Source organism: Phasianus colchicus, chromosome 5 (assembly GCF_987193195.1).
Source record: "Phasianus colchicus chromosome 5, bPhaCol1.hap1.1, whole genome shotgun sequence".
Taxonomy (NCBI): domain Eukaryota; kingdom Metazoa; phylum Chordata; class Aves; order Galliformes; family Phasianidae; genus Phasianus; species Phasianus colchicus.
Genome location: NC_143440.1, coordinates 41,793,868 through 41,915,023, shown reverse-complemented (window position 1 = coordinate 41,915,023; position 121,156 = coordinate 41,793,868). Strand labels below are relative to the sequence as shown.

The 121,156-nt window shown below is 35.0% G+C and overlaps 1 protein-coding gene and 1 non-coding gene across 10 annotated transcripts; both read left to right on the top strand.

The window, feature by feature from the left end:
• The first annotated feature begins 6,068 nt into the window (after positions 1-6,068).
• CEP128 (centrosomal protein 128) lies at positions 6,069-105,198 on the top strand. Of its 9 annotated transcripts, none has more exons than XM_090141466.1 (24): positions 6,069-6,182; positions 10,707-10,870; positions 12,077-12,163; positions 14,221-14,347; positions 15,264-15,385; positions 16,144-16,235; positions 16,958-17,030; positions 21,005-21,121; positions 30,320-30,406; positions 31,922-31,996; positions 32,922-33,054; positions 34,610-34,767; positions 42,778-43,128; positions 43,754-44,404; positions 48,663-48,827; positions 52,126-52,302; positions 53,643-53,702; positions 55,767-55,959; positions 75,051-75,100; positions 80,361-80,384; positions 89,782-89,859; positions 91,304-91,417; positions 94,634-94,757; positions 99,567-105,198. In XM_090141466.1, the coding sequence occupies exons 2-24, from the start codon at positions 10,721-10,723 to the stop codon at positions 99,671-99,673; spliced, it is 3,315 nt and encodes a 1,104-aa protein (XP_089997592.1). In that variant the 5' UTR covers positions 6,069-6,182; positions 10,707-10,720; the 3' UTR covers positions 99,674-105,198. The 9 variants fall into 9 exon arrangements, with proteins under 9 accessions (XP_089997592.1, XP_089997589.1, XP_089997593.1 ...); XM_090141463.1 differs by having other exon boundaries at positions 34,607-34,767; XM_090141467.1 differs by lacking the exon at positions 99,567-105,198 and adding an exon at positions 95,527-99,549 and having other exon boundaries at positions 34,607-34,767.
• TRNAG-CCC (transfer RNA glycine (anticodon CCC)) lies at positions 39,608-39,678 on the top strand. Its single transcript has one exon. It is a non-coding gene; the product is annotated as a tRNA-Gly (tRNA).
• Positions 105,199-121,156: the final 15,958 nt, after the last annotated feature.

The following is a 121,156-nucleotide window of genomic DNA, read 5'->3' as shown; positions in this document are numbered from 1 at the left end:
AGCTGTAGCATTAAATTCTACTTCCAGCTTAATCTCTGTCCTCTCTTAACTTTCTTGATGATCCAATGCAACTAAGAGTACTATGGAAGAGTCTGTGTTTTTCACAGCAAACAAGAACCGATGAGATGAAGAGACTGGGGACCTGCACTCCCTCTTTAAAGGTAGCACTGATGGAGTGATATTTTGTAACCTATTGTGAGTGCTCTCTTGAAAACTCTCTCTCCCTCCTCTTATTCTGTGTCCAGTGTTACTTTTTATGTACTACTTTTTGTGGACTAAGCAAAAGAATATTAGTTTTTTTTGGTGGATAATAAGTAGTCCCATGATTTGAGTCATTTCAGTAGGTTTGCGTAAACCCAATCATACTTATTCATTTCGTGTACAAAAGATATCCTTATGTTACTTACCTTTACTAATAAGCTACCTCCTATTAGCTACCCATAGTAATTCGGCTGCAGGCTCTTAAACTAGAGGATGACTACATCACATCCTTTCATTTCTCAGTCACTGAGGCAAAGTTACATTTTATTTAGTGGGGAGAAAAGTAAGAGCACAAGAACTGGTAATAGAAGCCTTGGTATGTCAGCTGCTCCATGGCAACCACAGTAGTCTGGAAAGTGTTAATGGAAGGAATAAATATCTTCCCAGCTATTAATAATAGATAAAAAGTATCAACAATGAATGGCTGTAGGCCAAAGAAATGTCAAGGATGAGGTGGCAAGAAGCCAGCATGGATGGGCAAGGAACTCATGGATAAACTGAAAGGAAACAAAGTCCATGAAATGTGGAAAAGGGGATCTGTCCACGTGGGAAGAATAAAAGAGTGTTGTCAGGTTCTGTAGGGATACAACAAGGAAGGGTAAGGCCCTCTTAGAATTAAACCTTGTAAAGGAGGTAAAGGATAGCAAGAAAGGTTTTTTTAGGTATGTCAATAGTAAAAGGAAGACTAGGGAAAATGTGGGTCCCCTACTAAATGAAGTAGATGCCTTGGTAACAGGGGACACTGAGAAGCTGAAATTTTGAATGTCGTCTTTGCTTCAGTCTTTATTGCTCAGACTAGCCCTCAGGAATCCCAGACTGTATCTGGTCAGAGAGCATCTAGCCAAAATCAGTGCACATATATATCCATGGGCCCCAATGGGATGCACCAACATCTGCTGAGAGAACTGGCTGAATTGCTTTCTAACATCTTTGAAATATCCTGGCAAATGGGAGAGGTACCTGAAGACTGGAGGATAGCCAGTGTCACTCCAGTCTTCAAAATTGGCAAGGTGAATATGGGAAACTACAGGCCAATCAGCTTCACCTCCATCTCTAGAAATGTAATGGAACAATTTGTTCTGGATGCCATCTCCAAGCAATGGGAAGAGAAGAAAGTTATCAGGAGTAGTCAATATGGATTCACCAAGGGGAAATCATGCTTGACCAACCTGGTAGCCTTCTGTGATGTCGTCACCAGCTGGGTAGATATGGGGAGAACAGGGAATGCTGTGCACCTTGACTTCAACAAGGTGTTTATACTGTCTCCCAGAACATCCTTGTTATGAAACTTAAAATATGTGGGATAGATAAGAGGATGGTTGATTGAGAACTGGCTGACAGAGCTCAGAGGGTTGTCATCAGCTGTGCAGAGTCTGGTTGGAGGCCTGTAACTAGTGGTGCTTCCCAAGGGTTTGTTCTGGGTCCAATCTTTTTCAGTATCTTCATCAGTCGACCTGGATGAAGGGATAGAGTCCACGCTCAGTAAGTCTGCTAATGATACAAAGCTGGGAGGAGCAGCTGGCACAACTAAGGGCTGTGCTACCATGGACAGACTGGAGAGTTGTGCACAAAGGAACCTGATGAGGTTTAACAAGAGCAAGTGTAGAATCTTGCACATGAAGAGGAATAACCACATATACAGGTTAGGGGGTGGCCTGTTGGAGATGAGCTCTGAGGAGAAGAACTTGGGTGTCCTGGTGGAAAACAGGTTGGCCATTAGCCAGCAGTGCGCTCTTGTGGTCAAGAAGGCCAATGGTATCCTGGGGTGCATTAAAAAGAGTGTGGCCAATTGGCTGAGGGCGGTGATCTTCCTCCTCTATTTTGCCCTGGTGAGGCCAAATTTAGAATACTGTGTCCAGTTCTGGGCTCTCCAGTTCAAAAAAGATAGGGATCTCCTAGCAGGAGTGCAGTGGAAGGCCATAGAGATGATGAAGAGCCTGAAGCATCTCCAGCATGAGGAAAGGCTGAGTAACATGGGTCTGTTCAGCCTCAGGAAAAGAAGACTAGTAGGGGATCTGATCAATGTTTATGTATATCTAAAGGGAGGTGGGACACAAATGGATAAGGCCAGGCTCTTCTTGGTGGTGTGTAGTGATAGGACAAGGAGTATGGCCTAAAACTTGAATGTCTGTAATAACATGCAGAAGAACTCAACAGTAAGGGTGTCGGTGCACTGGAACAGGTTGTGGAGAGAAAGGCTGTGGAGTCTTTTTCTGTGGATATGTTCAAGACTCTTCTAGATGCCTACCTGTGCAAGCTATTGTAGGATACCTGCTTTAGCAGAGGGACTGGACTCAATGATTTCTTCAGGTCCCTTTCAATGCCTGCAATCCTGTGATTTTGTGATTCTGTGAAGGCTGGTAGCGAAGCTGTCGATGTTATGAGTAGATTTCAAAAGGAGTAAGAACTGTTTGATGCATGGTTCCTGGATTTGAACCCTCAATGTCAGAAGCATTTAATTCCTCTAATTCAAAGCCTGATAGCCTTGGAGAAAATAGGACAAAGGATGTGACTTCAGCCTCAGGAGAGCTCCAAGTCTGGGTGCATTTCTTCCAGGGCTCTGAGACTTGGGCTTGTGTGTTCAGAAGTCTAAGAGTTTTCAGAGAAAAAGGCTGTTGCTAACCACGGGGTGATTTCACAGGTACTAGCTTAGCCCTCAGAAAAGTTCTGCTCTAACTGAAATGACATTGTAGTCTCTCACATAAGTAGAAAAGTATAAGGAGTCTGTCAGCTAGAGGTCAGCAGTCAGTGTTTATTTGTTTCACACTGTCAGGGCTCTGTCCTGGCCAATTTCTCCACCCCATTACTGTGCACCCTCTGTATTGGCCCAACGCTCTATGTCAGCAGAGGCCTAGGCATCCAAATTTGGGTCTCAGACCAGCTATCCAGCTGATGTCCCAGCCTGGCCCAGCCATCCCCGTGCCCAGGCAGGTGCCCAATGTTAGGGCTTGCCCCCGTGCCCCCAGCTGCCCTTCTCCTGGCTGGGTGGTGAGATGGGCTCCTGTTATTGTCCTGCTCTGCTGCCTGGATACCCAGCCCAGAGGGATACATCCTGCTAGCCATGCTCTGTCTTCCCCTAGACACCTTCTGGTCTCTCTGGACAATGTTTTCCTTAGCAAGCTGGTTGATGGTGAAAACAAAAGTATGTTTGCTACATATGGCCCCAGGCTAGGGAGGTCTATAAGCTCTAGATCATATCATCATATTTTTAAAATGACTTTGATAGCTTAACAGGAAGAGGAAAATGCAAGTCACTACGTGCAAGAAGACACCTTCTGGATGTCAGAAAAAAAATAGAATATTATGCAGTTATTCCACTTTACTTTGCATTTATTGAGTTGTCTGCAGTACTGTATCTGATACCAAGCATTAAGTGCCAGGACAGAAGCAGAAAAACTGAGAATTATTATGTGGATAGTGAAGAAAATAGAAGATTTTAGAAACACGACCATTAAAGGAGTGGTGGAAAAGTACTGTTTAGCTTAGGGAAAACTGCAAATATTTTAGAATGTAGAAAGGAATCAGTAGTTCTGACCACACCAGTTCTGAAAAGTGATGGCATTTAGCACTTCAAATTCAGCGGCAACTTGTCATCCCATATAAATGTAAACAAATGTTCCTTTATTTTATATTAAAATAATGTATTATAACTATCACCCACATTTTACATATATATATGTTCCATGATATGTATATATTATATGCATACACATAGATATATATACAGTTATATATAGAACTCTAGAGACAAATATTCAAAATCCTGTACGCCCTCACTATAAAGAAATGCAGGGGTTTTCAACAATGAATATTGTTCCAAGAACAATAGAGTATTGTTCCAATCCTAATAAATCAACGAGACAGAAAAATCTCTTGAAAAACCACTGTATATTGCAATTTCTTTTTTTTTTTTCCTGGTGCTTTTTCAGCTCTCCCTTTCCCAGTTCCTATAATTTTAACCATGACAAGTGGTGACAAAGTACATTTTTCCACTGTTACAGATGCTCCCTCTAGTGACAGGAATGGTGGTTCATTCTGTGTGTATCTCAATACTTCAAGGCTCATAATTCCATTGTTTTGGCAGTGAGTTTATTTAGAAATAACATTACTCTTTGCTGCCAGATCTGATATGATATCTTGGGAATCTTTGCACTCCTTATATGGCTTATATGCAAATTAGACAAACCATAACAGGTGCTTCCAAAGAAGCAATTAGTTCTAATTGCTGCCCTTCATAAACTCCCAAAGGGATTACAAGATATCAACAATTCAATCTTGTAATATATGTATAAGGAAGTGCTCAAAATAGGGAGATTATTAAGTAAAGCAGTAGAACAAATACTTTTCTTCTTATTCATCCGTAACTATTTCTAATTTCAGTAACTAAAATAATTCTTATTCTGTCAGTAAAAAAGAAATTATATTGAAGATGCTGCTTTGGCACAGCGCCACTCACTAGACCAAGTGTCAAATAGCTACATGAAAGAGTGTGGTTCTATGCTCTTGAAGAGTCATGACTGTATAACCAATTTATCTCCAACTTCAAGAACAGGTAGTCATGGAACTTTATGGTTGTGGGATTTAAGAAAATCTTGTGCTTCTCCTGCCTGTTTCTTTATTTCATGGGAAAAAAAAAAATACGAAAAAAAATAAAGCTCTCAGTTGGCTGAAGACTAACTAGGAGGTTCTGCTGGGTAAAGCTTGAGGTCTGTCAGTTTTAAGTATACTCAGGTAGAATATTGATACTGAACTGTCTCTCACACCTGAGCAATTAGGAGGCAAGAACTATGAAAGCTGTGTCTTTGCATTCAGAAAGGATTTGAGAATCACAGAAAAATTGAGGTTTGAAGGGATGTCTGGATGTCACCTGGTCCTATTCACCTGCTCAAGCAGAGAACAAGAGCACTAAAAAAACCAGAACGAACCTTAAGGAGAAAAAGACCACGCTGGCTTCTCTAAAAGCAATCATTATAAGGTGACTCTTGCAACATAGTACTTTAGATAACCAAAATACTGAGATACATATGATTTTTTTCATATAACAACATAAAAATGTTTTGTGCTTGAGAAGTTAAACATCTTCTTAAGCTTTGTATGCACATTTAAATCATTGATTTCTTACATATCATCCTCCCAAGCTGAAAAGATCTTCTGTATCAATTCTCCGCAGTTGCATTTAACACCCATGTTATCTCATCTCTCTCTTTGAGGCTCTGCAGCACAGCAGTCTGTAATATTTTGCTCCTTTTTACTGCACACAGGTAGCAGACGCAGCATTTGTGAACAGGGAAGTGCCTGGCTCAAAAACACAAGTCTGAAAAAGTTGAGGGAGAAGGAAGGAGATGCCTTATCTGTCAGACACACAGCCTGCTGGTAGCTCACACACTCATTTTTTTCAGTGGATCAGCCAGGCTTCCAGCCTCCTCCTGTGTTTAAAGTATGGTACACGCATCTGTTTCAGCAGAGACACAGTTTCCGTTTGTTCTGTTTATTTACATGATGTTTAGAAAATGTAAATGTTTGTAAACATTCATGCGTATTTTGTAAAACTGTATCTTTTAAACACATTTATAAACACCGCTGTACATCACGGACTGCGCCCTAACGTAGCGGCTGCCGCGAGAAGCGAGCAGTGACCCCCACTGCTTCCCTGCAGCCGCGGCCTCAGAAGAGTCAACGGCTCCCGGAGGGGCGGGGCCTGGCCTCCTGTTATTCCTCCTGCGGGCGTCCGCCGCTCGCCTGGTCCGGCTGCCTCGCGAGGCTTCTTGGGAGTTGAAGTTCTCTGTTCTTCCTTCCCCAAGGCCGAACTGCAACTCGAGGACTACGTATCCCATAGCAGCCTCGCGGGCTGCTCAGGCTCCCGGAAGGCGGCTCTGCCCGCCGGTATCAAGGCGGCTAGTTCAAGTTGCCATAGCGGCGAGGTGAGAAGGGTGGGAAGCGCGTGTGGGGAGGGGGCCGGCAGCGCCCCGAGGAGGTGGGGCTCTAGGCGGCGGCGCGGTGAGGGCTGGGGCTGCGCCTCGCGCTGCCCTGCGCGGCGACGGCGGCGGGTTGCTCCTGCGGGGCCAATGCGGGGCCTCGGGAGCAGGCGGGCGGCCCGCAGGATTGCAGGGGCACGAGCGGCGGCGTGCCCGGCGCTGTCCTGCGGTGCGCGCACGGGGCGGAGAGCTAAGGCGGCCGGGACCGTCAGGGGTTGCGTCGGGTGTCGGTAAAGCCAGGTTACTTGAGTGTATTTGGTGCGAATGGTACGAAAGAATCGTTTGCTGTGCCGTGGTGTTGAAGAGCTCAGGGGTGCGGTGTCACGTGTCGGTGATAAATGTAGTTCTGGTGCCTGGGTGCACGGTGCTGGAGTGTCTCCTTGTGGCATCGGGTGCCTGAAATTTTAAGGCGCAAAAAGAAGCACTGCGGGTCTGGAACCGCTCTCAGTCCTTGTCTGGTTCACCCTTAACTGTAAGGCTTCAGGCACGGCTTTACACGCGGTTTCCTAGTGATAGATTAGTGTATGTGTGGATAAACAAATAGAAGCGCTTGGGAAGCCGTCGGGCTGCGTGTGCCCAGCTCATCTGCTCGCTTGAGGCTGCGCGTCGTGCTGCTGTGCCCTGCGGTCTCTGCAGGAACGTCCCCCGCGGCACGGGCGCGGTGTGTTAACAGGGACGGCAGCTGGGAGAGCTGGCGCGTTTCTTGCTGCAAGAAACGTTACGGCCTGTCCAGGTAAACTAACTGTACGCTGGAAGATCAAAGTAAAAAGCAAAACTGACCACAATGTTTCTTACTGTCACGTAGGTTATATGGTAGTGACCTGCAATCAGCGGAGGTTTTTGAAAGAAGTGATGATACTCTTTTCTGGTTTAAATTAATACGGCAAGTGTCTACACAGAATATTTGCACAAATCTCCACTCTGTATGATTTTGGTGTTGTTTTTTTTGTTTTAAATCTAAAATAAAACTTCTGTAATTCCTTTAAAAATGAGGATGTTGCTTTATATGAAACAATCCTCCAGCTTTAAAGTGCCTGCAGTTTCTCTATGTTGCTTATGATAATAAGGAGGAATGCTACATAACTATAAATGGGAACTCTTCTTCAAGTCTGTGTGGTGTTTCCTTTTAGGTTTCTGTCATTTACTGCCCTTTCTTCAGTACTTTAGCCACTTAGTATCCTAACGAGCTAATTTTGGTCAGCTGAAAACAGCACCATCAATTGTATTACTGTAAATCTTCATTTCCCTTTCGTTTCCTTCAGTGATGTAGCTGTTCTGATTTTGGCTCTTATGATTGAGGCACTTCTCAGAATTACAGTTTCAGCACATCAGTCAGTTATTACTTTTCGTTGTATTTTATCAACGCCTTTCTCTCTTCTGCCATGAGTTCCCATATTCATCTAACTAGAAGTGCACGTAGAACTGTGTGCAGGGACCCAGTTGCTTTGAATTTGGGAAAATTTAAAGAATTTGGTTCCTGTCAACTGAGATTCAATAACTAACCTTTCACTAATGTGAAACTGGTGATGTTGTAAAAGATATTATTTTGGGATTCTTTGGTGTAGAAAGAAATGTGAAGTAATGGAAGTCAGAATTAAGCCTAATCTTTCTCTTGAGCTGTTGAGCTCACAGACAAGCTGTATGATTTGTATAAAGTAAGGTTAGTTTTCTTGAACTCAGAATATACTTCTGTGCAATATTCTACATACAGAGTAAATGTAACATGCATTTATGCATATTTAGGGAGTAAAAGAATTTGTTTTCTGTGAACTGCACTTCTGAAGAATCTAATTTTGTCAAACAACATTTAGTATGACTTTGTAGTTGAGATAAAACATTGCAGGTACAGGTCATCAGCCATTTGCTATGATTATTAAAAATGAATATGCTTCAAATATAAGAATAAGTGAAAATATAGTGGTACAAAGGCCTATGGACAAATAAAGAGTAGATTCCCTTGGATTAATGACTCAGGGCTGGGTTTCTGGTCTCTCATAGGGCTGATCTTGTGCTTTATTTTTAGTATGGCCATTAATAGCATCTCTCTGTTGCTTGGGGTCTTAAAAATCTTTTCACAAAGTGCACTGAAGCTGAAAATGTTTGTTAATTTGAGGAAAGTGGTTGTTGAATCCATTGTTTACTGGGTTTTGAGTGATTGTTCTGCTTCTTGTGTGTAGTGGGTAAGAGCAAAAAAAAAAAAAAAAAAGCCCAGAGACTGACAGTGCAATTAGAGAGGAATTAAGAATTGCTCCCTAAGGTGATAAGATTTTTTTTTTTTTTTTGAGAAAGAAGTTTCTTTTTATGCTTATCAGTGATGCAGGTGGTTTGTGTGCTAGAATATAGATTGTGCTGATGTCTGTGTGAATTTCCAGTAAAAATTGATGGGGAAAACACAGCTTAATATAGTGATTAGCAGGACTTTATGGTAAAAATTAAAATTATTCTACACTGTTATTACTATCTATGCTCTATTTCTTTTCTTCTCTCTTTGAAAATATCCAATATTCCCTTTTTTTCCCAGTACTCAATGTTTATGCTTGCTTAGCCTCATTTAGACTTCATTTCATCTGACTACAGTGAGACATACTGGAATAGTGATTGCTGATACTGGCAGCCAGAGTGTGCTTTAGTGAGATAAGGGGAGCAAAGATGAGATAAATTCCTTACTTCAGAAAACAGCTGTGGGGAATATTGGTGTACTTAAGCAGAAACTGATTATATTGATTTACTCTCCTTTCATATTTGAAAAGTTTCTATCCAAGTGTGGCAGACACAAATTTATATCTTTTTAATAAGACTCTGGAAAAACATCAATTGGCATGCATATAAAATACAGTGTAAGAATTAAATCTCATCCATGGTTTCTTTGGGGAACTTCTGTATTCATGGCTTTACTTTTCTCGTATCTACTACGGGACCAAAAGAGATTCAAAAATTTGTCATTTTTTTCCTTTTTCCCCAAAATACTTAGATTCAGACTATGTCTCCACAAAGATATTGTTAGCATAAATCTCAATGATAGTAACTCCATAAACTCTAGGCAGGCTACTGCATTGTGTGATAATTTAAGAAAGTTCTGTCTTAACTTAGTTTTACAGGGTTGCTATTTTAATCTGTTACTAGTTGACTTTGCTTACAGCAGTCATTACTGATCCCAGCTTCTAACAACTTCTTCTAATTTACTCTCCATTACTCTGCCTTTCTTAATCCCCATTCTTTCTTCACAAGCCTTATCTTTTCTACCTCAAATTATTTTTGAGTTTGATTCAAGCAGATTTCTTTAACCTCAAAACAGCAATAGGGTTATCTTGAATGCAAGGTGGGTAAAAGTAGCACTATTTCATTGTTTATGAAAGTAGCCTTTTTTCCCCCCATCTTCTAAGGTATTACATTTTTTTTCTTTCTAGAACATTACATTGTCAGTGCATATTGAACTTTGATTAATGTCTGCCAAATACTTTTTATTTTCTTCTGCCAGCATCTATAAGCGTCTGTAAATGTAATAAACATATTCCATTCTATAATCAGGTCATTTAAAGAAAATATATAGTAGACTTACTGTAGGTTCTCACTTGATATTTCTATGTTTGACACAACTTCTCTGTGAGTTCTGATGTTCAACTTCCATTTTCTTAAAGCTTAATTTGGTTTATGTTTCTTTAGGTTAATTTTGGCTATGTCATGTTTAATGGTTTGTTTGTTCAAAAGTAACCTCTACTGCCTCTTTCTTGTTTAACAAACTCTAGTTAACCATTATTGGCTCAATTGATTTGATATCAACTCACATTGCTTTTCTTCTTTTGAGAAAAGCTATTTTACTAGAAACTTAAAATAGCCTATTTTATTTTTTTTCCACGTATTAAAATTAAGCGGATTAGTGTGTCATTTTGCTTTCTTTTTTTTTAAAGTCTCTGCATTTGCCTTCTATCATAATGTCTCAAATTTTTCTTGAGTCATTAAAGACACCGCTTCTTAATCTCACTTCACACAATCACTGGTATTAATTGAGCACAGTCAACCTAAATATAGCTTAGAAATGAGAGTGAGGCAAAAGGAGAATGATTCTGATAGGGTAGTTTGGTTGGATGGAAAAGATCGCAGTGCCCAACTGCCTGGTCACATGAGGGCTTCATCAATTGTTCTGCTCTCCTGATGTCTCTATTGTATATTTTACAGAAAGAATTTGTTTTCAGGTAGGATCTTTGCCTGTGTGCTGAACACCTAGTAGTGTTGAGAATACGTCTATTGGTTTAATTCTGTCCAAAAGAGGTCTCCTTGCATGTTGGCCTCTACTTCATGGTGTGAACAAGCATAATAACTGAGCAACAGTTGGTAAATGCTCCTCTGAGATACATCCTGTTAATGTAGTGGTCTGAATAGTCTATGAAGTTGCTTGGGGAATGTTGTATGGCTTGGATTTGTTCAGTTACAGTAAGGATTTAATGCTTATTTTCTGATCTTTCAACCTAGGTTTCAAGATACTGATGGCAGATTCATCCAGTGATTCAGACAACTTTTTTAGGGCTCAAATAGGAAGATGGCCACCTTTGAGGAGGGCATCCCAGAACAGAGCTTGGAACAATGGTGCTGAAGAAGTTACAGAAAAGATTCATACGTTAGCAAGCACTTTACAGGTTGCTTACAAAATACTGTTTTAAAGTATATAAACAGTTTTTAAAGAAAAGTCAAATTTTCACTTCTGAAGTTGTGCAATGTATTGTAGTGAGGGGAGGCATTGCTTTCTGTGTAAGCCAAAATATTTTATGTGACTGATTGTATTGCCTTAGGGGTGAAATTAGGTGGCTTGGTGCTATATGGAATAACAACTGTATGAAAGTTTAATAGAATATTGTTAGAAACAACGATGTGTTTAGCAAAACTATTAATAAAATTAACGAACTGAATAATGCCAAAAACCTTTTCACATCATTACAAGCGATGTTGAATTTTATAGTGGAAACTTCTAGCCTCATCTTTTATAGTACACCTGTACTGTACACCTTTTCAAGTTCTAAATAAAGAAAATAAGTAGGCATTCCAATCTATTTCTCACAATAGAAAGTTCCAATCTAGCCTCTTTCTGGCTGCTCTTTTGAGAATCTGATTTTAAGCTAATAGTTTCTCAGCAGACCTGCCACCCTATCCTTCCATTCTTCACCTGGTTACAGGCTTTGTTGTGTAGAAAAATTGTGCTGAAGAGAAGGGTTGGACTGCAGCAGTCTGGCTGAAGACATCTTAAGTTGCCATGAAGCTGTTATATAAACTAAATGATGGGATTTTGGCCAAGTTGCCCCATGGTAAAGAATGCAATGTGTATGTCTCGACACAGTCATCTTTAAGTTGGCATTCCTTCCCATTACTGTATAGTTTTATGTAAGCTGTGATAAATGCTGTCTATGCCATAGATAAATGTAGTCTTGAGGGCTGTGTAATCTTGCCATAAACTTTAAGAAAGTATATTTATGTTGACAGTTCTGCCTTTTAAATAGGGTGCTAGTTTCCTGCCTAAAGAGAATGTCACCTAAGAGCCTTAGTAACAGTTTATTTAATTTCTTCATGGAAGTTAAAACAACACCAAACAAACAAACAAAAAAAAAAACCAAGGGAATAAAAAACCCCACCACATCATTTTTTGTTCATTTAGCTCCTCTGTACTTCTTCAGATTCTGGCTTCTCAAATAGTGTTTGGAATTTTTAAATGCTTAGGCCCTTTAAAAACAACAATAACAACAAAACTTGTTTTATTAACTTATTCATAAATCAGGAATAGTAAAGACAACAGTGATGTTAGATTTTTGGAGATTTCTATTTGATTTTTCTTCCTCAAACATTTTTTTAAGGATACCAACAGAAACCTGAGACACGTTGATCACTTGCTGGGGCAATACAGAGAATACAACAAGGAACAAACAGAAGCAATAGCAACTGTGAGCAACTTTCAGTTTATCCTTCTTAAATTTTTTCTTTTCCTAGCAGCATTCACAGTTGAAAACTTGGCAGAAATGGGTAGAATATATCAAGAGTTAAGTAGATGTTGTTAACTTTTCATAGTTACTTGAGCAGCCTAAGCCAAACTTTAGTTTTCTGTTATATAATGAAACTAACAATTTTTGAAGCTTTATTACTTTTCTGGTTTATAGATTCCAAGTAGATTATGTTGTAGTATAATAGTCTGGAAAGTACAGTGTGCAAATAGGACACATACCTTTTGTTTCAGTAGTCTTTTTTATGATTCTGCAAAACTTACCAACAAGTTTTCTCTAAATTTCAGATGAAGGGAATAGGAGAAGAAATCCTAAATCTATAGGAAAGAAAGAAAGAAGGCCTCTCAAGCAATTTGTTTCTTAGTCAGCAGAGACAAGACTTTCATGGAATTTCTTATTTGAACTCTATATCTTTATGAGCTTTTCGTAGTTATTGAATTTGTAGAATTTCTGGTAGGGACTGAACCCATTTAACATTGCTTTTAATAAATGCTGATTCTAAATGTAGCTCATTATTCTGGAAGTGTTTTTTATTAGCAGACATCAAGGTGAAACATCACTCAAACATTTTTAGTTTTATAACTCATTCTTTTCTGTTATGTTAAGTGGCTTTTGATTATGACTTGAGTTGAAGAGAAATCTAGGGACTAACAATCTACCTGTGTTTTAAGTAGTAAAGAAAATGCCAGCTGATTAGTAAAAAAAAACAAACAAACAAACAAAAAAACCTGCTCTGATTTTCTGCTCCCTTTTTGAAACAGAGTTACAGAATTTTCTAATGTGGTACATATGTGGAAATGTAGGGATCAGAAAGTACTGCATCTCTTTTTCTACTATAGCTGTTTAAGAAAAAACCTTAATGAATTTCTCATTTAAGTGGTGATATGATAGATAAGGAAGTATCAAGGAATGGAGTTCTGATCGGTGATTATAAAGGCTATGTTGTTCGAACTCATCCCTTTTAATATCTCTTTTCTACTAGCCTCTCTTTATTCTGTTAATAACTTTTTTTAAAGTAACACAAGCACCTTGAATAGCAACAAACACCTAATTTTTTAACCAAAGAGTGTTAATTCTTGACACTGTCACTACTTTTTTATTTTTATTTTTTTGTATCCCATTTCATATTGGGGGAATAAAAATTAGTGCTGACAAAGTAAAGCATGCAAATTAAACACTTGTAGCTTGATTCAGAGTTTATGTTCACTTGTTAGAGATCTAAGATTGGTCAGTTTCAGGGTTAGGTTAGATTTGAACACTGAATTATTGATGTTCTTGTTTTGATCCTCTTGTGTCTTCATATGGTGTTTTGTTTTTTTTTTTAATTATTGAGTGCAGAGGTGATCTCTTTTTATGTACTTGCATTGTCTTAATTTTTTCCTAAAGTAGCGTGTCTTTTTAAGGAAGCTTTAGGAGATCCTATCTCTGGATTCAGCTTTTCTTAGTGATTATGGAGTTCTGATAAAATAATATAATGAAAACACTTCAGAAAGAACCTAAGCAAACTTGAAAAGATTCAGTGAAGATTTAAAATAGTGTTTTAAGCTTTAGAGAAAAAGCAGAGATCCAACTCTCTTGATTTCTGCAAGAATAAAGTAGTAATTTAAATATTCTTCATATATTTCTCTAAGGGGAGGAGAGATGATCCTCTAGAAATATAGGTTTTTTGGACTTTCAAATAAAGGTGTGATAAAAGTGAGAGGCTTAAAACCAGAGTTGGCTTAGAGTAGCCATACTTGTTTTTTTTTTTCTTTTCAGTATTCCTGATGCATTATATCTGTATTTTAATAAACTTAATATCTGAAACTGCCAGTGTTGAAAGCTTGTTTTACTACAGCTAGGAGAATATTATGTATATGAGAGATAACCAAGAAAAGATGCCAGTAGTTCATGATGAAACTTGGCTTAAAAAGAGCTCTTATTATCTTAATGACTTAAGATTACTTGCATGCTATTGTATATGCCTCTGTTTATATTTCAGTAAACTGATTTCTTTGCAGTTAAAAGAAACGTTGGAACAGTCTATAGGTCAGTTAAAGAGTCAACGACTAACCCGAAATTCTGGAATGAGAAGTGCTTCTCTCTCAAGTTTATACCCTAGTGATTTGGATGGAGAAACTGTGTCAGGTAAAATACTTAAGGTGCTTGAATGTACTTCAGTTATGTCATGTTATTATTGTATGAAATGAGGAAATTAGAAATAAAACTCTATAAAGATATTGACATGAAGAGTTATCATTGATTTCTTCAAAGAAATTACCGTAGAAATTTGGGTGACCTGTATTAAGTTTAGCAGTTGTTTATTTGGTAGATGTCTATTTTTTTCTGGTATCTCAAGAAATCTAAATCATAGTTTCCATGGAGAAAACTGCCTTATCTGCTGCATGAGTTGTAGGTACATGTAAGTTAAAGTTAGTCCAAAATGTTGTAGCTTTTGAAGCTTACTTCACAGCAAAAAGAAATTGTAAATTTTAAATACAGAAGACTATGGACATGTACATAAAGTTATACTCCGTGGAAAAGGGAAAGATAAAATGATGTACTTTTCCATAGGTTATATACTATTTTTCTTATACATCTCTTGGAAAAATTATTATTTTTAGGAAAATATGTATTTGGGAGGAATATTCATTTCATTAAATGCATTTTAGGAGAAAAATTTTCTTTTTTTCTAATGTAAGCTCTAAAGGTTCTAGTTCTAGTTTGAACCTTTATTATATCCAGACAGAAGAGAAGCCACAGCTCAGACAAATAAAATTTGATGAAATAATCTACCTACTTCCCTTACCCTTCCTGTGCATGTGTGTATATGTATAAATGAATATAAATATGTATAACAAAAATATTTCAACTGTAGAAGAATCCTGGGGAGAGCTAAACAAGTATGCCTGTGAATTTTATATAACTTCAGTAATCTACCTGTAGATGCAAGATGAAGCACGAGTTTTTCCCAAAGCAACTAAACAATTAAACATTTTCTGTTTAAAAAAAAATAAAAATAAAAATGTCTTTTCTTTTTTTCCTCATGTTTTATCACATAAAGGGATCAACCACTTTGTACCTACTTCTCCTCTCAGGGATTATGGAGACTCACAGGGCAATAGACATCGAAGGTCTAGATCTGCAAGCGTTCGATTTGTCAATGAGACTGATAATTTGAATCAGGTACTAATGAGAGTTCTTTCCCCAAGCAGACAGTATGCGGCTATCAAGGACTTCAATTTTTACATCAAATAAAGTTATTTTGATGGTGAAGCTAAGGAAGCTAAGTTTCAGCAATGAAATATTCTTTCAGCATTCTGTGCAATTTTTTATTAGACGGTAATCTTGTAACCGTCAGTGTAATAAGTTTCATAAAATTCTGAATTCATAGATTTTAAAGTGGATGGTGTGATATCAAAAGTGGTGAAAATGTCTGTACATTCTAGTTTCTGAAAACATCACAGTATTTTGTTTGGTCACTTGCAGTTTTATATGCTATCTTTCTTTAGCTTTTAGTAGTACATATAGCTGGGCAGAACTTTTTCTTGTTTGTACTAGCATTTATGAACAGGAAATGTTTGTCCTGACTTTAACTGTTCAGGTCTTTCAATTTGCCTTGCATTAAGTTAAAAAGATGATGCAATGTCAGATAATTAAAATGAAAACATAGAAAAAAACATGGTTGGGAACCTTTGTTTAGCAAATAATGAACTGAAAATCAAATGTGAATGAGCAAGTGTTGTGAAGGATTGATAGAAACAGAAGCACAGTAGCTACATCCAGGCTGATCTGCAGTTCATGTAAGCTTTTCAGACATTATTTTTATCTGCTGCTTTCTATTTAATATTTTCTTTTTAAAAGATTGTGTAGATGTACTTTTGAAATACTGTAGATAAAAGCATTCTTAAGCCTTGGCTTAATTTATGTACTTTAATTTACAGCTGCATTCTTTCCACCAGTCTCTTCGCGATATCAGTAGTGAACAAGTTCGTCTCGGAGATGACATCAGTCGGGAGCTTTCAAGAAGAGATAGGTATAGAGCATATAACTTGCATGTGAAGAACAGTGGTAAAAATAGTTTTTGCACTTCTAAATAATAAATTACTCATCTGTACATTGTACCAATACATCTGTACAACTAGTACTATGAATGGCTTGTTACATATCCTCTTGTGCAGTATTTCTAAGTGTAAATAGCAAGTACAAGTTCTGATTTGCATAAAATATGTGGATTCATTCCCTTTTTTATATGTAGAGAAAAAGAAAAGGGTTTGGGAATTTCTGTTAGTAAAACTTTCCTTTTATGTTCTTGATACTGGAGTTTCGTGAGGACAAGCGCTCATTCAGGCCATAATGTTTTGGCTATTTCAGTACATGCTGTATCAACGTATGATGCTTTTTCTAATAACAATAACAGGAATTAGTACTCTTCTTCTCAGTAAGAACTAGTCCTGTTCAAAAGGACTGTGTTGATGTGTTCATAATTTTATACTTGTTGACCTGATATCTAGCATTTCAAACTAGATGGAATCATTATTAGTTGCTTCACTAGAGAAATGGAAATTCTTTCTATTACAGATTTTCCATTGGAGACCATTGAGGCTGGTCCTCCATTTATGCTAGGAATTTAGAAGCTGTAGAACGAATTCAGGTAGCCTAAAAGTCCACAAGATTATTGCTGCTTAAAATTCACCCAGTTGATCCTTAGTTTTTGCACTGCAAAGTATTAAGGCATACCTGTATTTTTCTGTGAAGGGCTGATGCAGAAATGAGAGAGACTCTAGCGGCATTGTCTGAAAAGCTCTTGGAGTCCCAAAAACAAGAAACGGTGAGTGTGCCTAACGAGAAAAGATCATGTATATTTAATATTCTAAGTGAGATATGGGCTACTGTTTACTTTGGTACTCAGCAACGTGTATTAGTATGTATATCTGAACAGGATTCTTTCTGTTGTAATATTATCTTTAATAAAATCAGCAGAACAAGTGCTTTTATCTTGGCTACTTGTGTAAAGTAAAAGCGAATGTTTTACAGGTGGGTGTGCAGTGAATTTGTTTAAAAAATCAGTTTTGGCGAAAGCTGCTGTTTGATCATTGTTTTGAACATTTCTGTAAGTGTAATAGATACCTTTTGAGAGATAGAAATTAGATTTTTCCACGTTAAAGAAGCTCCTATTACAACCATGAAATCTGAGGTTTCTTTTTCCTCTTCCTTCCCCCCTCCCTATCCTTTTCAATCCTTATCGTCTGTGCAGTCTTCTGAAATGAATAAATCTCTTGGAAGCATGATCTTCTCTGAAGGCATTGTGGCAAATGTAGCAAAGGAGACAGTGCAGCTGTGATTGTGTCTTCTTTTTTTTACCTCTTCTATCTGCTGGAAGGAGACTAATTCTAATCTTTTGAGTTGGAAGTCAAAGCAGAGTATTGCTGCAGGCATGAGAGAAGATGAGAACTCCGCTAGTTAGGAAAAGGTAGTTCCAGACTCAGACTTGAGTCTATGCTTCTGATATCACATTAGCATGCACAAAAAAGCAATACTAACTTTTCGGACCAAGTGTTGTGTTGAGTGTACTTATTTTCTTCTAGATGGCTTATCTTGCTCTAAAATTGCATGAATTAGTACTAAATGATCTGGCAAGGTCTTTAGTTATGTATTTGTCATTGATATCAATACTGTAGGCAACAGCAACTTCTTGGCATCAACAGGCTTAATGATTGTACTTGTGCAGATGAAAAAGGGGAAAGATATTCAAGAGACTATAATCTATCAATACCACTTAATATGATGGAATTAATCAGCAGAGGAAGACTTGCCTCTTCAGCCTTCCGAGAAGAATTTAGCAGGGTGTCCTTGTTAGAATGTTAGCTCTTTTTATCTGGTAGAGAATTCTTAGATACTTGCAAGACTATTTTTGCTGTGGTCTGCTTCTCAGTATACTATTTTTCCCCTCTCTAATGTCACAGGAAATTAACAAGCTCTAAAGTTTTAAACAGGACAATTTGCAAGAAAATGGCTGCTGCAGCTGACCAGAGTACAGCTGTTCTTTGAATGAGAATAACTAACCTTCTTTTTCAATCTTCTGGAATTCTGGCAGCCACTGTCTTTTCATTTTTGAAAAGACCTACTATAGCAAGTTTTCAAGACTAGAAATCGGATGTCACAGATTTTATCTGAGTGAAGCAAAGAGTGAGAGATGTATAGTATAACAAGGGAGCTCTCTTTAGTTTTTTTTTAATTATAAGGAGAATAGAAAAAGAAGAGTAATTCTTTTTCAAGGATGATAGTTTCTCTCCCAGATAAAGCTATGAAAGCTGAAATGTTTAATGATGCACTTCTAATGAAAACAATAATGCCGCAGTTGACTGCGGAGACATCATTTTCTTGGACGGGCATTGCCACCCTGGTTTTAAATGGAATGTTCTTTACTTTGTGCTTGGTTGGCGATGGTAGGGGAGGCTTCTTAGTAGTTAAATCCATTTTTAGAGATATTTGCTCCCTAGCACAGAGGCGGAGCACTTAGCATCATGAGTATTGTTCAGTTAGTCTGTGGTGCTGAAAAGGCATCTTTAAATCATGTTATTATATATGGCGAATATAATAATTTAGTTTAGCATTTCATGTTATTATGTAGAAGCTCCATGTTCCTTGTACTGTTCTTCTGTGAATCACTTGTCTACGCTGAGGCTTTTGATCTAGAAGATACATACTGTTATGGTAGGAATGTTGTCTTGAATTAGGGTCATCTGGGATAAAAGAATATAATTGAATTTTAGTCTCTTCTTTGTGTGCTGCTTACTGCTTGCTTTCTTAATGGCTCTAATCTTTGTTCTGTCTTTAGTCCTATTATTGCATGTCATGCATTCTGTGATAAACTAAGGAAGATCAAAAAGGCTGCAAAACCAGGAAACACAATTCTTATGTGTACGCTAGTGTAGATTGGGTAACTGTCATTTTGGAGGAACTACATTTTTAGCTGGTGTAATACGTACTTTGTGTGGTGAATAAAAAACAGTACCAGAAGAGAGGACATTTGTTATAAATCAAGTCCCATGCATGGCTTTTAATATCTGAAATACTCAAATGGGCAATGAATAAAGTAAAAGACTTCCAGACAGCGTAAGTTGACGATTGGACTATAGTGAAAAATGGTGATTTGTAATTGAGAATTTTCTCTATCAAATAGCGTTATTGTGGTGTTTCTATCTATTGTCATTTCCATGGCAGTAAATAAGAGGCATTACTTTTAGAGCAACCTACCTACTTGGGATAGCTTGTGATATTGCAAATTTTATATATATGAAATAACATCATGCGCAGAAAAAGTTCCAGTATATGGAGGAAATGAGTTGGACAAATATCCGAAAGTAGTGCATGCAAATTATCTTAAAAAAAAAAAACAAAAAAACCCCAACAAAATATAGGAAGTGCAGGAGTACACTTATAATGAGAAGCTCTCAATTTACTTAAGGTGGAAAGTAAAAACTAAAATATTTTGAAACAACCTCATACAGATCAGCTGAGATACTTAACTGTCTGAAATGATGTTAAAGTTGCTGCTGAAGCTTCTTTGCTCTTACATATTTACCAATCAATTTCTGGAAAAATAATCAGTCTATTTTCTCAATTTTCAATATTTTCTCTTTTGAATATTCCTAGAACAGTTTTTTAAGCTCTCTCTTACAGTTGTGTATGAATACTCTCACAATTGCCATTAATTGTGAACTGATAGCTCATCTTGCTGTACAAACAAGGAACCATCTCTAACTGACACATTCCTTTTGTGAAGATATGAAGACTGTATTATTTTTTTATAATACTTGTGAAGATCAGGGCATAAGCATGTCATTAATTGTTACTTTTGCTATGTAACTGTGTTCTTAAAATTTTCTATCCATACACATGCATAATATTAGTAGAAGCATGCTTAGTGAGAATTTGTTCATTCCTTGTGTGTGTGTGTGTGTATGTATGTGTCTATGTGTCTATGTGTCTATATATCAGAAGTTGTAGTTGAATGGTGTTTTAAATCTTTTTTTATTTGAGTATCATTTGGTAATTGAACTGCTTTCTAGTGACTCTTAAAAATCATTAATTTTGAAGTAGGGAGGAAACATAATTATTTTCCTTACTAATCTTCAGCTTAAATGATATAAATTTAATTTGCTGCCCACAAGAGGGTGCTGTCTGCTAGCAGCTTGAAAAGCAAAAATAATGTGAGGTAAGGATTGTAGCTTAAGGTTGAATTACTGTGTTAGTACAGATTGCTTTTACAAAAGACAGACTTTATTTGTATGTGAATTGATAAAATATTGGGAAAAATTCTTAAAGTTATGTAAATATTTTGTGCTACTGCACAATTATTTTCCTGTACTTATATCTTTACTGCTTGTCACTCATGAGTTTCTGAAAATGAAGCAATTTTTTTGGTTTGTTTTACATACAGGAGATGTGAAGGCATTGACTCTCTAGAGATTAGGCCTGTGGCAGCAGAGAAACTAAAATTTATGTATTGTGGCCTCAGCTTAGGTGGTACCAAGCTTGATACTGACAGATTTAGTGCTTTATTAGAACTACCACTGTGCAGAAAAGTAATGTAAATAAACGAGGAGGGTATTTCTAGCAAGACAGCAATCTTGAGTACTCAGTGCTATAACTGATTATTCGCTATACCGTTCTAAATCTTGATTGATATTTCCCTTTCTTTCTGCCCCATACTTTCTTTACCATTTTCTCTATTGTTATCTCAGTATGTGGTTAAAATACACCCTAATTTCCTGCAGGTTTTTTTTCTTCCTTTTGAAGGTATCAGCACGTGTAGAGAGAAGACTTCAGGAGATAGAACAAGAAATGCGTGCTGAAAGACAGCTTGTAGAAAGGCGCCAGGACCAACTGGGACAGATGTCTGTTCAATTACAAGAGGTATACAAATGAAAACTTTCTCCATACTCAAGATCAAATGAAAACTCCTGATACTCAGGATCAAATTGAGATCTTGCTGTCTTTATGACCCTGTGTCTGTCAAACTGGCGGAAGTGCTCATATTTATGACGTATTCTCTTAACTGTATCGGGCCTGCTTCCTTTTGATTTGATGACCAGATGTTAATAAGTACAGTCTGTGATACTCATGGTACTGTTTTGCCTAGATTTAGACCTTTTTTGGTAGCTTGCACAAACATTCATTAAAAGAAAAGCAACCTTCTTCCCCACAATATTCCCCTCAAATCCCCCCCCCCCCCAAAAAGTAAGCCATCTGCTGACTGTTTTCAATTAGAATGTTTTGTGTTTTAAAAATGCAAATGTTGCTTGTACTGAGTGGCTTATTTTATTTCAACAAGCAATCAAATACACTGCACTGGCTTTTCAGTGCTTTTCAAACAGTTTAGGTCAAAGCAAATATCTGATGAAGTATAAAACATTGTTTAATAGACAAAAATGTTAATACATTTCCGTAATTTTAATTTGTAATATAATATCCTTTTGTGCTTACTTTAAGAAATGTAAGACAAGTATACCTCTGTTTCTGCTTATAGTGCTATTTGGAAAATGTGTGAATCTCAACATACTGTAATTATTTAATGTTCATAGAATCATTGACTGGCTTAGGTTGGAAGAGACCGTTAAGATCATCTTGTTCCAGCCCTTAAGATATTATTTACAATGTCATCTCTGACAATGAAATAGAAAGGTGTAGTTGAGAAGAAATCCATAATTCTGATGTTTTTATTTTTAACAATGGTATATGTGCTTTTTTGGAAGGCAGTTTTATGCTGTGCCGTGATATTGAGGAGCCTTAAGGTAGACCTGTGCTTTATATTTCATATGAGGCTAGAGACTCTTCAAAGAGGTCATATTTAAGAAGACAACATACTTTTTAAAATATGAATTAAAATACTAATAAAGATGTTTTTAGTATTTCTACTAATATTTCAGAATCAATGCATCGCTTTTTTCCCTATTGATATCTGAGTGGGTGAAATGAATTTCTATATGAATGAGTGTGCTTTATTACAGTTTTCAGAAGATGCAGTACTTCATAGGGATTTTAATCTTCAATATGCCTATGTCTATTACTTTTTTTTTTTGATTGGGCCTTCAATCTGGGTAGCAGCATGCGTTATGAGAGGAGTTGCTGTTACCTGATAGTGTTATCTGTTAATTGGAAAAATCTTCCTTTATGCTTTTAAAGGACTAATGACTTTTATCTATAAAGATATATTGATACTGTGATTATTTCCTTGCAAGGAAAATCTGTTTTCAAGTGAATGAATTCAAATGTATTTCAAAGAGTTTCACGTGATTGGCAGTGTGAATCATAAGCCTTCAAGCTAGATACATTTCTTTCAAATAGCTCATCTTTTGTGTTCTGTGCAAAATGAATATTAAATGCTAAGTGGTTGCCCTAACCTTCCATTCCCTTAAGCTTTCCAGCTGCATGTGAAAATGTTTTAATCTTTTCTGCAAATTCTATTTTGTTCTCTGCATATTTTTTTAATAAATTGTTTTTCCCAAGGAGCCCCTTCCTGTTTAAACAAGATTTTCTGATACAATTGCTCAAAAATTCAGTATTCAGACCCTAAGATTTGTGAAGCTAAAAGGGAAGTTCAGCACCTATTAGTTTGCTTGGTAAATTTTCACTATTAGAGGTTAGCCCAACCCAAGATTCAGAGCCAGTCCTGACTAGAACAGACTTATTCCCCACCCAGTATTTCATAATTGCAACTCTTCTGAGGTGAGTCTCATTCTTGGTGAATGTCTTCACTCTCTCAGGAAGGGGCTTGTATCTCTGGATCTTCCTTCTGGGTGGTTGTTTTTTTTTTTTTTTCCATCATGGCTTCTGGATTTCTTTGACTGGGCATACTGTTTGGGAATCCTAGTAAAAATCAGATTACTGATGTTGCAATGAATGGAGGATTTTATTTTTTTTTCAGGCTCTTCTAACCTTTAGTATGAGAAATAGGATCTGGTGGCAAGTACGAAAGGAAGACTCTTGAATCTTTGATGGATTGCAGAAGAAAATGGAGGCAGTTTAGACTTTGAAACAAAGACTACCATTATACTCCCAGTAGTAGTAGAACAGTATTTCTTCTTGCTACTTATATCAAGGCTGTTATGTTCAACCTCCAAGTAGAAAATTATCTCAATTCTGGATAGTGTTTATATTTCTTAGGAACAGTTAAATAGTTGGTTGAGCTCTTCAGCTCACACACTGGCAAATTGGACCAGGTTGGGCCTTAACTTTGGAACTGTTCTCTTATTAAGAACAAAATAGTATGAACTCTGTACGTGTTGTAATACTCTGTACAATACAATTCTCAGTGTAATACTAGCCTGAGAAGCTGTTGTATGAGAATATTTTTTGAGGAATAATATTTTCTATCTTATAGAATATACATTATACAGGAAATAGGAATATAGAAATGTCTAAGGAGGTAAAAATTCTAGAAATGATCTTGTCTTGAATTGAAAACAAGGAGAAGACCAGCACCAAAACAATCTAAGAATTTGAGTTCTTGAACTGGTATTTTTTCACTTTGTTTTTCTCTTGTATGGGGTGATAGAGAGAAATAGATTTTTATTGGGTAAATCAAATAAAATGAATAATGAAACCTTTGTGAAACATTTAAAATTTATGAACAGTCTTACATGATTGTCATTTCAACAATGTATCTGTGAGCTGAGTACTAGTTGTCTTTTTGTTCATTTGTTCATTATTTGCATTGATGTAATTGTATTTTGCTTAGATATTTATTTTTCTACAGTATAGAAAAATTGTTTGTCATTCATTTAAGTCTTTGAGTGAACGTCTTAGATAAATGTTTCAGTTTACACAGTTTGTCATGAATTCTTTTACATCCTATATTTGAAGTAGGCAGTCTTTGCAAAACTCTGGTCTTGTGGTGACCATTGCATGGATTTAATGCTCTGAAGTCTCTTTTTATCTTTTTTTCTTAATCCAACATGCTTTACAAGTAACACTACTGGAAGGGGATAAGGTTTGGACTGAGATCTAAAATGCGATCATTCAATATGGAATGGATAATTTACAAGTAAATACTATTTAAAGCAATTTGTGGCAATTTGGTGAGACAGTTTTTTTTCAATATTTTGCTTGCTGTGCATCTCAAACTAAACAATCAAATTTAACTTTTAGATTTGATCAGCAGTACTTTTTAATTAAAAATTCTGATGGGGTTTAAATGTTAGAAGTGATCTGTAAGGAAAAGTGCAATGCCCATAACTCACCACTGCTTGTCAGTATTTTACCATCTTAAGATGGGCATCTTCCTAAATCTAAATTATTTCATTACATATTTTCAAAGCTTAACTGAACGTGATGACACTTTGTTGTTTCTTTTTCTCCATTTGACTTCTCTTTGTCTGCATTTTTTATGATCATCATACTTTATTTGTATTTCATTGTTAGCACCATGAACTGATTATTAATGAAGAATATATCTGGTTATATGCTGGCTATAAAGAAAACTTCAAATATAAAATTTTACATCTTTAAGTTTGCATTTTTTTGACTCTGTGCTTGGTAATATTTCTTGAGTTGGTGTGTATTCGAGGTCTGCTTAAGCAGTGTTTATAAATAAAACCTGAAATTAGTGTGAGTCATCCATCTTCACTTTCTTCTATCTGTGATACAAACTTGTTTCAAATTAGAAACAATATCAAGTGTGTTCATTTTGTCAGTGCTGCTGGCATGTATATATAGGTTCCTTTACCAAAATGCATTTTTGTCTAAATTAAAATTATTTTGAGATTCTTTATTACTTTGTTTTGAATGTGAAAGCACCATCCACTTAATAACACTTGTTTGCATATATACCTCCATTTTTCTAAAGCAAGATCAAATGTTCTTCTTAAAAATAGTTTTAAAACAACTTTTATATGTAATGGCTATCCTGGATGACTTTGCTAGTTCTTCTGCCTGTCTTTATGAATTTTGATGAAATGAGAATCATTTTGATGAAATTCATAGAATCAAAGAATGGCTAAGGTTGGAAGAGACCTTAACGATCATCTGGTTCCACATCATCTGGTTGCTACCTACTAGATCAGGGTGACCATTCAACCTGGCCTTGACTGCTTTTAGGGATGGGGCAGCCACGTCTTCTCCACAACCTATTCCACCCTTTGAGGAGAGAATTTTCTTCTAACCTAAATCTCCCTACTTTTAGTTTAAAAACATTCCCCTTTGCCTGTGTAAAAAGTCAATCTCCCTCCTGCTTATAAGCTTTCATCAACTACTGCAAGTTAGCAATGAAGTCTCCCCAGGGCTTTCTCTTCTCCAAGCTGAACAAGCCCAGCTCCCACATCCTGTTTTGCAGGAGAGATTCTCCAGCCCTCTGATCATTTTCACAGACCTCCTTTTGACCTGCTCCAACAGCTCCACATCTTTCTTGTGCTGGTGGCCTCGTTGTAGTAGTACTCCAAATGTGGCTTCGTGAGGACATATAATCCCCTCCCTCTACCTGCTGGTCACCAACCTTTTGATACAGCCCAGCATGCAGTTGGCCTTCTGGGCTATGAGTGCATGCTGCTGTCTTGTTGTCCAGCTTTTTGTCCATCAGAGCCACCAAGTCTTTCTCTGTGAGGTCTGCTCTCAAAAAAGAAAAAAAAAAATAATCTGTGATTGTCTCCACCCAAGTGCAACTGCTTGCACTTGGCCTTGTAGAATCTCATTAGGTTCTCATGGGTTCACTTTTCAAGTCTCTCTAGATCCTTCTGGATGGCATCTCTTCCTCTATTGTATCTCCCTTTCTTAAGAATGAAAATGTTTCCCTTTTTCCACTTACCAGGCACTTTTCCTGATGAGCAAAACTTTTAAATGTGATGGAGGGTGGCTTGGCAACTGCATCAACCAATTCCTTCAGGACCCAAGGAGCGTGCATTGTTCACTTTAGGTGTACAGAATCATCTTAATAGAATGTTTTGAATGCACTGATTGTATTAAGGTAATGACTATGGGTACATCTTACTGCATGTACTGTGAAGTGCAGGAGGCTGGTGGACTTTAAATAGAGGATGGGTAGAGTGATGGTCAAAAATGTTGAATGTTCTGTTTTTATATGTCCTTCTTTATGATCCTTTTAGAAAAACATAATCTTTATCTGTACTCTGACGCATCTGGATGTTTTAATATGTCACTGATATTTGCCCCTTGGCTCTATGGTATGCCACTTGTGGCTAGTAATTTCTGCTTTGATTGCATTTTGAATCTGTCTCGCTTCTCTGCCTTGGAACATGAGCAGGTCTCATATGAATGTCACTGAAATAGCTAGGCAAGATGTTTAAAGAAATAGTAAAATACTTGGACCAGTGCTAGCTCCTAATGTGGCAGGTTTAAGAAAAAAATTCATTCAGATTAAGTACTTTTTAAATAAAGCATGAAGCTGGTCTGCTTGCATATTTAGTCTAATATGACTTTATTTCACTGTTCAGTTTCATTTTGGAAGAGCCAATTTCAATTTGTGGTCTGTGTGCTAGTTTCAAATCTATTTTTATTTGGAAGAAAAGTTAAAAAAAAAAAGAAAAAGAAAAAAGACTTTAAATAGAAATCATATCTCAAAGATTTTCTTCTAAGTTGGAAAAAATTGCTGAGACCTCTGTCACCACAGTTCTTGTACTTTTTCCCTATACTTTCTTATATACTATACTTATAGTAGCAAGTAAATGATTTTCTTATTAATATTGTGGATTTTAGTGCACTATGGATGAAGTACAGTGAGTGGAGTTATATGATGTATGTTGATATTCTAGTACTATCTCATGACAGTAAAGTCTATTTAAAAAGAAAACAAACCTATAAGAATTGCTCCCTTGAGTTAATTCAGAAGTTCATCTAGCCTATCAGAAATGATAGCCTGTTTCTGACTGAGCAGACTGCAGAACATCTAAATGGTCCATCCTGAAACCATCAAACACCAGTTACAAAGGTGTCTTTACACCTTTCTCTGCTTCCTTGTGGCTCCCTCCAGGGCCTAACAAATTTACACAACCTCCTTGCTAGCTATATACTGGCCAGCCTAGACATTGATCCCTTTAAAAAAAAGGATATTGTTGGGGGAATTCTAATGACTGCAGACTTATTTCCATTCCTTGGGACATCAGTGCTGCTTTGCTAAGTTCCCTGGACCACGCTTGCCTGCTTTTAGGAAACTGTCCGGAAAGAGTGTATTGGAATTGCTGTATTCAGCATCCACTTCCTACTTATTATTTTTGACCCTTTCGTTCCCCCATTTCCTTCTTTGGAGACAACAAAGAAGGAAAAAAGGAGGTTCAGAGGAGACTTTATTGCTCTCTAAAAGTACCTAAAAGTAAATAGTGGAGAGATGGGGGTAGGCCTTTTCTCTCGGGTAACTAGTGATAGGACAAGAAGTAAGTTGTGCCAGAGGAGATTCAGTTTGGGTGTTATAAATAATGTATTCTCTGAGAGAGTTGTCAAGTATTGGAACAGGCTGTCCTGGGAGGTGGTAGGGTCGCTGTCCCTGGTGATGTTCAAGAAATGTGTAGACACGGTACTGAGGCACATGGCATAGTGGGGATGGATTGGTGGTTGGAATAGATGGTCTTAGAGGTCTTTTCCAACCTTAATGACTCTGTGAAATGAAATTAAAAAAAAAAAAAGTTGTTGGCTCTTTATATGGTGTTTTTTACACTTTTATGTAAGCCTTCATTTCCCAAGCTAAACCTTTTGCAGAGAAATCTTCAATGGAGGAGAACAAGAGTGGCGTAAGCCAGTAAGAGATAATTAGGAAGGAGGGCAATAGATAGCATAGAGCTTTCTTTTACCTACATAGTTTCTGAGTCATTAGTAAGAGCTACTGGTTGTGGATGACCAAATATTTCTGTTTCTTAATGACATTCTAATTGCTTAAGTCATGGTCTGTCTGGTACCTACTGAAGAAACCCGTGTTTCACAGCTGAAGCAGTGCACGTGAGGTGTGTTTTATTTTATTGTACCATCACATTCTTTTTATAGTACTTTAACTTTGACATATTTGAAGTGTTTTTTCTTAATAATAAAATGATTATGGGTAATTTTTTTTTTAAAAAACAATATGCAGAAAATAAAAGCAAACATTGTATTTGTAATATCAGTGATATGAAAGACTGCCTTTTTGTTTGACATTATTGCTGTTTAATAGTCTAAATATCATACAATGATTCTGGTACATTGAAATGACATATTGATTTCTGTGGTTCTTCTGTGAATTTGGATGTACTAGTGATGCAGTAATCTACTTTTGCCTTTTACAGGGGCATCTTGAAAAGCTTTCCTAGGATTTCTAATTCCAGCTCAGCTTTTACTGAACTATAATTTAGTTTTCCTTAAACTGAATTTTATTATCTTTATATGCTGACTTTCCTAGCAAAATCAGCACATGAAGAAGTGTATATTTTTACAATTAATTACTGCAAAAAATAAGACTGGCAAACAGTTGGCTGTATATAGCAGTGCTTCTAATTTTGCTAGAAAAATGAAGCAGAATTGCAACTAGTATGTATCACTTAAAAATAAAACAACCACCACTTGACGTACAGTAATAACATTAGCTGAATCTTAGGCTTGTTTTTTTTCCCTATGCTATAGCTTTTAGGGAGTTCTTCCCAGAATCCTTTTGACCAAAGTGGGAAAGTGACAGATTTGAATGCAACTTAGAGTTACATTGGTAACTCATAAAGACTGATTTCAATACGTACTGAATAGTTAGAAAAATACCTTAGATACTGCAAGATTGTGATGTATCTGATTATGAATCAGTAAAATGAAACCCTAATTCTTAATGTAGCATAACATTTTCAGTGACATAATAAATATCTTCCACAATCTAATTTTTTAGTATAAACTGTTCAAGCAGGAGAGGAAGCCAAAATATACTGAAACCCATACATTTTATGAGATGAGGATATAAGGTTAAGAGAAATATAGACATCCATTTATTTCTCTACAAAACTACTTATAAAAATAAAGCTTCTACAGTTGAATTTTTAACAAAGTGCAAACTTTTCCCCAGCAAGCAGAAAATGTTCAAAATTGCATGCAATTGCACTAATGACAGGAATCAGTTTTAGGGATATTTGTTTAAGGAGATATTCCTTTATGATGTAAAATAAATATTTAGAAAGAACAGATTAGAAAAAAAGCTTTTTGTTCTGGGCAGGCTATAGATGTATTTACATTTTGTAATATTGGATCAAAATAAAAAGTGTGCTAAGATCTCCAATGAATTGATTTTGTAGCTAGCCTGGAAACTGCTTGGTCATGTTTTATAGCAAAGAAATGAGTTTTTGATGCGATTAGTCAAATTCACAGCAAATGAAGTGGATGAGTTTGTTATGGCTTGCAATACTCAAGTTTGGTTTTTTTTTGTGTTACAAATCTCTTGTGATGTCTGTTGCATTTATTTGCCAGTACTTAGCTACATTTTGTAAATAGTGTTGGTTTATAGAAGGACAATATTTGAAAATTAATAATCAAAGCAGTTTTATTTTCATAAGATGCTTTATGAAATGTACGTTGGCGGTTTTACACACTCAGTTTGGAGTGGGACAGGAAAAGTCTGTATGGTTTGTCTATTTATTTTTGAAGTAAAGCATAACGAGCTTTAGATCAGGAATGATTCAGTTAATCCTGCTTTAACACTACAATTCTAAACATCTGTTAGAATTCAAACTTTATAGAAGGGTCTTCCTCACTGCTATGCATCATATGTCATGTAATCGCATATTCTGTACTGGAGAATATATTCTCCTCATCTGATGTTTTTACAACTTACCTATAGGGGATCTCTTCAAATTCTTAGTCCTTCATTTCATAGTGTTTGGGGTGAGTCTTGTGCATCTGCAGATCTATAGATCAGACAGGATGTTAATGCTAGTTGTAACATTGTATGTGGCCCAGTATGTTTATGTATGCATGAGCTTTTTTTGGTTATTTTTCATGACAAATAGGCATTGACTTCACCTGGAAATTTTAGACACAGTCAGAAAGCACTCATTTAGCTATTTTCTTAAATGTAAGGCTGATTGCTTCATTTTAATATACTTGAAAGGAAGACTTCTAACTTTTTAAATGAAGTTCACAATACTTTTTTCAATTTTTAAGGCTTTAAAGAAGCAGAATGCAAAAGCAATGGAAACAGAAGAACTTGTGAAAAATAAAGTTGTGAAATATGAAAGTGAAAAGAAACAAGTAAGCCTTGCTTTTATTCTTCTTTGGTTTAAGTGACTGCATAATGTCATATGTTGTAGTATATTCTTCGTCCTTCAGAGAAACCAGCAGGATAAACCTTTCTTTACTCTTTAAGTGGGGTTTTTCTTGTTTGCTTTTTTATATCGGACATACAGAATGCAACTACACTAAACTTATGTCTTTCTTACTAAACTCTTTAGTTACAGTCTGTTTCTTTTACAAGTGCTCCATCTTGCCAGACAGACAAGCTTGTAGATTATCCTTGATTTCTTTTTTTGATTTGTCTCTGAATAGAGTGAAATAGATGTAGTTACCTCTCAAATATTTTCAGCAGCTCTACGATGTGACTTTTCTTCATCTCAGCAATTAATGCTTGTTTCATTATTTTGCAAACTAGTGATTATTAATATTTTTCTTTCTGAACAATTTTTTTGTTTCCTTTTTACTGTCTGTAGAAAACAAAATTGCTTATTTCCTTTTCTTGCAGGTTGCAAGGGTCCTATTATATTTTTGCTGGCTTTTTCTTCCTCTTATATAAACTTTAAACTTTCTGTCAATAATTTCCATGTCTATGCTAAACCTTTACACAAGACAATCAATGTAGTATTTTATATTCTCTGATTCTTTTAATTTCATTAATACTCGTCCTGTTTACTTTGCCCATTTGCCAGCCTCCTTAGCATTCACAAAAGGGATATTATGTCTACAAAAACAATTCCTGCTTTGAAAAACTATTTTTATTTCCACGTGCATCTTTTCAATCTTTGAGTTATTTTTGACAAGAGTTCACAAAATATTTCATAGTTTTTGTTTTCTGGCTTTGGAATGGTAATCAGTTTGCTGACTACCTCTGATTACACATTCTTACGTTTCCTTGACACAGTATTTTAGGGAAAATTCTAATTGTACGAAAGTCCAGGCTCTTCAGTTTTTCAGTCATCTTGTTTCCAGAAAAATGAAAACTGAAATATAACTTTGAACACAGTGCAGAGAAGCACAGAATTTATCAACTACCAGTTGTACAAATTGTCATCTTTAACATTTTTATGGATAAATTATGTGGCAAAGATTCAAATGTTGTCATCTTATTTTCTGAGTTTAAAAGTATGCCACAAATCCTGGCATGTTTTTAAAACTTCTTTTAATATTAGTTTTTTTCTTTTGTTTTAGTTATAGCCCTGTGAAAAGTTACTTTTATGCTTCTTTGTTTATTTTCTTCCTTTTTGTTTGTTTGTTTTGGAGTTTATATACCATCTTCATGTTATGTAGATAAGTATGCAAAAAAAAAACATAGACTATAAGTTAAAAATTCTTTTAATGATTTAAATATATCTGGGATTTAATACAAATGAAAATTTGTGTTAAAGATTTGGATGAATAAAAATGTGTTATATATTATACTTTATTTTAAATTATAATTTGTACCAATTAATTTGTGCCAGAATTAACTAGTTAAATAGAACTTCTGTACTGTGATGCACACATGCCTTTTCTTTCTTCATCATTTTCTGTAAGCTTGAGCAAGAATTGGAGAAGTCCCAGAAAAAGCTGAATCAATCAGAAAGCAATAGAGAAGCTCTTTTGCATCAGGTAACTGCTTTGGTGTGATGGAAATAATGAAGTTCATATTTGGCTATTTCAGTCTTTCTGATTAATCCTATCTCATATTCTGATAATGTTCTTTTGGAAAGGAAGGAAGGAGATTCAGAAAGAAAGATTTGAATACAGGTATACACCTTTTTGAATGTATGTTCACATATTAATAAGAACAGTAATAGCAGCCATGGTGCTTTTCAAGTACACAAACACATTTGTAACTGCCCTTCATTGTATGCTCTAGAACAACTTCTGTATTAGTGATTATTGTTATGCAAAGTGGATGACTTCATGTACATCAGTGGCATAGAAGTATTTGCTGTATAGTGTACTACCATATGGGGAAAAAAAAATAAAGAAGAAGGCAAACCATCTTGAAAATGATCCGAAGTTTGTTCTGTATAATGCCTACTGATGCAGATAAGATAGAATCTTAAGGATGCAGGAAGCTGGATGATTATAGCATTAGAAGAAAAGTTCTTTTACCTAAACATTTGTAACTGTATATAAGAGAGAGTAAAAAATGTAAAAGGCTAGTATGTTTCTTAAGAATTGGCATATTGCATATTTAATGAGTAGAATTTACATAAAACAAATAACCTTATATTTTCAGTGTAAGAAGACAATTAAAACATATAAAATGATATTATTTTGTTTAGTCTGGAGAAATTAATGCTCAGCCATGGTCACTATAACGGATTTAAATGATCCTTTTAATTTTGATTGAATAAACACTTTGTGGCTTGTAACTAGGAACTAAATTATCTTTTTTTGTTTACCAGCTGCAGAACTATTGAGATTTATTTATAAACATTGTGTACAGTTATTGTTTATGTTTGTTACAGTTTAATAAAAGTATATTATTTACACTTTTATTCTGTTTTCTGTCAAATGACTGATACTTCAATACGTGTTTTAGATTGAAGAACTTCGTTCCCAACTTTTGAGAGCAGAAGAAGATCGTGCAGATTTGCAGCGTCAGATTTCAAGTGTGGTTATGCACCATCAGAGCTCCCAGGATGTGCGAGAAGATGAAAGGAGAATTAGAACAGGTACAGCTCTCAAGATGCCTGCAAATTAGTTAGTCAGCCTGAATGTTAACTCTGTCTCTGAGGTTCCTCTGCTGTTTCAACTAAATCAACTGATAAAATCCTCACTTTCAAGTTAATATACTCTAATAAATAAATATCGATTTAGAATATAATACCTTGATTTCCGTGGTTAAAACAAATGAAGATTATTAGAAAGAATTAAATTGGATAGTGTTTTTATGTCATTCCTAAATACTGCTTTTTTTTTTCTTTTTTGAAATTTCACATTTCATTACATTTGCAGTTCAAAACCTGTCAACTTGAAAATCATAGCAGATGTCCATTTTGTAGCTGGCTAATAAGGCTTCTGAGTTTTTGGTAGAAGCTCTTAAGAAGTACCATCGTATTCCAGAGTATTTAGAAATATTATCCTTATAATCCAGTGTCATTCAGTCAAGGCTTCTACTTGCAGTTTTTTAGAATTTTATGGATGAAACCATGATATTTAGAACAAAAATATTTTAAACAATTTCAACATGGAAGAGTGTATTAAATTATATCTTTATTGAAACCTTCGCTGTTTTGTTAGATAACTGTCAGTATTTAAACTTTTCTAATGTAATCAAAATGCACTGGAGAATGTCTTTTATCTTTCTCCTCATTAACAAAGATATGTGGTACTTAGCATAGAAGAACAGCTACTCCAAGTCCAGTGTTTTGGAAATACTAATTTAATTTGGTTAATGACTTTTTATGTTTTTGTATCTCAGCTACTGAATTATCTTGATCATGGAAATGTAAATCAGGTAGTTAGATTCCTAACTCTCATACAGGGTACTACAAAATGATTAATTGTGTACATGTAACACAGGATTGTCATTTTAGTGGGTTTTATTCAGTTACATCAGTGTTAGTGTACGGGCTTAAAAGAGAACTTATATATGCTTTTCATGTTCAAGAAATCCCTTTTTTTTTTTCTTCACTTGTTTTATAATTATAACAAGTGCTTTGAAAATGTAGGGAAATGTAATGGATGTATAAGACAGAGGGAGAAGAAATGAAAAATTAAGCAATTATTTTTGTTTACTGAATTATTTCCTTTTCTTGGAATATATATGCAAACTGAAATTTTTCTTTGCCTCTAAAGACTTTTGAAATTTTGGCCTAGGATATCTACAGCTTATTTTTGTTGAGGACTTCTCCTGTAGTTGTAGCACTGAGACATATTTCACAGAAAGCAATACCGTCGTGGAACTCACACTCAGGTTGTTTAAAATCTTTGCCTTGAAACTTGTGGGAAATGTTTTTATTTTACTTGTTTTTTGTTTTATTTTCCCCTCCCCAAGGGTCAGGAGTGGGGGCACCCCCTAAAATGATTAGATAACAATAAGCCCTGAAATACTGGTCTTATTCAGTGGAAGGTTATCATATAATTATAGCCATTTTTCACAGATTCATCGATAGCCTTGTAATAGTCACATATAGAAAATTGCTGGAAGTAAAATGAGAAAAATAATTTTCTACGAGTCCATGTTTCTACTGGGCATTTTATTCTGTTCCCACTGTTTTATAGTAGCTGAAAGATATGAGAGAGAAAAGCAAGAACTGGAGAAACATATTTTGGAGCTTAAAGCAAAACTGACTCACAACACAGCAATGTCAGAGGTAGAAGAGCTAAAGAGATGCATAGAGCATAAGGACAAGGAGAAAGCACAGCTTGTATTGCACATAGAGGTGAGTTTTCTTTGTAAATCATTTCCCATATGCTTAAGGTATGCTATAAGCCAGATTAAAGTGTAATTGAGTGACTGTCATACTCTACAGAATTTATTCTATGAGTAAGTTTGAAAGGTGATCTGAGCTTGCAGAAGTCTTTCTCTCCTGTCTTTTTAATAAACCAAAGAATTTGCTGTTGCACATGAATTCATTATTTGTATCACTTGCTTTCTTCTCATGTTCAAATAAAAGATGATCTGATTTTTATCTGCTGTTAGCATGAATAGCAGTTCATGGAGTTACTTGTATAAGTTTAATTTCAATCAAACTGAAATAACTTGTTCTATGAGATAATGAAGTACATTAACAAAAATAAATTGTAACTTCTCCTTTCTTCAGCAGTAGATGCAGGGTAATAATGATGATAAATAAGCATGATACTAATAATAATACTGATAAACCCACGTGATCTATGAGGATGGAAAGATATTAGAACTGATTGCTCATAGATGATGTAGATGTCCCATCCCTAGAAGTACTTGAGGTCAGGTTGAATAGGAGCCTAACAACCTGATCTAGTGGAAGATGATCTTGCCTTTGACAGAAGGTTGGAACTAGGTGATCTTTAAAATTCTCTTTCAACTCAAACCATGCTGTGATCTGACAGTCCCATAAAACATCCTTTCATCTAAATTAGAGGAACATTGGTTTGAAGAATGGGCTACTTGGTGGATAAAGAATTGTCTGGTTGGCCACATCCAAAGAGTTGCGACCTTTGATTCGGTGTCTGAGTGGAGACCACTGATGAGCGGTGTCCCTCAAGCTATCTGTGTTAATGCTGAGACTGTTTAATATCTTCATTGATGACATGGATTAAATGCAGCCTTCCTTCAAAAGTGTGCAGAAGGCTTCAGGCTGAATAGTGCAGTTGACAGTCCAGAGGGTCCTTGACAGACATTTCAGAAAGGTCCTCCTCTTTGGCTGGGGCAGTGTCACACATGAATATAGTCTGAGTGATTTATAGATTGAGAGCAGCCTGCAAAAAGATACTGGAGGTATTCATGGATGGAAAAATGCAACATGAGCCAGCAACATGCACTTGCAGCCTGGAAATCCAATTGTATCCTGGGCTGCATCAAATGAAGTGTGGACAACAAGCTAAAGGAGGAAACTCTTTCCCTCTAGCTTGTTCTCATGAAACATCACTTGAAGTACTGCGTGTAGTTCTTGGGCTCCTAGCACAAAAGAGAGACAGACCTGTTGGACTGAGTCCAGAGAATGATCAGGGGGCTAGCACAACTCTTCTGTAAAGCCAGACTGAAGGAGTTGGAGTTGTTTATCCTGTAGAAAGCTTTGAGGAGCCTTTTTTTTGCAGCTTTCCAATACTTAAAGAACAATTACTCTTGTAAGGTGTGGAGACACTCTTTACATTTGCTGTATTCTTACCATTCTAATGTCAGCTTCTCTGTTGCTTTAAATTAAAAGTAATACCTGTAGTTGCATTGGGAAAAATTGAATTCTCAAAATAAATTCCAAGATGCTGTTTGAAAATTGCCTATTGAGCAGGTTTAAAAAAAAACCTAGGCTGCTCCTGTAAAGGAGAAGGCAAGCAGAATGTGTTTCCTACTGCCCGTAATATCATATAATTGCTCGGGTTGGAAAAGATCTTCAAGAGCATCAAGTACAACCACAATCTAACCAAACTATCCTAACTGTAACAACCCTCCACTAAATCATGTCCCTGGGCACCACATCCAAATAGATTTTAAACATAATCAGGGATGGTGACTCTACCACCTCCCTGGAGAGCCCATCAGCCTTAGTGTTCTGACTGGGCAATAGATTATTTGAAGCACACTGTTTTTTGTTTGTTTGTTTTGTAGTGCCTGAGGAATTCCAGTTACTTGGGTGGCAGGAGTTAATGGGATACAAACACACAGAAAAATCTCTCTTAAAATTTCTTCTCATAGAACATGCCATTTGAATGTCAGAATGATGTTCTAGTACTTATTTCCTGCTCTGTGAAAGTACAGATGGAAGAGGACTCAGATAGGGGTCACTGTCATTTCTGCAAGTTAGAAATCTGTTTTTTCTGATTAACTTAACAGAAAACACTTTGTACTTCTTATCTGCTTCCCAGTGCCATTCACCTACAGAAGCAGCAACAGGAAAATAGAGGGTTTTTTTTTTTTTGTATTATTTTAATGAGACATCAAGGAAACAAGGATGTGAATTTCTAAACTTATGTACTAACAAAGCATTTGTCAAGCCTGTTCCAACAGCTGCTCTTATCAGATAGTCTGATTCTCAGTTGGAAGTTAGCAGTCCTGTTTAAATTGAGTTAAACTTATCTTTGATTAGTGGAGAGGATGTAACTGTTTGCTTCTGGTGCACATGTGATATACGAAGTTTCTTGTCATTTATTTAAATGTCATTGTTTTCAAGAATTTGAGTTGTGCCGTACATTTAGTCCCTGTTACCATAAACACACAATGTGATGTAAAATGGGGAGGATGAGAAAGATTATATTCATGTTCTTAAACTCATGATTAGAAGTGAGTTCTATCTTTAATTTTTAAATTTTATAGAGAATTTTAATTTTAATTGCTCTGGTTTACCTGATCTTGAAAATATATGTAATTATTTTAAATACGTTTTTCTTTACGAAACTAAATAGAGATTGATTCAACCTTACTATTAGGTTTAAGAAGTAAACAAAGTATGCAAATTGTAAAAGTACAATAAGCTAGTTTCTCCATAAGCATATACAAACTCTTGAGCTTCTGAAATAATTTGATTTCCTCAAGATTTCTCTAATTCTAATTAGATTCTAATTAGGTCTGTGGAGTCTTATAATATTGTTTAGTAGAGTGTAACAGCAGACAGTTTGTTTAACATATTTCAAGTTTCCTGAGAAAGAGACATTGATTTGCTTATTTAAGATTAGAATTCTTTAGTAATCAAAATTTTCAGTCTTAGGAAGATTGAGTGATGTTTTTAGCCTTGTTAAAATCTATTTTATGGTTTTTCTTCCATTAGAGATGATGGTGTTAGCCATTATTTTAATGATGCAGGACAACTAAGATATCTGAAAATCAATCAATACAACTTCTATAAATTTATTCTTACAAAACATGAGAAATCCATGCCTTTACTGTAGTCCAGCCTGTATCTGCTTTATATCAGTGATTTGTAAACACTGAAGTTATGCTCCAGAAATTTTATGAAAGTGACTAACATATGCACATTTTAAAATGTATCTGAAATCACATATCTAACTTAAATTTTAAGGTGTTTCAGCTGTGTCTTTATAATTACATATGCTACTGCATATCAGTGCCACTAGCACTTCATACCTGGGGAAAATATGGAGAAGGCACCTATTTAATTGATTTCGTGCAATATACCTTTTAACAAATGAATATGTTTATTGACAGATTCAGTGTAGGTGTCTTTAGTTTTTCAATTAACAGAACTTGTGATTGTATGAAGGATTGAAACCTCCTGGATCAATGGTTAGAGTACGAGTCACAAGGGATTCAGTTGATTGTGATGAAATATTTGCAGCATGTATTCAGTAAAAATTACATAGGTCACTCTGAAAGCAATGCCTCCGATTTGTTTCCATGAAAACTACATCAGATACAAAGAGCACAGTCACACTATTTCATAGTGCAAATTCTCAGCTACAAAATACTTTTTTTCAACACTGTCAACACCGTTAGCTCTGCATTTTTACCAGCGATGAAAAGGAGCCTGTATGCTGCACTTGTAAAATTTTGCAGAAGTGGAGATGACATGCTGTCACCACTGCTGAAATGTACCACATCCACTGTTTGGTCTCCATAATTGTTCAGCAAGTGCTAATGAATGTCAGTGGGTGCAATTTTTTCTGCATGAAGGAATTCAAAGACACACTTTTGCTTCAAACCACTTTCATGTCAGATGCCATTCTATCAGACTGTCCTTCTGCTGCTGTCTGTGGCACGGAAATAAAATGTAATGGAATATTGGTGAGAAGGTTCAACCTCTACTGCCATACCACCAATTTCCACCTCTGATGTTGTGGACTAACACCATAAAATAGAAGGCATTAATTTCAAAGTAGCTCTCATACTTTAGGTGACTAACATATTAAGTGTGGCTGAAGTGAAATATGACTTATTCAGTTCTTATTATAGATTGTTTGCACATAACTGATTTAAAGCATGTCATTGTATGAAATGAGTTATCTTCACTTTCATTTTAAATGTTCATAAATGTTTTAAGGATTGTCGCACTGAATACACAATGTGGTTTATTTTCTGTTCCTAGAATGGAATTTGTTTTGCAGTTTGTGGTGATTAGTTTTAAATGAGGTTGAAAATGCAGGTCAAATATACAATGTGTAGTCAAGCTGAACTAATCACGTGTTTAAGGCCTATGATGATTAGTTTCTTTTTCAGATAAATAATGACTTCTAAGTAGAAAATGTTGATCTTTGCCTACAATTTCTTTTGAAAGTTGGAAGATAAGTCTTATATTAGGATGCTGGATATGTAGTGAACTAGAACTGTTAAATACACAACTGTTTTACATGGAGTTAATGGTGCACCAGTCTTTCAGCTTGTTAATCCCCTTTCCTTTGCATCATCTTTAGATGGAGTCTGTTCGCTGAAGTATTACTGGTGTTGCATTCTGAGGGCTGATAAAAACTTCAATCAGTTTTGAAAATAACACTTGTGTTCAAATCTCTTGAGCATTAAGTTGTTGCAGTCCAGGATCAACTAACTAAATGTAATGAATTTTTAAGAATTGCAAGAAAATTCTCTTTTGAAAAAATCCCTAGATATTAATGCCAGGAGCATTATTGTCAACTGCGCTGCTGGTGTAGTGGTATCATGCAAGATTCCCATTCTTGCGACCCGGGTTCGATTCCCGGGCGGCGCAGAAAGTTTTGATGATCAGAGAGCTGGAGCACCTCTCCAACAAAGAAAGACTGAAGCAGGTACTAAGACATTAATAGTAAGATTGTAACAAAGACATTAATGATATGTCGTTATGGCAAAGTACAGAAAGGCATCTCCTTTGAACCATTCAGGGCATTGATCCGGACCTGCTTCTTATACAAGCAAGTAGTTTCTGAGCATATAGCAGAACATATGGATAAGTGATTCAGTCAAACTCTATTTTAGAACTTCTAGCTTTTCTTTGTTGTAGACTAGTCAAACACAATGTTGAGGTGTACAGACGGATAATAGAAAGTGGCAAAGAGATTACTTAACTGTAACTGTTACCTTAGAAGTGTTAACTAAATGTATTTACCACAAATTCTCCTCCATTTTTCAATGAATGTCTAGAAATTGAGAATGTGTTAGAATTTTCCAAGGAACCAAAAGATAGGACCATAACCTGCACTTTTTATAGACACTTAAGTATGGACAGTGGTGTGTGAGGTGTACTACTATAGATACAGACATCTCTGCTTTATACTTGTATATGTCAATTCATGTAAAGTGAAGATATGTATCTGCCACATGAGGAAAGAGGTTTTGGACAATTATCAGTATCCAATCTCTCTCTATATAGAGATAATAAATATCTTTTCATACAAGAGTTTTTACTAAAAGAATTTTTACATATTTTACAGCAGTGCATATCTGAAAAGTTGCTTATTTAATGTTTTAAATACCAGTAGGGAAAACTTCTACAGATTGGGTAGAATTTTGACATCAGCATGAATGTTAACATACAGATAAGCATATTGGTCTTGTACATCACAATAGGAATTCAGAAGTACAGGTCAGTACATTTGGGAGTTCTGTTATAGAAATATGAAAATAAAGGCTGTGGAGAGCTAGTCTTTTTCTATTCACCTTATTTTACATGAAGAGCTACGTGAGAAGTTGAAATGCTGCAATTTTCCAGCTTATATCCTCTTTGAAAAGTTCTATCCTATTTCCTTAATAGTGAACTCACATTTATATTAGTATATCCTCATCAAAGTTTATTCCCCTCCCCCCTATGCAAATTAGCTAGTGTTGATAAGTAAGTTGTTACTTATTTTATAGAAAATAAATGTTTCTGATTTTTTTTCATTTTACTAGAAATCAATAATTTGGAGACTAAGACTTCTGTTAAATGAATGTTTACTATTAATTTAGCATTGCTTTCTGTGTTTAATCTTAGTCTCGTATTCCATTAAAGTGTTTGTGGGAATTGTAGTGTATTAATGAAATATGTTCTTTTGGGGAATTCTGATTAAATATATATGTTTATAATGATGCAGATAATTGAATAGTACATTGTTTTAGGCAGATGTCTTCTGTAGTGTCTCCAGAAAGACATGAAATGTGAAGTGATAATCTGGCTGTTTTTTTTCTTACGAGTCAGTAGTGAAACAAATTGTGTACGTCTTTTTCTGATGTATAGAATTGTAAGTGTAGGAGATTTTCCTGTTTTCTTTTTGCCGCCTGCATAATATTTACTTACTTTATTACATAGATAATGTGATGTTAACATATTTATTATTTATATATCAACTGTGTCTAGCATGATCATGTTCATCCTACAAGTGAAAAACTGATAGGCAAGTGGATCATCCTACTCCAGATTTACATCATGGATACAAACAGAAAGCTGAACTGACTGTTCTTGCTCGTAGTGGCAATACATTCCAGTCTGTGGTGTATTCTGGCAGTCCCACAGTCTGTCACCTGCTAGTCATCTTGTCAGGACAGTAAATGCTATCCTGGAAAGACTGATCCAATGCATGGTCTCTCTGGAGGCAATGGTCTGCTGGAGGTGGGGGGAAAAAAATAACAGAAAAATCTTGACCTTTGACTAAACAGTCATTCTATGTGCATCTGTAAAGACAGTTATCAATTCCTAGGCAAAAGAGTTTTTCTTTGTCCATTTTGAATTGCTCCTTTGTCCAGTTTGAATTGTTCAGTTCAGAGGACAGTTCCAATTTGTTTCAGTTGTTCTGAAATCTAATCCTCTTCTCTAAAGTTTTTCCATCCTTTAAAGCTTGATGATATCTTTGAAAGGAGTAGGCCTAATAAAACCATTTAAGTTATTATAAAAATACCGAATAGCATAAAAGTGGTCTAAATAGGTCTGAAATATGGAATACTAATCTTATTGACAACCTTAATAAAATTCCTTCTTAATAAAATTCTTACTTGACAATCTGAATTTTAATTCAGTTTGGGATAGTGAAGCTTCAGTAACTGATTTCTGAATGCAGAATGCTTATGAAAAATGTTTTTACTAACTTATGAGACTGTCTTGGGAAATATCACTAGATTCAAGATAAGCAGCAGTTATTATTTTTAAAATACATGTTTTTATTCTTTCCTACTTCATTCCATCTGTCAAATTTTATTCGGTATGGAAACTAATCGATGTCTCCAGAATGCTTGCTAATGTTATGCTGAAATGAAGTGCATACTAAGAATTGTTTTATTTATTCTAGAAACATCCAGCAAGCTGCTGTATTTTCTTTTTTTTCTGTCTTTTCTTTATTTTTCTCTTCCTTCCGTAAGACTATTCTGTCTGTTGCTCCAATAACATTGGGTAATATCTAGCTTGTATATAGATTACTTCTATTGTGATGACTGGTGTTGTTTCCTGGCTAGTTTTCTTTTTCCACTCAATATATTTATGTCTATTTCCTTATATCTGACTTTTTGATATATTTTGTTTGTTTAGTGCATATTATATTAGGAGATCTTGGTCACCAGTTCTGTCTCAGTTTTGAAATACAAATAACAATATGAACAACCAGAAGAAGAATAAATGCTAAAAGTAAAATATAGGATAAATTGGCCATGTATTTTATATCGAATGTTGAAATTCTTCACTATTTCAGAGGGAGATTCTGTGAGCTAATGGTATTTATTGCCTAATCAGAGAGATCTTTTAAACAATTCTTATTTTAGATAGAAATGTGTTTTGAGCATTGCTGTATGTTTGTTGTTTTTTATAAGGTTTCATACTGTATATCTTCAGTGTTGAAATTTTTGTATTTTACTGTGGCGATTTTAGGCGTTAACATCTGACCTGGAAAACAGGAAGAAGCAGCAGCAAAAAATGCTAGACCAGCTAAAAGAGATAGAGAGTTGCTACAAGGCTAGTGAGAATGGACGTAGGCAAACAGAACTCCAGTCTGCTGAATTAGCTCATCAAGTTGAAGAGAGTACCAAGGAAGCAGAACGGTACCTTACTGAATTCAAGCATTCAGAGGCACTCAGGCTGGAAACCGAGAAAAGAAGAGAAGATTTGAAGGTGAGAGCACAGGAAAGCATCCGACAATGGAAACTGAAGTGTAAGAAACTGGATCGTGAGATGGAAAAACAAAATGAAGCTATAAGTGAACTGATGGATAAAAATAATCAGGTAAGATAGTCTTTATTTGTAACCATCCCATTTACTTTCAGAAATGAATATAAGTTTATTTATGCAAGTTGTAACTTAAACCATCCACCTTCTTACATTCTGGACTAAATTTTCTAATGAACTACAAAATAGCAAAAAGAAGGCAATATTTTTTTAAGTATTACAGAGTTCCAAATTCTGTTCTTTAGCCAGTATTGCAGCTCCTTAATCAAAGCTTTTTTCTTGTAAAGAAGAAAGTTGTGCTATGAATGTTGTTTTTTTTTTTTTCTTTTCACTTTGCTGTAAATGTAGCTTATTTTTGTAAATGTTTAAATGGTAAAGTTATATATTGCTTAATGTAGTATACTCAGGTCACATCTTTGAATATAGCATTTGTTTTTACTGTGTATGTCAAATTGCTAGTATATCATAATTCTATATGGATTTTGACACTCTGGGCGTATTTTTAATTCCATTGTGTTTTTAGGCTTTTCTCAAACTCTAGGCTTATAGTGATACCTTTTATTGTCAAAGTCTGCAGGTTCTGAAATTTTTGCAGAACAAAGCATTCTACTTAGGTGTTAACTTCCAGTTATTTCCTTTAAGTACTTCAGGTGGCACTGGATTTCTTTTTTATATTTCCTAGGTCCTCAAGGAAAAAGATGACCTCAGAAATCAACTTCTCTCTGCTATACACCAAATAGAAAACCTTCAGAAAGAGTTGAATGATGTGCTTACAAAAAGAGCCCAGCAGGAAGAACAACTTCACTGCAAAGAGGTAAAACTAAATGAAATGAAGTCTCAACAAATATCTCTGGAAGAAGAGATAAAAGAAGTTCGAGGTACTGTAAATAAATTAGAGAATGAGTTGAAAAAGCAAATCTTTCTACAAAATCAGATGCAAGCTGAAAAGGAACATTTGGAACAAGAACTTGCAAGTAGTAAATCAATTCATGAAAAAGACCGGGAAAGACTCTTAGAAATGCAAGCAGATGTAAAAAATCTGAGTGCTGTGCGTGTGGAGCTTACAAACAGAATAGCAGAAGAAGAAAAAATCAAAAAGGAATTACGTAAGAGCCTCTCAGAACTCCAGAAGCATCAGGAATCTAAGCATGAAGAGATGACTTCAGCTAATAAACAGTTGAAGATGGAAAGAGAAGTTCACCAACAGGAGTTAGCAGATCTTCGATTAGAATTACATAATGCTAAAATCAAACATGAACGAAACATTCAAGAGCTTACAAAACTCCTTAAACAAGAAAAGGATGATGCAGACTCTCAAATCAGAATGCTAAAGGTATTCTGTATAATTCCAAAAACAAACTTTTATTTCTTTTGAGCGATTAAAGTAGTAAAATATGTGTTGAAAAACATTTAACACATATTATTGCAAGTCTTCATAAAAACTGTATTCTTATAGTAGTTTTAGAGCAAAAGTTTTTATTAGTTCAGAAGTAATGACCTAGCTATATCAGTGATCAGAACAGGAGGAGATGTGTAAAGCTCTAGTGCTTTAACATTGTTTGATTATTTTTCAACTACTATTTCAATAAGTTATCATCATGGCTCTGTTAGATTTATTTCATTGGCTTTATTTCAGAGATGTTGCATTTTTCTAAAGATATGAATCGCACAATGTTGGAGTACCGTCAGTGTATTTAGAAACACTTTCAGAATGTAAATAGTGATCAAATAATACTTTATTAGCACTATAAATATATTTTTCTGCTCAGTTTCATCAGATATTTTTAATTAAAAATTTGCCATATAAAAACTTAACCACAGGAAGCTATAAAATCCTTAATCAAAACTGTGGTGATTGCTTCATCATAGGTAATATAAAGAAATTGATTTCTTTTCTCAAAAATACACAGATTAGGTTAAAATGCATGTTTTCCACATCTTGGCAGTTACGAATTGATGTTTCTTAGAAAAGCATGGTTAGTTATCATTCATGGCAGAACTGACAATATGTTAAGCACTGTATAACATAGCATTTAATAAAGATAGCAAGAAAAAAAAACAACAACCAAACACTGGGTAGCTGTTAGTGGAAGGATCATTAGAAACTGAAAATATTTTGACAGGAAATGCTTAATGTTTTGGGAACCTAATTTATAATGTGTCTAGCATTGTTATATAAGTGATCTGTCCGAATAAGAATTCTTTTTTTTTGCATGAAATTGCAATTGATGTCAAGGGAAATGTATTCTGGATGGTGGTAATCAAAACCTGAGCTGATTGTGACTATTTTTCCCTTTTATGAAAAGGTCAGTGTTACAGTAAAGGCCTTGATATCGATCCTGACAGTTGTGACTTAACAGAATATTAAGAGAAGTCACTTCCTTTTTTTCATTTATAGAGCTGTGACTTTATCTTAGACTTTTTAATCTACATACAATTTTTTACAGCTTCAGCACAGATGAGTGGAGAGCTTGAGGGAAATGAATTTTGTAAGATACTTGTGTAGGCAACTGTTTTTAGGAGCGCACAATGGTAGTATGCAACAAACATCGATTCAAACAATGTGAGAGCAACAAAATAGCTAGGTATATTATTTTGTGAGAGGATCTGATAAGGTTGTGATGGTACAGGTGGTATAGTTTCTTCACCTTTAGATTGCATTTGGGTTTCACTTTTATAGATAAAGTTTTCTCCCAAGTTAAGTTAAAATTAGTATGATTTTTAAATTCTTTTTTTGTGTGCTTTTGTTTGTTGCTTTTTTTTCCCCCTCATTGCACTGAGTTTTTGTGCCCGATAATCAACAGTCTTTTCCTATCACCTGGATAGTCTTGACTTTATTTATAATCTTTTTTCAACCTTTGTTGTAAGTTATTGTAAATACTTCTGTGAAATACAGTACCCTGTAGTACAGTACAGTACCCTGTTCAGAAGTTGATCATAGTAAAGTCTGAAATATAAAAGTCAGTTGAGAGGAATGTAGTAGTGGTAAAAGCAAATTTAATGCATTTCTTAAGACCCAAAACCTCATCTGAGGAGGATTTCTGATGTGAAAAGTTCTTTTATCCTTGGCAGTTCTTTTTTCTCTTACATCTTCTGCATGATACTTTCTGCTTCGTTCTCGTCTGATTTGCTGCATTGCTGCATTGGATTGAGAAGTTACAAAGTAGTTAAGAATTTTTGTTTTAATGAGGCATTAGCATAGGAGGGTAGTGTATGAAATGTTATGTGCTTCTACAGACTACTGCAACATGCAAGATGTCAGTGTTGAGAAGGATCTTACTGTCTCTGTACTGAGATTCTGGTACTTTAAGATTTTACATCTGTTTCTTCTAGAATCCCTTAAAGGAGCCAATGTCTCTCTTATTTCTTTTTTTTTTTTTTTTTTTTTTTTAAATGGTAGATAAATGAAGCAGAGGAAATAAAGTAGTTTACTTTACTTCGTGGTTTCCAACTGTTATGTGTGATCAGAAGCCCTAAATCTCTCCCCTAATTCTGCTACCTGCCCTCATTTGCTTTTCAAAAGCATTATTGCAACTTTAGAAAAAGGAAATACAAAATTTTCTTGTGACAGGAGTTTCAAATATTAATCTTTAAGATTATAAAAAGATACATATGTATACATAAATATTTGCCTATCTTCTTTGTTTATAAATTAACTTCTATATGCATTCAAGAAATGGGCGTGTTTTTTTCTTCCTGAAAATAATCAGAGGCAGAAAATAATGGATTCAATCCAGATCAGTGAAATTATGAACACATCTGCCACAAGTGTACTAGAAATTAATAAAAATTAATGTTCTCAATTGTGACTCAAAGGCAATATGATTGAGGAACCTGTTTCTTGAATTGTTTGTTTTCATATACTTTATTATACACTTAGTAGGAACTGAAAAGAGAATTGTATAAACCTATTAATTGGAAGTATTCTAGGTGTTGCAGGCTTGTCTTTGTGTCTAAATTAAACTGTAAAATCTTTTTTCTTAATCTTCTTCCCAACATAATATACGAGGGCTGCTCAGAAAATAATGCCTCCTATTTTAATATATTGGCCCACGGTGTCAGAGGCAGATGGTGGTGGTGTTGCAGTAGAGGCTGAACCTTCCCAGCAATATTCTGTTACACGTTATTTCTGTGTGACACATGGCAGCAGAGGGGCAGCCTGACAAAATGGTGTCTGATGCGGGAGTGTGTGTGAAACAAAGGTGTGTCACTGAATTCCTCCTGCAGAAAAAAATTGCATGCAATACCCATTGATATTCACTGACACTTGCTGAACATTTGTGGAGACCAAACAGTGGATGTGAGCAAAGTGAAGTGGTGGATGGTACATTTCAGCAGTGGTGACAGTGGGTCACCTCCACTGCTGCAGATTTTTACGAGTGCTGCATGCAGGCTCTTGTTTGTCACTGGCAAAAGTGCACAGTTAACGATAGTGACAAAGTTGATAACTAGAGTTCTGTAACTGCGAATTTGCTCTATGAAATAGTGTTATTGTGCTCTTTTTATCTGATGTAGTTTTCATGTAAATAAATAAGAGGTATTATTTTCAGAGCAAGCAATGGATATTTATAGTCCTGATTCTCCTCAGGAATTTACTCTACAGGTGTGTTTTTGTGTATAACTGCATCTTGCAATTCATCTATTTTAAATCTGGTTTTGGATAATGATATGTTTGTGTAATTTTCTTTGTTTTGTTCTTGTTTTTTTTTTTTTAATTTACTATTTTATAGATCTTCTGGAGAATTTCTCAAATCAGTCAGCTGAATGAGAAGCAAATATCTAATTGAGGAAAGGCAGGTCTCATCTTTCCCATGGAAACTGATATATTTTATTCACTCAACTACTTTGGGCTCTTAGGTCCCTTAGATGTTTTTTTCTCCTAATTTTCCTCTATAACATCTTTACGAATAGTGTTAAGAACACAGAGTTCTAGAAATGGAAAAGCAACCAAACCTTTGAAGTTGTTTCCCTGCAGATATAAATTTAGTATTCTTACAATGAAATGAGTTTTGGTATTTCTGATTCCAAATGATTGCAGTAATGGAATATTTGCATAAACACTGAGCTTCTTTAAGTGATGTCAGCTGATGAGTGTAACAGACTTGAAATGCAGAGTCTTAGAGTTCTACTTACTGTTTTAAAGAGACTGTATGGTGCTATGGCGTTTTACAGAAATTTGCAGTGTACTTAGCTTAGAAGAATGTCAATGCTATGTGACCTGGTTTTGCAGTTATATTTGCATTATTGGTAAAGTTCAGGACAACTCTAAATTGTAAAGGAAAAATCTGTATCATTAACTTTTTTTGGCAGAACTAATAAATCATTATAATAACAACAAAGTCATATTAAGTCATTGTATGCAATAATTTTACTTTCACTGTATGGCTTCCTTAATTGATAATTATTTTTGTGTGATATATTTGCCATATTCAGATAACTGATTGCATTTAATACAACTTATATGTTAAAAAAAGAAAAAAGTTAATTATCATTCTATGATTATGTTCCGTGGTCTTGAAACTCAACTGTCTGAGAACGATGGGAAGTAGTTTGTATAGTGACTTTGTCATCTATTTATCTTTTACCTCCAGATGGAACTTGTAGAACAGAAGAGCATAGTCAAAACTCAGAGTCAACAACTGGAGAAGATAAAAATAGAATGTGATAAATTGACAAAAGAATTAACCCAGTGTGGAGAAGAAAATACAGAACTCAAGCAAAAATTTGAGTTTGTAAAACAAGAACTAGAGAAAAAGGTAAACATAATTAGTCTCAACTTTTTTTAAAGTTTTTTAAAGTTTTTTGAAGTTTTTTAAACTTCAGATAAATGTCTAAAATAAAAGTGAATTATAAAATTAGATATAGAATAGAAAATAGAATTAGATATGGAATTATAGAATTAGCAAAAAAAACCCACATAGGCACATTCAGTAACAGATGCTGTAGTACATACTTTGTATATAAATCAGTGACTGAATTATGAATTGTGTCCCTCCATAGATATATCATAGATATATTGAAACTGCTCATTAGTGAAGTATAAGAAAAACTTATCAGAATAGGAATATAAGTTTTTCTTCTAATATGGGTAACTGAGAAACTAACATACCTAATTCAGCTCTTCCAATTCTCTTCATATTCTGCATATACAGTTATGAAAAATTCAGAGCAAATTTGAAGTAGATAAGGAATGTAATTGTGGGAAAAGAAATTCTAAATAACTTGTTTAAAACATTCAAGCAGGAAATATTTTTAGCACAAGCTTTTAGAGAAATTTACATCCTTTTTGTATGTTGGTATTGTATTTCTAGAGATGTGTGCTCTCTGTCAGGCATTCGTATTGCTGAAAGTTCTTCTTACTAATATTTTTGATCAAATATTAATTCATATTCTCACATCCTACAATTATTTACAAGTCTAGTGGTAAATCTGGAGGTGCTGAATAAAATTTTAGTTTGTAAACTCATTTCCTGTTTACTTGAGGTTTTTTTGTTTCCATGATTGCTGCCACATTACTTTTTAATATTTTCCTTAACACTATTGTATTTTACATGGTCCTGTTTTTATGTTAATTTCTTTTTGCAACATTGTGATTTCAGTTGAGTATTTCTGTACAAGAACAAGATTTACCTTCTCCAGTGCAAAAAGCCTTTCTGTCCATTTTTGATTCATATTAAGAATAATGTTAAGAATATGAAATTCAGAGCACCTCCTCTACGAAGACAGATTGAGGGAACTGGGCTTGTTCAGCCTGAAGAAAAGAAGGCTGCAGGGTGACCTCATTGCAGTCTTTCAGTACCTAAAGGGAGCCTATGAGTAGGAGGAGAGTCAACTCTTAGAAATGGTAGATAATAGCAGAACAAGGGGAAATGGCTTTAAGTTGTAGTAGGGAAGATTTAAGTTGGATGTCAGCGACAAGTTCTTTACTATGAGAAGTGGTAAGGTGCTGGAAGAGGCTGCCCAGAGAGGTTGTGGATGCCCCATCCTTGGAGGTGTTCAAGGCCAGATTGGATGGGGCCCTGGGCAGCCTGGTCTAGCATTAAATGTGGAAGTTGGTGGCCCTGCATTTGGTGGCAGGGGAGTTGGAGATTCATGATCCTTGAGGTCCCTTCCAACCCTGGCCATTCTGTGATTCTGTAACATACTGAAAATGATTGTTGATAGATTTAAATTGAGTTTCTAAATTAAAATTCCAGAAAACAAACAGGAAACTTTTTCTTCCTACAGAAAATCACTTATAATTTTTTTCACGATATCTTCACTTTTTAAAAAGTGGATATTTGTGCTGCTAGTTGCAACGTTCTTACACTTCTATGTAAATTCAGTAATTTCTTATCATTGTGAACTTAAATTCCATGTTTTGAGTGTTTATCTTAGCGTGATACAGGAGGTTTATTCATTCATTGCACAGGAAACACTGAATTGTTGTCAGATGCTTTAGCTCAGTAGTTTATTTAAATCTGTTAAAAGATGCCTGTTGATGCTGTAGGTCCCTTTTGTCTTTTCCATTTTTTCAATTTAAATTTCAACTCATATTTTGTTAGGATAAATGAAATATGCAGTCACCACATAAATATTGAGTTTAAAATCTAATGAGCTCATTTTGAATGTAGATAAGGTAAAGGGATTGTTTGGAAATTCCATTAGTTCCTTTTGTCGTATTACTTCTTTCTTCAGCCTATGCTGACTCTTTGCTGTGAATATCAGCCCTAAGAGAAGGACATAGGCATTTTTTTTCCTTTCTGAAAGTTTATGCATTGAAAAAAATCTTGACATAATTTTGTTTGCTCCTTGCCTCTTTTTCTTCCTTGTCTCCAAAAGGAATATGAGACTTTTAAGATTTATCAGTAACCTGCCAAATTAAACATAGTTTGGTTGTATTGATTATATGCTGAAGTAATGTTTAAAATCTCTTAAAAATAAGAAGACTGATGGTTTTGCTGTTCATTAGCTGCATCTACTCTTTGGTTGTGACTACTATGTTTACAAAATTAATGTAATTTGTTTTAGGGGTACAATTGCACAGGGTACAATATGTGTTGTATGTGACAGCGTTTTCATAGTTACTAGTGAAATATCCATGGATTAAAAAAATGGGGGCAGAAGTTTAATTGAATGTAGGTTTTTAGGATTAGTGTTGAATAAAAATGGTTTTTAATTACTGTTTTTCTGTGAAAAATTTTATTAATGTTATTTTTCATTATTACAATGAATACATTCATTTCTAAGGTAATTTTAGACTTGCAGTACATGAACTTGGAAACTGAACTTTGTTTTAGCTTGTTCCCATTGTTCTAAAAAGAAGTGCTTTAAAAGCTCAACTCCGTCAGGCTAGTACAAAGTACTACAAATGAAAATTCAGGTTTTTTTTTTTCTTGGTTGAGATTTTAATTGTATAATGTCTACTGTTCAAGAAATGTGGCTGAAAGCTAGCTCCAACTTTATGTAGTATTAAGAAGATCACACAATCACAGAATCGTAGGGGTTGGAAAGGACCTCCAGAGATCATAGAGTCCAACCCCCCTGCCAAAGCAGGATCCCTACACCAGGTTGCACAGGTAGGCGTCCAGGTGGGTCTTGAATATCTCCAGAGAAGGAGACTCCACAACCTCCCTGGGCAGCCTGTTCCAGTGCTCCGTCACCCTAAGAAGATACAGTTTTTAGAGACGATTGCATATCTTTAAAATGTTTTCCTCAGTGCCAGTCACAAATAGAGATTCTTTGAATAATTTCATTTGAGGACATGCAGACTGTCAATTCAAGTTTCATCTGGGGTCCTGTGTTTTTGATGAGATGCCTCTTTGAGCTCCAGGACAAAATATTAAAATCAGACTCAATGACTGCTGGGTTTGGATTTAGTGCAATTTGTTCACAGCTGATTTCCGGGAGAATATGGAGGATTTTGAGTTATATGAGAAGGTGTAATATTCCACGGCAAGGAACTGTACTCAGTGTCTGGGTGTAGAGTGATTATAATATTGGAAGATAGTTATATTACTGTTTATGCATGTTACATTATTAATGCAATAATTTGTTGTTGCTCTTTAACTGCAGGATAAACAGATCAGCGATGAAGAAGATCATTTGAGAAGGATGGACAAGGCAAGACTGCAATTTAAGGTTCAGCTGCATCATTTAGGAATTGAAAAGGAATCCATTCTCACCATGATAGGAACTGAAATTGATGCTGCTTGTGAGATTTTTTCTCGGGATTCTATGGAGAAATTCAAAGTAATTCTAAGTTTTTCAGTATGCTGTGTTTCTCATTGTTTTCTTAATGGGTGATTGTAGCAAAATCTGCTGAGGCAACATACCACTCTTTGATATAGACAATTTAGGGACAGGAGGACTAGGAATATTTATCTGATATAGATACAGCTGTTGGGTACTGGATATTAGAGTGAGATATTATGAAGATATCAAGAGGTAACTTTGAATTTATCAGAACTTGTTTTACTTTGTCTCCTGAAAGTAAACCATTTACTGGCAAGACTTTCAAAAGTACCATCAAACGTTGCTTTTTCTTCTACCCTAACAGCCCAGTAAGTCTCTGTTGAAGGCAGTGTGACTGCTAGTGTCATGAAATTTAGGAGGTGACATGGTCAAGTTCAGACTGCTCAGGTTAACCTCGTGGGTTTTCTGTGTGCATGCTACGAGGCACAATGCAACATAGAAACCCTAATTATCCAAGTACTCTTTACCTTCTGGATCAGCCAAATCCCGTATTTTTCCAAGGATAATATCAGAGAGACCAGACTTCTTAAAAAACAACACAGCTTCACTTGCCCCAACTCTCCCCGTGTATGTTGGATCTACCTGTTTGTAATAAGCTTCGTACAGTGGAATCTCAGCACAAAACTGCTGGTTGGGGTGGGCGCCGCAATCTTCTTCCCACTAATTCCATAGAGGCAACAAGGCTGGTGAAGGGGTTGGAGAATATGCCCTGTGAGGAATGACTGAAGGAACTGGGGCTGTTTTGTCTGTGAGGAGGCTGAGAAGAGACCTCATTGCTCTCTTCAAATATCAAATATCTGAAAAGTGATTACAGAGGGAGTGGGGTTGGTCTCTTCTCACTGGTGACAGGTGATGGGATGAGGGGAAATAGCCTTAAGTTGCGCCAGGGTAAGTTTAGGTTAGATATCAGGAAATACTTTACAGAAAGGGAGGTTAAGCACTGGAATAGGCTCCCCAGGGAGGTGGTTGAGTCTCCATCCCTGAATGTGTGTTTAAAATGCATTTGGATGTGGTGCTCAGGGACGTGATTTAGCAGAGGGTTGATAGAGTTAGGGTAATATGGTTAAGTTGTGGTTGGATATGATGATCTTGAAGGTCTTTTCCAACCTGAGCAATTCCGTGATTCTATGATTCAATGAGTTTGCATAATTTACTTTTAAGTCTGGCTTGCTTGTAGATAAACAGTTCTATTGAACCATATACAGATATGACTTCCCAGCTGGACTTTATAGCAAGGAATATTTATTTGATGATTTTTCAGTAAGCTGGAAAGAACATTTTCTCTTTTTCTAATACCCTTTTTAATGCATACTTCATTCTCTCTCCCTACTCTACAGGCAATATCACTTACACCGACAGTGCTGAATGATCCTCATCGCTGGTTAGCAGAGACAAAGGTAATGGTCAAGTTGTCTGAATTGTTGTTGAGCAATCTAATATCCAGCCTTCGTAATCATTTAGTAGAAAGTGTGTTTGAGAAGACAGTTAAAAGGGGAAAAAATGCAAAAGCTTTCCTTTGTCAGCAGTTATGATATTCCCAGACTGTTATTTCAGCTGATAAAATAATTTTACAGATTTACTATCAACAAGAAACACTATAGCCAAACAAATAACAATTTACAAAAAAAAAAAAGTAGCTACAGTGATCTTGGTGATCTGTGTTTCCCACTATATAAATTATTTTGAGGCAGTCAGCAGATTATTCTGCAGGGTTATATTTGATGAGACAAGAAATAATTTGAAATAAGGCTTTTCTTTATTAAATCTAAATGTTATTTGATTGGATTCCGGGAATTTCCTTTCTGCCTTCCTTTATAGTTTCTGAATTCTGTAATGTAATTGCATTCATGCTTCAAAACTGTTTTGAGGTGATGACTGGTGAATTAGAACTATCTGGCAGCTTCCCTTCCCCCTAGATGTGCTTCTTATCCAGTATCCTTTAAAAGGATTCAGCTTTTAATGATCAAAGCAGATCATAAGAAATTGTGGAATACATAAAAATTTCTGCTTTGTGTAAGGTGTACATGTAAGACAATTTGGGGTTATTGCTGATATGTGGTTTAAGTGATACTCTTAGACCGGGAGAGACTATCACTATAAATAATAAAGATAAAATCAAAGAAGAGATGTTATGTATTTTCATAATTTAAAAAGTGATATTGTCATATTGAATAGACTTTTCAAAGTGTACCTAATAATCATTTGCATACATTTCTCTTGTAAGTATCTTTAGCTAGCAGGGAGCAGTCTAGAATGAATGAGAACTTGAGATGTCATCCCTTTTTTCTTTTTTTTTTTTCTTTTTTTTTTTTTTTAAAAAAAAGTGATAAAAGTATTCATTAAAAGCAAAATTTAAAAAAAGATAATATAAATCTGGGACTATAATGCCATAATAGTTATCCACATTTTTCATTTCTGCATCATTGCAACTGCTTATGAGCATTCAAAACTTGAAGTCTTCTGTTTTTTTCCTAAATTTCTGAAATTGTTTACACTGAGTCCAAGGAGTGGCAAAATTTGTTTGTAATAATAATGGCCTTGGGACTGATATTTTTGGTAGTATAATTAAATATCGTAATCACTTTTTCAACTACTTCTGTCAAACTGCCCCTTTTTGAGAATTAATTTTGTTTTTCTCTTCTGAATGCTGATTTTTCTCCAGATTACTACAGTCTCTAGAAGGTACAAATTTTCTTCAGTAGAAATACTTTTGAGACATGATTTCTGAACTTTAATGTTAAAAATGGAGTTTGTTTCCTGCATTTTTCTTAACATTTCCTGTTTGTAGGTTAAATTGTTTAAAAACATAGCTTTGAATGTACTAGGAACATTTATTTTAACTTTCTGTTAAAATATAATTTTTTACTGACTTTCATTTTATATAAACCCTCTAAGTGCTGTGTATGTTTCTGATGTTCCATACTTCAACTGAGGAAAATTTTATGGGAATGAATAGAAAAATACATTAATGGTACTGTGGAAATTTCACAAGATTAGATGGAAATGACAGAGGTAGATCTTGTGTGGAGGCAGAAAGGTGTCTGTGGAGCTCTACCTATTGTGGCTGACCTCCTGGAAGAAGGATGGTTTAACAAAGGTGTTTGGAAGAGCATTTTGTACTAACTGAGCAATGAAATGCGCATTATTAATGTTAAGCTCAGGAGCAGGTCTTGGTGTCTGTATAAAGCTCTAAATAAATGTGAATTTCCTTACTTAAGTACAGCAGCAAAAAAAAAAAAAATATGTGTATTGCTTCTGTGCATACAATTATCAGCCTAAATGTATCTCTGTTGAGATTCCTTGAGGGTCCTTTTAATATATCTGAGTGTTTCCTTCTATTATAGTTATGCAGTAATAGCTACAAATGAGTAAGCTGTGATTCCAAAGATAATTTGTTCAATTAAACTTTGTCCTAGTAGTTTTATTGGAATTCTGTTTATTGTCCCCATTTTTCAATGTAGACTAAGCTGCAGTGGCTGCGCGAGGAGGTGAAGGAGAGAGAAAGTAAAGAAAAAAAGCTGCGACGCTACTTGCTTCAGAGCCAACAACATCTCAAGCACTTTACACAGCTGAAGGAGTCTGAACATCAGTCTCTCTTCAAAAAGATAAAAAAGCAAGAACAACTTTTGGAAGAAGTTCACAGGGAGAGGAGAGGTACACTGCTAGTTGTCTTTTTGTTAAAAGGATGACAGATTTAAGAAAGGTACCAGTTATTATTCCTGTGCATTCAGATGTAATAACTAGTTGATAAAATACAAACCCTTCTGTATTGCCAAATGGAGTAAGACAAGCTTTGATCCCAATTGAGTGACGTTATATATAGAATATTACATATAGTTTTCCTCCTCTTTTGGCTTGTAATTTTTACTCTGGAGCATGATGGGATTGGTGGTAGCATCTGCACCATCGGTGTTTATTGTGAAAGGAAAACAGTAATCTAATTTTACTGATCACTGCAAATTTCTGATGAGGATGGATCTCACTATCTCAAGCCAAGTGCCAGTTTTAAGTCTCAATTCCAGTACCTGTAGCTTTCTATTTTATAGTTTTCTTGGAGATTGACTTTGAGCAGTATGCTTTTAGGAGTAGATAAACATACTTTCAGCATGAACTCCTTTCTTGAGGTGAGTGCTTCATGAAAGTAAGGAGATCTTATTCTTTCATCATCCTGCTTTTCATATACCTGCAAGCTCACTTACACTTCTAAGTTAATGAAACATATTTATTCAATGAAGAGTATTTTAATAATAAAACCAGAATATCATAGCAAACTCAGAACATAAATTTTGTACAGTACACCTTTGTTTTCATCTTCAAAAATGGTTTATTTCACTGCCAGAATACTTTGGTAGTTATGAAGAATGTAAAAGTTGATCTTTGTTATACCAAGACTTAGGTGAAATGTAAAATTCTGCAAAAGCAGTCTTGGTCAATAATAATCCATATATTGCTGAGTTGAGTTAGTAGATTTTATAGACACTTCCTCATTTCTGAAGGTTTTTCTAAAGATATTTGTTATTTACTGTCATGACTGCTTTTGAAAGAGAACTCCATGTCTTCATTTTTATCAGGAACCTGGAAAATTAACTAGAAATTGTATGCATATTCATACATCATGGATCTTGGAAACACCAGAATCAACCATTAAGAATGCATGCTCCCATAGGAAGTTCAGGAAAGAACTTATCACTCTCTACAACCACATGACAGAAAGTTATAGCAAAGTGGAATTCAGCCTTGAGGTCATTCACTCTAGTTTTCTTGCTAGTTACAAAACAGAAGAGGCCAAATCCCACCTTGTCACAACCTCCTTTAAGGTAGTTGTAGAGAACAGTAAGGTCTACCCGAAGCCTCCTCTTCTCTAGACTAAACAATTCCAGTTCCCTCAGCTGCTCCTCATAAGGCTTGTGCTACAGAACCCTCACCAGCTTTGTTGCCTTCGTTATCTCAAGGCCTGTGCTGAACATTTAGAGAATACTAAATATTTCATGTGTGTGCGTGTGTATACTTGCTCTCCTTTTCTAAGGTACTATCCCAGCAGAGGTGCAAGTCTCATAAGGAATCAGAAAAATGTGGATAGTTTGGAGCTAGGAGGAAAATGATTAAAGAGGAAAATGATTAAAGAAAAAAAGAGGTGGTCTCCATAAAGAAAAAGAATGCAAACAGCGAACCCAATGCCTGAGAAAACATGCTAATTGACACAGGTTTCTGGGATTAGAATTTCCATATTGGAAAAGATTCTTTTTTTCTTGTTTTCTTTTAAAACTTTGTTCTGGCCTTTAGTCAGAACTCAGTACTGATAATGACGAGCCAATATTTTGTCAAAATACTATATTTTGGGTTTTTTTAGTCATTTCATATTTATATTTGGTGTAGATTCACATCAGAACGAGCTTTTAAGTAAGTTTATTTACAGCTTCTGGTGGCTGTCTTAATTATTGTTGAAAACATTTTGTGAATTATTAAAACAAAAATAAAACAATGTTACTCTTGTTTTGCTATTAAGAAATAAAAGCAAAGCATTTTTGTAAATATTTTGTAGAACGATACAGATTATTTTCTTTACAGGAGCAGTAAGATCCTGCCAGCGTTTTCCACCTCCGCTTACAGAGATCATTGATAGAGAACATGCTTTGATCTTTCAGGCTTGAATGTTTCCATTGTTGTTCCATTTATGTAGTTTTAGATGCTGTAGTGACACAGGCCTTCCAGTCCTCTACTTTTAATAGTATTCAGTGCTTTAGAACAAACATATGGAATGAATAATTGGAAACACGGAATTAAAATACAACAGAGATTTACCACGGGTAATCTGAGGCCAGCTTCCTGGTACTTCTTTTGTTTCACGAGGAAGCTCGTGGTTACTAGCTAACCAATAATTTTAGCAGATGGCAGCCTGTACTACACTCACCTATGCAGGAAATCATTAAATAAAAAAAATATAAATTAGATTAAGTAATGTGCTACTTTGAGGGACAGATGGATAGTTGATGAAAGGGATGGTTAGTCAGTCCTCCTTAGTAGATACTGGTCTGTGGGCCAAGCATTTTTTATCATCAATGAGTTTAGTAAGAAGAGCTAATAAGATAACAATATGTGGAGCCTTAGTAAGTATGTTGATACATAGAGGAAGTGGACCACGGGATCACTACATTTCTTTTATCTAGTGCCCAAGAAGAGACATTGCATTCATTGCTTTTTTGTACCATTATTTATATCAATTTTGAATTTGAATCACTGTGCCATTGATTTTTAATAACAGTGCATGTGACAGTGTATGCAAGATTAATGGACTTACCATCTCCATGAATTTAATTTACCTGCTTCAAAGTCTTGTAAACATAGTCTTCTTTGTTTTTTTAATTTGGGTGACTGACTTTCATTCGACAAATCAATTACTTTAAGTTGGTAAAAGATAGAGAAATAACAGAGTTCATGTCTGTTAGTGCAAGATCCAAGAGCATAATTTATGAAGTGATTCATTTAAATGTTTAGAAAGTGTTCTTTTTTTTAACTATGTTCCAAGACAATGTATGGCTATTTAAAATTCAAATGCTCTTACAAAAAGCCCAGTTTTTAACTGTGCAGCTAATAGACTGTAAACTTGTAGATGTAAGTGACTTGGAAAAGAAAACTGGAAAAGCTATTTTTCCAAAGGAAAAGGAGAACGCTACTAATACCATAGAAAAGATGTTAAACTGTAAGGAGAAAGCAATGGTTAGAGAATCCAAATGAAGGAGAGAAGTTGGTTGGCTTTTGTTACTTAAAATAATGGAAGAAGTAGCTCACGGGGAGTACAAAGAATCATTAGTGACATTATGGGTAAAGCCCAAATGCAGGAGTAAAGCAAATGAATGAAGAATGCATTTACAATTGTTAAGAAGGTTCTCTGTTCTTTTTTGTTGGAACAGTTTTGAATAAGTAGTCTCTTGTCTTTTCCCTTCTTCACTAAAGCATCTGTGAAGTGAGGGGGAGCAGAGAGGCAGACACTGATCTCTCTCTGGTGATCAATGATGGAACTTGAGGGAATGGCATGAAGCTGTGACAGAGGATGTTCAAGTTGGATCAGGAAAAGTTTGTCACCAAGAGAGTGGTCAGGCACTAAAACATCCTCCCCAGCTAATAAGTGGTCATGGCACTGAGTTTGCCAAAGTTAAAGAAGCTGTCTGAACTAAGCTTTCAGACATATGGTGTGGTTTTTTTGGGTGGACCTGTGTAGAGCCAGGAGTTGGACTTAATGATCCTACTGGGTCCTGTCCAATTTGGGACATTCTGTGATCCTCTGAATAACTAGGAGTTTTCTTTATTTTAGGCTTTTGGCTCTGCTTTATGAATTTCTGTAGAAGTGTCAAATTAGTGAAAGTTAATATTTGATCTGGGAGCACTAATTCATCTTACGGACTTAGATCTGCTTAAGTTACCAGTTGATTTAATGAAAAGTAAACATCAGCTCTGTCTGTACATCAAAAGAAGAATGGCAATATTTTGGAAAATGTACCCAAACCTTTTAAATCTTTTGCCATATTCATTCATTCCTTCTAAAGTGCACCTAATGCATAAACAATAGTAATGTACATTTGTGTGTTTTAAATTCTTAATTTCTGATTATGAATGTTTTAGTGATGTATTTTGCTAGCCTTAGCTCATATGAATAGGTATAATTAGCTTCAATTGTTTGGGAGCTATTATCTTAGAAAATATCCTGTTTCTTTTAAAAATTGTATATATACATTTACTAGGCAAATAGAATTGACTTCAGGCCCCGATGCTGTTTATCTCTCTGTCCTCTTGTGATTTTTTCCCATCTTTTCTGAGATTTCACTAGTTTTGGTCATGTTTGTCAGTGTTCTGGAGTACTTATAATCTTGAATTTATTTCTGAAGGCAGCAAATCCTGTAAATGTGTTGTTAAAGTAGGTGATTAAAAGAAAAGGCAATCTTTTTCTGGAACATAAGCCTTCTAAGAAAATCTTTCTTGGCATATGTGGAAATGTGTAGAAGTTGGAATTCCCAGGAAACTCTTTAATATATGATGCTTGTTTAATTAAATACTTTGCTGTATTCCGGGAAATAAAACTGAGCCAAGGGCTCAATAATCCTCCCACCTGTTGTAATTGTCAAAGTTGTTTTCATCTAAAATACATGTATGTTGGAATTTGAACAGAAATCATGACCTTGACCTTCTAGGAGTTTCAATATAGCAAAGCTGCTGTTTTTCATGACATTTTAAACCTTGCATATGCAGTATATTATGTTAAATACTTTTTTTTTTTAAGTTAGAACTAGTGCTATTTGTGTGCCTCAGATTTGTCAAGCTAGGTTAGAATATACATTTCAGTGTAGCTTGTTGATTTGTTATCTTTTGTATCCTTTCAGCTGACATTCTCTTTAAAACTCTTTATTCCCTAAAGTTGATGTTAATGATATTGCATATTTGGAGAACTGAAGTTTCAGTTCTATTTCAGTATGAATAATTTCTCTTTGAATAGAGCCTTTGCTCACCAGTACTTACTCTTAATGTTAATTGTAAACAAGAAAATCATTTTAATTAGAAAATAGATGTTCTAAGTGAATCCTTGAAAAAAGGGAGAACAAGCAGGTTGTTTTTTGTAATATATATATAAATATTAAATAGTTAACTAATTTGAATTGTTTTCTAGCTGGTGTTTTAAATATGACAAAGTATTATTATTTCAGTACCTAAAGGGAGCCTACAAGCAGGAGGGGAATCAACTCTTTGAAAGGGTGAGTGACAGCAGGACAAGGGGAAATGGTTTTAAGCTGAGGGAAGGGAGATTTAGGTTGGACGTCAGGTGGATGTTCTTTACAGAGAGAGTGGTGAGGTACTGGAACAGGCTGCCCAGAGAGGTTGTGGATGCCCCGTCCCTGGAGGTGTTCAAAGCCAGATTGGATGGGGCCCTGGGCAGTTTGGTCTAACATTAGGTGGGATGGTTGGTGGCCCTGTGTGTGGCAGGGGGGTTGGAGATTCATGATCCTTGAGGTCCCTTCCAACCCTGGCAATTCTGTGATTCTGTGATTATGCTGTAATCAGTTCAATGAACATATGACTCTGATTAGTATCTTCAAGGTAATACCTGGATGTATCTGAAATTCAGTTTTTATTTCTGTTATTGCTTTCACCAAGTCTGCTTGTTTTTATTTTTCACAAAACAGCACCTCTACTTTACAAAATCTGTAAGACACTTAAACTTTTAAGTAAAATAATTTTATGGATTTTGGCTTCTGAGCCAAGCAAGGCAAACAAATTAATTGCGTAGTTCATACGCTACCAGTGAGATAACAGTAGTCTATGAAGTGTTTCTTTCCAAATAACTCTGCTGTTTGGTAACAGACACATCTGAGTCATAAAGATAACATGCTTGCTCTTGGCTAATAAGAAAAAGAAATAAGGAAAAAGTTGTTACCTATTTCTCAGTCTAATTTCTTAATTAGACCTTCTTTCTACTTAAGGGAGTATTTAAATAAGAACTTTTATATTGCAGTTCAGACACTATGGTCAACATTACATAATGCCAATTTGTAAATTTCTGTTCGATAGAGAACACCTAATGTTAAAAATTATTAATCATGCTAATCAAGGTTTTACAATTCTAATACTTCTAAGTGTGATTCTTATGTACATGTGTTTGTTTTTAAGTATGGCTAGTAAATTGAGATACAGAAAGATTAAAAAAAAAAAAGAAAAAATAGACTTTGGAAGATTTATGTACTTCACGCATATCTTTATCAGTGTATGCATTGTACGTACTTTATCAAACCAAACAAAAATTTTTCTCTCTGATTTTAATTGGACTTCTTGCCCATTAAATACTACTGTCTTTGTTGTTTTGAAGCACTCAGAATAGCATCTTCTGAAAAGAATGGTTGGTGTACTGGAGGAGAAACATTTCCACTTGCAAAGTATAATAGCAGTGTATTGAAGGCGAAGGTGAAAACATATTGAGTGCAGTGTCCTTGGAATCCACAGCACACGTTTTTCATTGGCGATCTGATAGGACAGAATTAACTTACATAATCTCGAGTTTAATAGATTATAAAATCACTGCTTTTAAAAGTAATTTCAGAATCAGAAACTGAAAATATTACTCTTTTAAAAAATGTGGTGGAAATTTTCTCCTCTGCACAAACCTTTGTCCCTCATTAGTAATGCGTTAAGAGTAGCAGCATTTCCTCTTCAATACTTTTTGTTATGCCTTTGAAACACGTTCTTCAGCATTATATTTTGCATCCCAGTGCTAGGTTAAGAGATGCTGTGACTTTCAAGGAAGATGAGTTTAGAATGTTTTTCTTATTTCCTTGACACAGGATAGTGTCATGGAGGTGGTATCAATGATAGTCAACTATACTGTTGAGAAGCAACAGAATTGGTTCACACCTGTGATTCACGAGTAGAAAAAAAGATTATTTCTGTCAAAAGATATGAAAAATTTTCTTTTAGAGAAAATAGACTAATTATCAACGGGAGAAATTACAATTCACCAAAAGGATAAAAGGGAAAAAGGCAATATGATCTCCAACTGTCAGAGGCTAACAAAGTCTTTTGTCTTTGAACTCATCTTATTCTTGCTTCAGTCTAAGGAAGGAAGTGGGTTGTGTCATGATCTTATAGTTGTTTGGCGTTTTATTTTTTTCTACTCAGTTTTTGAGGAATAATACTAGTTGCTCCTTTTACAAAGAGCCTATTTAAACTGACAAATGACTTAGGCTTTTTAGATGCTGGACTTCTTTTTCTTCCGTCAAAGCACGACCTATGTGATGGACCTTGGAGGAATTTTGCACTGCATACTTTCATGCTTGTTTTGGATAAAGAAGAGACTTCATTTTCTAAGCTCACTAAGCTGATACTTTTCAAGAGTGTTAAAAGGATTGTGTTATGTTTTATTTTTGAAGCGACTTCTTAAATTTAGATTGGAATTTAAATATTCTGTATGTGCTCTTTCTACTTAGCTGAAGATATGCTAATTCTTCATTTTTTCACGTGAGATTTATGCAAATGGACTGATTTCTATGTATTACAGTAAAACACACTGCCAGGCAACAAGTAACAGCAAAGGATTAAGATGTGACTTTAAGCCTGGGCTATTTCTAACTTTTAAAAATTTGAAATATTTTTGTAAATACAAAGTTATTTTATCCTTTGCTATATATGGATTTCATATTTCAGACAGGCTGGAGAAGTGGGCCCATGTAAACCTAATGGGGTTCCGTAAGGCCAAGTGCAAGGTGTTGCACTGCGGCCAGGGCAATGCCAGGTGTTTATACAGACTGGGTAAAGGACCCCTCGAAAGCAGCCCTGTGGAGAAGGACTTGGGGGTCCTGATAGATGAGAAGCTGGGCATGAGTCAGCAGTGTGTGTTTGCAGCTTGGAAGACCAACTACATCCTAGGCTGCATTAAAAGAGGAGTGGCCAGCAAGGAGAGGGAGGTGATTGTCCCCCTCTACTCAGCTCTTGTGAAATCCCTTTTGGAGTACTGTGTCCAGGCCTGGAGTCCCCAACACAAAAAAGACACAGAGCTCTGGGAATGAATCCAGAGGAGGACCACTAAGATGATCACAGAGGTGGAGTACCTCTCCTGTGAGAAAAGGTTAAGGGAACAGGGCTTGTTTAGCTTAGAGAAGAGAAGGCTCTGGAGGGGACCTCATTGTGGTCTTCCAGTATTTGAAGGAAGCTTATAAACAGAAGGGGGAATGGCTGTTTACAAGCGTGGATAGTGATAGGACAAGGGGGAATGGTTTTAAACTGAGATGGGGAGATTTAGGTTAGATATTAAGAGGAAGTTTTTCACACAGAGGGTGGTGACACACTGGAACAGGTTGCCCAAGGAGGTTGTGGATGCCTGGATGTTTGGATGCCAGCCTGGATGTGGATCTGGACAGCCTGGTCTCTAGAGGTTGGCAACCCTGCTTGTGGCAGATGGGTTGAAGCTAGATGATCTTTATGGTCCTTTTCAATCCAGGCCATTGTATGATTCTGTAATTCTATGATATTATGTGTATATAGAATAAGATCTTCAGACCAACTTCTGACATAATGTAAGATGTAATAATGAAATTATTTAACTGTAAGGAGAATAAGTGTATTTTCAAAGGTATTATGTTTATCCTGTATTGCAACAGGAACTCCTATTCTGACCTGTTCTTAAAACATTTTGGATTGTGATTACTGAAATACCTTGATTACCTTAAAATAATTTTTTTGCAGTCTTGCTGTAATCAACAGATTATGCTTGTTACAGGGAAGGAAGTTATAATTTTCAAAGAATCATTTATAATAGAGCCACTTTTATTACTATATTATAATGAACAATTTTTCATCCTAGTGGTAACTGAGAATCAGTGGCATATCTGAACAACATTTACCAATATGATTGTACAATTTCCACGTTCTAAACTGATATAATAAGATTTGGAGCTAATGAAAAATACTTTTAGTTCACAAATTTGTGATTTTTTATTTCTATAAATGGTAAACTGTGGAACAGAATATGATTTGGTGCATGCTTTATTTGTTTCTAAACGTCTAGTTTTTGAAAATGTTTTGTTTTCTTTTTATTGGAATTTATCTAGGAATTAGTGCAAATTGATTATAATTTGCTGGCTTCTAATAACCTAACTTACATGAGTTGTACTACTAAAGTGTTGGACAGATCCAAGAACCACTCATGCTGCATCTGGTATTGAAAGCAAGATCAGCAATAATGATATCAGTCCACTGATATAGGAACCAGTTGTAACTAGGGCATGCTCATAAGCTCTGACCTTCAGAAGCTGTGTAGCTTCTTCCTTTATATGAATCACCAATATGACCACCAAAATAGAGTTTTAAGTCTCCAGGTCAAGATCATGTTTTGTCAGGTCTTTGTGCATTAGATTTGGTTGCATATATTCAGTACTTTCCTGGTGTAGAGCATATGTGGACTAGCTCTGGGTTGCATATCTCACATTATTCTTTTTCCAAAACCTTACTCTTGATATGGGGCCTGAAACAGACAAGTCTGTCTGTTTTGTATTATGAAAATGGCTTTAAAGGCATCTTTGCAAAGCCAATTAGATGCAAGAGGGAGGGATTTTATTCCAGAAGAAGTTCTAATACTGTTGTCTTTCAGACTAAATTTCCTAGACTGCTAAGAAAGATGGTTGTAAGACAGACGTTTACAAAGTCAAGCAGTTCTTATTCAATGGGAAAAAAGATCTCAATAATTGATCAAGTTAGTTAGTAAAGAATAGAGCTGGAGAAGATCCTGTCAGAGAACATGTTATGGTTAGATAAACATAGCAGGATTAACTTCCAAGATTATTTTGAAACTGAAATTTGTCTGTGTTCATTTGTACATTATTTTTGTTTATTGTGTAGATTGTCACACAGAGGGAAAAAAAAACAAAAACAAAATCCTGCTCCTTATGTTGCATGAAATATATTTTGAAATAAATTGCTGGCAGCGAAAATGTCACATAACATGAACTTATGCTAGACAAAGGGGAGAGAAGTTGTGGATCCGTGGAAAAGGATGCAGTCTCTCAATTAGAAGCACAAAACAGTTTCTAAAAAGCAAAAGCAACTTTACATTTTCCTTTCTTCCTTGTTTTTTGAAAAAGTTTAGAACCATATTTTTTCTCAATTTTTATTATTTTATTAAATACTTTTCTCTGAAAAATTTACTAAAATTTTGTGGTATAGACTTTTTCTTGTGATTGCATGGAGAGAATAATACGTTATTGCATTTACAATTTTCAAAATAGGATTTTAGATAAAAAGTGAATTGTCACAAGTTGAAAATTAAAATATTTGTCAGTTGAATTGGTAAGTCTCATCAGTTACCATGTAGCAGTGTAACAACAGGATTGTCTAAGCAAGGAAAGGCATTGAAGCCAAGCTAAAAGCTTAGAATTTAGGAATTACTGAGGGTTACTGTTAAGGCTTTCTTTCTAATTGCTAGTGCTGCTTTCTCTAAAACACGCTGGGAGATAAGGCACAATGTAACTGTGAGTTGCATTAGCTGTGTTTGCTAATGGCTATTTAATTATGAAGAAAGAACTTCTAAGAATTTTGTAAAGTTCTCTGTGATGATGGGGTACAATGACTTCTGTGTGTGATAGCTGAAGTAAATGCTTTCTTAGAAGGTTTTTGGGATGTAGTGTTAACATTGGGCTACCAAGTAAAATTAACAGCTTTGTTTCAGTATTTATTAAGGACAAAGTGTCATAAAGCTATAACTTTTTGTATGCACTTTTTATCCTGTCTATTTATTAAATTGCCCAGCCAGCTAAAATGTCTTCGTTTTTCTGAGATGGGTAGGGAAATTTAATGTTAGGAAGCCTTTGGGCTTCGTATCTTACCTGCTGTCCTTCACTGAAAATGTTGTGAAGTACTTATTTGATCTTAAAACCGCTCAATGAAGAAATACGTTTCTAAGTTCCGATGATTTACTAACCTCAAGTAATAAGTGTCCTCAGCTAGAAAACCTTTCTGTGTTGCAGCTGTTTGCCTTCCTCATTTTGCCCAGTTCCTGCAATTCAAGTGAATTGTGCTAGCTGCTTCAGAAAACTTTCCACCTTTATTTGACTTGCCCTTAGCTGTTAGATCCAACATCAGTTCTTTGTATTTTTGGGTATTAAAATATGCAACTGCCTTTCAAATATAGCCAAAAGGAAATTTGTGGATATGCATAAATATGTTTGGGATAATAAACATCAGAAAAAGAAAAACCTAGGATATTAAGTCAGAGAACTCACTCAAGAAAGTAGCATTCAATTTCCTGTTTTGTCATTTATATATGCCATACCATAATTTTTATGTAGCTGCTGTGCCCATAAACATATCAGCATAATTTTCTAAAACAAGAAATGACAAATTATCTTTTCATGCTTGCACTTGGTGAATGAAAACAAATTAAATTTCTGTTTCTTCCTGTGTACTTCAGGAGGTTTAATCATCGTCAGAAAGGAAATGTTTCTGCTTTCAGGAGAGAATTGTAAAAAATTGTTTTGTATGCAATGACAGAAAACATTCAACTGTATTTTCTGTCTAAAACAGCAGCAATTCTGATGACATGACTTTGAGAGTATTTCTTATCACATTTTGTTTCATGTAATGCTGATTTATTTTTTGTTTAATATGTTTTCTAATAAAAAAATGCAGAAAAACGGCCATTGATCAGTCAGTTTGTATAGTTCTGCACTGTATCCAGAGGCAAGATTGCAGCTCATACTGAAATCTAAAATAATCATGAGTTTGAATCATAGAATGGCTCAGGTTGAGAGAGACCTTAAAAATCATCTAGTTCCAATCCCACGGCCATGGGCAGGGGCGTTCCTCACTAGATCAGGAGTTAGTTAGGGTCAGACTACAGTTTCACATTCAGCTAGGCCATTTAATGTCTTGATGCAGACAAAAAGCTAAATTCTTCCTTCCCTACCAGTCCAACTGATGATATTTCTTACTCCTTCCCTTATTTTGTATTGGCTTATCATTGAGCTCCTTTGCAGCTGTTTTGCTCACTATTAGCCATGTAGTAAACCATTTTTTCTTCCTTGCTGTAGATTGTTCCCATTGTAATAAACTCAATTGTCCTATATGGATATCCAGTGAATATTACAGCCGGGGAGAGGTATGTAATAGAAATGCAGGACCAGAAGCAGAGAGCGTAGATTCCTTCATGCTTTTTAGCAAATGCAGTTTATGATGGGATCTGGCTTCATCTTGTGGAATTGGGACACTTAGTACCAGCAGCACTTCAGCTGAGTTTACTTACAGCTTCTATTATACACAGTACAATCAAGTCATTAATGAAACACTGGCATTAATGCCTTAGAAGCATTGATAATATTCACAAAATGCTTAGTGGTAGTAATTTAGCAAGGAAATAGATAGTATCTGCATTTATTTAAAATTGAATGATTCACAGGTCAGCAAGAGGTTGGTGAATGGAAAGGCAAAACCTAATACATTTATTCCCTTTTGCAAGTACTTTTTTAACATTTTTATTTCAGCTTCTACTGGAGATTTTGCTTCTCACGTGTTGTCACATTCATGCTCCTCCAAACCTGTAGAAGAAAAAGAGCTATTCCTCAGTCTTTTATAGAGCTGACTATATCGGTGTGGTTTCTAACAGCTGTTTACTAACTTGCTTTACAGCATCTTCACCTAACGCATTTTAGAAGCAATGAAAATATCCTTTTTTAAACCTCTGCAGAGACAGAAAACTTGTGTGAGACCAGTCTTATGTAAAGGAGGTCTTGCCCAAATTAAAAAAAAAAAAAAAAAAAGACCAGTAACTGCTTCAGTTCACATTACTATTATTCTCTCCTTCACAGTAAACGTGGTAGACCAGTACCAAAGGGATCTCTTCTACTTTTTTACTGTCATATTATTATATTTTGTGTCATATTTGATATTTTCTTTTATTACTTCAACCAATAATTTGTGTATTTTAACAGTTTAACTGCAAATAACTAAATATATAGTTGGAAATAATCAAGCAGGATATTTCCCACTTATTTAGATATTTTCAGCGTGACTTATGTTGTCTTGAAGTTTTTTGAATGTCTAAGTAATTCTAAATTCAGTTGACCTTAATGTTCTCCTTTGTTTTCCTCAATTATCTTTCTTTTTAGTGTTCTTCATCTTTTTTTTTTTCTCCAATGAGAAGCTCTGCATAGTTTTAAGTGAGAAGACACTTATCTGGCCGCAGTCAGAAAATGCCAACATAAGGAGAGTGGGAAGAAAGAGTTGGAGACTTTACTTTGTAATTTGACATGCATTTCAGTAAAGATTCAAAATAAGAACGCTGCAACTTCAAATTGAGTGTTTCTTTTCAAATATATGTGTACAAATTAATGCGTGTTCTATTGTGGATATGTATCCTTGGTAATCAGTAAGGTGAAGTTTGAAACTCCTTTTCCTAGTAGTGAAATTCAAATAATATCTTACTATACTTAATGACGCTAAGAATTTTTTCCCATGAAGAAAGTACATCTTGCACTTAAAAAAAAAAAAAAAAAAAAAAAAAAAAAAAAAAAAAATTGTTTGTGGTTTGGATTTTGTGTTAAGTGCTGAAATGTAACTGCACAGGACAGTGTTCAAAGCTAAGGCTCTATTCAGAGGGGAGGACAAAGACAGCAGCAGTACTGATTTTTCAAGCTTTATTCTATCAATTTTACATTCTTAACTTGAGCATTTCAAGACAACTGTATTTGACATGTAAAGGTGGTAACAGCAATTCCACATAATGTTCTGTCTATTGAAAATATGTATATGGAAAATATAAACTCTAGCGTTCAGATACTACTACTATGAACTTTACTCACAACACATTAGAGATCTTCACTACCTATTTTGTAATGCATTGAGATTTCACATGTATTCTTAAAGTATTAACTTTTGTTTTTGAATTCTAAGTCAAACACTATAATAGTTCAGAAAATGGTGCAGAGAGTAAAGGAGTAAAGAAGTAATGAGAATAGCTTCTAGGGGCAAATGAAAGGAATTTTTTGTACGAATAAGGAAATACAGGGCAGGCCAGCACTGGAGATGTAAACATGGAAAAGTTGCATTAAAAAAAATACCAAACATTCCTAAACTTCAGGGAGTAGAAAGAAAGCACAGTACGTTCAGTTTCCTGAATAGCAATAAGTCTCTTTTGTAGGGAATCTAAACTTGTCTCTCAAATTCAGATGCCTTTTCTCCTTTCCCTGTTGTGACTGTGGGTATTGCTTCAGGTTCATGCAAACAAACACATCATAGTAGATTTAAGAAACTATTGTCATGTTTCATAGCAAAAATAACACTGTGTATACCAAAAAATGAATTCATTTAAAAAAAAAGATCAACCAAATTTTCTGTCATCTATATCCCTTTCCAAGTTCTCTATTACTAAAGACTACAGCAGCTAATACTTTGTGAGAATTTTTTAAGGCACATAATTTAGCAAAAGAGAATTCTTTTTTTTATACTTATATCCATGTTTATGAGGATATTATTGATTTAGACACAGATAACAGGTAGTTTATCCATGCTCATTATGAGCACTGCAGGCATTGCAGTGGTGATATCTGCATTATAAATTTTAAGACTGTCTAATATGACCAGTGTTAATGTAACCGTTTGCTCATGTGTTAGAAAACTGTAACAAGTATTAAAATTCACTTGAGACTTTTTAGGGTTAGCAGAGCTGCAGGTTAAAAAACAAAACAAAACAAAAAAAACCCAACCCAATCAAATACAGTGACCATTGAGTTTGGCCATGACTACTACTAACCTTCTGAATATAATTCCAAAGAAAATAAAAGTTGAAATTTCTTCCTGCTTTTATCTTCATTCACAAGTTAAAAAATATATTGCCATATTTTTTTTGTTCTTCAGTTCAATGTTTTTAAAAATATGCAATAATTAAATGAAATAGGGAATTTTTGCATTAAAAAAACCCTCTATGTTCATGAACAGTGTGCTGTTGGAAAGGCTGTTAAAAAATCATTTAAATTTTAATATTTATTTATTTATTATTACTGTAATATGTACTGTAGATGTGCTAAAATAATTTATGATCTGAAGACTGCACAGACTAAATACTGAAAAAAGGGGAAAATCTATGATAGGTGAAATACTGTAGTTTAGAGATGTGGAGAATCTAGTAGGAGCATGATATTTCATTTTCATTCTGTCTACCTTTTATTCGTACATATAGGTTTAATATAAATCTAAATAATAAATATGAATATGATGGGGATGAACTAGCAGAATAGCAATACTTTATATTTTAGAAGTACTCTATTTTATATTCAAGTGATACAGTTTCCCATTTAAAAGAAAATCTCTCTTAGGATTATACAAGCACATTAGGGAATGCTTTTAATTTATGGGCCTTGTTCTTTACTAGCAAAAATTAAGTTTCCGATAAAAACGTATTTCTGTATAGTTCTTTTAAGATGATGTTTTTATGTAGAAATTCCCTTAGTGGCTTACACGCACTATTTCAATTAGTCATTTGAAGCAAGTCTCGATACTGTTTTATGTCTCAGGTGTAATTAGTGCCAGGATGATTTGTAGTGTTCAGTTTGGCTGCACAAATGTCCAGACTTGCTGAAACAGCTTCTGGTATCCAGTGTTCCTGGACCTGTGTCAGGATACTGTGAAGCCGTTCACCAGAACTATGCTAACACAGGTACAGGGCAAAACTGCAGATCTGTCTGGACAAGTGATAAGCAAAATTTTTCACAATACGTACGTTTAAAGTAATTCACATAGAAACAGCCCCCTCCAAAAATAGTGCCTTAATGTCAGAATCATTATGTGAAGACCTTGTGAGTGGCATAGTATATGATTAAACTTTGCTGTGTAGGTATACTCAAGATAAGTAAATTCTTAATTGAGGAAAAACTGGTTTATGCAGGTGCTTGAAAATTCCCTCACGCTTGATGGAAATCTGCTTGGCTGCCTTGTGCACCTGCAGGAATGTTGCAGTATCTGTTCAGCAGCTCTCTGGGCAATGTATCTGAATGATGATTGAAAGCCACAAGTTGTGTATTTGAAGTAAAAATGATTGGAAAAATGTGAAATAAATCTACAGCAAATTCTGATAAAAGCAATTTTAAAAGATATCTAATTAAGTGATTTCTCAAGAGCTTGTCCATAAGTTTGTGAAACGTGAAGTACAAATTGTCAAGGTTGCAAACCTGGGGAGAGCAAAAATAGCTTTATTAATGTATAACAAATTCCTGAGGTGTTTTGTGGAAGAGCTCATTTTAACTTGATGGAACAAAAATATGTGTTGACACTATTTTCCAAACTGCTGTTATTTTCTTAGAGTAACCTGGATTCCTTGTTCTATTGCCACATCATAGAAGTATTGAGATTACCATTTGAGTACCATAACTTAATTATTCAAGGCTTCCTCACTGGCTGACTCACTAATGTTGAAGTCTGTTTCTTTAAAACATACAGTTATGCTCTTTTAAATATGTAGCTTGTTAAAAATGCTTAATGTTATATTTGGAAAGTTTTATTTTTCAAATAAAATTATAGTTTCATTAGGTAACTAATTACATACTTTCTATTTCACAGGTGGTAGAACTAATGCAGAGAATCAAATTCCCAATATACAATATATGTTCCTATTATTACTACATCAGAGAGAAATTTTATTCAGGAAAACTAGTGGTGAAATTCGTTTTGAAATTGCTATCTAAACGGAGATGGCTGCATTTAAGCTACTTGGCTGAACTCCCATTACAGTCAGTCAAAATGTAGTGGGACTTAGGAAGCTATTCTGCCAACCACAGTGTCTTACGGACAGATGTTTTTTAGTGCTCTATGAATTTCCATACAGCTTTCTGTGTAATCTGTAGCTTTTTCAGAGGGCTGAGGCTATCTTACTTAGCTTACAGTATCTTAGCTATGTATCAGGAACTGAAGTACAAATGTTAACTTCAGAGTAAACAGGTCTTACACATTTGAGAGTCCTTTGTTTCTACAGCTATATGCTTGTGACTATGAGAAGAACTAATTTTGTGTACATGTCGGTACCTGTGCCGCCGCCTTTGATGAGAGAGGTGGTGAATTGGCAGATACCAAATTATAATTTATTCAGTGTCTTTCTGAAATAAACCTCCGATTTTTAATTAAAATTGTCAGGGTTTTATAGATTCAATATCTTGTTTCCGAGCTTATTGCTCCTAGTGTAAAGGAGTTGAACTACGTTTTCTTTTTATACTTTAGCCTGAGTTCTGAATAACAGCAAATCCTAACTTATTATAGAATATATTTAATAGCGACTAGATTAATATTTGCAAAATTTTGCAGCGTGTTATGTTTCTGTATCAGACAGACTGTGAAAGGAGGTCACTGGTATGGAATGTTTTAAATCATAACTTTTGTATTTCCTGGAATTTTGATTGGATAAATCTAAAGCTGTGGTATAAAGGCAGAGAACTCATCCTGTGTTCAGTGATGCACCAGCTGAATGAGATATAAACCTTAGAAGATTTGTCATTTAACCATTGTTGATTCTATAGAACTATACAAAAGTATGATCCTTAATTTTTCACACAGTATTCTGACAAGCTCCTGATTTTGAGTATTAATAATGCAACTGATATATGTTTGATTTTTTGAATGATTTTAGCTTATAACTGATCATAGGATTTTGTGCTTCTTATTGAGCTAGAAATAAAAAAATAGGGAATACGTTGATTAATATATTTATTTAAAAAGCCATTTCTCTCGTCTTTTTCCATTTTTGGAAAGAAAAATTGATGCCTGCAGTAGCCTCTGTAATGCTTGTCCCTTACTGCTGATTATTCCAGACAATCCATAAATTGATGTGTTCTGTGCTCCATGAAAATGAAGATATATTACTTACAACCCTGTAGTTACCTTAGACCTTGAAAAGTAGTTATAGCAGGATTGCTGAGAAATGTAGAACCACTGCCTTTAAGAAAGAAAGGTGTCATTAGAGAAACTCAGAGAGAGTTCACTGGATAAATTTAAGGAGCCTTCACTAGGGATAGTGATCATCTTTGTTATGTGATCTTTTTCTCATGGCACAATGCTTCTCTCTCTTTTCACTGTAGTGTTATTTTCTGAAACTGAATAAACTGAGTATTTTAAGCTTTTTTTTTTTTTCATAAGAATTTAAATATGGGAAATATTTTACAATTTGTAAATCAACTGAACTTTTGAGGTCAAGTAGGAAAAAATATTTTGTCCTTAAGAGTAGGTATATTTAAAAGAATGTTGAAATATGCTGCATTTTTAAGAGACTTTTGCAAAGCTGCTTAATATATGTTGCTTAAATTTAATTTAATCTATTTTTTGCTTTATCTTCATTTTCTTAGATGAGGCATTAAATGGAATAATGAGTTCTGATACAAAACTTGTTTCTAAAATATATGATCATAAAAGGCAATTTTATAATGTAGGAATACATTATCAGTTAAATTACTTCACCTTAACACCTATCTGCCCTTCTGGTGCAGAGTTTTATAAAGTATTCTGCAGGACCGACAGTTTAGGCAGTGGTACAGTATAGGGAGTTCATTCTGAAGATAAATAATTTCAGGTAGAGACCTTTCAAGTCTAGAGACCATTAGCAGAATGGGTTTTTTTAAAGACCATTTTTTAAAACTTATTTGAAAAGAGCCTTGTAGTAGTATCCTTTTTGCTTAGAACAATAATGTTATTATGATGGTGCATTATAATTCAAATAAAGCTGAGTATATGAATCTTTTTTTGGTCAAGTGGAGGAATCTTCTATTTCACACACCCTTTACACATATGTGTTCCTCTTTTTTCTCTCTCTTTTTTTTTTTTGTTTATAGCTAGTGTTATGACAATTTTTACCGACTCAATTACAATGCTGAAATGTACTCAAGGAAATCATGCAAGGCTACCACTTTCTGAATCCACAGCCAGAATTTGAAATTCTGCAGAGTAAAATTCTTCACTTTTAAAATGCAAATCTATATACTAAAAGATTGATTTAACTATAGGGAAGTAAGTTTTGTAATTACTTAAACTATCATCTTTTGAGAGTTTATTAGTGCTCCCAACAGCTCATGCTTGAAAATAACTGTATCACTGATACACTTCATCAGTTACTATAATCAGGTTAAAAGAAATGTTATACAAAACAAAACACCTCACTATTTTACATAGTCCCTTTTCTGTCAGGCTATAACACAAGAAGGGGAATGTATGAGTTTTTTGTTTTTTTTTTTTTTATTTTACAGAGCTACTAGAGAAGTTGCTCAGAAGAGAGGAAGAAATGGGAGCACTCCAGGTATGCCTCTTATACAATTAAGGAGCTACATTTTTTTTATTGCCCTTGAAATTAATAAGCTGTATCTTGTATCTTAAATTCAGCATGGGAAATGCATGTAACCAAACAAAGACCTGATAGCTAATAAAACTCACAGTTGAGTTTCTCCACACATTTAAGTTGCACATGAGAAAAGATTAAAGTACTTAGCACTCTCCAAATAATAAATCTAGTCTTTCTGTGAAAAGAATGGTTCTTTTCTGTCTCAGTGTATACTGAAGTTGTTCTGTTCTTACTATTGGCTTCACTGAAACTACATGGAAATAGTTGTGGTGCAGCTCTACATACAGAATTGCAGAAATGCTTTAAATTCTACTTCATTGGTTGAGTTAGATTCTCTGGGTATGTTGCTTTCTTCTGTATCTCCAGATAAAACTGAAAGTAAAATATTTGAGGTGTTTCAAACTTCTGAAACATTCAGCGTTCACCATTACTTTTGTGAGAAAGAAAAAATTAGTTGATATATGCTAGAGCTTGATACAGTATATTAAATTCTCATTGTATAGTATCTGTAAAGTTTACTTTACATTTGTGCTTTCACAGTGAGAGCCTAGCCTCAGCTCTGGAATAGTATTAAAGCATTACAGTCAAAGAAAACATATACTCCTTTGAAATGAAAATGTCTAGGAATGCAAAACCAAACTGGAATGTCTCAGTAGTGAGACTTGGGACGTTATAAGGGTAATGCATGTTTTGTTCAGAATGCAGAGGGGAAAAAAAAGTTAACAAAAATTAGAGCAAGCAATGTCCAGTATAAGAAAGCTTATATACAAAGTGAAGAGTGTATCAGTGGAGGAGGATCCTGTAAGATTAGTGGGAACAGAATTTGTATGAGGAAACTGAATGACTGTTAAGGAAAATGAAATTAAGGTATGCTGACTCTGCTCATATAATAAATATAATGTGTTTTGAGGGCTAGAAATATCAAAAGCTTAGTGTAGAAACAGCTTGATCCAGTAAAAAGAGACAAATTGCAAGACCCAAAAATTACACAACACACCAATCCAGCTGTTTCCTGCTCAAACAAAAAATTTGGCTTAGCTTTCTGGCAGCTCAAGTTCAACAGGGCTGAGAGCTTGTCTGCGCAAGCAGTTTACACAGGTGCATATCTAGTTACATCAATGTAAAACGATCGCCTTTCATGTGAAGCAATTCTGTATCTACTTTCCTGTGAAGCACTATAGTTGACAAATTGTTCTAATTATGTTCCTTCCAACTGAATAAGGAGTAATGTTATACTGGAGAAACGTTGCATCAAATTAATGTCTTGTGTGCGTGTGTGTATTTCTGATGGTCTGTCAACTATGCCCTTCACTAACTGGCCATTCTGTTTAGGTGTGTCACTTGTACTGCTCTGTCTGCTCTATTTGTACTTGAGTGCTTCATAGCAGTTTTTAATTCTTCAAATGCACATGCTTTCACAATCAAAGTACTTAGCAAGAGCATCAATTATTTTTCTAGATAGTAATTTGTCCAGAACCATCGATATGTTTCAAAATGGTTCCAATCTGGTATGCTTCATTCTTTTATATTCTAATTTTATAGTGGTAGAATATTTACAGCTTTGCTAGCAAATAGTTTTTTAAAAAAAAAACAGCTCCAGTCACAACTAAACATTCTGGGACCCCCAACACAAGAAGGATGTAGAACTGTTGGAATAAGTCGAGAGGAGGTGATCAAAGGGCTGGAGCACCTCTTCTATGAAGAAAGGCTGAAGGAGTTTAGTTTGTTTAGCTTGGAGAAGTGTAGGCTCTGGGGAGACCTCATTGTGGCCTTTCAGTACTTAAAGGGAGCTTATAGAAAAAAGATGGAGGCTATTTTTTTTACACAGGCAGACAGTGATAGGGCAAGGGGAAATGGTTTAAAACTAAGAGGAGAATTAGATTCAATATTAAGAGGAAATTTTTTATCTGGGTTGGAGAGGTGATGGAGCAGCTGCCCAGAGAAGCTGTGAATGCCTTATACTTGAAAGGCTGGATGGAGCTCTGGGCAGCCTGATGTAGTGTGTGGCAACTTGGCTCATGGCAGGCATTTGGAACTAGACGTTTTTTAAGATCCAGCCCAAAGCATTATATGATTCAATTCTATAATTCCTGTGCTATTGTACCTCAGTAAATGAAGCATAGGAAGTGGAGGTGAGAGTTCCTTTAACTGTAGCGTTTCCTAAAGCTGAAACTTGCACTCTTGTAGACCAGATGGCATGGCTGTTTTTTTTCCCCTGAGTCCCAGTTCAGCAAAGCATATGTTTAGTTGGTAATGTATGAAAGTTTTAATTGAAGTAGACTGCTAGAAGGTAATTATTTCACATATTAATGACCACTAGCATATAAATAATACTCTTGCCCCAGAGGCTTACAGCCTGCTTGAATAAGATTCCTCAGATATTATGGCCTGACCAGCTTGTTCTTTGCTAGGAGATTGCTGATATCTTTTTGTGTACAATTTCTAGGATCCTGTCTTAATAAGCATCTTATTATCTTATTATCTATATATACCTATAGAGAGAGAATTGTATGAAGTATATAAATTTTTTATGCATTTGTTTTTTTGCAGTCTAAATAGACTGTATGTAAAAACTATGTTCAGGAAACAGGTAGGCAGAAAGATTGTAATTTATACTATGGGGGACAAACAATTGCAAGTAGTCAGGTTATCATGACTGAGAGAGTTATTTCTTCTTACTTGAACACTGACCATAGTCATAGAAAAGCTAGAGGTGTGAGGAAAACTATGAGAAATCAGTGCATTGCTGTGGGCAAATTATGATCAAGAATACCTTTAGGTTCTTTGCAATGTCTCTGCATCAGTTACCTAGAATATTAGCCAGAGTTAGAGATGTGGTTTTCATTGTATGTTTAATTTACTCATTTTTAAGGGGACACAAGCATTACCTTTTGTTAAAAACAATTTTAATGAAGCTTAACAGGTTCTAAACAAATAGAATTCATTTTGTGAAGATTTCCTTTTGAGGAAGCAATATGTTTACAGTTACCTAAGGATCCAGAAAATAACCAATATTTCTCATTCAAATACAGAGAAGTAAAATTAGTACTTCTGCAATGCCCTCAGCTGACAGTGAGAAAGGAACACTTTTATGAAGATTCTTGGACATGCAGTTTTCACGTTGTCTTCTACTTAGGGAATATGTTGGATTGCAACTCAGCATGGCAAAGGCAAAATAATACTTCATAAAGCGGAAGATATGAATCTTTATATATTTCAATACAAACCTCACTATGATCTTGTATTATGTGGTGAGGATTGAGTTTTTTATGTAAATATATACTATCTTTGATATAGAGATTAGAAGGTCAGAGACTGATGCAAGAATACATCACTGTATTCTTGGTTTTGAGTCTTGAAATGTTTTCATATTTTTTATTAGAGTTTCTGTGCTATACGCAAATTTGGGTGGGTTTATATAATTAGCTATGAAAATATCTATGCTCTCATTACATGTACGCTCATTCTGTTGTTACACGTACTCTCATATTCATAGTATGTATCTTTTTTTTCTTCTGAGGAGTCTGGAACATTTTCAATATTCTCACTTTCAAATAACCTCACTTCTTTTATTATCTCATTTGAAGTTAAAGCCTCTGATATTAAGGTTTTCACCTTCCTTTTTGTGTAAGTTGTTCCATAGTACAAACTATGGCTTTCTTAAAATATTGTAATATGCATGATTGCAGTATTCAACAATATGCATGCATGTTCCCTGTGAAAACAATTGCAAGCCATTTTAATTTGCTTTGAAATTAGTGACGCACAAATATAAAAAATTTGAAAACAAAATAGTCTTAATTTGGACATATAAATATATTGATAATGCATAAATAATCTGTGGTAGATTTCCAAATATATTACATGCTGGTTTAGAAAATGTGCTGAGATTCTAAGAATTTACTCAGTTTTTAGAATTTTGGCAGCCTCGAGTCATTCTGAAAACAAAATTTATTCCATCACTTGAATCATCCTACTTATGCCATACTTATTCTAAGATTTTATTATTCAACTAGTCCTTCTTAACTGAAAACATTTATACCTGAATTGCTGTTTACTATCACCACAAATTTGAGATCTGTAAATGTCAGGTTTTTTGTAGAGTAATTAGTTGTTTTTTTCCCCCCAGAATCTTTAAATAAATGTTTGCAATGTCCAGTGTATTTTTATGAAGAAACGGGCATCTCAAAATAAGTTATATTTAGTTTTTCGTATATTTTATCATAATTTTTTGTCTGTCTTTGGATGTCGTAGGAATGAATCCAGGTCATTATAATAATTATCACTTGTTAGGAGGAAAATAACAGGAAAAATTGTAAGAATTCTTAACTTAATCCACCCAGAAAGTTAAAAAAAAAAACAAAACAAAACAAAAAACCAAAAAACTCCTATACTTTCATAAGGTAATATTTAAAAAAAAATAAGGATTCTTGTGATGTTTTAATGGTCACATTTTCAACTGAATAGTCAGGTAAGCTCAACTAAACACTTAAATATATTTATTCTCAAATTCCTTAAAATACAATATTTAGTCAAGACATAATGACAGAATGCATTATCTTGATTTTAATAGCTTAATATCTCTCAAAGATACTTTTCAATAGGAAATGATGTTAAAATATACATAAGTTCTATCTTCCACATATTTTGTGCTGAAGCCGACACAAACTCATTTTACTTTTGTTTTTGTCTGATATTAGGCTTTATTTAATCAGTAACAAGATGCTGTTAGTTGTTCTTCAGCAATTTCTGGTAACAGAATAATGCTCTGGAATTTATATTTTATTTTTCTAAATAAATACCTCAAATAAAACTAAAGAAAATTAAAATAGATGCTACTGTGGCACAAACTCTAAAGCATTCTAGATTTACAGCCACAAGTGATCAGAAAGGAAAGCCAAACTCTGGGATGTGTGAGTAAAATCTACAATATTGAAAATCTAGCTGTTTTTTAAAAATCTAATATTTGAAAAAATATATATTGATGTAAATAAATTTTGTTCAAATTCTTCTTTTCTGGGAAGTTGCTTTTTAATTTCCTTCAGTGCAGAGTTTTAAGTGAGATAGTTTGATAAATGGGTCAGAAGTTGTGTTAGATAAAGCAGTTTCTCTATAAGTGACAATTTCATGAAAAATAAAAGCAGCATTTCATTCTTGTTCAACTTATGTTTCATTTATATTCTTAGCTTTCTAACTTCATGTTCTACTTTATTTGTAGGAACGAATTATGTCCTTAGAAAAGGTAAGTTTCTTAAATTTATTTTCAGACCAGTCATAATGAGACTACTGATGATTCAAAATGTAATTTTTATGTAATTTTTTGAAAAAGGTTGCCATTTGGGTTTTTTTATTGCCATTGAAGACACATGATATTTTTGCACTGCACCTTTCTATTTAGGTTTTCATTACAGTACTTGAGCACCAGTTATATAAAATTTAATGTAGTATACTTTTCTGTATAGTTCATTTCACATTTGTTGGGAGTTAATGCTCAAAGTGAGAGTCCTGATGCTTCACATAATGCTGTGTGAATTAATTCTGTTCAGAAGTGTATCTTAATCATTGTTTGTTTACATGACAATTAGGCAGGCTTGTATACTCTGCCAGCAATTTGTCATGAACTGAGGTAAGCTGCCTGGTGAACCATGTCACAGTCTTTGTCAGTTCCCTCCACCTTGGTAGAGACTGAGAAATTTTATTGGAAATCAACCAGTTATACCAGTGAATACATGCCTTACATATGTTTTGATAGCAAGAAAACTTGCTGTTTTCAGAAGAGAACTCAAAAGAGAGTGTATCACCTGCATAGATTATTTGGATCGGACTTTTCTGGATGTTATTTGGCTTTTTGTTATAATGTCATAAATTCAGAATAACTCCATTAATGTTGTAAGTATTCTGCAAGATTGGTTTTTTGACTGAAATTTCCTTTCCAGTATGAACATCTACATGTTTCAATTTAAGTCATATTTTAAGTTAATGAAATTAAGTCTTTGAATAACAGTGAAACAAATTTCTATTTGCACACACTCAGCAATGTGAAAGCTCCTAGATTCTTCTACTGTAGTAGCAAGCTCATAGTTTCATCAGTTTTCTGATTTTTCACCCATTTTAGATGAAGAATTGAAAGGGTGACACTGCCCAATGCAGAGAGATTACATGACTGCCTGACACTGTCCACGTTCAGGCTCTTTTTCTTTCTTTCTTTCTGTTGTTCTTGCGATTATTTCATGGCTGTCCCACTTTGCATGCATGAATATTTAGTAATTTTTAAAATCTAAGGGTTAATACTTCTGACCTTGGTTTGCTTCTGTAGTGTCTTGCCAAGACTACCATTACATCAAAGGCCTTCTGATCCTCCCAGAACACAGCAGTTCTTTGATCTTATACAAATGCCTGGGAGAGGAGCAGCATCATCCTGCCTGCCTCTCCCTTTCCTTTCCTTTCATCAGCGAGCCAGTGTGTCACTTCCTTTCACTGGGGGTACAGAACTTTCCCAAGGGTCTCCAGTTCCTTCTGCTCACTCCCACCAAGTAACTTTTGCTGCTCATAGCCAGGTGCATCTTTTCTCCTAATGCTCTCCTTACCTTCTTCCTTGCTGCTGTCTGCTCCTCCGATGTGGCTGTTCCACTTACTACTTAGCCATCCTCTGCTCCCTGCTCTTTGATGTTTTACTTATTCTTTTCTTTTTTTTTTTCCACTAAAATCACCACCTTTAATTTTTCTTCACTAGCATTTTGTATCTTTTTTTCTGTTAAAGAACATTGATAAAATGATTAATTTTTTTTTTTGCATTGCTCTCCCATTTTTACTTATTTCTCGCCTTTTGCCTAGTTTTTGAATTTAGAGTAGCAATCAAAAATAGTGGAATTCACATTTTTCTAACTTACATATTCCAAATAGTCTGCATATGTTCCACAAACTAAAGATGTATGTGTATATTTCTAACATTACCTTATCACTCTTCCTTCAGAAACTGATATAATTATTTTCACTATTTTGAAAAAAATGAGTTACTAAATTAATTTAAGGCATGATGTTGGAAAGAATATACTTGTGTTGAGACTGAATACAAAAATTGCATATAAGCATGATCAGAATATCTTAATGTATATTTTTAAACAAATGTTTAAAATATTGATGTATGTATTTATTGCTAAAGTTCCTTAAAGAAAGACCCACGCTGCAAAATATGGGTAATTCTGTAAACTTTATTAAACTGCTCTGTTCCTGGAAATCAGAATGAGTTGTTTCGTATTTACTTATAAATAGTTTCATATTTACTTATAAATAGTTATTGTGCGTGGTTTGCAACTTGATCTAATGACTTTATGTTCTGCCGTGGTGATATTAATAATGTAATACTTCACAGAATCATGAAACAGTTGAGGTCGGAAGGGGTCTCTGGAGGTCACCTTGCCCAACCATTGGTCAGGTGGCTTTTGAAAATCTCCCAGGAGGAAGCTCTTCAACTCTTTTCTCTTGGCAATCTGTGCCAGTGCTCAGCTGCCCATACAGTACAGAATTTCTTCTTGATAGTCAGACAATTTCTGGTGTTCCAGTTTGTACCTATTACTTCTTGTCTTGTAACTGGGCACTACTGAAAAGAGCCTCACTCCATCTTCTTTACACCCTTCCTGTGGATATTTGGACACACTGATGATATCCCTCCTGAGATTTTCCTTTCCTGGGCTGAACAGTCTCAACTCTCTCAGCCTTTCTTTGTAGGCGAAATGCTTCAGTCCAGTCCCTTAAACAATGTTATTTGCTCTTTGCTGGACTCCTTATGGTATGTCCATGTCTCTTTTATAGAACTGGACTCAGGACTCTAGATATGTCTCATCAGTGCTGAGTGTAGGGGAGAGATCATGTCATTTATTTAAGAGATGTGTGGACATGACACTAAGGGACAATGTTTAGTGATGGAACTCAGGAGGTCAGACTGGCAGCGGACTTGATGAGCTTGAAAGTCTTCTCCAACCTAAATTTTCTATTCCTACTCTTATCCCTATTCTCATTTTTATTCCTCTTCATTTATTCCTATTCTTTTATTCCTATTTCTACTCTGACTAACCTGCTGGCAACACTCTTCCTAAAATAGCCCTTAGATTCTCTGGACAGAGAGCTCCTTTTGATATTGTGAAATTACTGTAACTTTTTCTATGTATTGAAAATATTGAATAGTTTTGCCATATTTTGATAAAACAAAATAAGCTTGATTTTCTATTAGAGAAAGTAAAAATCTTTATTACAAGACACTAATTTTTTTAGATATTGGAAGTTATTTCTTTTAGTTTACCAAGGAGTGTTGATATGCAGTGGTCATCACTAAAGATATTTTTAACATAGTGTGAATATATATGCAAGTAAGTATAATTTTAAAGAGAGACTTGTGTACTCTATTTTAAAATGTTGATCTTTCATGATGAATTCTTCTGCAGAATATATGATCCTTATTATGTGACAAGATAGAAATATATGTGGTATAGCATGCATTCTCTCATCTGATATATGACAAAACAAATTGAAATTAGGATTGACTATAGAATGTTGAATAGAATGTTTCTAATATTCTGCTAATTCCTTCACTTTAGATTTGAATTTTTTTAATATTCTGTCAAATTGTAACCTTAGGAATATAGGCATTAATTAGAACTGCCTCTGCTACCATAGTTGATGGGTTTTTTTTTAATTCTTTCATTGTCATTCAGCTTTTGATTAAAATGAGGAAATCTATAAGCCAAATTCCTATTTTTTTTCCTATTCTGACACTAATTTGGTTAAAACACTTCTCTTTGTATTTCATTTTTTCTCAGCTGTAAGAGAGAACACTATTTCTTCTTTCCTGTGAGGGCTGCATGATTTAATTTTTTGTAATGCATTCAGAAAGGCTTAATGAAATAACGTTAGTGACAAAAAAATTAAATTACATGTAAATGAACATGTCTAGCCTGCAAAGCTTCAGAAAATTGGAGTTAGCATTTTGAATGGCAAGGAAGCCTTTTTACATTTTAAGAATGTGTATCTACTAACATTACGTTACACTTACTGCCTCTTGAGCTATATTTTTTTTTAATTTCCTGTAATGATTCCTGGGTGTCTTGATAAAATCTTAGTAAATGATGAGGAATTGATTCTCAGAAACATTTTGTTTACCCCTGGTAATGCTGGTTGATGATTCACAGAGATCTGGCCTGCCAAAAGGTTTCACTCACTACCTCCTCCACATTTCCAGCTGCTAGTATGCATCAAACAACTGAAAATTCATGGAATACTTTCCTAATATTTTTCCATGTAAACAATTCCTGTAGTTACCATAGCGATGATGAGTGATCATGAGTGTGAAAAGTGATGGTCCATGTTCCTGTGAATGGGAAAGGAAGCATCCATGAAGCTCTCTTAATTAAAATGTTGCCGACCCTCTGCAAAAACATCTGGAGTCTGAATTGAAAGTTCAGTTAGTTTGACATTTGCAATGCTTTCTTAACAAAGATATGCTGGTTTTGATTAGTATAAGTGCAGTTTTTGCTTAAAAAATCTTAAGACTTTGAACCTCAATGAAACAATGTGGTTTAATGAAAACCAGTTGAACTTGCATGTTGTATAACTGGGTTTTATGTTTATCTTTGTAAAGGTAAATTTATTTCTTAATGTGCTGAAATCACCAAAACAATGGAATAGTTAAAAAGTAATAAAATGATACAAAATATATATTTTCCTCTGTATGGAAGATGTTCTAGGTCACAGAATGTCCCAGTTAGAATGAAATTTTTCTGGCATATAGAGGTCGACAATGAATCTAGGAGCTCTTAAAGAAAACCACACTGCATTAAAAGATCATAAGATGTATGATCAGTATACTGCTGGAGATGGAAGCTGACAATACACAGTTTTGTAGATTAACAAGGAAATCACAAGATATCTTTAAACATGCTGGAAACATCCTACTCTTGATATTTAGGTATTCAGTTTGCAAAGTTGATTTAAGAATAAGATATCATAGGTCACCTTCAACATTCTTCATAGGTCATCTTCAACTTTCATCTGAATTGCATGTAATTCCCTGATGAAATACATTACAGTCAGTTAAAATTACAGTTGCAGTTAATCTTTTTATGGATATTCTTTGGGGATTGGCTAAATGTTACTGAAGTCAGATCTAATTTTCTAAAATATCTGTGTTATACAAATAGAAGTTTATTTTTATTTTTACCTCAGAAAAGAAACCAACACTAACATGAAAGTCAGTGAAGTTTGGTTTCTGGTTTGTGCTTGTGTTTTCAATATATTGACTATAAAGCTAAACTTTACGAGAACTATGCGCAAATCTGCTTTGATTTATTTGAGTTTAGCATTGCAGCTTTGAGACTAAAAATAATACGTGTATCTGATCTTGATTTAGATCTGTCTCTTGAGACAGCGTGCGACATTTGCATCAGTATAGGAGGAGGATTAGCTGTTCACATGCAGTTTAAATATAAAAGTGTTTGTATGGTGTCATGGAAAATGAGTAATTTGTTTTATTCTTCTTTAAGAATATAAAATGCCCCCTTTCAAAGCAAATAGCCTTTATTTTAAAAACACGAAGATAAATAGCATGCACTCTATGGAGGAGTCTGCTGTTAAATAAAATATCATGAATACAGCTTCACTCAATACAATTGGTATTCCTCTTATCAGTACAATCAGTGCACTACATCAGTACCTTCTGTTCCCCTTTAAATAATGAGAAGACAGATGCATTTGCTTTCTTTAGGATTGTTTGTATGTATTAGGGCATATAGCTTTCCATTTTCTTGGAAAAAAAGTTAACAATGCTTAATTGCCTTCTGTGTTAGGTGCATCCAATATCCCTTTTTTACATTTTATCTTGTGGGGCTAAATCCATCTCTCTTAATAGAATAGAGTGTAGTCATTAATGATACAAGTGTGGCATTTAATCCACGCTGAAGAGATTGCTGTGTTTCACTAAATTGCTGGACAAATTTCAGTGGGCCAGCTAAAAACTGTTTCATTACCTCTCCCTCTCATTTTTCAACATGTTATTTTGTTGCAACGTTCTTAATCCAAGTTCCCCTAAGAAATACTGATTTTTCTTTTTCCATTTTTGTTCGTTTATTGCCACAGTTCTATTCATTAGTTTTATGAAAAAGGAACATATTTCTGCCTCTGAATGCACTATTGTGTGTTATTCAGATCATAGAATCATCAAATTGCTCAGGTTGGAAAAGACCCTCAAGATCATCAAGTATTTTAGAATGTAAGCGCAGATGAAGTATAACAGTGCCAAAATATAATGCTTAGGGAATCGTGTATGTACAGGAGCAGCATATATTTTATTTTCTGTTCAGTCATTTGGTCAGATTGCAGCCATTCAAAGGTCAGTGAGGCTTCTTAGTCATGGATGGACACAAATTCTTTCAAAACTGATATAAATGTTTCTATCATTATGTGATTTGTGATTTTAAGCAAATTCGTCATTTCTCCCTTCAGGTACCTACCTTCTTTGCTGAAGAATCCTGCTCTACTGAATGTTTCTATTTATTCATTCCTTGCATGGAAAAAGTATTCAATAATTTTGGTCATTCTTGTTGCTTTCTCTAAGCTTTCTCCATTTCTGTTTCTCTTCTGACACAAATTCCCACTGCTGTACTCAGTAGGCAAGATGTTGCAAGCACACTGTGAATTAATAATTTGCAATCATTATGTTCTCTGGCTTTTTTATTTCTTATTTTTTTCTTTTTAATTATGATCAGTGTTGATTTATCTTTTCTGATAGTTATTAAGCACTGAATTAGGAAATTATTGTAACTGTGTATCATTTTTCCTTATGATCTGAATTGTGATCAATAGTGGCTAGTTCAAAGCCAATTATTTTATAGGAATCCAAAAAAACTATCAGAAATTCAAGCTGCATTTATTGTCCCTTATCCACTATTGATAAGACTCAGAAAATAAGCACCGAGTATGCACGTAACCCAAAGGTTGATCTTCTGCTTTCCAGATGAGAATTAATAAAGTAACAATAGTTTCACATTTCTAGAGGGAGCAAGCTGAGGCACAACTAAATTTTTTCACAAGTAGTATGTGAAATAGAGGGTATTTAGGAGGTACCTAGAAAGAACAAATGATGAGCATGCTCCTTCACTTAGTGGCAGTGTTGACATTGGGTCTTGGCACAGAAATTTTGAGAAGGAGCTGAATATTGAATGGCTGAAGGCATGGACTTACACTTATGGCCTGAGTTCCTTTTATGTTATGAGCAGATCACAGGTTTAAAAAAAAATATTCTGGTTGGAAAAGGAATATTCTATAAACTGAAAGTATTTCATTGGATCCTGAGGCACCACTACATTAAATGTGTCCTGTATCTCCTACAATTTTATTTCAACTCTGTATCACATACCTAATGTTTGTTTTCCTACAGTTCACAAGTAAAATCTTTCAGCAAAATTATTTATGGTTTAATTTGGTGCTGGACCAAGAAGAGATACAGAGTTCTATTTCAGTTTTGTTGTTGTTTCCCTGTAAGAAAAAAGTGTGTTTCTGAAGGACTAGGGGAATTGCTGTTTGGAATCAAAAACTTCGCAGACTGCCTGTCAGATCTGTGTGATACCAAGAATAATTGGTGAATGCTGTGAAATCAGTATTTTAATTCACTTATAGTTAAGATTACGTTTTATGAGAGCAGGTAGAGATTTTTATTGCTTAAAGTCTGTTGTCTCTCCTGTATTTCCCAGCCTTAGAAGTGTGCATGCAGGCCAGTACCAGGGGCTGCTTGGGGAAGCAGCAGCAAACATTACAGTTCATCGTAAGTTAATGGAGTTGAAAACCAATGTTTTGATGAACATAAGTAAATGAATCATGAAATATGAATCTTTCATATTTCCTTTCTGTTGTTGAAGTCATACTTACAAGAGGAAAACATCAGAGTGATAGATACCTCTAGGCAATTTTACTTTGAAGTGGAAAGGTATAGTAACATTTGAGAAAAACAAACAGGTATTTTACAACTTTAAAAACAATTATGTACTATAATCTGTGAAAACACGTTAATGCTATATTTAGTCCTCCTGCCTGCTTGCACTGTTTTAAATACTCATTGTTAATACATGGGTGAAAGTTCTATAATTCCTTTCTAGTAAAGAACCAGGTATGTTACAGGAAACACAATATTATTCTCCTTAAGATCTCTCTAGGTTAGTTTTGTAAGCTGGGGGAAAAAACCAACCAACCAACCAAACAAAAATACCCCACCTGATTGCAAATTGTCACATATTAAAATACAGAATTTCTTATGAAGATTAAAAAAATATATATGATTTTGATCTAAGCACAGCTAGCGAAATGGAAAATCTACTAATCAACTCATGTGAGAAAGAAGGGTGTACTATTTTCTTGTTACAAGTTTTATTACAACCTTTATTAGTTCTGACTTTAAAATTTTGTGAATTTGAATTGCCCTGCTTTCTTCACTAGAGATTGGCACAAGTATGCACTTTCCTGTCCCTACAGCGTTTTTTCATTATTTGTCAAAATAAGATGTCAACTTTGCAAATAAAGACTTACACTGGGTTTTCTCAGTGCTGCCCATGTCAGGGAATGGTTTACTTATCTTCCAGGCACATCTTCATATATTCATTCTTACATAATTCCTGTACAGTATTTTTAAAAACTAAGATGTTAAATTATTCCTTTAGTATAAAGGAAAAAGTCATTATGTTTTAGTTCATACCTAGATAATTTCTACCTTACTTTCCCTCTCATTTGTATTTTCTTGTTCTGACCAAATGTCTAAGGCTTCTTTGTTTTACTGTTTCACTTCTGACAGTTCTTCCTGTGGTTCTTGGAATCTTAAAAATCCTTTCTGGTTAATCCATTTTTTTTCCCTTTTGGTAGACTCCTTTTTTACTCTTCATATTGTTCTTGAAGAAGGTATTTGTCCAGCCCTTGCAAAACTTGTTCTTCTTAGCTGTGATAACTGAGTTCTTTGACTCTAGTGTATTCTTATTCTATTATATGTTGTGTGAAAAATAAAATCTAATCTGAAACAAGAGACAGATTCTAGACTTCATCTTCTTGATAAGCCAGGTGTACGTCTTTGTTTTTTCTCCTACTGAGTCTTCCATTCCTGGTTCAGAATTTAACAATGGGATGAGAGCCCTTTTTTAGCTAAGCATGCAGCAGAAGGATAAAAAATATTTCCTAGAAGGTGAGAAGCCCCATTAGTCTCATAAATAAAAAGAACCCAGATTTCTGTAAAACTAACTGATTTATCCAGGTGATTATTTAATAGAAATAAATCCTAATATCTTTTTCCAGTATCACTTTTGGTCTAATTAAACTAAATAACTAGTAAAACAGAGAAGTCACTGTCTTGTGTATATTTTATATTAAGACTGTGTATTGGCTTCAGGTTCAGTTTTGAGAGACATTGCAGAGAGAAGATGAAAAGAGATTGATTATTCATTCTTATGAGTACAAGCCAGCATGTAATTAAGCTAACAAGTACAACACTTTTCATGTACTATTATCGTAATTTGAAAAACTGCTTATAAATTATAGTAGCAATGGCATGTTTAGTTCAGTGTTGATTATTTATTTATTTTCAATGTTTTCTCTTGTGTTTTCTTCTTTAGAGTACTCGAGTAGCTTTAGATCATCTGGAGTCTGTTCCTGAGAAACTGAGCCTCTTAGAAGATTTCAAAGATATTGGAGTGAGAAAGACTTCACTTGACTCTTTTAGTAGTTCTAAATTATTTCAATTAACTAATGTTGACCCCATATGTATGGATAAATCAGTTAATAAGATATATAAAATTACATATGACAAAAACATACAGTAAGCCATTTTTTTGCTAATATAGATTTACTGAGGCCATGAATTTAGTACTAGGTAATAATAAAGCTGAGGTGTTCCGTAATGCAAGCAAACATTTAGAACTGACTATATGTAGGTTGCTCAGAAAGTAATGCTAATTATTTCCATGGAAACTGCAACAGATACAAAGAGCATGATAACACTGTTTGATAGAGCAAATTCTCAGCTACAAAGCAGTATTTTTCAATGTAGTCACCGCCACTAGATATACATTTTTGCCAGCAATAAACGAGCCTGCATGCAGTGCTCATAAAAGTCTGCATCAGGGGAAATGACCCACTATTTCACAGCTGCCATGATGGGCTGTTGCTAGGAAAATATTGCCCATGCAGCATTTCATGTTTCATCTACCCAAACATACAGAAGTCAGAATATGCCAAATCCAGAGTGTACAGTGGGAATGGTAGGATTGTCCAGACAAGACTGGCAATGTGCTGTATGGTCTCCAAACTGATATAGGGCCTGTTCTTTTCATGTTGCAAGAAAAAGGTTGTCACCTTCTCTGTCCTGACTCTGGAAATTTGTGCTGTCGGCTCAGTTAGCTTCGTAGTGCAGCAGACCGTTGATGGTTTGTCTGAATTCCAGGAAATCCAGAAGGATCACCCCTTTCTTATTGCAAAAGACAGTGCACATCACTTTACACCCTTACAGCTGCATCTTGAACATTTTCTTCAACAGGAAATTCACATGTTGCCCCTCACGTACTGCTTTTTTGTCTCCAGATAATAGTGGTGACACCGCATCTCATCACTGATAATGACATAATTCAGGAAACTGTCACCTTTAGCTTCATGTCAATTCAATAGGCTGTGACAAACTTGCATACAGTGTTTTTTCTGTTCCTCTGTGAGCATTTGTGCAACCCACTTGGCACAACCTTTGTGATATTCCAACATTACCACTATCATTTCCAAAACACTGAAGACAGTATTCAGCTCCATACACAGTTCTCTGGTCAAATAAGCTAATTTCTGCTGAGATGCTGATTGACGTGCTCTTTATTTCATGGTTTGGCAGCTGTGCATGGCTGTCTGGAACAAGGTTTGTCTTTCACTTCATTGTTGCCACTGCTGAAACACATCACCCACTACCTCAGCTGTGCTCACACCCACTGTTTGGTCTCTAGACTTTCAGGAAGCGTCCACAAATGTGAATAGATGTAGTTCTTTTTCCGCATGGAGGAAAATCCTGGATGATACCCATATATGCAGTAGCCAGCCAACTTCTACTAACTGATTTTCAAATTACAATATCATTTAGATATTTCAATGCATTTCTAGGAGTCCCATTGCAGGAGGGAGATGATTGAGGAGAGGTATACAAAGTATAAAGAAATAGTGACTTCTCTGCAGCAGCAGCTGGAAGGCTCAAAACAACGAGTCCAACAATTCAAGGTAAGTGTGTGTACTACACTTCAGTTTTGTGGTTGCTTTCAGTCAGCATCATAAGGTTATTTAACGTATATTAACTCATGATGCAAACACAGACTAAAAATGTATGTGAATCTTGCTGTTTCTCTCCTGGACTGGCAAAGTTTTATGTAACTGCTATAGTAGTTGTAAAATTTAGTGACATTTTGTTGTCCTTGTTATAAACTGAAATATTCCAAAAAACTTAAAAATTCCATGGAAAAGAAAATCTGTATTTTACTATTCTCAAGCCTTAGCTTGTACCATTGCTTTGTCAAATTGTGTCTGCAGTTTTTTGATTGGTTTGTTGGCTTTTCCCTTGTCCTTTTAGGTTGAAGAGAGCTATTGAATTATTTTTTTTTAATTAATTTGTAGACTGCATATACTGGTTTGTTTTTTTTTAGTACTTCATCTCTGTATTCTTTACAGTCATGTCTATTTCATACATAAACAAAATTGAGGCAGAGGAGAAGTGATTTGCTAAAAGTAACGTTGAAATTCAAGTAATGTAAGAAAGTAATAAATAACGTTGATGTTCAAGTAATGCTGAAATAAATGTTCAGAATTGAGAACTGAGGATTTTCTGCTATTGCAATCAGGATTCATTGACAGTGTCGGGTGTGTCTCTTGGCAGTTGGGATCCCAATGTAGGATCATGCCCCATGTTACAAAAAAACTTCAAGCTGTTTGTGCTGCCACTTCCTCCACAGCAGTCTTCTTCTAAAATATTAACCTACATAACAGTAGGTTTTCTAACAAGAGGAAAAGATAAAATAGAGTATTTTAGCTGAACAAGTCGCTGCTGTAAGACAACAGTGTGAAGCTACCTGAACCGTGTTCTTCTGTATGAAAAGAACAGGGCAGATTCACTTTCAGACTATTGCTACTAATAGTCTGCAATTTCTGGAATTTCTTTTGCCGTCACACAAGAGTTACTAATTCAGTGGCCATTGAAATTTGGAAAATATTGAAAATCTAAGTGGAATGCAGTCAACTTAAAACAGAAAATATTATTGCCCTAAACTGACTGAGCTTACTGATATGATGTGTTCAAAATCTGTGAAAGGCTGATTCCAAAATGATGTTTCCTCTTTCTTTAGACAAGAAGGAGCATTTAATGACTTCCTTTTAGTCAGTCCTAATTGTTTTTTTACATGACGTACAGTCCTCTTTGCTGTCACAGCTGTTACAAATAGAACAGAATGTTCAAAAACAAGTAACAGACGGGTGCTAATCTGATTGCAGTGATCAGGCTGGCTTAGTCAAAAAAATCCGTTTTTAATGCTAGCCTTTCTTACCCTCCCTTGGAACTGACTCAAATGCATTGTTGTTACATTTTGAAAAAGTGTTTACTCTTAGTTAGTAGGGAGTCTCTAAAATTGATTGGTGAAAGAGTGTAGTCTGGAGGACATCAAAGTTCATTGTTTGTGATGGTTTTGATTCATGCTCTATACATAGTGTTGTATTTCTCCTGTGTAAAGTTGACAGATATTTGGTAGATAATATTGCTTGAAGACACTAATCTGAGTGAAGTATTAGCTAATCCCATATCTAGCCTCTTTTCAATTTAAGGACCAAAAAGGAAAACTGTGTGAGAGTTGCCCTAAAAGCAGTTATTCTTCCATCCTTATGGTTACCTTTGTCCCCACTCTATCTTTCTACTTCTCAGTAGTCTTTACAGGTGGCTGTGAAATACCTGTTGCTTAGAATGCCAGCAAAATCATAATTCTCATTCCTATAGGTTAAAGTGTAACGTTTCAGCTAATAAAGGACGTCAGATGTTGAGGGTGATTTTTCAACTAATGAGATAATTGTTAGTAGCTAAAGAAGAAATTGGGGAAAAAAGAGGTAAATATAACCAGTAATAATAAAATAAGGAGTAAAGAATACCAACTAATGCAAAATCAAAAGAAAAAGCTAGAAGAAACCTAAAGATTGTTATTTTGAACAGATTAAAATATTTTAGGACTTTTTCCCTGCTAAAAACAACTGGTCACTTAGTTAAATGCATGTAAGTATAAAAAAAGCATGTGAGAAAGATGTACATTATGTAAATGCAAATTTCTGTAAAGAAAAAGCAGATTCTGGGATACATGCCTTGTTTTTTTTTAAAAGCTCTACTCTAACAAAGCATTTCTGGAAGCAGAATGGAAGGACTAAATTTTTATTTTCTTTTAAAGTTGTTGTGCTGTGTACATTTTGTGCACTAAGTCTCTCATCAGCACATAGGGGGATTAATATGTAATTACTATTATTCTTAATATGAGTAAATATCTCTTCACTGATGGGACAAAAAAATCTCTAAATTAACATTAAAATTTATTTTGTTTCCTGTTCAGTTTTCAAATCTTAGCATCAGTAGTAACAGTAATTTGAAATTTTAAAGAAATTCCCTCGGGGTGTTTATCATAAGAATTCAGAAGCAAAATTGTGTGGTTTATATACTGATGCATTTGTGCATTATTATCTGTTCTTGTTTCAAGAAACTGAGTAATTAGGATACCAAAGCAGGCTTTTAATCTTATATTAGAAGCTACTGATTACAACTGTGGACCTGTTGCATTAGTAATAAAGATTTAAATAGGCTTTTAGAAAACACCTTCTTTTCATAGCTTGCAAACCAAATGACTTTTCTCACTAAAAAGCTATGTTATACAGGTCTAGCCATAAATATTAACATTGGACTTCAAACTTTATTAAATGGTTAAAAGAAAAAAAGTGAAAAAAACATGTTCAGGTACTTTGATATGAAAAATCAATGAAATTGGAGTTTCCTCAGTGGCACGGAAAATGGATTGAAATTTTATTATTACTAAATTGTTGAACTTCAGTAAATTGATGTAGACCTTTCATTGGTGGAAACTTTATTATTTATTGATGCCTGTCTTGCCAATATGCTTTGCCTTGCACTGTGGATGTGAGGTAGACGGAGAAAAGAACATTACTGCAGCTGATGATAGTAACAATGGTGCTTCCAATGGTTTTCTCAGCCTAAGATTTTCAAAGATTTTGCAGTGATAAAGCCTATTCTCTGCCTACAGAATTCATAAGCAAATATCTATTATAACACGTAGTTTGAGAATTCAAATCACTATTCTCCAGAATGTGTGAAATCAGAGTATATCTATGTGTAACTGCATGTATTTTGTAAAATTTTACAGCTTAATGATATGAAATAGTATTTTGTTTAATTGGCCATAGGATGGATGCAGCAGCCATGTGGAAATGGATGCTGAAATTTCTGGTATACAAGTGGCTGCTTCTTCTTCTAGTTGGCAAACTCAAAACAACTTTTTGTCCAGCTCACTGCTCTCAGATTCTAGCTGTAAGTATTGTTCATGGGGAAAAAAATCCACACCAGGTAATATATTTTCCTCTTTTAAAGCTTTTTTACTGGAAAGAGTAAGAGTATTAACAAAAAGTGCTAGAACTTTCTGAAGAGTCTTCTAGATTTCAGCTTTAGGTACCAGAAGGATGTCTGTCCATGAATAACTTTGTAACATCATAATTATACCTTTATTTTTAGCTGGAAAATAAAATATGTATCTTTGTCAGCCAGAGCTCTGCCAAAGAATTTAGTTTTGCAATCTCTGCATGAACAATCATGCATGTGTAAGCTGTGCATCTTCTCAGAGGCTAAAGATATGTTCTAAGTCTCATGACTGTGCAGCAGCTTAACAATTAGAGTTGAATTCACTAATTTTGCCTTTTCTAACAATTCTTTCCAGTGCATGTTTAGAACTTGTGGTAATTAGAGGTTACCTGATCTCTGATACAGATGGGAACTGTGCAGTAAAAGATAGGATATATTAGATCTTTATCTCGTGCAAGAATACCTTTCCATGAGTGTCAGAACGGATTTAGAAAAAAATGAGTATACCTAGAGAAAATATATATATACACATATATATATATATATATATATACACACATACCTATGTGTGTATATATACAATTCTCAGCATACCAGATATCAGCACAAGGATGTCAAAAACTTTTATTCTGAAGGATACTACCTTCCATTTCTTTTCAATATAACCAGTCTGTGCTTTGGCAACCTAGTGCAATCTGTGTAATGGAAAGTCATATTTCAGGCTTCACTGCACTTCCAAACGTCTTTGTCATGGAATGAATACTGCAGTAAATCACTGCTCGCCAACAGTAAGTCCTGAGTTGATCTGGTAAGGCTGAAGACAGTTGCTTTCTTTTCCTCTCAAATTCTGTAGCTTGTGATTAAATATCTTTTTGCAGAACTTACTGAATAACAACAATGAAAACAAAGCATATGGGTGAAAGCCTCGATCTCATCTGTACTTCAGGAACAATTTCCCCTGACTCAATGTTGTTCTCCCATTTTTCTTTCATACCTGTCAATGTCTATCCAAGTTAAAGTACAGCTCAATTGTTAAGGGTATATTTTAAAAAAAGGACAACCATACCTTGCAGGCATGTTGATCTAGTTCATCTCCAAAAGATCTACTTCAACAGCTACCTGATTCTGTAATTCCACTACAAAAACTTGCTGAAATTTAAAGACATAAATGCTCACAAAATACTAGAAATATATTTATATTGCTTAATCTGAATGAAACTTGATGGGATGTGAGTACTTTTGGATTTATTTTGGGCTGGATCTCAGTTTTTGCTCTTCCACTTCTGAGACGAAGAAGAATGCAGAACATATGGAGAAACTGCATATGTTGCAATTAGGGTACACTAAGTGAGAACATGGTGGGTGAAGGAGCATTGTTGTAAAAGTGCAATTTGTAAGAATAGAGGTGCTGGATGAGGTGCAGTAAGCTCCAGTGCAACATATTTCTAACATGGTCAAATTAGTCGATTAAAGAATAGTTGTTAGAAAAGTAGACTTAATTTTTTATATGGCCGATCACTTAAAGGAATGAATTGAATAAGGAAAATAATTTCCATTTCAACTAAGGCTGTTCTGTTCTAATCTGTTCTACTACATTCTATTTCAGTTTTCTTCTAGCAAAGAGCATTATATTTGATAGACTTAATGCCAGTGACTTAGAAATGCTAAAGATGTTCTGCCTCACAAGGGAGCATGATGGTGGGTTACAGTTTTGAAACTGAAACAGGATTGTATTTGGATAAAACATAGATTATCTTTCTCAGGCATTTTCTTAAAACAGGAGACAGTATTATTATTATGAAGAACAGGCCTGCTGCTGTGGGTTGAATGCTGTAGTGTATGCAGTCAATTATTATTTTGCTTAAATATTATTTTCTTTCAAATTTTAAAAGTAATCACCTTTGCCCACATTGCTTTTGTAGCTTTAATGAGACTTAATGCTATAGTAGAGGCCTGTTAGTAAGATTAAAACTTTTTTCTATCTTATTCTCTAGATAAGATGCTCCTACCAAACTCTTAAAGTTGCACTACTTGCTGAGCATTCTTGGCTAAGACATAAATTGAAAAAGCCCTTAAAAGAGGCATTGTTTCATCACATATTTTGCACCCCTTTGTGCATTTGAGTTACTCCCTGAACACTCTTTAGTGACTGAATGTTTTATGCTGAACCACTTCTCTACCAGTTAAATTTTGAAGATTATTTTAAAGTTGTTGCTATAGTTTCAAGTGAAAATTCTGCAGTGGTTCTAACATTTGGGAGCTTTTCTTGTAATTACTAGTAAGTGTTAAATTATAAAATCAGCTACTTCACTCATCTTAGTCACATAAACTCCATGAAATTTAATTTCAGTAATGATATTAATTAATTATAACTTGAGGCTTTGACAGTGAAGTCTAGATCGAGGTCTTTTGCTCCCAAACCTCCTGTAGCTTTTAATAAATCTACCTGTATGTGTCATCACCTATTTGCTATGACTAATTCATCTTACTTCAGAAATAAAAGACCTTTCTTTTCAATTCATTTTCCAGAACAATTTGCAAGCCTTTGTGTTATTAGTGTATCCCTACTCTCTTAGACATATGAAAACTTACAGATTATAGTCAGTTGGTACAAAAGAGTTACTTCCTAACATGAGCTTTCTGTGACATATAAAGAGCATCAGGGTGGAGAGCAGATGCATCTAACATACTCTCATTTATCTGTGGAGGGAAACCCGGGATTTAGGTTCAAAATTGGTTGAAGAAAGGAAAAAAATATGAAAGAATAAGTAAGGAAAAAACTATCTGCATCTCTCTCTATGTATGTAATATAGTGTTGCCAATTCAGCATGCAGGTGAAAGGAAAAGTAATTAGCATTCTGTTTTCTTTAGTATACATCTTTCTACCTGAACAATTTCTACAACTATAATGACTTTTCTTTAAAAAAAAAAAAGAAGAAAAAAGCTGTTTTAAAAATGTTGTGGAAATTAGCTGTTATTTCTATAGTCATGTTCTTAAAAAGGAAGATGTGTAACCTACAACATAATTTATACAAGGAACTGTTCATTAGATACCGCTTGCAGTCTGCAATATTATCAGACCAAACAGTTGGTCTAAAAACTCAATACTGGTTGTTATCTAAAGAATAATCCTCAGAAACTGTTTTTCATGACCACTGTAATTTTCTATAATTTTATATTATGAAAGTCCCAGGAGTTGCAGATGCTTTACATTAGCTTTGAAAGTTGGATCCTGCCTTTCTCTTTGTACAGTTCATCACTTCAAGGCTTTAGCCTGGATAGTTTCCCAGCAGCCACATGTCTTTCTGGCTGTCTGTTGTTTTTGGGAAATCATTTTCCAGGGCTTCATTAGCTATGACTTTATGGAGAATAAAATAGCCACCAGTTTTCCCAATCTGTAACTAGGATCACAGTCTTCTCTGACTCTTTGGATCTGGTGATAAACAATACTCTTGTTTTGACATGGTCTATAGTACAATTGATATCATGGTTGAATAAAAGCAATTTGTCCTAAATGTTGATTTTTATTGCCATGACAATTAACTCCTGCAATGTATCCCGATGCCTCTTTTTATTCCTCTATGTATACTTTCTCATAAGCTTTTAAGACAATTTGAATTGAGATTTATAAATAAGTAGCGTAATTAAAATTAAAAAGGCATTATAATGTCATGATGCTGTAAGACACTGCTATAGAGCAAAATCTTGTGTTGCTTAATGGTAAGAAGCAGGGATGGTTGGAAACTGTAAAATGAAAATTCATTTACTACAGCAATTCTGTGTATGATTTTTCATTTTTTTCTTAATTTGAAAGAGCCTACAGTAGTATAATTCTGGACAAATGCTGAGGGTTTTATGCTCAAAAATGGTTACTCACTGTTTTATTGATGTCACAAACACAGTGATTTTATTTTCCATCTGGACATGAGAACATCTCACTCCTCTTAATTAAAGTATGAGGACATGATCCCTACTAAATGGTTATATATGTCTACAATTTTACTGCACTCTTCAAAAATTGTCCTTTGGTATTTGTAATAAACAACCAAGAAGTACCACTATTCTTACATTCATATGGTAGAGGAGAGGCCATTGAAGAAAGGTATATTGTATGTAACATCTACTTTGTTTCCCTTCATTTCTACCTTTGTCAAATAATTGCCAGTTGTCTGGATATTTGGATTTTTACGTCCAGCACTTTATTATGAGATGGTTTCCCAATTTATATTTTCTACATTTTGATCCAGTATAATGTATTTAGCATTTTATATGTGGCCAGTTGCAAAGGAATATACATGGTATGGCATCCTGTGAATGTTCAGTGTCACTTGCTGACTTTATGCTATTGAACATGACATTTCCTCAAGAATTTTCTGAGTGGTTTGTTTTGTCTTATATAAATGAAAGTGTTGTAAAATTAGATGGAAATGGGATGTTATAAAAGTTCTGAATTTCAGAAAATGCAGAAGTTTAAGTTGTGTTTTTGTTTTGTTTTATTTTGTTTTGTTTTGTTTTTGTATAAGAAAGATATGTTGTCCATATCTGTATTAAACAGCTTTGGATATTCCTCTGAAAAAATGAGTCATTTGTAACATTACTAGTATTGAATACTTATTAATGACATATATTCTGCTCTGTAAAATATATTATTGCGTCATGAAACATAGTCATGCTCTGCAAAATGTCTTTTTCTGATTTTTGTCTGAGTGTGTTTAATTGTTGTGATTTTTTTTTTGTTTCTATTTTTGTCTGATTTTTTAGCACATATGCAGAGAGTAGTCCCTTTTGATACAAATGCTACCAAAGAAGATTCTGTTAATGTTGCCATCAATGAAATGAAGCTGCAAGCAGAAAGAGGGAAGCAGTAGGACATTTTACAAAAACTCAGAAGACTTTTTTTGAACTGGTAATTCCATCCGCTGTAGGAGGAAACATCCGTAATGATTCAATGATTGCCGAACACTTCAATGAAGAGCCCCAAAAGAGACTCTGATCAGCTCCTGTAACCTGTACACCAAAGGTTTTCTGGGACTATGATATTCTTTTGCATTTTGCTCTGCAGTTCTAAACAAAATTTATTCTATCCCTGAAATATTATGAATTTAAAGAACTATGGCATTAATCTTTGATATGAGCTTATTTACCCATGTACAGGACTTGTGCTGATGTGTTATTTAAAAATAATTTAATAATGTTATTAATAATCAAAACTATTCATAAAAAATGTTTGTCCTAATATTTATTGAGTCATTATACAGTATTATAAAAGTACATTCATGAATCTAAGTGCTTCACTTTGCAACAATCTTTTATGAAAGAAGCAATAAATATTAAAGCCTAATTTACTCAAAATCATATCATGTTTTCAAGCTCAGCATATGTCACTTGTGAGCTGTTTAGAATTATTCTTCTGAATAGTTTTATCAGATGCTGTGGCGAATTTGTTCTTGTGGGACCTCTGGTAAAGCACTCAATAGCACCTGAATCTCAGCTCATCTGTGTCAAGTGTACAGAAGGGCATTGCTAAGTGACTGTGAAAGTTTTACTAGCAGGGCTTAATGATCACTTATTTATTCTGTTTTCCTCTCAGTTAGAAAAGACATGTCATGCAGAATATAAAATGCTATGGAAATATAGTATTGCATGGTTGTATTTGTTTGGATGATTCTATTTTAAACAGTAATGGTACAATTCTGCATTACTGTGATCTCAAGCAGTACATCACAGAAGAATTTGCTGTCAAAAGAAATAGCAGTTCTTCTGGTGGTCCTGATTTTATTTTCCATTTTTTTTTTAGTGCTTCTGATTGAATCACTACAGATGTGCCTTAAAAATTTGCCAAATCTATTAGAGGACTGTAGTAACATGAATACCATTGCAATAATTATTTTGTACACTTCTTTCATGCTTAGGAAGTGTTTCTCTAAAACACAGTTTTTTAGCACCATAGGCATCTCAGGTCATTATGTGCCACCTGAAAACAGGTCTTTTTTTTTTCTTTTTAAGTTTCTAAAGTTTTCTGCCATCCCAGTGCACTCTATAGGCTTTACAGAGTCCATATGGATTCTGTCTGTTTCAAACAGAACTTCTTGCTGAGAATATCAAAATTGTAGAAGGAAATGAGAAAAAAAATAATAATTTTGCTTTCATTTTCTATGGACTTGATTTTTTTCTTATTTATTTTGTAAAGTTTTATTTACCTTTCACGTGTGTATAATGCTATGAATTGTGATGTTGTCATTGACTTTTTATACGTCTGTTAATTCAAAAGGTTCAGAAAGCAAAGCAGTCACATCCGTCTCTTCTCATCTCAACAGCAATGGAAGGGCAGGACAAACAAATAGCCAAATAATCTCTTCTGGAGAAAGCAGGACAAATAGAATCCAATTTCTGTCAGTGTCTACAAAGGCTATGGACCTGATGAATTTATGCTTAACTCAGGCCAGAGTAACCCAGTAACTAAACCAAGTGTATGGTATATCCAACATTTGTAATTTATTTTTTTAATTAGATCAGAGCACAGTTAGAAATGTTTAAAGTGTTTTTTTTTTCTTCTGTTTAAACATTAGAAAACAAGAACGTCTGCAGATTTTATAGTACTTAAAAATTATGACAAAAATATTTTGAAAAGTCATTTTAAAATATATTATAAAACAGTAAATCATGCTCTCTTAAGTCTGAGGGATGGTTTGAAAGTAATGCCTCCTATTTTATTATGTTGGCCCATAATGTCAGAAGTGGATATTGGTGAAATGGCAGTAGATGTTGAAGCTTTCCACCAATATTCCATTCCATGTTGCTGAAGGGCATTCTGCTGAAGTTCCATTCTGCTGAAGGGCAGAATGGTGTCTGACATGGAAGTGTGGGTGAAGTAAAGGGGTGTCACGGGACTCCTTCATGGAGAAAAAACTACATCCATTCATTTTCATGGATGCTTCTTGAAAGTTCACAGAGACCAAATAGTGGATGTGAGCACAGGGAGGCAGTGGGTGGTATTTTTCAGCAGTAGTGACAGCTACTGTGGGTCACCTACACTGGTGCAGGTTTTTGTGAGTATGACATGCAGGCTCGTGTTCATTGCTGATGAAAATGCATGACTGATGGTGGTGACCGTGTTGAAGAATAGTGTTTTATTGCTGAGAATTTCCTCTATGAAATAGTGTCATTGTGATCTTTGTTGTAGTTTCCATGAAAATAAACAGGAGGCATTACTTTTGGAGGGAGCTATGTATATCATTTTGGAAAGAGTCTGTTGCTGATGGATAAAGATGTGTGCTCTACTCACTTTACTGAAGCTGAAATGTTTTTTGATGTAAATCACTTGCTGGAAAATCAATGGAACTTGAATGTCTCAGCTGAAAAGCAATATGTTTAGAAATAACATCCTCTCTTTTTCTTAAGGTATTTGTAAAAATCTGGATATTCATTGCTTTTTCCATTTTATGTATTTGTACATTGTTCATCACTTGTAACTCAAATCTGATGTCTTTCCTTAAAGCAGCATCACTTCTGCTTTATAGTGTTTAACAATGATGGATAAGCAGTCTGATCTTCCTTGCTGTTCCATAAAATTGTGAATTATTTTTTAAAACTGCAGGTGAATAAATTTAGTAAGGTTAGTGCTCAGTATATTTGCCTTTGACTGTATGATTGGGTTTACAGTAGAGTTCTTTTTCCTTCTTTATCATTTTGTAAAAGGGCTGAGGGAACAGAAGAAAAGAAATCAAACCACACACACACACACACATTAATGAGAGGGGTTATGGTTTCCAAAGCTGGGAAATTGTTTCTTAAATTTACCCTCTTGGCATGGCAGTTCAGATAGCATGTAATATTTGTCTCTCTTCCACCTTTGATAGAGGTTCATATTACAAAGTGAATTTTGTTTCCTTTCTACTGAAGGCTAAAGTTCCTTTAATGACATTATGTGAAACTGTCCCTTTGTGGTTTAAGCAACAATATTTTTTCCATACTGGCCTGAAATAATATTCCTTTGACCAGTTTTATTTTTTAAAGTAGAAAACCAGATTGTTTTTGTATAAAGCATACTGTATATGTCATATCTTAAAAATTACTGTCCTTTCTGATTATCAGAATGGATTTTAACCCTTTGGTGACTCATTCCTACATTCTTTCCTAAAACAGCAGTTTTCAATAACGTAAAAAATGTCCTACCCCACCTAAATTTGTGGGGTTTTTTCTTTGTTCTGTTTAGTATTTGGTTAATCAGGCAACTTTGTATGTATATATTAAATAATGGCTATAATCAGATAAGACCACGTTTATAGAGCTGTTCTGGAATACAGGGCTTCAGTATAGGGCTTTTAGAAATGCACTGGGCCTTTATTTTGGCATCGAATAATTTTCACTTAACCTTCACATTTTCTAATATCCTTCAGTTTTTTAATAATTTACAGGAAACATAAGAGTATTTATCTTAATTACTTTTGAGAAGGTAATTACTAAATATTCAAGAGAGTAGATTTGTATTATATACACTTCAAATTAAAAATAGATCTCAGTGTAACAAGGAGTATTCATCCCTTTGTGGAGTGGAGTAGAGCAAAACTGAATCACGAAGCAAAACAAAGCAATTTTCTTATTTTTCTCAAAATTTTCGTGAAAGCCATGTTTTGGTGATGGTGAAAGTATTCCTTGAATATTCAGAGTTCAGTCACATTATTAGTCTTTTCATTTGTCTCACTGACAGCTGAAGATGAAATTCTATAGAACAATGAAAATACTATTCTTATATTCTCCAAAATCCATTCTCTAAATCGCCTCACATTCAAACTGCATTCCTAATATATCTGTGCCTCTTTAAGGCCTGTATTCCCAGTACTGAAGTCAGCCCTTTACTGGAAGCATAACTGAGCTGTTAGGAGTGTGTTGCTTTTCTATGTAAAGAACTAAGTGAGATTTTAAATCTGAAATGCATATTAGAGCTGTATACAGAGGTGCAGCAGAACAGAATGTGATAAACTCGATCTTTCAGAAATCTGTAACCTAATGTCTCTGGGAATGCTGACAACAAAAATGAAAGAGGTTACTGTGGTTGAACTTCAGCAACATTCAGGATTAATCATTTGTACTAACAACAATAGCAGCCATGTTTCCAAAGCTGAAATTGCAAATCTGTCCTTACTCAGCCTGTAAGAAGGAGATACCTGTTTTCTTGCCTTAATATCTTCAGAATTTTTGATATCATATGATGTGAGGAAAATATGTGGTAATGATTTTTTTTAGTACCAAGGAGGCACCTTCTTGTTACTATTTAGAGCTAAATATTCTTGAAAATCAATTATTAATGTATTTTCATTAAGATACTATATTTAAATACAGGAGCTGCATAAATAAACCTGTTTTAGGTTTAGTTCTGCTATCTTTATTTAGGCAAATGACTGTTCAGTATGTATTTTTTCTTCAGTAGGCACAGTGATTCTTCTTTTGTCATCTGTTGCTTTCGTCTGTCTTCAGATCAGAATTGTTTTTATCTTAGACTGTTTTTCTCATCTGTCATCTACATTGCACTAGGGTGTCAAAAAGCATTTCTACACTTACTCCACATTAACAATTTTGGTAGTTGATATGCCCAGTGAATGACAGTAATTATGAAGGCAGTTGTTGCCACTAACATAATCTCTTTTAATGTGAATTCTGCCACTCTTATTTGTTTATTAGAATAAAGCCTACTTGCTAAGCTACCCTCAGATCACATGGTGCCTAATTGTAATGATTATTCCTCCTGCAAAAGCAAATTTATCTAAGTTTGTTGGGATGTTTTAATTGCTATTACTCAATCTACTATGAGTCTGTAATGGAAAGTAATAAAGGATAAGTACTGTTGCAGTAATGCTGAATTTTTATTAATTTCAGGCAGAAGAAAAGGCTACAAACTGATTTAGGAGATCTGCTGAAGTATGCAGTGGAACAAAAAAATCAACTATTACGAAGTATATTTCTTCAAATTACCCTCAGTAGAAACAGTTGCTGATATCTAAAATATTTCTGAGAAGTAATACTGAAATTTGCTAAAGATGGTCACATGGTATCATTCTGATAACGTAGATTTCTGTGTCACTCACCTTGTTAAATAAGCACTGATCTGGGAAGTCAGCCCAAATTACGTCCTGGCAATAGGCTTTTCACAGAAACCACCACTAACCCACTTTTGGACTTACTGTGGAAAAAGATCAGCATCAGCTGTGCTTTACTGCTGGCCAAGAGAACAGTTTGCATCTTTGGCATAAGCTATTTCATCTACGCAGTTCAATATGTGCACCATTTTTAAAGAGGCCTTCAGTGCTAGGTCCAGCACAGACAACACAATCTCATCCAAACAGCTGTGACTATGGAGTTTGCAGATTTTTTGTCATGTATTTTGACTCTCAGAGTATCAGTAAATCCATCAGAAACCATGGAGTTGTTTGTTTTGTCTTCACCAGAGAGATAGGTAAAAAAATCTCTGTGAAAACAGAACAATCAAGTATCCAGGTCAGGAAACTGTTCATTTTTCCAGAATGAGAGTCATTTCTGAAACTTCACGAGAGTGGCTGCCTTATATAAACTGTCTTTGAAGCCCCTGAAAAAATCTACCTATCCCTTTTCAAGTCATCTCTTATTGTGAGAAACTTGCTTAGTTTTCTCCTGTACTTTGGAAATCCTCTTATGTGCAATATAGACTGAATATCAGACTTGAAAAAATTTCATAAATAGTGCTGGCTGGTGTGATGCATTTTAATAAATGTATCAGATGTTCAGATTTCAAACTTGCTATTACCTTAGTGGAAGAAAGTAACAAATAGGCATTTAGCCTGTATGTAATAGAAGGGCATCCATTCTGTGTAATGCTGTTTTTGAAGGTGAATCTCTTCTGAAGTTGAAATTTCTGTATGTGCTTACTAGCAAATGCTGGGTGTTTTTTGTTTTTGTTTTGTTTTCCCCTGAGAGTGTGAGAAAAAATCAGTCACTGGAGCTCTGTTTTATCATTTCATGCCGCCAGTTCCTGCTTAATTCAGGGATAACTAAAAGACCAGCTAATCCCCATACCTCATTAAAAGCACTCCTAACTAAGTTAATTACTGCATGAGTCATTTTCATCCAGATATTTTATTTTCATTTAATTCAAATAAAATAAAGTGCCTTTCCCACTTAGCATTCTAAAACTGAAACAAAGTGGATCTTGTGATGTAACATTTTGATTGGGAAATTCTCAAACTCAGGTTGCCTTGGCATCTAATACACGTGTCAGTGGACATATTGCATCATATTTCCCAGTCCACAGTTGCTGCTGCAGTTCACTGTAAAATGACTTTACAAAAATCTCAGGCTTCCAATGAATTGAATGTGTGCAAGATGCTCCGTACTGGTTTAAAGTCAGAAAGGTCAGTTTGATACCTCTAAACCTCCTACCTGCAAATGAAATGGAGACTGGTATACTGGAATGAAATTCCTCAGCATGTGATTATTTCCAGACCTTTTCCAGCAATTCAGCAAGAAGTCCATCCCCTGATTTAATGTAAAAGGCTCACTGACTATGTTCCCATATAAATTCAACTTTCAGCAGAGAAAAGGAACATCTATGCGAAAAAAATGTGTATCTGTCTCTTCTTACTTTTCCTGTCTCATGGGTTTTATTTTGTGTGTCTGTATAAACATATTGCTATTTTTCATTCCTCTAAAATGTACCAGAGAGGCAGCTTGCTGAATCTGATATTGCTGAAGTAACCAAAGATATTGCGGATTCCTCCAAATCTGATTACCAAATGGTAAAGGTATGTTCAGACTTTTAATGGCTGTACAGACATTATATGAATTGTCTCATTCACATAATTACGTACATATCTTACAGTCATAGACATGCATAAACACGTACGATCATACACTGTAAAACATTACTGATCTAACAGAAAATTAACCCTTTGTGCTTTGAAATCCAGATGACTGAAGCTAGCAGAGTCATCTGTAATATCAGTGAAGTTAGTGTTTAATGATGAGTTTAAGGAAAGGATGAAGGAATATTTTCTCAAGGTATATTTTCACTGCATTTTGTAGATCTCCAAGTCTACTATATGTGTTGATCTAGTGAGCAGACAAATACATACTAACAAATACATATTTTATTAAAATATTTCCTTAGCAGACTAAATGTTTGCAATACTTCAGCTCTATCTCATTTTTTTTCTAAACTAGCATTTTCCTCAAAAATTCTCAGAATTTGGATTTGAAGTTTATTTGGCTTCATGTATATATATACTGTAATCTTCAGGCTTGTACTGGTTCAATAGGTTCTGACAAACTTACACATGGTGTTCTTTCTGTTCCTGTGTGAGCATTTGTCCCACCTGGAACAAATTTTGCATTATTCCAATGTTGCCACCATCATTTCCAACGCATTGAAGATGATATTTACCTCCATACACTGTTCCTTGATTGTAATTCAACACTTCTCACAGAATGAACTGATTGAGACACTCTTCATTCCATGGTGTTACAGCTATGCATGGTTGTCCAGAATGTGTTTTGTCTTCCATATTACTGTGTCCACAGTTGAAACACACACCCATCACCTCACTGTGCTCACATCCACTGTTTGGACACCATAATATTCAGCAAGCAGTGTGACACAGCTTTTCTTCATATGGACTTCTATGACAGATGCCATTTTGGCAGACTGTCCCTATAGGAGTCATTACTTTTGGAGTAGCTTGCATATAATGAAAAGTATTGAACTTAAAATAGCTTTTGTAGAAAATTATGAAATTTGTGATATTCAGAGTTGTTCGCCTTTTTGGCCCACTCTAATGTTGGCCACTATGGTGTTTTCAAATAATGGTTCACCTGTTAAGATGTATCAGCTGTATTTCACACTCACTGCTAAATGTTTTGTTTCACATTAGTTTTTGAATAAAATCAAGTTCTTAATAAAGTACCAGAAGTAAGAATTTCCATATATATAGGCAGAAGCTCATTGTATCTTTCATTTCAATAATGTGATTTATTTTATTCTTTAAAAAAATATATTGAGGCTTACTGCTCTGACTCCTTGTCAGATATTCTCTAACTTCTGCAGCAAGTCCTTTAGCTTTTTTATCATATGACAGTTTCATTCCAAAATAACTTACCAAGATGTTTTTATTCCTTTTTTTTTTTTTTTTTTTTCCACTAGCAGCCATCTTTCATGATGAAAAAACACATTGTTTTGAAAACTACGTAATGAATTACGCTTAGCTGTTACTTTTGTAAATTGCATGGATACACATACAACTAAGCCTACAATTTGCATTTTCAGAACATTTCTCACACATTTAGGAACAAAGTTTTATGACGAATAGAAATTTCTTACTGTGATATTCCAGAGCATGGAACCTTGTCAATCTGTGAAGTTTGTGTTGCTGTAACATGCATGAGGTTTGATTCACGTCACACCAGCATACCGATCTTATTGTGTATGGCTGTACTGAGTTCAGCATGCCTATGTCTCATTTATACCAATGCGAAGCAAGGATCAACTCTCGCTTTGAATACCAGTCAGAATACTAAATGCTGAGATCATCTAGATTACAAAGTAGATGAAAGCAATGTATTGTGCTTTGAGTACGTTGCTGCAAACTGATGCCTTGACATCGAGTCTGAAGGTATGTTTATGTATAAGTTTGGTTAGGGCTCTGCCTGGATAGTTCATATGTTAATTCAGTGTCAACATCTGTACATACTTTCTCCAATCAGAATACAAAATGTTAAGTACAAATGAAGTACTAAAAATATCAATCATTACTTTTTGCTGACTTGGGATGTATTCCAAGCTACTCATGAAAGTAAGATCTCAAGTTTATCATATCTCAGGAGATAGTCTCTTTGCAGGTTCAAAGTTGCTAGTGTTACATAGTTCAGTGTGACATAAAATGTAAATTTTGTAAGCTAAAAAAATTATTTTTCTAAGTAGCACATAGCATTTGTACTCATTTGTGAGACATTGCCATTTTTTTTGTAAAGTCCTGTTTGATGTAATACATCTTTTTTGTTTTGTGTGAAGACTATGTGATTGATGTGAATTTTTTTTTGTCCAATTCTGCTTTTTAGTCTGTTTCTGAGAACAATAAATATGCTCTTCGATTTTTTATTTCTTTTTCTTCTACTATAAAAGTTGCTTAAAAACTAAAATGGCATTTTTGAGGTGAAGCTTAATAGTTTTCTTCAAAAGTGTGTGTTTAAAGCACGTATTTAGTTAAAAGATTTATTTACTTCTACTGATAAAAAATCTAGCAAGGTACTATAGCCTACAATAGGCATGGATATTTATGTTTGCCATTAATCATTGAATGGTTTCAGAGATGTCCTTGAATGAATGGGACAAGCCCTCTAGTGAGTATGAATGAGGTTCATCTGACTAAATTTGGATTTGTGCAGGATACATGCTTCCATCTAAACAAACCTACATCTATATACAATAGCGTGCCTGGGACCCATGTCATGATTCCTTTTGCCCCACAGTAAATACCTAAGGTTTGATCAAATGAATTGTTGCCAACTGCACTAACTCTATAGACTGGATCTCCATTTGGAGATAAAAGAGGAAAACAGGTGACTACCTCCCATTCATAGGCCTACATTATAGGCACTTGAGTCAGGTGAGATTCACTATGCCCATCTGCAGGAGTGTCTCAATTCCAGGGTAAACCATTTATTGTCTTCAATAATTTTTATAAGCACTGCTCAGGAACAACTAGTACACTGGTGGGCTATCAAAGTTATTCCCATCCTACATCCACAATGTAGCACTATACCAGATACTAGGAGGAAAATTAATTTTACTCCAGCAGAAATAGAACAATTTTCTAACACATAGTATAAAAAAAAAAGTTAGTTGTCATTGAATCATTCTATATAAAGAAAACTTCTCATGATAAGGTGGCCAAAATACAGTTACTTAATATCCCAAGAAATCAGTCATCGAAAGCCTGTAATTATTTTACTAATTCCATTCTCAATTGTGTATTCCCTTGCCTGCTGAACTTACAAGCTTTTGCATGTCTTTTACATGGTTGTGATCTGTGGAGTTGTTCATGACAAACATCTTGCTTGCTTCACAGACCACTTTTTATCTATCGTCAGTATGTCAGTTCTAATGGTATCTGTAGAAATAAAGTAACACTGAAAACAAAGTTATTAGTTCATTGTGTCCTTTAGTGATGTTCACTGAAATTATGAATTTACAAGTTTCCATTCATATGAGCTGTACAACAATAGGAGTAGTCACAGAAACAGCGTAGCAGACACATTATGCTGTGAAGGTTTTGGAATATGTTTGAGCAGATAGACGCTATTTTACCAGAATGTATTTTACAAACATTCTTGCATTAAAAACATGTTTCAAAGGAACATTTAGCAACTGACATTAACTAATGGTATCTTTTAATTGAATACAAAAAAGTGACTTCTGGCTGCTGCTATTCACTGCTAATCCCACTTTATGGGGCTCTAGAGGTGGGTTGTGCCTAGATGTTGAGTTGGAAAGACTCTCAGCTGAGATTATTTAAAAAAATAATAATAATAAATCCCTTTTCTTTACAGGTTTCTCTAGAGCTTTCACCAGTTTCTAAGATTTAACCTGTAAGTTCTGGATGAATTCTGGTTTAATTTGCTGCACATGTTCTGTCTACCCCCTGGCATTTTTCTGGGATAAGGAATTTTGTGTTCATATCTATGTCACGTTTTTGTGCTATTTTTTTTTTTTTTTTTTTGTGGGAGAAAAAATAGCTTAAAGGTGATCAGGGCAGGAAAATACAACAGAAAATCTGAGTGATGTGAACTTAGAGCTGTTCTATGCCCTACATACCTGACAGAAGTATATAATTTTTAAATAATTTTTTACATCTCACAGAACTGATTTCTGAAACACAGGAACATTAATTTGGTTATAAAACTGTATGTAATGTTGACATCTATTATAACATGTATATTCTATAATAAAATCCATAATTGTACCTGTTGGCCTACATTTTAATCACATTACTTATATATACATTATATGGTCTTACTGAAGAAGCACTGTGGAGAAGAAGATGAGAGTGTTGCATTTCAACTGTAAGGTATAGAGCTGTTGGAAACCTGATTTTATTAATTCCAAAATTGCCTGGATTTTTTTAGAATATTTTCTCTAATATTACATTGTAGTTGATAATGAACATGTGAGCATGAATCTGTTTTCAAGTGGTTGTAAAGAAGAGGGGAAAAAACTCTACTCAAACAATTATTTTCAAAATCTTCCCAGTGCTTCTGAAAGTCAGATTTCAAGTGCAAAGCTGTTTTGTTTTTGTTTTATGTAATGTCTGGTATTTTTACTTTGCAATAGAACAAGACACAGCTTCAGTTCTCAGATACTTGATTTTTCCACGTATTTTTAAAGAGATAAAAGTTAAAAGATGTTATTGTTACATGTTCCCTTCATATATGCTGTAACTTCATTAATGTTTCATGCTTCCCATATAGCATATTATTATATATTATATATTAATATATATATTTCTTAGTGGTACATAATTTCAGTGGATGCTTCATGCACGTGCAGATCAGCTGGAGCATTCCCTATTTCCATCTGCAGCTTCTACCATTCATGTTAAGAGCAAAGCTGCTACATTACATTTAAAAACGCTGTTTAAGATCAGTACTTAGTTGAATCCATGGGTACTTCAGAGAGCATGATGAAATTTTACTGGCACTTTATAAGAAGAAATGGATACAAAATGAATAACAAATAATTTAGGAGGCCACAGTGGGAAGGAAAAAAAAAAAAGAAAAAGAAATAAAAAACTAGGAGCATCCCATTATGTAGTATTTACATTATTAAATCACTTAGTTAGGAGCTGGACTCGCATTGTTTTACAACTACAAAAACAAGAAAGCTTACAATAGCTGTCTTTAAAAAGCTTTCAAAAGTAGAAAAATTTTGTATTCATTTGTTTCAGGTCATCTTTCTTAAAGAATAGGATTCTCCCAGTCATCAATAGGTGTGGAAGAAACATTGTCAGAACTACTGGCAATTTTTTTATTTTTGCATTAATTGGGGCAGCCTTGTGTGACTGCTCTGTAGCATTGTGGAGTGGCCTCATGTATTGTCCTGAAATAATGAGATGTCTTTTCTTTGCCTCTGAAGTGATGACTTCCAAAAAGGCGATGATATGTGTTAGCACTACAGCTAGTACAGACTGCTCAACCAACATCAGCAATACATATAGTAAAGCCAGTCTTAGTTTTTTGTAAGATATGGTTCAAAAAGATTACCCCACTTCTACTCAGTGTTATTCCTCTTAGTCTAATCTAAACTCTGTTTTGTGGTAGAAATTGTTGAAAAACTCAACCATTCCACTAAATACAGATGTAACAAAACTTGCCAGCATTAATCAAGTTAGGAGCTTAGTTTTTCAGATTTTATATCTAGGCTTTTAATCATCTTTTCAGAGTTCCTGAGTGTTGCTCATTTGCATTTCTTGATCTTACCTCCGGACACACGCAACTTTTCATTACCAAAATCTTTTTGTCTTGTAAATCTTGTGCAGTGGGTCATATTTGCTTCATTTGTTTGAGGTTATATGTCATGCTTCTTTAAAAAGAAACTGATAAGGTCAGGAACCTATGAGAAAGGCAGGAATGCTTCTCCCTAAGGAGTAACGGAATGTGCATAGGGAGCGCTTTCAGAATGTGAGATGGGGCTTTCAGAGAGGGAGAGCTCAGCAAGAGGAGAAGCTGAGACATTGTGGAGAGAGGCAGGGAACAGGCCAAGCTGAAGTTTCGGGGACTTAGAGGGAACTGTTTGGCATTTCCTGCAACTCAGAAATCCACCATGTTGCTGGTTCTCTCTCTTTCAAGAGAGAATCCATCTAACCTATGCTTTGTCAAATCTTTTTTCCTGCTTAAAACCTCTGTAGCCCTTGAGGAGGAATTAGCTCTAACTTAAGAGTTCACAGGTTAAGGTCCCATCATGCTGTCTCCAAGATATTTTTCAAATTTATGTCTCCTGCAGAACAGTTGAAATCCTAGTCCTATACTGCTTATTACCCTTTACCTCAGCATCTCAGTACACAAATCTCCTGCTCAGCAGCATTATCTGCTTGCACCTGTCCCAGCACACTCATTTGCTTTTTCCTGTTTCTTATCTGTCAGCCATTCTAATTTGTTCCCTAATTCTTTTCCCTGCCCCCTGTTATCAGCTGCAGTTTCTGCCCTTGGAGAAGCCAGGTACTCTTCTTTTATGAGCAATCAATCAGCTAATCACAAGTCAATTAAAGATTTTTTTTCTTTCATATCACTACTTAATGTTCACATACTCCCTCACTGGCAGGGAAATTACTTGTTAGTACAGGGAAATTTGCATCTCTCTGCTCTTTTTGAATACTTTCTCATTAGACTCATTAAGATTTCTTGCCCAGTTCCAGCTATCCCATATGTTTGATCACTGCCTGTTCATACCTTCCTGGTATGGCTGGTTGGCAGTAACCTCTGATCAATCCAAATTTCATCATACATTTATTGGCAAGCACTGACCTCAGAGAAAACTACTCAAGGATCAAACAGAGTTATAAAGAAAAAGAAACTTACTGCAAAGAAAGGCAATACACTTTCAGTAAAGTAAACAGCAAGAAAAGTGGTATAGTTCTATGCAAAGACTTCATCTACTCTAGAATCCTGTCTCAGAAGATGAAGGTACAGTACTGATAACTGTGCAGATTTCTCATCATGTTTTTTTTCCTAGCATCCAATAGTTTTTGTTTCACGGATGTCCCGCACCTGTGGTAATTGCTTTGTATTTAATAATATTCTCAGGGTTTCTTCTTTCTTCCATGAAATTGTGCTGACATATTTTGAGTTTATATCAATATATCCATAAGAATTCTGCTACATGACCATGCCGTATGTGTACAGTTACCATTCTGAATGTGCCTCCTTCAAGTTAATGATTCCAGTGATCTAATTCTTAATGAAATAAAAGATAATTTGTATTCAGATGACCCTTCTTTCATCCTAAAATGTGTTCATTTAAAATTAATGTAGGAAGTACACTATATAAGTTGTATGTTTCCTGGTCAACCTCTGTTGTGGCTGTTCAGTGTTAGAAATGCACCAGCAGCAAGGATCCCATCTGGATGGGGATTTTTTTAACAAGTATGTTTTTTTTAGAAAAGTAGTAGTTAGGTGTTTTTTTGTTTGTTTTTTCCCACTTAGGCTGCTCTGGTGAAAGATAAGTTCAGCAAATAAAACAGACGAGACTGGCTGATTTAGAAGCTGGAAGGGAATGAATGGACAGCTGAATCCTAGCAAAACCATTTTCTTCAAAGTGAATTATCTGAATGAAAATGGGAAGAAAAGGCCCAGTCTAGTCAGGTGTGTAACTGTGTCCTTTTATGCATCAGTAGAAGACTGCTGATTTCTGTTCAGTTGTTTTACACTGAGATTCAAAGCCCATATAATTTTTGTTGAATCTCAAAAGAGTGCTGTAATGTAGAAGGAGTTTCCTTCTGTGAGATACTACTTTGCGAGTAAACCTACAATACCTCCACAGTTTTGTTCAAGCATACACAAAATGTGGTCTGCAAAATACTGGCCGCTGCTGCAGGCAACTGGGCTCTTAAATCAGCTCTGTCTGGAAGTATTTTCTTCTTGTCTGACCCTGAGGAGTCCAAATTTTTTAAAAGCTTGGTAATTCTGGGGGAAGTCCATTGTTTTAAGGGATACAGGAGTGTTTTTCCTTAACAATTGCTTTGACCACCAGAGTCTTGGCCTGCTGCTAGCAGTATCTATGCTACAGGCAGAAGAGAGGGTGTTGCAGGGAGGAGCTGTACTTCTCTAAAGCCAGTGCTGACAGCAGGATCCTATGTGGTGCCAGACGGACTGATGTGGGTGACTCAACAGCAGTTGCTCTTCCATCCGTGTCGGTACTGAAACAATGTCCCAGCATGAATCTGGAAGCTATACAGGGGTTGAGATGTAAAAATCTGTTTTTCAATGCTCCATTACTCTGTTTAGTATTTGCTTGCCTTCCCTATTGTGTCTTTGATGAAATTTTAATTATTATTTATTATACTTTTAATGCTGCATGCCAAATTCTGAGCATGCATGAAGATGGTCGATAAATAACAGAGTTAGTATTATGCAAAAGAAGAGTTTACTGAAAACTGGCCTCTCTCAGTATAAGTCGCTTCAGTGAGCAGGTACTTTTCTAAAATATTTTACTATTCACACTGTTTCTGCAGCTTCTTTTTCCTACATGCCAAAACTGTAATTAAATCTGCCCTCTTGTATCTCATGTGGTAGGTAGACAGTGATATCCACTTTTCGCTTAATTTCCAGGGAAATTAAGTGCCTTTGCCAAAATAAAGCTACAACCTTGTGGCTAAACCAGGAAAAATCCCAGTCCCAAGACTCCTTGCTCCAGCTGTAAAATTCTGTAGTAATCTACTTACAGTGTTTATGGGTAAAGTTCTTTAGCTGCACTAAAAATGACATTAACTAATATAACAAGTTGCCATTGTTAGTAGGCTAAGCAGAGATATTGTAAGATATTTTTCTACTGTTCAATTTTCATTTTTCTTTTTTAGGAAAAGAAAATGGCAAGATGCTTGCAGTACCTCCGTAGATTTGCATTGCTAATTTTGAATCCATGTAATTGAGCAATGGTGGAGCACAGCCATGCCAAGCATAGAGGAAAATTAGATATGAGTTAGGGGAACAAAGGACTAAATCAGTACAGGAAGATTCTGAAAGAAAATGTACAAATCGTGGCAGGAAAACAGTACTTCAAAAGGCTCATGCCTGAGATTTGTTATGGCTATCAGGAAACATCAGTTCTGCTCCTAATTTCATCTCTATTTAAAGAAAGAAAAGAAATCTGAATAATTTAATTTTAATTATGTAAAGTAACATGCCAGGGAAGCTGAGCATGCCAGAGCCTACCCTGTATCTAATATTTAACAGAACTTGCCTGCTGCCCTGGCTGCGAACTTCTATACATGCCTGTCATGTGAGTTGCCATTCCTCAAGGCTTTGGGATTATTTTCTTTTTGTGCCATAACATTCTGTTCTTGTTGCTTTAAACCTGATTAATGATAATGAATTGGAAGTTGAGTTGAGGTACCAACATAAAAGTAATAGTTGTACATCTTTCTCAGATCCTAGTGCCTTACTCTTCCTGTTATCTTCAAAGAAGGGAGAGGAATAGTGGGTTGAGTTTTAATCTAACTTTGTTTCAGTAAGCCCTAGATCAGGTGTGAATAAGGGTAACAGAAACAGAGTGTTCAGGTAGTGTTGGAATAGGTACACCAGCTGCAAAAACATGCAAAATTGTTTCTGTATTTTGTTTGCCTTTCAGCTAGGAAAGCATTCTTTCCCCCTTTAACAACAACATAAAATATCAAAGGTCTCCCCAAGTAAGAGCAAATACCTTCCTTACCCTCCTTGGTGCTGCCTGGCATGAGTGTAGTTGGGTGTCTGGCTACTCTGGAGGGAGTTCAGAGCACAGCACGCCTGGGAACAGGAAGTGGGCCTGGGGACGCAGAGCGCTCCTGCTGCTATGCCAAATTGTCACAGAGCACTACTGTGTTCTCCGTGCCCCCAGCTTAAAGGGAAAGTTTTGTTCCATCTCTTCTGGCAACTTCACAATTCCCCTTCTGAAACTGAAGTCTGATTGAGTCAAAGGAGATATGCTGTGCTAGGAAAACTGGACAAAAATCCCAAAACACAAGTGAAGCTAAAGGGCTATCACACGCTTTTATGTTGCCCATTGCATAGGAACAGCAGATAAAATAAGTGATCATGAAAAAAAAGCTGCAGTGAAAGCACCAAAAGTGTGCAATTGTGATAGATTTCTAGAAAGATCTCACAAAAGGAGATCTGTTCATGCCCAAACATACCCTATAACAACATTTACAAAGACAAGAAAGTACTTTTTCTTCCTCCTCTGGAAATCAAATTCTAACCTTTTCCACTCCTGACATTCAGTGCTGATAAAAGCTAAATACAGCAGAGAGTGTAAAGTTCATTGTGGTGCTAACTGATAAACTGGCTCTGTATGTTACTGGTCCTGAATCTGTTTTGAATTTTCAATAAATGGCACTGAATTTTAAAATGTGTATCAGGTTATTGACAGCACAGTATTAGTATATTCCAAAGTTTGAGTTTGTCATACAGACATAGTACATCTACTGAATGAAAATCATATGAACTAAACAAACCCAAGTAAAGCCAGGGGCTTATGGAGGATGCTATCTCAACTTCAGATGTTTCAAACATCTGGAACATACAAGTCTCCAAACGTCTGTAGTTTAAGGGGGGGAGAAAGCAGAGCATTTGTGCTTAGGTAACACTGTGTGCTATTTATGTTCTTAGCGATGGTGGTCCAGGCACTTGTATCATTCTTTATATCAGACTTTGATACTTGGATATCTACCATTGGATTGGCTGTTAGTTACAAATGACCATTCCTTCAGTTATTGCTTGAAACACTGGAAAAAAAGCCTGAGCTTCCTGAACATTTTACGTAGATGGTTTATTTGTCTTTCCAAAGCAATTTATCTAAATAGGCCAACACGATCAAATAACACAGGATTCTAAATATTGCCTATTCTGATATCTTAATTAGAACTCTTAAAAAATAATGGTATTATTTTTCAGCTCCCAAAATGTCACAGATGTTTCTTAAAAATTGGCCAGTGAACATCAGCAGCAGCCACACAAAACTATTTGTTTTTCAAAGCTGAACAGACTTTCCATTGGCACATATCCTGTCAAAAAAACCACAAGGAGAAATACAATTTACACTGGTTTGAAAACACAAGAGCAGAAGATCACCAATAGTTCTAGTTATGATATTTATTCTTCACTAAGACTTTCTTATACACGTTTGTCTTTAAGATGCTGCCTTATAAAAACATTTTTCTTCAAATGAATCGTAACCTAATTGGGTTACACAATGTTGTGAGTAATCTAAAATACCATGATGATTACATTGCCTTTTCCACAGTGCTTCCAGCTGAACTTTGTTTCCACAGAGAATGTAGAAGTGGAGCAGTTGCTGTAACTTTGGCTTTTTCTATTTTCACACAGAGATTGCCAGATGTGCTTCAGAGTAGGATATCATTTGTGAATGAATGAGAAGAAATATTCCATCTTACTAGGGGTGATTAAAGTTAAACTAAAAAAATTTAGACACCTTAACGGCATTACTGATGCACAGCCAGCTGTTTTGCACTAATTTTTAAGAATTTCAGGGTACTTTACAGAGTTGCAAATAGTTTTTTGAATATTTAATTCCAGTTGTGCATGTTTGAGGGTCTAGATACTGGGCTTGAAATAGAAGGGACAATTTCTTTTAAAACAGCCGTATCTTGCCATTAACTTATATCAAAAATCTGTTGGTCAAGGTAATGTCAGTTTAATTCTCTAGAGTTTAAAACTTAATACTAGAACAGTTAGCAGGTTTTTTGTTGTTGTTGTTTGGATTAGGGTTTTTTTTGTTTGGTTGCTTTTCTTCCCCATACAAAAACAAGGCTTCATTTAGTGGAAACTAAATGAGAAATTTCATTCTAGCATACCAAACCCACACCAAAACCTTACCAAGGACAAGATCAAAATCAAGTAGGTTATTTCCCGAATAGGCCAACATAAAGCTTGTCTGAGTTTCCTATTTTGGATAGGCTTACCCACAGCTATTGAGCAATTTAATTAATAAGAGTTGCACATGTTTTACTAACAACTCAACTGAAACGGCACACATTAAAGAAAACTGAGGCTGGATCAAAACTTCAAGAACAATAAAAGCACACCAGTTTACACAGTTGAAACAGCAGAAAACAGAATTCTTCCAAGCATTAATGATTTTTTAAAAATCATTTTCTTTGGGAATACCAAATACCTTTGGAAGTTTGTCAGCTTACTCTAACCAACCAATGGATGCTTGCATAGGTACTGAACAAACAACGTGCTGGAGAAATCTGTACATTACGTTCAGACACCAGTAAACACAGAGAGTTGCCAAGCTGAGCAAATGTTAGCTTTCCAGTTGAGTGAACAAAAAAAAGCCCTGATGTGCTTAATTCAAACTGATTAGGCTGTGCTTGAATTTGTACTTATGTAACTTCTTTATTAAGGCAGTTATGTTGGCCAATGTTTTTAACCCCTGCTAGTTTGTTACTTAAATGATTGAAGATACTTGATATCTGTAAAGAAGGAAGAGAGTCTAAAGAATCTAGATAAAAAGTGGAACTTGTCTGCAAAATTACTTAGAAAAGACATCAGTTATGTTACCTCTCCACAGTTAAAAAAAAAAAAAAGAAGAAGAAGAAGAAGAAAAAAAAAAGAAGAAAAAAAAAAAGCAGGACATAAAGGAATCAAATTTCAGTTTCTGGAGGTTTTCACTCATGGTCATAGACCATGAGTGAAATTACATTCCGGTCAAGTACATTGCCACATTTCCATGAATGTCAGGAAGAAAAATCAACTAGGATTTACCTTCTTTGTCTTGACTCTATTCCCTCTTCTTGTGACTTTTAAAGAGCCTTGCAATCTCCAGTCTTGATTCTTGTAAGTCAGTAGGAATAAATTCACTGACAGTGCTCACGTATAGGATCTGTATACTGAGTTCCGTCTTTGATCACATAGGAAAAATTTTAGATGTCCCAGAGCAGTAACATGAAATTCAAGTAATATTTAATGCTACTGCCTGGAAGATATCACCAGTTTACAAGACTCCTAGCTCTTTGCAAGTTTTGGCTATGCTAAAAGTTTAAGACTGGAACCTTAAATCTTCTGTAATTCAGATACACCTGAGTTTGAGTTCGAGTTCTTACAAGTTACTTAGTAATATTACTATACTCATTCTTTTTATGTTTTTATATAAATAAAGCCCTGTAAAAACAAATTCACTGCTCTGAGGAGATTATATCCATAATGATGTGGATAACTATTTGGTGATATAGTGGAAATGCTGAGTCATGGCTTGAAACAGTGATTGAGCACCTTGTGGAAAGGCAGGGCCAACCCAGGGGAGCTCAGCTGCGTACAATGCACTTGAGTGACCAGAAGGGATGGAATCAGGATCCACCCCTTCCCAGACCTCATTTAAGGGTTGGTAGTGGAGGTAATGGTGTTTTACTGGAGATCTCTACCTATATGAAGCCTTTTGAAGGTAAGCAGGGTTTTTTTTCCTTTGTTTCTGTGTCCACTGCTGTGTTTGGACTTATCCTTGCTTGCTACAGCCTAGGACCTTACTGCTCTGCAGTTATTCCTGTGTTTTCTATTGCGTTATAACATTATGGGTGATTGATTCAAAATACATAACTCAGTTTGTGGAATTGCTTATTGGTTTTTAGAGGCCTTCACGTGAAGCTAGTAAAACTTTAATGTTATATAGATCTTGAAGTATTCTGAATATTGTTATCAATTATATTTTACGCTTGTACTGTAACACAAATAATCTTGAATGGCATCCCATGGTATGTACAGGACAACCAAGTGATATAATCCAGTCAGAATGCTTTTATGAAAGGCAGGTCCTGCTTGACTAATCTGATCTCCTTTTATGATAAGATAACCCAACTAAGGGCTGAGGGAAATGCTGTAGATATTGTCTTTCTTGTAGTTAGCAAGGTGTTCAATACTGTTTCTTACAGCCTTCTCCTGGAGAAACTAATTGGTCATGTCTTAAACAGAATATGCTGTTTACTGGGTAAAAGATTGCCTGGATGTTTGTGCCCACAGTATCATTATGAATGGAGTTACATTCAGTTTATGTCCTGTCATAAGTGATGTTCCCCAGGGTTCAGAATTGGAGGCAGCTTGAAGGTCGGAAGGCTTTGTAGGTGAAACTAGATAGAGTGGATTAACAGCCCACATCCAATTGCATAGCATTCAATAGGGCTGAATGCTGTGTGCTGCACTTGGGTTGTAATGATTCTGTGTAGTGGGCTTGGGGAAGAGTGGCTCAAAAGCTACTTGGCAGAAAAGGACCTAGAGGTGCTAATTGACAGCTGGCTGTATGTGAGACAGTGTGCCTTGGTGTCTGAGAATGCTAATGGCATCTTGGCTTATATCAGAAATAGTGTGGTCAGTAGGACTAGGAAAATGACTATCCCTCTGTACCCAACACTGTTGAGACCATACCTTGAGTATTGTGGGTTTTTTTGGACCCCTCACTACAAGGAAATTGAGATGCTTGAGTGTGTGCAAAGCGGAGAAACAAAGTTGGTGAAGGGACTACAAAACAAGACACATGAAGGAAATGAAGCTGTTTAGTCTGAAGAAAGAAATTGTGACTCTCTACAACCACCTGAGAGAAGGTTGCAGTGAAAACAATAATAGAA

Coding starts and splice junctions, on each gene's coding strand:
- CEP128 (XM_090141463.1), top strand. CDS start 10,721: ATGGCAGATTCATCCAGTGATTCAGACAACTTTTTTAGGGCTCAAATA. Junction 17,031..21,004: donor AGTCCCAAAAACAAGAAACG/GTGAGTGTGCCT, acceptor TTCCTTTTGAAG/GTATCAGCACGTGTAGAGAG. Junction 80,385..89,781: donor GAATTATGTCCTTAGAAAAG/GTAAGTTTCTTA, acceptor TTTCTTCTTTAG/AGTACTCGAGTAGCTTTAGA.